General features: G+C 43.0%; 1 protein-coding gene across 3 annotated transcripts; it reads left to right on the top strand.

Moving 5' to 3' along the window:
- Positions 1-25,270: 25,270 nt before the first annotated feature.
- Positions 25,271-104,249, top strand: DUSP22 (dual specificity phosphatase 22). Of its 3 annotated transcripts, none has more exons than XM_030552305.1 (7): positions 25,271-25,686; positions 36,062-36,095; positions 47,911-47,993; positions 64,139-64,188; positions 77,066-77,140; positions 79,038-79,209; positions 83,999-85,901. In XM_030552305.1, exons 1-7 carry the CDS (start codon positions 25,666-25,668, stop codon positions 84,182-84,184), a joined length of 621 nt encoding a protein of 206 aa, XP_030408165.1. In that variant the 5' UTR covers positions 25,271-25,665; the 3' UTR covers positions 84,185-85,901. The 3 variants fall into 3 exon arrangements, with proteins under 3 accessions (XP_030408165.1, XP_030408166.1, XP_030408164.1); XM_030552306.1 differs by lacking the exons at positions 25,271-25,686; positions 83,999-85,901 and adding exons at positions 25,822-25,890; positions 104,059-104,249; XM_030552304.1 differs by lacking the exon at positions 25,271-25,686 and adding an exon at positions 25,822-25,890.
- Positions 104,250-107,752: the final 3,503 nt, after the last annotated feature.

Raw genomic sequence — 107,752 nt, 5'->3', positions numbered from 1 at the left:
CAGAAAGGTAAACGCCGAGATATAGCAGCGGACCGCGCTCCACGGATGGCCTGAAGCGCGGGGGGAGGGAGCTCGCCTGCCACCCGTCCCCGACCACCGGCCAGAGCTCTTGACCCAGTTGACTCGGGCAGAGGAGGCCGCGAGTACAGCCGGGCAAGCTCCACCCGTGCCAAGTTGCAGGGTCCTGGACCACGAGGAGCACATCGTCGGCATACGCCGACAGGACAGCTGGAGCCCCAGCCCGAAGCACCAACCCCGTCAACCTCTTGCGGAGGAGACAGAGGAAAGGCTCGATCGCCCGAGAGGGGGCACCCCTGCCGCATTCACGCCCGAAGTGACCGCTCGGTCAGGGGCCAGTTGAGCCTGACAGACACTCTGCAGAAGCGTACAGCACTGGAGAAAACCCACAAACAGGGGTCCGAAGCGAAAGCTCGCAGAGGCCCAGGAGATACCCGTGATCCATCTGGTCGAACGCCTTTCCTGATCCAGGGACAAGAGGGGGAACGACAGACCATCCCTACACCCCAATTCCAGAAGGTCCCGGACCAGATACAAGTTATCAAAGATGGTGCGGCCCGGGAACGGTGTAGGTCTGGTCTGGATGGACCACGTCCGCCAGCATGGACCCTAGCCGCATCGAGATGGCCTTCGCAACAATTTTGTAGTCGTGCTGAGAAAGAGACGGGAGCCAATTCATAAGTCGCAGAGGTCCCCCCTCTTCGGCAATAAGGCCAGCACGGCGCCTGCACGAGAGAGGGAGGACCCGTTCTGCAAACAAGCCTCGGCCCAGACGGTGACCAGGTGGGCGAGGACGTCCCAGAACATGCGGTAGAATCCACGGTCAGCCCGTCCAAAGCCCGGAGATTTATTGGGGGCATGCGACAGGAGGGCTTCCCGAACTCGGCCAGAGGAGAGGCAGCTCTAGCCGGTCCCGGTTGCCCGTGCTGACCGTTGGAGCCCGTCCCAGAGAACCTGCAAGCGTTAGGATCGGTCGGATCCAGGGGAGAAGAGAAAAGAGTGGCGTAGAAGGCCCTGGCCTCTGGGCAACATCTCCGCTAGATCCGTGAGGGGGGTGCCGTCCTCCACCAGGAGGCAGATGACGTGCTTCTTGGCCCCCTCCTTTTCTCCGAGCATAGAAGAAGCGGGAGCCCGCGATCCATCCCGAAGGAGGTGGATGCGGGATCGAACAAAAGACCCGGGCCGATGTCTTCGAGGGCCCGGAGCTCCTCAGCTTCTCCCGGCACACGCTCCACAGAGGGATGGATCCTCGGGGCTGGCGGCCAGAAGCCTCTCCAGCTCCAAGACCTCCCGCTCCAACTGCCCTATCGCCGCATCCCTCCATCGGCTGGCACCCCGAGTGTAGTCACGGCAGAAGAGCCGGGCGCGCATCTTCCCCACGATCCCACCACCCGCCGCACCGATGAAAGGGCCGCGCCTCTGCCCTCGCCAGGCCAGCCAGAACTCCAGGAAGGACGCAGACGAAGCCTGCATCCCCAGCAAACTATTATTAAAGTGCCAATAGGCCGCCCCGGCCTCTCCGCGCAGAGAGAGGCCGTCACGGTGGCAGGTGGTGATCCAAAAAGGGGGGGCCGGCCGAACGCTGGAGGAGTGGGGCCTGTGAAAGGTGGAAACGTGACAGGTAATACGGTCCAGCCCTGGAGTGGCGCGACCGATGGCCTCCACCCAGACGAAGGTGAACGTCGAGACGTCGTCCGGTGGTGGTCGCGCCATATGTCCACCAGAGGAGTGGCGTCGAACGATCTCCCGGAGGACGTCCGCGGCGGCTGGGGTACTGCTCGGTCCCCAAGCGTCCCGTTCCTCGAGGGGTGGTGTTAAAATCCCCTCCAGGACCAGGCACTCACGAGGATCCAGGGACGCCGGAAGGCGGACGCCTGCTGATAAAACGTAGCCTTCCGGGCCCGATGTCGGGGCATAAACGTTGACGAGATTAACCACAGCCCCTCCATGCGACCGGAGGTGCACAGGCGACCCGGCACAGCCTCGCAACCCCCAGACCACTCGGGCCTTAGGTCGGGGGAGAACAGGGTCGCCACTCCAGCCGCGCAGACCGAGAAGTGGCTAAAGTAGGCCCCGTCCCCCCACTTTAGCCGTCAGCTAGCTTCAGCGGCTGGATCCGTATGGGTCTCCTGCAGGAAAACCACAGAGTACCCCCACTCCCGGAGGAAGGAGAGCACCTGGCTCCTGCGGAGACCCATCCTACAGCCCCGGGTGTTTAAGGTGGCAAGGACGATTGGTGCCATGAGGAGGGCTGGGGGGGGATCCTCGCCGGCAGACACGCCCACGGCCTCCGGCAGGCCGCGCAGCAATCCGTGACCAACCCCGAAGGTAAGTAAAGAGTCACGGAAGACACGGACCCGCCAGTAGGCCGCGGCGGCCTGCTTCCCGGTCCTCTTACCCTCCCCCATGAGGGCCCTCGCGGCCCGGAGGACCTGATGGAAATCCCCCCACCGCTGGAGCGCAAGATGGACTTTGTTCCGGGAGCCATGGACGTCCTCGAGGAACTCCCGCAGCTCCTCCCTCAGCGCATGGGGGGGTGGGGTCACTGATCGATGACCGTCCCCCAGTGGGGACTCCGTCACAGCCCTGTGGCCCACCGAGGCGGGTAGGCAGGGGGCAGACCCCCGACGTGGCAGCAGATGGGCTGACGCCACACGACCCGCCCCGCTCCCAGATTCAAGAAGGGGCGGTGGAAGGAGAACAGCAGCCCCTGGGGGGTCAGGACAGGAAGAAACTAATGAAGCCGCTCCCTGGGAGGTAGTCCCAGGGGCGGCACTGGCATCACAGGAGGTGGGGGGGACAAGGACAGAGCCAGCAGGAGTAGGGCGGGGATCAGGGAGAGAATCCGGGAAGGAGGTAGAGGCAGGATCCGGAGCCTCCATAGTTGAGACGCCAGAAGGTAGCTCCTCCTGGCCAGGCTCAGGGATCCGGAAAGTGGGAAGGGGACCCCTAACGATGCCGGGCTCAGGCACTATGGCACGGGCGGCAGCCCCGGCATCCAGAGGTAGATGTTGGTCAATGGGGTCCCCGCTGAGGAAGGAGGGCGGGTCCTCCACACCCAAGAGGGACACCCCCTGGGAAGCGGGTCTCGGCAGCAGGGCACTGGCCATCGCCCCAAGGGGCTCGGCGGCCGTCAACAAAGTGCCACCCGCAGCCAGGTCAATAGAAGAGTCCAGGGGACTCTCAGAGGTGGGAGCAGAAACAGCGGTTGGGGAAGGGAACCCGGGGACAGGGGGGCCGTGGGGAAATCGCCCAGATCGAGGCCCGCTGGCAAAGGGTCGTCCTCCCCCTGCATGACCGGGGTCAAACCCAGGGCCTCGATCTCCGCGTAGATGGGAGGGAGATCACCGTCCACCACCCCAGGGCCTTCCCCGCCAGCACCCGAGGCGATACCCACCGCGGCGCTCTCAGAGGCGTCAAGTGGGAAGGAGGCGAGAGAGGCTCCCTCGGGGGCTTCCACGGGAAGGGACCCTGGAGGAGGGGCGGTGTCACCTTCCAGTGCTGCCACGGCATCCCCAGCCGGCATCACAAACTGGGAGTCATCAGGGGGCAAGGCGGAAGACTCGACATCGGCGCCCCCCTTCCTGCTCTTCCAGGGGGCCTCCGAATCCGAAGGATGTAAGGAAACTCGAGCCTTCCACTTGCCCCGCTTCCCCTGCACTAAGGACCAGCCCTCCATGGCATCAGCCGGGTGCTGGCTAACAGGGGTCGGCTCGGAGGGCAAGGGCAACGGCTCAGGGACTCGGGGAGGCAGTGGTGGGACAGCAGAAACCGGGGAGGATTCCCCCTGGGACGAGCCCTCTCCCACGTCCAGCGGTAGCCCCGCCACACCCTCCCCCACAGAGGTGGATCGAGAAGGAGGAGGAGGGGCAGCTCCGGGGGCCGGGCAGCCAGGGGTCCTGGCGATGACAGGGCCGGCGCCTTGCCGAGGTTTGGGGGTCCCGGACGCTCCTCCATGCTGGGCCAAGGGACAGTCCCTCCGGACGTGCCCCATCGCCCGGCAGAGGTAGCACCGGGCCTCCCCCGTTGAGCAATGCACCCGGTAGTGGGCTCCCTGGTAAGGGACCAGAAAGGACCCCTCGAGCGCCTCCCCGCCATGCGCCGCCGGCGGCAGTTGAAGCTGCACTTGCCGGCGGAACGAGAGAACATGACGGAGGGCGGGGTCCTTGCAGCCCAAGGGGAGAGGGCAGATGACAGAGATGGGGTGTCCCAGGGCAGAAAGGGGGGCAGCAGGGCGGCATTGGGCAGGAAGGGAGGAACAGAGGTCAAGATTAAGAGGACCCCCAGGTCTTCTAACGGCTCCAGGGGGACGAACACGCCCCCCACCGCCAGGCCCGTCTCTACTGCCTCCTGGGCGGCAGCCTCCGATGCCAGGAAGAAGACCACCTTCCCGTACATTTTGGAGGCCGCCACGATGGCCGTGGGCCCCACCACCCTCGCCAACGCCCGCACGTAGGTCTCCACGTGGGGCGTGGCGGGCACCAGGAGGCAACGGACGCCGTGCTTCCTGGTCAAAGTGGGAAAGGGGCCCCGGCCGCTATAGATGTTGGCAGAAGCAGCGGTCGGAGGAGCAGCAGCAGGCAGGGGGGCCACCGCCACCTGGGCGTACGCCCTGGGGGCCGAGGGAGGGACATCTGCAGAGCTGGTGGAGGGAATAGCGGGGAGGGATGCCGCAGCCGGTAGCGGGGCTGTGGCAGCGGGGGCAGTCTCTGCCATGGAGGGCCTGGCCTTTCTAGCGGGGCCCTTACCCTTCTTCCCACCCCGACCCTTCCCACCGGCTGGGGGGGCTCCCCCCGAATCAGAAGGGGCGAGAGAAGTGGCAGCAATGGAGGTCTCCCCAGTACTCGCCGCCGCCGGTGCCCCAGCAGGGGCGGTGGTAGGTGGATCGGCAGCGGCGGTCGAGGTAGAGGCTTGGGCAGTGGACACGGGGGCAGGTGGAGGAGGGGTAGTGGGAGCATCGCGAGGGGTCTCCCCCGCCGCATCCCCCGCCATAACGAGAGCGGGGAGGGGGACAAACAGCGAGGGGAGGGGAAGGAGAGGAGGCGGCCACCCTTCCCCGCTAGGCTGCAGGCAGGGGAGGAGGGCGCCAGAAGGGGAAGGCTAAAGGGGCGTAGGGAGCAACCAAGGACTAAGGGTGGGATTGTTGCAGGGCACCAACGCAGAGGGGGGTTCCGGCTCCTCCAGTTGCACTAGGGGAGCGGTGGGGCAACGGCAGAGGGGGGAGTGCAGTGAACAAGGGGAAACCAAATGGGGAAGGGCACAAGCGCCTGAGAGGGGGCGTGGGCGCATGGGGGGGAACCGATCAGGGCTGGGGGAGCACAGGGTGGGGGGAAAGGGCGAGCTGAGATTGGGGTAGAGGGACCACGGGGACAGCTACAGGGCCGGGGCAGAACTATCAGGCAGCAGAGGGAAATAGGTGGGGTGGACAAATGTGGCAAAGGGGAGGGGGTCAGTCCAGTATGAGGGGGGAGGTGGTGCACCCACAGGCACTTGCGCCAAAAAGTCAATGGTTGGCTGCTGCTGCTGCAGGCCCAAATGGTGGAAGTGGGCGTGGTGAGCCAGGCGAGCAGCTCAGTCCCAGAGGCAGGAGTCCAAAGCAGAAGGAAAACAGCCAGCGGGGGTGGTGGAGGGGGCAACGATGGTGGTGGGGGCAAAGGGGGACACGGATGGACTGGGGACAGGCTCCACGCCAAACCCCCGGTGCCCCAGCGGACACAGTCCAAACCCCCCCCACAAGAGCACAGTTTGAAAAAGACTCAGTCCAGAAAAGCCCCCTCCACAGTGGTCTTCATACTGTCTCCAGCAGCGGGTGGTCCTCTTCTCCTTCCTCTCCTCCTCCGGGCACCAACAGCTCCCCAGCAACAGCCACAGTAGGCCCAGCAGCTCCAGGTGGTGGTTGTCTGGTGTCCAGGCAGGAGGGACCCCGCTCAGAGGGTGGTGGTCTCAGCAACAAGAGCTGGAGTCCCTTACTCCCCTCTTCTCTGGGAAGCAGGCCAGCAGCCCCCCCCCCAAGGGGCTGTAGGTGGAATAACAGCAGTAACTGAGGTTGGGGGGGGAACCACCAGCCAGCCAGCAAACAGACAGCAGAGAGAGGGGTAGGTGGTGGTGTCTAGTCCAGCCAGGGAAGCAGCAGGAGCAGGAACAGCAGCAGAAACGGCAGCAGCGAGGGCTCAGCGCCCAGCAGGAACAGCAGCAGCAGCCCTCTCCCTCCTTCCTCTATAGCAGAGCGATAGAAGGAAGAGCCAGTATTGGCCCCAGGAGAAGCAGGCTTCTTCTCCCTGGGGGACCGGAGCAGGGTCTGCAGTAGAGTAGTCAGGAACTTGCTAGGACCAATTAAGGCAGACAGGCTGATTAGAACACCTGCAGCCAATCAAGGCAGGCTAATCAGGGCACCTGGGTTTTAAAAGGAGCTCTCTCCAGTCAGATGGGGAGGAGCCAGAGGAGAGGAAGTGCGTGTGAGGAGCTGGGAGCAAGAGACACAAGGAGCTGAGATTGAGAGGGTGCGCTACTGGAGGACTAAGGGCTTGTCTACATCAGAAAGTTGCAGTGCTGGTGAGGGAGTTACAGCGCTGCAACTTAGGAGGTGTACACATCTGCAGGGCACCACCAGCGCTGCAACTCCCTGTTTGCAGCGCTGGCCGTACTCCCGTTTTGTCTCGGGTGTAGAGGATCCAGCGCTGGTGATCCAGCGCTGGTAATCAAGTATAGACACTCACCAGCACTTTTCTTGACCTCCATGGAATAAGCAGGTATCCCAGCATACCTGAGGAAGCCTCTGGTAATCAAACTGGTCTCCTTCCCCAGCTTGCTCTCGCGTTCCCCGAACCCCGAGCAAGCAGGTCTCCTTCCCTGAGGTTTGCTGGGTGGTTCCGGGAACGCGAGAGCAAACCGCGGCGAAGCTGGTCTCCTTTCCCGGTTTGCTCTCTCGTTCCCCGAACCCCCGAGCAAGCAGGTCTCCTTCCCTGCGGTTTGCAGGGTGGTTCAGGGAACGCGAGAGCAAACCGGGAAAGGAGACCAGCTTCGCCGCGGTTTGCTCTCGCGTTCCCCGAACCCCCCTGCAAACCGCAGGGAAGGAGACCTGCTTGCTCGGGGGTTCGGGGAACGAGAGAGCAAACCGGGAAAGGAGACCAGCTTCGCCGCGGTTTGCTCTCGCGTTCCCCGAACCACCCTGCAAACCGCAGGGAAGGAGACCTGCTTGCTCGGGGGTTCGGGGAACGAGAGAGCAAACCGGGAAAGGAGACCAGCTTCGCCGCGGTTTGCTCTCGCGTTCCCCGAACAAGCAGGTCTCCTTCCCTGCGGTTTGCAGGGTGGTTCGGGGAACGCGAGAGCAAACCGCGGCGAAGCTGGTCTCCTTTCCCGGTTTGCTCTCGCGTTCCCCGAACCCCCCTTGAAGCCGCCCAACAGCGCTGCAGTGTGGCCACATCTAACACCACTTGCAGCGCTGGTTGCTGTAAGTGTGGACACTCTGCAGCGCTGGCCCTATATAGCTGTACTAATACAGCTGTAACAACCAGCGCTGCAAAATTTTAGATGTAGACATGGCCTTAGGAATACAAGTGTTATCAGACACCAGGAGGAAGGTCCTGTGGTGAGGATAAAGAAGGTGTTTGGAGAAGGCCTTGGGGAAGTAGCCCAGGGAGGTGTAGTTGTCACACAGCTGTTACAAGAGGCACTATAGACAGCTGCAAATCCATAGGGCCCTGGGCTGGAACCTGGAGTAGAGGGTGGGCCCAGGTTCCCCCCAAACCTCCCAACTCCTGATCAGACATAGGAAGAGTTGATCCAGACTGTGGAGTAGATCACTGAGGTGAGCAAATCTGCCAATAAGCGCAGGACCCACCAAGGTAGAGGAGGAACTTTGTCACAATAGTAATTTCAAAAATAAACAATCAAAATGCTTTGTTCTGAAAATGTTGTCAGGGACATTTTAACATTTTCAAAATGCTTCACTTCAGGGTGGGGGGTTTTAAATGAAATGTCATTTAAAGAGACTCATTTTTCTGAATCTTCTGATTTTCAAATTGGCATTTTCCATCAAAAACCCAGTTTCAACCAAAAAATTCCAACCAGCAGTAAGACAAGTGAAATTGTAGTTTGGACAGAAGGAGACAGATAGATCTGACAGTCATCAGCATGGAGATGGTAGCTGAATTTGTGTTAGTGGATGAGAGTAGTCAAAGGTAAGGTGTAGAGGGAGAAGGGAAGGCCCTGTGGAACCCCACAGAAAGCTAAATGAAGACTGATGAATATCCTTCGAAGGACATGTTGAAGGAGCAATTAAAGAGGTAAGAGGAGAGGACAGAGTTACAGAAGCCAAGGGAGGGCGAGATTTCAAGAAGACCATGGCCAATTGCATCAAGTGGATGAGTCAGAGGAGGAATGTGGATGAGAAATTCTTGTGTCTGTGAAAGGGGATGAGGAGGACAAGGAGAGAGTTCTGCGGGGGGAGGGGAAGAGAAGGCAAGCTGAGAGGAAGGTCAATGTATTTTATCAATTTTATCTTGGGAGAAATTGGCAAGATCTATTAAAATTTATCATTCATTATGAGGCAGTGCCTAGAAGCCTCAGCCAGGCTGTGTCAGGGTTGAGCACTTCCAGATGAGCCTGAGGACTAACCAAGCCAGCCTCCAGGTTGATTAATGGGTTTAGGGTGACCAGATGTCCCGATATTAGGGGCTTTGTCTTACATAGACAACTATCCCTCTGCCCCCCTCCAAAAAATGTGTCCTAATTTTTCACACTTGCTATCTGGTCACCCTAGCGGTGTTGTGGTAGGATTGTCTGAAGGCAGTCAGAGGCCTGATTTTAAGCTCAGTAGCAGCAGCTGGTTGCCGGCTGCTCAGCATTTCTGCTTTGTCCTGTCTTGTTCCTGTCCTTCTCCAGTCCCGTGTTCCTTCCTGGTTCCTGCTCTGATTCCTGGCTCAGGGTCAAACCTCTGGTTCCAGTTCCTGACACTGGCTCTGACTCTTGGCTCTGCTTCCTGGGCCCTGGCTCTGGTTTCTGATTTCCAACTTCAGCTCCGACTCTTGGTTCCCAGCTCCACTTCCTGGCCCCCTGAGCCCAGTTCTAACCATTGAGCTGGACTGTCGGCCACCACCCAGACAGGTTGAAGCCCCATTGTACTAGGTACTGTATAAAGTAAATGACAATCTCTGCCCCCAAAGAACTTACAGCCTAAAGTTGAGCTACTTTTGTATTTGGAGTTGTGTGTGCAGTCACTTCATCTTTTGATGTGTTCGCATTCTGTCAGATTATTCATTTCCATAGGTACTGCTCATCAGAATGCACTAAAATTAATGAAAACAATATTTTGATAGAAAATGGACTTGAATCTGCTCCATTGATGTCCATGGCAAAAGCTCAACTGATTTCAGACCCTACCTCCAAACATCTTATCTTTACGTGTCACTGACCTCAGGTGAGAATGAGTTGTGTATCAGTTCCAGCTTCAAAGCTTAAAATTTCATTTCACTTCTATAATGTCATGTCTTGGTGATTAAAGCTTAATGGTTTCAAGCAAGAAATATCATTAAAATAGTCCGTCATGTGTAGTTTGCTTTCTCTCCACCTTTCATTTTCAGTCAGCACACCAAGGAGTCCAATGACATCACAGCATGGAAAAGAAACTACCCTGTACATAAAAAGCACTTCTGCAGACTAATTGGAATGAACAATCCTCTTACACAGAAATATTGAAAGGCATCTTTCATTTTATCTTGTTAATACAAAATCAGGAAGTTGCTCTTGCTGTGCGTGTGATTCCCTTCAGTCTGGACAATTGAGGTCCTGATCTTACACTTGTTATTTAGGTACAGCTCTCATTAAAGTCAGTGAGAGCTTTGCCTGAATAGGGACTGTATCATCCAACTCTACAGAGCTAATATTAGGATTGAAAAGTAAATGAAGGGATCAGATTTATAAAACTAAATTTGGAGGCACTTGAAATGTTGCAAGTGGGCATGACCCAAAACAGAATATTTCAGTTGAATATGGAAATCATAAAAAAATCAGCAAAATCTTTCATAGTGGACCAGAAGGTGAGAAAAGGTTTGGGAAGTTCCACCAAAACCATTTTTTCTGAGGTTTGGTTAAACCCAAACTTGAATTTCCCCCACCCACTCATTTAACACCTGATATTCAAAAGTATTCACAGAAGAAAGTATAAGGAAGACTTTAGTTTCAGCTGTACTTCTTATCCTTACTTGCAGGATCAAAAGTGAATCACAAAAGCGAATCTCAGTCGTCTCTCAGGAACTGGGAATCTCATCTGGAGGCTGCAATGTAACAGGAAATGCATATCACACAAGACCACATTGAGTATCTTTTTAAAAGGTCAGTGAGTAAAGACTGTTGGTACATTTTTTAAATTGCACGCACACAACTTGCATTCATTTGTGTTATTATTTTAAATAAACGGATGAGGTGCAAAATTCTGCTTTCATTTACTCCACGGTAACTATCATACTCAGAGAAATTATTCAAGCGGCATCAGGGGAGAAAAGCACTATGGTTTTAGTTTGTTTGTATTTTATTATTATTTGTATTACAATGATGCAATCTTCTACCATCAGCAACAGTCTGGAAATAGACCAGACTGAAGGGAATTAAACACAAAGCAAGAGCAGCTTCCTTATTGCCTTCATAATATTTCTGTGCAAGAGGATCTCTCATTCCAGTTAGTCCACTGAAGTGCTTTTTATTTAACAGGGTAGTTTCTTTTACATGTTGTGACATCACTGGGCTCCATGTTGTGCTGACTGAAAGTGAGAGGAGGGGCACGTCTAGAGTATAGCCTTAAGTCACCCTATGTTAGGCCAATTTACTGCAGTAGATGTCCATACGACCCTTCTGTTGGTGGTGCATGTCCACAGCAGGAGTGCTTCCATCAACTGATAGAGAGCAGATTTGGGGGCTGACAGGCTCTCAACAGTGCGCTGCTCCCTGCCCGGAGCCCAGCTGTCCCCTAGTGCTCTTAGCTCCCCACTCTCAGCTGGAAGTGAGAAGGCAGCTGCCCGGGCATCTCGCCTCTCCACTCCCAGCTGGGGAGGGAAGGGGCCAGCCGCCTGGGCTTCTCAGTTCCCTGAGCAGGGAGCCTCCAGGCAGCAGCCCAGCTGGGAGTGCGGAGCGGGGACAAGACAGCCAACAGCAAATGTAAGTAATGAGGTGTCTACACAGACACTCTGTCGCCCTAACTACATCAACGTAAGTGTTATGCCTCTTGTGGAGGTGGTGTTATGATGTCAGGATAGTAGGGCACTTACATTGGCACCAGAAGGCTGTAGTGTAGACACTGATATAATTAGGTCAATGTAAGCTGCCTTATGTCTATCTAACTGAGATGATGCCGAAAGGTGCCAACCAAGAGTGAGGCCCCATTGTTCTTCACAAACACTTGAAAGCCACTCCTGGATCCAAAGATTTCACAATCTACACAGACAGACGAAGGGAGGAGGAAATGAAATAGTAGCATTCCCATTTTATAGATGGGAAACTGAGGCCCAGAGCGATTACATGACTTCCCCCAGGTCACAGAGCATATGCAAAGGTGTGAATTAAACCCAGATCTCCTGAATCTCAGATCCAGTAGCTTAACCACAAGACCATCCTTCTCTCAGTTAAAAAAACAACAACAAACTAATGTACAAAAATACAGATTGATAGAAAAAGTACTAACATCAAGGGAGCCATTTTCATTTGTAGCCTACCTAGATTAAAGAGATTTTTTAAATTTAATATTTTCAACTAACTCTAAGTGTCAGTTTTAGCAAGATGTAAAAGAATATGTAGTAAATATACCTTTTTTACAATGGAAAGTAGAGAATTAATGATAGTATAAAACAGGGTTTCTCAAACTGGGGGTCAGGACCCCTCAGGGGCGTCACAAGGTTCTTACATGGGGGGTTGCGAGCTGTCAGTCTGCACCCTCAGCCCTGCTTCACCTCCAGCATTTATAATAGTGTTAAGTATAAAAAAATGTTTTTAATTTATAAAGGGGGGGTCACACTCAGACTTTCTATGTGAAAGGGGTCACCAATACAAAAGTTTGAGAACGACTGGTATAGAATATCAAAGGCTGCAGAAAGATCAGAGTAAAGATGCATAAGTAGCAGAGATGGTCCCAAATAAAAGCCTTGGATCTTTGGATCTCAAACTTGGATGAGAGTTTTAGCTCTATAGACTGAGAGGAAAGGAAGGATGGGTCTTAGAGATGATGTATAAGAATTAGACATGGCCTGGATATGTAAGTCTAGAGAGATGAATAAGTGAAAGATGACACCTAGATTATGAGTGAGTGGAAGATAATGGTGACATCCATGGTATGTGAGATAGTAGGGAAGACAGGAGGGGGAAAGATAAAGAGCTTAGTTTTAGTTATGTTGACCTTAAGTTGTTGGCTAGACAACCAGAAAGACCAGCCACAATTTTAGTTTGGATGGAAGGAGAAAGGTCCAGAGTAGAGTCAGATCTGTGAGTGGTCAATGTAGACATGATATCTGAAGCTGTTGTCAAACAAGATCATCCAGTTATAAGTAAGGTTGCGATTCTGTCATGGAGGTCACAGATTCTCTGACTCTCCGCGATCTCTGTGACTTCTGCAACTGCAGTGGCTGGTGTGGCTGACCCCAGGGATGCCCTGCCAGCCGCATCGGCCATAGCTGGCATGACCCCGAGGCCAGCCACACTGGCTACTGCTTGGGTGGCCATGGGCAGCTGGCCCTGGGGGGTGCCTGAGCATTGGTGGCCCAGGGGGCCTTGGAGCAGCGGCTGCTGGGTGCGTCAGTCCTCACAGCTGGAGCAGGGGGCCCTGAAAGCAGAGGGCTCTAGGAGCAGAAAGCATGATGATTCCTCAAACAAAATCTCTGAAGGAATGATTAGAGATGTAGGAAGAAAACCAGGTGAAAGTGGGATGTCAAAAGCTGAGGAAGGACAAGATTTCAAGAAGAATATAGTCAGTAGTATCAGTCAGCCAACATGTAGAGAAGTTTGTGCAGGCCCTGAAATTTGGCATAGCAAATTTGTAGACTTTGAAAAAGCAGTACTTGTGCGTTCTAGAAACAGGGAAAACAAATTAGCCCTATTTAGGTTTTGTTTATTTAAATAGCTACTTCTAGTTTAATGTGTCTCTCTCATAGATATCACCCATTCCTATGGCTGAAGTGCCCCTTTCTCTTACATGAATTCCTGACTCTGCACATGTGAAATGTTTGGGATCAGATCCACATCGGGATGACTGAAACTTGCTGGTAAATTTCAGAAGCACAATTAGAAATGAGGATTGTTTTTAAGAGTGAAACTTAGATGTTTCTAACTTAGTCCTGAGTATATTTTGATAGAGGCTCTCCTCAGCATTCTGTTTTGTGGATGGTCTCAAGTTTAAAAAATATAGGGCAGAATTTTCAGCATTGGCCTTCAACAACTTCTTATTGAAGTTAATGGTAAAATGCCAAGTGACTTTAATACAAGCAGAATTAGGCCAATACAGTGTGGTTTTGAAAATCCCACTCAGATGATTAATCACACTGCACAGAATATTAGCTGAGATGGAAAAATGTCTAAAATTAATATATTCTAAGATTAGGGGTTACATTGTACAGTCTAGAAATGTGTTTTCGGTGTAGGGGCCAGACCAGCTCAACTTTTTTACATGCATACCACTCCTGCAATGACTCCTATACAACAGGGTAGCAGCATTCAGCCGAAAAGCCACCACATCATTAAACGAAATTTTGAAAAGCTGCAAAAGATTGAAACAATATTCAGAATACCAACAACCGTATGTAACAAGTTTATTGCCAAGTAACACCTGAAATATTCATTAAACTGCTAATAATGGTTACAAGATGAGCACTTTGACCTAGGGAGAGAGCTGGCATTCCAGGTCAGCCATCATTTTCTAGAAGTCTGATTCTGTTGACTTTGCTGACACCCATATGTCTGTCTCCATTTGTGTTTTTATTTGAAGTAATAATTTTCTCTCTTGCCAACCATCAAATTAATGACATGATAGGTCATCACCTGATGCTTCACTCCACCCTAAGAAAAGAGTTGTATGCATGCCTAAGTAGAACCACAAGCTGGTTAAAGTGTGGCTCTACTCTGAAAAGCCACCATGGAAGAACGGCACCTTCTTATTCTACAGAAGCAGTCTTGCATGTAGTTAGAGTTGGCTGCTCACTTTGGTGCCCAAAGTAAGTTTTTTTTCGTGCTTTTTACTCCCATGAGTCCTCCAGAGCCACATACAGCTAAGGGGAAATTAACTGGATTCCATTCCATCTGACGCATCAGCAGCAGAGCTGTTGGCTAAATTCCTGTCCATTTTACATGCTCAAACTCATTGAAGACAATGAGACTACATAGGTATCACACTGAATCTGAATCCTTCTTGTGCTGTCAGATATCACGTTAGGGCACAAACATCTCTGTTTACCATGCTGTTTCCTGGAATGGCTACCTTGATCTGTTTCTAGTATTTAATTTTTTTATATTTATTTTTTAACATGGATAGTTTGCTGGCGTATTGCCCTCCCTCAACCTGGGAGGCTCAGTTTCTTGTCTGGACCCTACCCTTTGACCCGTCTGGCTTGTGTGGCCCTACCCAGAGTTAAAGCTCCTGCTGGCATACCTCTCAGAGTCCTTGGAACACACAAGCCTTCCCACCACATCAAGGTGCCCAGGAAAGGCGAGGCATCAGCAGAAGGCATAATTTGGTTAGCAGACACTTTATTACAGATTAGGATGTGCGAGAAAGAAAGATTCTATCTTGACTCTTAAACCTCTGGTTGACTTTATATCACTGGCAGTTATAAAAACATCATCTTTGGAAGCTGAACACATTTATTATGTAAACCACTGCAAGATGGCAAACATGATATTTCACTGCCATTGCTATTGAATCATTTTTCAGAATAGAGCTGTACTTTAAATGCTGAATCTTATCTAATCTCTAAAATCTAACGCTGCCCTAGGGGACCACACAATGGAGTAGGTGTTAATGTATGAGAAGATATTTATTTTGGGTCAAGGGGGTGCATGTGAGATATACCTGGAATTAATTCTCAAGGCCTAACTCTCCTGAATATAACCACAGTGTTTGAAAGGAAAGCATTGGTGAGTAGAATTGGAAATTTTGGATAAAAACAAAGTTTTCATGAAAAAATGACAGTTTTTTGTCAGGAAGACCAGACACATTAGTTTTACCGTGAGGTAAATGCACTGTTAACCCCTGGAGGAGGATAGGGCTCTTTACCTCACTGTGGTTCCTGGTCTTTATTACCTTAGGATAGCTCATACATATTAGTTACCCTGAATTAAAAAATGCACCTTTTTTAACATTGAAGACAGGGCTCCTGTTGACAAATGTCGATTCAATATACGCTGAGGTATTCCACGATATGCAATTTCATAAAATGAAACAGAATTCCTAACTTACATAGAAAAATTTCCCAAACTGTCAGAGTCCAAACTTTGACTTCATTGGAAGAGAGTGCATGCACCTACAGACAGAATTTGGTTCAGAGACAGCTATTTGTGCTGCTGTCAGGTCTCATCCTGCTTCAGAGAGATGACTTGTCATATTGCTCAGGTTGAAGTAGGTCAGTAGACAGTTGTTTTTGTGAGCTGGTACTTTTCAAGCTCTCTGTTTAAAATCTTGACACTTACTTTGGTACCTAAATAGGAGCTGAGTTCTTTTGAAAATCTGTCCTCCTGTAGCTGTCACTGGAGTGGAATACCCTGTATATAACTTGAAATTGGGCTCACTATATATGGGTTTCTGTATTTCTGGTAAACTGGCAGTGGGAAGGCAAGAGTGTTTTTTAAAGACTTTTTCTTGTCTTCTGCATACACAAAAAGAATGTTCTAAAAAAAAAAAGAGATTTGAACATTTTATGACCTTGAATATTGACTCCTAATCTACAGAGCATTGGACTGGCATGAAAATATAACATCCCTTGTCTTAAAAAGAAAGGACTGTAATATTCTACAGTTGTAATCCAAAACATTGCAGTAACACTACTATAAACTGCAGTGTTTTGGAACATAACTGTAGAATACAGTTGTACATTTAGTACATTTTTTTTAAAATATAAGAGATGACACTTTAAAAGCACTGATGCAACTTTTCAGTTCTTGTTTAAACACACTCTTGTCTCTCAATTTTGAAGCACTATCACTCAGCTCTGGTTTTGGTTCCTTACATCAACTTGCTTTCAGCTGAGCTTTTGTTTTTCAAAGTCTGAGAAACACACCTGTTTAAACAATGAAGAAAACATAAAGGAACTTTTGAAAATGGCTCAGTATCTATTATTTCATAACTGAAACTAAGTCAGGTTTGTTTTGTATTTTAGCACGATACTGCAAGCCACACAGGAAACCTACCTTCATTTCTATAGTGACTTATTCTAGAATATTTGGTCAGATATTATCAACTATATTAAATGGTAAAATTACTCAGTGCTGGCACCACTCCTAAATATAAATCCATTAATATGTATTATAGCTATTCAGATATTAGATTAAGATGAGTTTCATTTTCTGCCAGACAGTGACAAATAAAGTAACCATCAATGCAGGTGAAATAATAATAAGAAAAAATGATATTGTGACATTTCCTCACGTCTGCTTTCTTTATTTACAGAAAGATTAGGTCAAGTGATTCTTTTGCTACAGTTGTTCTTCTTGGGCCCCATCCTGTTCCTACTGAAATCACACAAAACAAAACTTGCTAAACATAAGAGGGCCAGATCCTCAGCTAGTGTAAATCCATGTGTAGCTCTGTTGACTTCAGTGGAGCTACACTGATTCATATCAGTTGGGAATCTGGCCCAAGAGTTTGCACTTTCGTCTCAGGGAAAGGCTTAGGGGCATTTTAAGAGTGATACTATGCTGTGTCTTTTCTGGTGCACCACACAGCTCAGCTGGACTATCAAAACACAAATTCAGTCAAGACATTCCAAGAAGTTCCGTTTCAGTCAAGTTTCCAAGAAGGGGGAAAGTTGTACTTGCTGGTCTAACTTATTTTAGCTGTTTCCCAGTTCACCATTTGGCTATACTGAATGGAAGTAGACAACATCTGACTGACTGTAACTTTCCCTTAGTCGTACAAACCTTGTAGATTGCATCAGCATTTCTAAAAACTAAACAAATAAGCAAGGACAGAGAAAAGGACAACCAGATATATTTACAGAATGATCTGACCTGTTGAGAGCTCTCTCCTCTTCACAGCCCACCATGCAGAGTATTTTCACATGCTAGTATGCAGTGAGGTAAAGAAAGCCAAGCAATTGAAAGGAACGTGCAGTGAGACTGTCTCCTGTGTCTTGCTACCCGGCAGTTTGCAGTGTCTTCAATGTGCTAACCTCATGGGCCTAGTCACAGCTTCTTTTAAGATCTGATTCAAAGACTCCTACTGGATTCAGTGAACTTCAGATCATGCTCCTGATGGTTCTGTGCTGATAGGATGCCTGCTACTCACCAAGCTTCAAAGTAATTTTTTAAATGGTAATTTCAGAAATTGAGCTCTGCCCACTCCAAAAGATTCTTGTACAGGTGTAAACTGAGAGCAGAAAAGGGCCTATTATAACAGTATTTTTCCTCTAGAGTCCTTGTATACAATGAACATCAACAGAAACAAATAAATGTTTAGCTTATGAGCAGGAGTAAATTTTGGTATTTCACTCCCACTAAACAATGGGTTATTTATAGTAACTAATCATATACACACACCTTGCAATATGCTTTTTTGACGTTCTTATCTCCACTGAAAATGTTTAATATTTTGCAAAACCTAGAGTTCCAGAATCCAGTATTTTATTATATTTGAAGAAGATTCTTAATTGATAGAAAATGTGTTACTATTTTTGTAACACTTTGATATCTAATTATGAAAGATAAACCGAATTGTTGACAGGATCAGATACTTTCTTACATATGCAGCAAACGTGAAGGTGGCAGACAGATCAGTTAAGTGGATACAGTAAAGTCAAGGCAGTACAAGTCACTGGTTAGAGTTCACTGCTCTAACAGCAATGATCTATTTTTAACATATTCTCTCCACTTGTGCCCACCCCCGCCAAAAATGGCATTTTAAAAATGGAGTAAAATCAGAATTAAGGCCTTTTATTTTTAAGTACTGTTTTTCCACATATTTTAACCAAGTAATTTACAGTAATCAAATAAACCAAGTAGCTGCAACCCATCAGCCATTCCTGTTGAGTTTTCAGATAGATTCATTTTTTAATTGCTTTAGGTACATGTAAACAGAGGCTGCTGAATTATAGCTTTACAGACATGTGAGTGCAGTTATTTGATCCATGGTTGTTATGGCAGCTAACCTACATCTAGATTATCTTGTACATTTCTCCAAAAAGCTTTACAAGTCTCAGCTTTTTTTCACATTTACATTCCTCTGACAGCATTTTGATAGACTGTTTGGTTTGTTCCTCCTGTCTGAATTGTCCATTACTATTTTGGTCAGGTCCTTGACTTCTTGTAAACCACCTCTGTGCCATTTCTGTCTTACATCCTCAGTTGTGGATTCGCCCCATATATCCTGGAATGTCCCCCCATGCCACCCATTGGTGGAGAGGATTGGAGGAGGTGGATCAGGTGTGGGGTTAGGGAAGGATTGTGATCCAGCTATTCTGGCCAGCAGGTGCTGCCCTAAGCCGGTTCGCTATAAAATTTAAAGGTCAGAATTTGCTCTCATCAGTTACATGCGGATATGAATAAGAGCAACTCAGTTGATTTTAGTGGAGTTGCTCTAGATTTACACCAGCATAAATGAGAGCACAATTTGCCCCTAAGGCCTCGAATTAATAAAATTGTGTCTGAATTCTGCTCAGTGGAAACCATCATTATAATAAACAATAATGCTTACCACTCATATTCAAAGTGCTATGTCTTCTGCAATGTATTAGTAACATAGCATGGGCTAGTATAGTTTTATGTAACTATATATATATTACAGTTATCCAGCAAGAATCCCAGAATTCGGTGGGACTGCCCTGGATCAAGCTCGCTCTCCTTTACTGACCACTCCCTCAATCCAATTACTACCAAACCCCTTGTTGTTTATTAATTTGGCTTTAAGCTCAATTTATTTCCTGCAAAACTTTTCGATGTCATAGAATCAGTATTTTCCAATGGAAAACTGTTTCACTGGAAACTTTTATTTATTTATTTATTTTAATCTTCTTCCTTGCCAACCCTGCAAAATTAGCCATGAATCCCTTTCATGGAAGCCAGTGCCACTCTTAATCAGCTTCTGTGAATTAAAGGAAGGATTAGGTTGCCTTCTGCCTGTTGTGGAGTGTAAGCACAGCAATACATTGTATTTACCGTGGGATCAGAAGATAAGCAGGCATGGCTTATTTATTTATTTTTTCTTTTAAGGGTGTCAAATTCAACCTGCAGTTAAAGCAGATGACTACATTTTTTAAAAAAAGATCAGTTCTGCCATCAGTTTGGCTCTGACTTTTACCCAGACAATTGCCTCAAAGACAGTTGCAGCAATCAGGGAACTTAGCATCACTGAACTCTTGTATGCAATGTCAAAATGTGGCTATTACTCTGCATGTGCTTCATAGGATTGTTGTGGTTATATGCTATGCTAAAATAATGCCACTTCTCAGGAATGCTGAAAGCTATCAGATCCAGCAAGTGCTTTTATACCCAGCTAGAGTGTGCATTTATTCAATGTGATCACTTCAGTGTAGATTGCTCTTGACAATCAAGCTTGTAGTTGATCACAGACTGAATACAATATGATGCTGCTGCAAAAAAAGGACAATGTTATTCTGAGATGTATTAACAAGAGTGTTGTATGTCAGACGTGAGAGATAATTGTTCCTTTCCACTCCGCACTGGTGACGCCTCAGAGAGAACTGTCTCTAATTCTGGATGCCACACTTTAATAAAGATGTGTACAAATTGGAGAATCCAGAGGAGAGCAACAAAAATGATCTGAAGTTTAAGAAAATATGACTATGAGGAAAGGTTGAAAGTACTGGGCTTGTTTAGTTTAGAGAAAAGAAGGCAGAGGGACATAGTTGAAGACAGTTATGCACAAGGTTGTCATAAAGAGGACAGTAATTAATTGTTCTTTGTGTCTACCGGGGTAGGACAAGAAGTAATTGGCTTAGTTTGCTGAAAGGGAGATCCAGGTTAGATATTAGTAAAAACTGTCTAACTACAAAGATAAGTTAAGCACCGGAACAGGTTATTTAAGGAGACTGTGGAATTCCTCTCAATGCAGGATTTTAAGAATAGGTTAGACAAACCCCTGCCAGGGAGGGTGTGTAGGTGTAATTAATCCTGCCCCAGCCATGGGGGATGGACTAGATGACCTCTTGAGGTCCCTTCCAGCCCTATATTTCTATGATTTATTTTGGCTTTAAAGGCTTGAAAACAATGCGTATATTGACCATGATGGATCAGGTCCTCAGCAGGTGTAAATCAGTGTATGCTCCATTCACTTTAACTAATCTTATCTGCTGAGGACCTGGACGTGTGCAATATACAATAGTTTATTATACAACAACAAAATAAGAAAAGTACCAAGAATAACCGGGTAGTGCAAGAGATAATGGCATAGAGAGTACACTTATAAAGTTTGTGGGTGATACCAAGCTGGGAGGGGATTAGAAATCAAAAGTACCTTGAAAATGGGAGAAATGGTCTGAAATAAATAGGATGAAATTCAATAAAGGCAAATGCAAAGTACTAGATTTAAGAAGGAATAACCAATTACACAAATACAAAATGGGAAATGGCTGCGTAGGAAAAGGATCTGGGGGTATAGTGGAAAGGGTGGCTCTAGCTTTTTTGCTGCCTCAAGCACGGCAGGCAGGCTGCCTTTGGCGATGTGCCTGTGGGAGGTCCACCGGTCCTGTGCCGGTCCTGAATTGCCACCAAATCCACTGGTCCAGCGGACCTCCTGCAGGGAAGCCACCGAAGGCAGCCTGACTGCCGCCCTCACAGTGACCAGCAGGCCGCCCCACTGCGGCTTGGTGCCCCAAGCACGCACTTGGAGCACTAGTGCCTGGAGCTGCTGCTGTATAGTGGATCACAAACTAAATATTTGTCAACGATGTAATACTGTTGTAAAAAAAGTGAACAGCATTTGCAAGGGTGTTGTAAGCAAGACATGAGAAGTAATTCTTCCTCTCTACTTAGCACTCAACTTAGGCTTCAACTGGAGTACTGTGTGATGGCCAGTTCTGGGCACCTCATTTCAGGAAAGATGTGAACAAATTGGAGAAAGTCCAAAGGAGAGCAACAAAAATGTTTAAAGGTCTAGAAAACATGTCCGATGGAGAAAAATTGAAAAAAAATGGGTTTGTTTAGTCTGGAGAGGATAAGATGGAGGAGGGATATAAGTCTTCAAGTATGTAAAAGGTTGTTATAAAGAGGAGGGTGATAAATTGTTTTTCTTATCCACTGAGGACAGGAAAAGAAGTAATAGGCTTAGGCTATGTCTAGACTACCCGCCGTATCAGCGGGTTAAAATCGATTGCTCAGGGATTGATATATCGCGTCTCATCTAGACACGATATATCGATCCCCGAGCGCGCTTATATCAATTCCGGAACTCCACCAACCCCAACGGAGTTGCGGAATCGACAAGGGGAGCTGCGGACATCGATCCCGCGCGGTGAGGATGGGTGAGTAATCCGATCTTAGATATTCGACTTCAGCTACGTTATTCACGTAGCTGAAGTTGCGTATCTAAGATCGATTTCCCCCCGTAGTGTAGACCTGCCCTTAAACTGCAGCAAGGGAGATTTAGGTTGGACATTAGGAATAACTTTCTAACTGTATCAGTAGTTAAGCACTGGAACAAATTACCTAGGGAGGTTTTGGAATCTCCATCACTGGCAATTTTTAAGAATCGGTTAGACAAACATGTGTCAGGGATGGTACAGAATGCAGGGAGCTGGAATAGATGACCTACTGAAGTACTTTCCAGTTCTACACTTCTATATTATACTCTGTGGGGAATTCTGCATCAAAAAAATTAAAAATTCTGCGCAGGATATTTTAAAATTCTGCATATTTAATTTGTCAAAATAGCACAATATAATCATGCCAGTTTCAATTATTTTGGTAATTTATTTCAAAATACCTGTCAGCAAGTATGTCTGTAACAATACAGACAACTAAAAAGATTCAGAAAGTGTTTTTTGACAAATAGATTCCTTATTTAGGCATATTAATGCCAAACTTGACATATCTTTGTTAATAGTTATCTTCTGTTTCAGTGTGTCATAAACAGATAGCTAAGGGTTAATGTTCTTTTACCTGTAAAGGGGTAACACCCGTAACCTGAAACACCTGACCAGAGGACCAATCAGGAACCAAGACTATTTCAAATCTGGGAGGGGTGAAGTTTTGGGTGTGAGTTCTTTGTTCTTTGTCTTGTGTCTGTGCCCTCTCGGCTCTGAGAGTGATTTTCCTACCTCCAGGCTTTCTAATATTCTGTTTCCAAGTTGTAAGTACAAAAATAGTAAGACAATAGGTTTATATATTTTTTTTTGTATTTACATGTGTGTAGTTGCTGGAGTGTTTTGAATTGTATTCTTTTTGGATAAGGCTGTTTATTCATTTTTCTTTTAAGCAATTGACCCTGTATATTGCCATCTTATTACAGAGACCATTTTATGTCCTTTTTCTTTCTTTTTATATAAAGCTTTCTTTTTAAGACCTGTTGGAGTTTCTCTTTAGTGGGGACTCCAGGGAATTGAGTCTGCAGCTCACCAGGGAATTGGTGGGAGGAAGAAGTCAGGGGGAAAATCTCTGTGTTAGATTTACTAAGCCTGACTTTGCATACCCTCTGGGTAAGGGGGAAGAGAGATTAGCTCTCTCGGTACTTATGTTTCCAGGACTGGAAGCAGGGAATCTCCTAGGGTCATCCAGGGAGGGGAGCCTGGGAGGAAGTAACCAGGAAACAAGGGGAAGGGGCTATTTCCCTTTGTTGTAGGACTCAAGGCATCTGAGTCTGGGGGTCCCCCAGGGAAGGTTTTGGGGAGACCACAGTGAGCTAGGCACTGTATAATTCCTGGCTGGTGGCAGCTTTACCAGGTCCAAGCTGGTAACTAAGCTTGGAGGTTTTCATGCTAACACCCATATTTTGGACGCTAAGGTCCAGATCTGGAAAAAAATGTTATGACACAGTGAAACTAAATGTTTAATTTAAACAAAATCATTATACAAAAGTATTGTAACGACCTGGCCTAAAAGGAGGCTACCATCCTTAAGGACTGTTTTGTGTCTTTCATGCCTTGTCCAAGTTCAAACTTCTATGTGTATTGTAAGGTTTTTGGGTCATGCCGCTGTAATGGGAGGGGGGTTGGTGAGTTGTGGTAGTTTAATTGTAGGATAGCCAGGGGTTAGCATGGGGAAGGGAGACTGAGGGTAAATTGCGTGTGTATGGATTGGGTTGTGTACGTGGTTTGCCAGCCAACAGCCATTCATCTCTGGAGATGGTATGCAAGCCCTCAGGCTGGAGCAGAGGGGGATGGGTTCAGGCTGGCAGGGAATACATAATGTTTTTACTTTGAGCCTTGCTCATGTGTGTGCAAAGACATTACGTGTATATGTAACTAATACATTTGAAATGCAAAACCAGAACACACACATTTTGGTGGAAATCACAAATTCTGCATGAAAATATAAAATTCTGTGGGGAACATTAATTCTGTGCAAATTCTCCATTGTGCAGTGCTGCAGAATTCCAGAAGAAGTAATATTATGGCAAATGGCAATTAATTTCTTCTGAGCCTACATTTCAGAAAAATACTGTAATAAAATACATTGGGGGAGCATTGTCAATGAAATATTCAAGACTGTTTCTATTCTCCATTGGTTGAGTAGCTCTTTGGTATTATTTAGGCACACGCGTGGGGAGGAGTGAGGCACTAAGTACTGCACACAGACTAATTTATGCTCTTCTCCTTCAACAGAACTGCTGTCACCAGAAAATGACATAAGGAATAACACCGTAGGGCATTTAGACAGCTACGGCCTTGGCCTGACTATATTAAAGCAGTGATTCTCAAACTTTCCAAACAACTGTGCCAGTTTATCAGACTAAGGGCTTAATTCTGTTACCTAGTGAAGTCAAGGGAACTTCTGGTTTTGACTTCAACAGGAGCAGGATCAAACTCTAAGACCTTGGCTATACCAGCCATTGCCTCCATTTAATTCTCATCTGCCATTTAACAGTGCACATATTAAACAACTAGGGAGCTTGTTGTCAGCAGTTCAGGATCCATGCTTTCAGACAGAGTTGGCGGGCGCAGTTTACAGGGGCTATTCAAAAACGGTGCGAAAAGAAGTCTAAAGCCCATGGAATGATGAGAGGGAAAGAACTGCATCTTGGGAAGGAGAGCACACTCCTCATGATGCACTGCGATCTGTTTTCAGAGCTCCCAGGGGCAAAGGGTGGTGAACTGTACAGGGGGATAGCTACCCACAATGCAATGCTCTGTCAATGCAAGAGCACCAACTGTGGACATGCTCCACTGACACAAGGAACATTGTGTGGGCGTGCACAATGGATGTAATTAAAGTGGCTTATGATTGTTGATGTAACTTAAGTCAACTTAACTTTGGAGTGTAGATCTGTCCTAAGGCCTGGTCTACGCTACAAAAATAAGTTGACCTCACAATATGGCTCAGGGCTGTGAACAATTTCACACCCTGTGTGACACCTAAGCAGCCCCAAGCTTCCATCAACCTAGCCACCACGGTAGTGTCTATATTACAGCCCTACTGGGAATACAGGCAGATCCTGGAAAAGCCAGGATGTGGGGGGCACAGGGGCTTTACAGAGACCCTAGTCTTTGCAACCACTGTACACATCAGCATAAAGCTCAGTCAGCAGCGATTTCCTGGCACAAGGCCCTGAATAGAAGGTTGCTTTATTTTCCTGTTTTTCTTTTTTAAACCCAAGCCTGATTTGCATAAACGGCAAGAAATAGGTTTTATTATTTCAATGTGGCAACTTAATTTTGGCCCGGGCTGCTGAGAAACTAAACAACCTCCCGCCTCATCCCACACACCCATAGCACCAGCAGCCACCGCTTACTCACCCTTCCAGGAATGAGAGTGGGCAGGACGCACCCTAGTCTCTCTCCGCGTGTGCTACAGGCGGAGGAGGGCCGGTGTCGATTTGCACGGCGGGACCTGTAGTTTTCTTAGGCGGGTCTCGGCGGGGGGAGCCTGCAGCAGCGGAACTACAAGCCCCAGGGCAGCATGCGGGCGGGGGGAGCTTCCTAGACGTTTGGGTTCTAATCACACGTGGGGGTGGCGAGCCCTGCAAACAGAAGGGCGAGAGCCGAGAGGTGGTTCCTGGCAATGAAGCCATGGTGACTAGTTCAGCTGTTCTCCCGTGCAGCGAGGTCTAGGGGCAGCCAAGCGGAAAACCTCCTCTGATCACAAGGCATCTAGGAGAAAATCCTAGCCACGCTGGGGGCAGAGATGATCCTGAGCGCTCCAGCTAAGAATTGACAGTAAATCCCTTACCCCATACACACTCTCATCACAGGGCAAACACTTCCCCATGCACATTGACCTGCAGCGTGCAAGCAAGCTTAGCCTGCAGCCAAGCGTTCTCCCGTGGTACTAAAGTTCAGTCCGCTTAGAGCCATGGGGAATGGGATGAACAAGGTAATGCTGCTGCTTATTGTTATTCGTTGTGTGCATGTGCGTCGGGGTGTGCAGGGCTCCTCAGGATCGAAAAGCTGCTGTAAAGATAAATCCACAGCCTGCCCCCCCCCCCTCCCTGCTTTGTTTTGCAGTAAACATCCTTATACAATGAGGGGTAAACGAGCCGTTGTTGCAGGAGCTTATGGACAGCTGAGATCAAATGAGGTTTTTCTGCCTAACTTTAATTTTGGCTTTTGGGGAAGGGTAGGAGATGATGGCTGAAATTCCCCCTGGGGGCGCGTTTCCTGGTTAGCAATCTGCAGCTGCCATGCATGCAGGATGATTTGGTTTCAGCTGGTACTAAGTAGGTCTTTCTTTCTTCCTCACCCTGCAAAATACATTTGCTGTAGACTAGTTTAGCAGAGTGGGAGAGGTAGATAATTCTACTCCCGATCCCTGAGCCCTCACGCGCCTTTATAAACCTGCTGCCCACATGGCTAGTATTCAGGGCGTATATGTGTATTTCTCGGTTGTCGTTTCCTTGTTGTTTGTGTGTTTCTCGGTTTTGCACGAGAAGACGGAAATGTCTCAGGCAGCCAGAGTCCTTACAGCTACCTAGATGTTCAAGGAGTATTCTGGGCAGCCCCTTTAAAACCATCCAGCACGCAGAGGAGGGGTAGGAAGATCAAGATGCCAGACTTGTTAGAAGCTACTGGAGGAAAATATATGGCGTTCTTTATGTTTCGAAATCTCCTAGGCATCTAACAGTTCCACAGTTACCTTCCCCCCACCCCCGAGTCAGTCTCAGGGCATATTGTGTTATTCCCTATGCCTTGAAGAAGCCAAGTCAAAAACCTTTATCGTGATTGTTGTGGTTCTTGGCTCTTTTGCTGTATTATTTGTTTTCTTAAGTGGTTTTTTGAGTGTCACCTATAAGAAATATTTGAATTTCTATAACTATCAGGATTTTCCTAGCTGATACTATTCAGCATAGAGGAATCTGGATGTCTTTCTTTTCTCTTCCAGCATCAGCTCTTTTTGTGTTCAAACACTTGTTTAATGCAAGTTAATTAGATTTTCAAACTAACATAGGGAGGCTGATTGTTTACTGATTACTATATATTTTGCCTCACATTTACTGTTGGGAGTGTCAATGATCCCACTTTTGATGTACTAGCACTGTCTAGTTTAGCAAAATGGGAGAGGTAGATAATTCTACTAGCACTGTCTAGCACTTGAGAGCCATGTGATTAATAGACTGAACATGAGGCTGGGAGCTAGGATTTCCTGGCTCTGAACTGACTTGCTGTGAGGCCTTGGGCAAATCACTGAGGACCTGATCCTGGGCCCATTGCTGTTAACGGATGCAGGATCAGATCTTTAACCCCTCCACATTTGTTTTCCTGTCTGCAAAATGGGAATAAATAACACATACCTGCCTTATCTGTGACTTTGGGGAAGTGTGGTCAATTGAAAATCAATTATGGATCTCCCTCTGCTTTATTTGGGTTACTTAGGACATAACCTTCTAATTACTTTGCTTTTATAGATGGTGGATGGTCAGCACTTTTTGAAAAGCAGGTCCATTTTAATGTATCTCAAATTGGGTACCCAAAAATTGAGGTGCCCAAAATCCAGAGTCATTTTTGAAGATTTTGGGTGCTGGTTTTATTCTTAGAATCATTAGAATGTGGCACCAAGCATATTGCCTTTTCTGTCCGTCTTGTGAGCCAGCAGTAGCACAAGGGATTAAGAGAGGCTTGGAATCATCAAAGCTGATTGTTGGATGCATGTGGCCCCCTGAGTCACCAATGCCTCTCAGTACCAGTGACATTAGTTAGTAATTTGAGTCCTTCTTGCAGTGTAGCCATATATGATGGAGACTGCAGAGGGACATGATTTGAGCAGCTCATCAGATGGTGGATTACTTTAATTAGGATAATCTCTTTGTACTGAAGCCAAGAGAGGATTAATTGTTGCCCCTAATGGCTCAGGAATTGGAAAAACTCCAGAGACTGCTACAGCTGCTGTTGGTTCTTGAGCCCTTGTCACTGTTCTGTGTTCTAGTCATGAGTGCAGTGGGGTTCCTATGTGTTTTGTTTAATTAGAAATGTGGTATACATGTATTTCATAGTAGTAAGTGCACCTGATTTTATATGGGTTTTGGGGCTTATAGAAAGGCTTGCAGAGGACTGGGGCACTTTTTGTCTGTTACACCTTGTGCTACCCATTTTAGCAAAAAATAGCTGTGCTTGTTGTTCTCAAGTCTGGCGCCTAGTCATGCACCGGATTCTTCCAAAGTAAATTGGAAGCATTTGTTCATAGTATTATTCCCATGCAACACAACTATGGGAAAATGGCTGGCTAGCAAGCCCTCTCTGACTGCAAATTCACCACTTAACTGCAATTAATTTTCAGTGTCTTCTGTCTTTAAGCTCTTCAGTTGAGGGCTAAAATCTTGCAGATTTTTTTCTTTACTTAGCCTATCTTCTGTCACAGTAGTTTCTAGAGGTCTTTCCTACTCCAGTCAGAAATGGTTCCAGTGATGGGCTTTCTACCACTTCTGTGGAAGGCTATTCTGCAGTCCAACTGATCTGATTGCTAGAGTTTTTCTTAACAGTCTGCATTTTCCTTTTCTTAATCTAGCTCCTCATGCTTTATCTCTGACACTGGTTTTAGTTCAAGGTTCATGTTGATTTCTGTGTTTCAAAATCATGCAGGACCTTAGAACCCCCCTCTTCTTCATTTTGAAGTTTGGCAGCTGAGATCAGGTGGGAGATAAGGCTCACACAGGTATCTTAGATTTGTCTGTGAGCAAGGTATTCTTAATGAAAGGCATTCTCAGTGAAGAGCCTTTCACTGGGATTCACTCCATTCTTGTCTGATACCCTAAAGATCAATTAACTGTATGTTGCAACATCTTTTTATTCACTCAGGCTTTCTTGAAGGGATAATGTAAGTCTCAGGATTTCATGGGGAGAAGGTTTTTTTAGTGGCATTGTTAAAATGGCAACTGGATTTATTAGTGTAAGTCTGGATCTGTAAAAGCAGCAAAGAATCCTGTGGCACTTTATAGACTAACAGACGTTTTGAAGCATGAGCTTTCGTGGGTGAATACCCACTTCGTTGGATGCACGTAGTGGAAATTTCCAGGGACAGGTGTATATATATGCAAGCTAGAGATAACAAGGTTAGTTCAATCAGGGAGGATAAGGCCCTCTTCTAGCATTTGAGGTGTGAAAACCAAGGGAGGAGAAACTGGTTTTGTAGTTGGCAAGCCATTCACGGTCTTTGTTTAATCCTGAGCTGATGGTGTCAAATTTGCAGATGAACTGAAGCTCAGCAGTTTCTCTTTGAAGTCTGGTCCTAAAGTTTTTTTGCTGCAGGATGGCCACCTTAAGATCTGCTATAGTGTGGCCAGGGAGGTTGAAGTGTTCTCCTACAGGTTTTTGTATATTGCCATTCCTAATTTCTGATTTGTGTCCATTTATCCTTTTCCGTAGCAACTGTCCAGTTTGGTCAAAGTACATAGCAGAGGGGCATTGCTGGCATATGATGGCGTATATTACATTAGTGGACGTGCAGGTCTCATTAATAACCAAACTTCCATACAAATGGACTTCACTAAAATAAGACAGGAGATCTACATTACTCACTTCATCTCTCTACAAAGGAAAAAGGACTGTAAGCTGTGTAAACTCCTACCTGCCACATGGGGCCACAACCATGGTACCCCTAACCCAGCCAGCAATATCGTCAATCTATCCAACCACACACTCAGGACAGAGTTTTCTTCTGGGCTATCTCGGGGACTCTGTCTCTGCCCTGCCACCCCCACCAACATGATACAGTTCTGCGGCAATCTGGAAGCCTACTTTCGCCATCTCTGATTCAAAGAATACTTTCAGGACAACACTGAACAGCGCACTGATACACAGTTACCCTCCCACCAACAGCACAAGAAGAAAAATCCACATGGACTCCTCCTGAGGGTCGAAATGACAGTCTGGACCTATACACTGAATGCTTCTGCCGACGTGCACAGGCAGAAATTGTGGAAAAACATCGCTTGCCACATAACCTAAGTCATACAGAACGCAATGCCATCCATAGCCTCAGAAATCACCCTGACATTATAATCAAAGAGGCTGATAAAGGAGGTGCTGTTGTCATCATGAACAGGCCTGACTACCAAAAGGAGGCTGCCAGACAACTCTCCAATACCAAATTCTACAGGCCACTTCCCACAGATCCCACTGAAGAATACACTAAGAAACTGCACCATCTACTCTGGACACTCCCTACACTAACACCGGAACAAATCAACCTACCCTTAGAGCCCTGACCAGGGTTATTCTATCTACTACCCAAGATCCACAAACCCGGAAATCCTGGACGCCCCATCATCTCGGGCATTGGCACTGTCACTGAAGGACTGTCTAGATATATGGACTCTCTACTCAGACCCTATGCCACCAGCACTCCCAGCTATCTCCGTGACACCTCTGATTTCCTGAGGAAACTACAATGCATTGGTGACCTTCCAGAAAACACCATCCTAGCCACCATGGATGTAGAGGCTCTCTACACAAACATACCACACACAGATGGAATACATGCTGTCAGGAACAGTATCCCTTATGATGCCACAGCACAGCTGGTTGCTGAGCTCTGTGCCTTTATCCTCACACACAACTATTTCAAATTTGATGACAATATATATCTCCAGATCAGTGGCACCACTATGGGCACCCTCATGGCCCCACAATATGCCAATATTTTTATGGCCGACCTGGAACAACGCTTTCTCAGCTCTCATCCACTCACGCCCCTTCTCTACCTATGCTACATTGATGACATCTTCATCATCTGGACCCATGGGAAGGAGACTCTGGAAAAATTCCACCACAATTTCAACAGCTTCCACCCCACCATCAACCTCAGCCTGGGCCAATCTACATGGGAGGTCCACTTCCTAGACATCACAGTGCAAATAAATGATGGTCACATTAACACCATCTTATATCGAAAACCTACCGACCTGTATGCCTACCTTCAGGCCTCCAGCTTCCATCCCAGGCACACCACACGATCCATTGTCTACAGCTAAGCACTGAGGTACAACCGCATCTGCTCTAATCCCTCATAGAGACCAACACCTACAAAATCTCCACCAAGCATTCTCAAAACTACAATACCCGCACAAGGAAATAAGGAAACAGATCAACAGAGCCAGATGTGCACCCGGAAGCCTCCTACTGCAAGACAAACCCAGGAAAGAAACCAACAGGACTCCACTGGCCATCACATACAGTCCCCAGCCAAAACCCCTCCAATGCATCATCAGGGATCTACAACCCATCCTGGACAATGATCCCACACTTTCACAGGCCTTGGGTGTCAGGCCAGTCCTCACCCACAGACAACCTGCCAACCTGAAGCATATTCTCACCAGTAACTGCGCACCGCACCATAGTAACTCTAGCTCAGGAGCCAATACATGCAATAAACCTTGATGCCAACTCTGCCCACATATCTACACCAGCAACACCATCACAGGACCTAACCAGATCAGCCACACCATCACCAGTTCATTCACCTGCATGTCCATCATTGTAATATATGCCAGCAATGCCCCTCTGCTATGTACATTGGCCAAACTGGACAGTCTCTACGGAAAAGGATAAATGGACACAAATCAGATATTAGGAATGGCAATATACAAAAATCTGTAGGAAGAACACTTCAACTTCCCTGGCCACACTATAGCGGATCTTAAGGTGGCCATCCTGCAGCAGAAAAACTTCAGGACCAGACTTCAAGGAGAAACTGCTGAGCTTCAGTTCATCTGCAAATTTGACACCATCAGCTCAGGATTAAACAAAGACCGTGAATGGCTTGCCAACTACAAAACCAGCTTCTCCTCCCTTGGTTTTCACACCTCAGCTGCTAGAAGAGGGCCTCATCCTCCTTGATTGAACTAACCTCGTTATCTCTAGCTTGATTCTTGCTTGCATATATATACCTGCCCCTGGAAATTTCCACTACGTGCATCTGACGAAGTGGGTATTCACCCATGAAAGCTCATGCTCCAAAACGTCTGTTAGTCTATAAGGTGCCACAGGATTCTTTGCTGCTTTTATTAATGTAGATGTATTTAAATGTTATAATTCATGTGCTTAATGATCTTGTAATAAGTGCCCTATATAAATTGCATTTAATAAAGAGGATAAGTTATAAGAAATGTAAATCAATCTAGATAGTTACAGCTGATGTAAATAGTTCCATGGAAATCAATAGACATATGTCAATTTACATCAGGTGAGGATCTGGTCCATCGACCTGTGTGACTTTCCTGTGAGGCTTAGTGAAATAGGCTAATACTCTTATTCTTGTCCTGCATCATATTATCCTCTCATAATCTCTGCACAAAACCCATTAAACTGCAGTGAATTTCCATGGATTGCTTTATAGATATTAGTCAAAACAACTTTATGCAGTAAGTTATGTTAATATAGTCTGAGAGTATGTGTCTATTTAGAAAATAATAGGGCATTCAGACATCCACTTAAAAGATTTATGTATTTGAAGAATTACTGGGAGGTTGATAAGTATCAGTAGCTCTCTCTTTAAGGGCTCTGCCATCACAATATTTATTCTTTTGACTTCCCCATTAATGCAATTAAGAACCGATGACTGACTTAGATGTTCTTGGTGATTGGTGGCAAAGTAGGGATCTTGTCCATGGTTGTATTTACTAAATAGCATTTGTTCCATGTTGTGTTTCAGCTCATATGAAGAGTTCTTCTTTTATTCACAAAGCAGTGGTTGAAAAGTTCATGATATAGCCACCCTTCTCTTCCTCCCCCCCCCCATTCCCACTCTTCTCTCACATACAAACACCTATCCATCACTCTTATGAGGTTCTAATCCTCCCTTCTCCATAGTCTGAAATTGCACTTGCTGAAGTTAGTATGAGATAACAGAGCTGAAAGTTCCCAACCATAGCATAGTGCTGAAACATTAGTAAGCACTATAGGAAGAGTCTCTTTTTTCCAGATAGCTTTCCCCCTTGGTAAGGTTTCATTCTTTTAGAATGACTCCTGAAGCAACCTCTTCCTTGCAAGTCATTTTAATTTCCTTTATTGGTTTCATAATGCACAAATACACACTTCTGGTTTTTTTTCACCTTCACTGAGGACATCATATTTAAAGAGCATCTTCCTTTTTATTTCTCTTCCAGTCTGTCCCTCTACCCAGTCTTGGCATTTTCTCTTTACCGCTAGGGTTAGAAACCATAATGACTAGAATATAAACTGTAATCCTCTTCTGTGAATATACTCTTGGTATATAAATGCTGCAGTACAGTCTAAAATATTATAACAAAGCACAGTGTTACTGTGATATTTGAGTATCAGAGGGGTAGCCGTGTTAGTCTGGATCTGTAAAAGCAGCAAAGAGTCCTGTGGCACCTTATAGGCTAACAGACGTATTGGAGCATGAGCTTTCGTGGGTGAATACCCACTTCGTCGGATGCATGTGATATTTTGTGATATTTGAGTTCACTGCTACACAGACAGAATATTGCATTTGTATTTGGAAATTTAAGCTTAGGTATGTCTACATCTACAATTTTGCAGCGCTGGTTGTTACAGCTGTATTAGTACAGCTGTATAGGGCCAGTGCTGCAGAGTGGCCACACTTACAGCAACCAGCGCTGCAAGTGGTGTTAGATGTGGCCACGCTGCAGCGCTGTTGCACACCGCAGGGAAGGAGACCTGCTTGGAGGGGGGGGTCGGGGAACGCCAGAGCACACCGCGGGGAAGGAGACCTGCTTGGAGGGGGGGTCGGGGAACGCCAGAGCACACCGCGGGGAAGGAGACCTGCTTGGAGGGGGGTCGGGGAACGCCAGAGCACACCGCGGGGAAGGAGATCTGCTTGGAGGGCAGTGGAGTTTGCTTAATTACCAGAGAGGCTTCCTCAGGTATGCTGGGATACCTGCTTATTCCACGGAGGTCAGCAAAAACGCTGGTGAGTGTCTACACCTGATGACCAGCGCTGGTGATCCAGCGCTGGATCCTCTACACCCGAGACACGACCGGGTGTACAGCCAGCGCTGCAAACAGGGAGTTGCAGCTCTGGTAATGCCCTGCAGGTGTGTACACATCCTAAGTTGCAGCGCTGTAACCCCCTCACCAGCGCTGCAACTTTGTAGTGTAGACAAGGCCTTAGACTAAGGTAGTTGTCTGGGTTGGGTTGTTGAATTTTGTGCCATTGTGGTCTGTTTGGGAGCATACTATGCCAGCAGTTGCTGGCCCTTCACTCATGCCACAGGCACAATACTCCTGAGAGAAGCTGCTAATGTGCTGTCTCCCCGCCCTCACTCTCAAACAGAGGCAATGGCCCACATCTCTTTAACTAGGAGAGACTCAAGCTGAGTCAGACAGTTTTTTTTTTTTTTTAAAGAGTACCATGAGTGTGGTTTGGGTTTTGAGAGAGAGTAAAAAGTTTCAGGGCTGGGTCCCCAAAGTGGTCCATACTAAGGAGACGTGCACGCTCGAACAGGGCTTTGGAGCGGAGCCAGGAGCTGCAGTGTGGAGCAGCTCTGGAGCAGTGGATCTGCAGGTTTTTACCTGGAGCTGGCGTGGAGTTGGAGCACAGCTCCAAAGCCCTGCTCTTGAGGTAATGACTTTCTAGATGGGTCAGACTCTGCCCTCTTCGTAAAGGATGTTAATTAGTAAAACTCAAAAGGAGATAAATCGTGAACGTATTAGCTGAGTTAAATTTGCAGGTCTCTGTTTGCATAGGTTTTTGTCAGACATTGTCAGCTTTGGTTCGTGTGATTTTGCAACCCTTGACTTTCGCTTTAAGTTTCACATTCATTCAGACCCCAGTATGGCAAAGCAAAAATAAAAACATAATGGATGAGTGTTGTTCAGCTCTGTATGTGGTTAAGGGAATTGCAAAGGCTCTTTGGGTCCAGGCAACATGGCCTACTAGAGCTATTGACAGGATTGAATGCTAGGGTTATATATGATATTATGTGAAGTGGAGAGAAAATGTTAGTTAAAGATGTAGGGGAAGGAGGTTCATGCAAAATAATGTTGACCTGAAAGTGTGGCTCTTTTGGTTCCTGGCCTGATTGACAATGGCCCAGTAAGCATTAAGGATTGTTTTTGGTCGTGGAACCAGTATGCTAAAGCACGCTGGAAACTAAATTACAGTCCCATATGCTGTGCTGCTACACTCCGTGACACACATCATGTCACTTTTCAACAATATGGTTGTTGTGAAGAAAGGGCTCAAATGCCAATCCCTGGCGAAAGTGCTTCATACCTTTTAGAACTTCCGGATTGCTGGACTGAGCAAAATGGGTGGAGTTTTTCCTTTAAATAACAGTGCTAGAAAGACTGTTGATGCAGTTGTGATGACATTAGGGCGTTGCTAAGGCATTAGGAAGTCGGTGTTGACATGTCATGGATAGTGGTATGCTTTGCATGCATGTTAAGGAAAATGGACCATGTATTTTAGCTACCGTATTTTAGCTTCTTCAGAGGAATTAGATGTTGGTCATAGATGTCCAGATGTCTGTCATGCAGTGGGAGAGAACAAAGGTTTTACTTCTGAGTTGTGGTGTGTCCCTTTTTTTCATATAGGCTCTTTTGTGTTTTGGCTTCAGTTCAGAGGAGGTTTATGAGAGGGTGGGAATGGGTAACATCACAATGTTAACCACATGTACTCAGACTGCATAGAGCTGACCTTGAAACTCCCAAGTTAAAGAAAGTAATGTAACTAAGAACAGCAAGAGTTTATGGGCGCGCTGCTGAGAAGGCACATAGTTCAAAGGAGAGAGGTGTGGAAGTGCAGCTGAGTGACTTAAATATAAGAAATCACTGCAAACAGCACTTACGAATAGAGTGAGAATCACCCTACTGCAATGTAGAGTGACAGTGATCTGATTTGCCTTCCTCCGCTTCAAGAACTACAAGATCTGTTGGATTTTATTTTTCAGTCCCTTCTGACTTGTTCTGTGTCCTTAGGCAAGTCACTTAACCTTTTTTGTGTTTGTTTCCTCATTGATTCAATAAGGATAATACATTACAACAAGGGTTTTACAAGGCCTGTTTTTGAAATCCTTGCATAGAAGATGGTGTTATAACCATCAGATATTACCATCAACCCTAGTTATGTTGGAAACATTTCGAAGTTCAGCATGCCTGAAGCATTATAGAATGGGAAAGTTGCAAGGAGAAATATATAATGCTGACAGCACCTTTAGATTCTATTAGACAATAGTCTGCAACAGAAATATGTTCCATCCTGTATGCAAATCGAACATTGTTGAACTGTGCTACCACAAGACCTCTATAGCTGATACTATATTTCTTTCTCACAGATTCTGCCTGGCTTGTTCCTTGGCAACTTTAAAGGTAAGATTAGTTTAATGGTTACAATTTAGGATTACTTAAGTCTGAAAAAGTGTTGGATCATACGTAGCCCTACAGTATTTACTAAAATCTGTGCAAGTTCTTTATCTCCATTTTGCTTAATTTCTGAATCTACCCACTAGCACTAAAAAGAGAATGTTTTCTCTGTCATCTGTACACTTCACTGCACAACTGGTTAAAAATGCACACACTCTCCTGGGAGCATGCTTCACCTAGAATTCCCAAGTGTTGGCCTCTGTTGTAAATTGGTTCTGCCCTTTGCAGACTGGCCTGTGAGCCAGGCCATTTTTGTAAACCCTCCTCATTATTAATGTCTTAATTTGCCTCCAATTCATAGCTCTCATTATTGTGGCTATAGATGAGAACCGTTAAGGAGTCCTATTATAAATGTTTGTGAAACTGACAGATACAGAGTTTGATGCCCGAGTATCAGGATGCAGTGTCCATATTGTAGACTCAGATCTGTTCTCCCTCTCCCTCTCTGTGTGTGATTTTTATTTTCCATTTGATTTTAACCTATCACTTTTAGAGCCTTATCTTTAAGAAAGCTAAGGTTGAGAAAAGTCCTGGACACCCAGCAGCTCCCACTGACTGTAATTACTTATTGTTAAGTATTTGGGACAGGGACCATCTGTTCATTACATATGTGCACAGCGCCTAGCACAGAGGAGCCGCGATCCCAGCTTGGGGTCTCTAGGTGCTATTGCAATACCACCAATAAATAACCAGCAACGTGATCTACCTAGAGCTATGCTTAGTTGTGAGCAGCAGGCGTGTTGCTGAGTGGCAACTGCACATGCCTCCATATATTTGGTCTGCTCACATGACTGGACAAGGTCTGTTCCTTTCATTTCATATTTAGTTGGTGCTGCACCAATATTTCTTCCTCCCACCCCCACCCCACTTGCTCCTGTGAAATATTTGGTAGCACGAACCTACAACAGGATAGTGGCATTGTTTTGTATCTGATCCTGCCATCCCTTGTTGACAGGGGGATGGGACTGCAGGGTCCACTTTAGCATCCTGATAGTTATTTTGCTCCCCTTTCTGTGTGGAGCATCTTTGGAATGAGCCCAGAGGTGCAGGATGAGTTCGAGGGGCACTCCTGCGCTAGGTGGCAAACATGAAGATGGTACTGGGCTGCATAGGATGGAGGGAAGTTGGTTGTGTCAACTGTGTGGGTGAGGGATGAAAGGGATGGAGATGAGAGTGAGGGCAATGATAAGTTTGTGATGGGATACAGGGACTGGAAACAAGGAAGATACAGAAATCAGAAGGGGCGGGTGAGGGGTTGGGAGGAGAAAATAAGGAGTGGGAGAGGGAGAAAACCCAGAGACAGTGCTTCTTCTGAGTTGAGGCAGTGCCTTCTGCTTGTGACAGAGCTAATGTTGGCCTCATTGCTGGATGAAACAAAGTGGGAGAGGACTTCAGAGGAATGGATGATATCTCGCATTTCATGTGAGATTGTTTCAGTTTTTCAAAATGCAGTATGTGGGGGAGGGGCCCCGGATTTGCCCATAGCGCACGGTGTGTGACTCTGAAACTGGCCCTATCGTCATGCCAGCCGTGGTGGCAAAACTTTTGATAATACTCCCAAGAGAGTGAAACTCAGACCCAGCATCTGTTTCTCAGTGTGGTACTGTTTTCACCCACTGAGGGACTGAGGCAAGGCAAGATGAAGGGGAGTAGGCCAAGGTTGCAGAGTGAGTCAGCACCTCAGCCCAGATTAGATCCTAGAACCCTTCTGGCTTGTCATGCTGTAACCATTCAGCTACGTGCCTTGCAAATGGTGTATAAATGGTATGTCACATAACTGTTAGCATGATAAAAACATGGTGTTAATGAAGGTGGGGTGAGTGTAGTACTGGGATCCAGTTAAAAATAAATGAAGCTGAAGTGCATCAGCTATTTCATATCTGGAGGGAGGGGGAAGGGCTGGTGTCAATATGAATGTCTGTACTTCAGCGATTATCACTGTTTTTGTTAATAAAAATAAAGGTGGGTTTTTTTAAATGGCCTTTGCTTATATAGTATTTAATCAATACTCTCCACCCCATTGTGAGGTCATGTCAGTAGGTAATTGATCTCTGAGTTAGTTACATTTCTGGAGCAGGAGAGAGACAATTGCTGTTAAGGAGGCAAGGTGGGAAAGTGATATCTTTTATTGGGCCAACTTTTGCTGGTGAAAGAGTCGACAAGTTTTCAAGCCACACAGTATTCTTTGGGTACTGTACCTTTGCCAGACCTATAGAAAAGCTCTATGTATGCTCAAAAGCTTGTCCCTTTCACTATCAGAAGTTAGTCCAATAAAAGATTTTACCTCATTTACTCTGTGCATGGATAGAAAAACACTTTAATGAATATAGTTAATAATCTTTGAATTTCTAAAAAAAATTTCTAAATAGTCTAATAATGCTAATAGCAACAGTGACAGATAGCTAACATTGCAAAGTAATACAGTGCTTCTGAAACAAGGCAAATATAAGCTTGCCACTATAAACATTCCTAGAGGAATTTGATTACTGATTTATTTTGCAAGTGTTCTGATTTACATCATATGCAGTTTATGAAAGACAGGACAAGATTTTGAATAGCGAGTAGTGATTTGGGTGCAGGATTTTAGACACCCATATTCAGAGAGTTGGTGCTCAGTGCTTTCTGACAATTGGATCCTTCTATGGTGCCTCATGCCTAGAAAGCTTGGGTTTTGCAAGTGATTTTTTTGAGTATAAAAATGTGTGATACAACAGACTCCCCTTGAACTGTGATTTTTATCACCTTTCACAGCTGAATAGTGCTGTGCTAGGTTAGTAATTGCATGGGAAACCTCTAAGGAAACTGAGATGCTATGGGAAGTGGTATGAATGATTCAAGCAGGTGGTTCCCTGCATACTCATCAAAACTGATGTAATACCCCAGCATTACGTTAGAGGGTGCTGTGCTTCTGGAAGTTCCATTGTTTGGAAGGGATAATGAATGTTCTGACCATGGAATCATTCCCCAGACTAGCACTCCTACTTGGTAGTTATGTAGAACCTGTCTTTCAGGGCTCCTGAATTGCTGTTCTGAAGTTAAGCCTCCAGTTGTCTATGTAAGGTAAATAGATGCAGACATGTTTAACTTATGGGTAAACTGAGTTACAGTTTATGAAATGGTTGCAGCAAGTCAGTGGTATGGATGGGAACAGAACTCAGGAGTCCTGACTTGCAGGCCACTGCTCTAATCTTTAGACAGACTGCTTTAGGCAGAGTGAGAGTGCTTTTATAGCATCTTGGGATCCTTGGGAATGGAAAGCTTTGTATAGTACTGATTCAGGAAATCACTGAAGTCCATAGGACTTTAAGCATGTACTTACAATACTTTTCTGAAGAGAGATGGATTTAGGAACTTAAGAGCTTTCTTGAACTGGGACCTTAACTAAAAATTAAAACTGAATTACATTCCTAAGGTACAAAGTATTTAGGAGAATGTGCATCCAGAGGGCTTGGCAATTCAAGCAGAACTGCTGCCTTTCTTACAAAATACTGAGGAAGAGTTCACCTTTAAAACCCAGGAGAAAATTAATCTCACAGATTGATTATCTTCTGGGTTTCCTTTTGTTCAGGAGCAAGGCCTTGCCCTGTCTAAACTCCATGGGACTGGTAGCTTGGTAAGAGAAGTAGTGGTGGAGAAGCTGAAGGTCAGAAGAAGCCCTCTTCAAATTAAATCCCTGTGCCCCCCTCTGATCTGAAAGCATTTTCATCTGTCAAGTGGAAATCAAAGTCCTGCCGTCCACTCACAAGCTGGTGTAATCTCCCTTGATGACTGACAGCTTTGCACTTCAACAGCTGGGGGTCTGAAAGCCCCAATAAGCCCTTATTCCCACACGAAGCTGGTGTCTGCTGTGCAGCAATGGACAGCTTTCTGTATTCCTATCAGAAGAAATTTCTTGTTTTTCTAATACTCTGGTGGGACAGTGCGAGGTTTTTGCCTCTTTTCCCATGCAGCAGTAGGGAAATATTTTTCATCTGCACGAGTTCCAGCTGGTCTTTCAGGTGCAATTGATTCCAAAAACCAGGGCTCAATAAACTGTAATAAGAGTTAAAGGCCACACACAGTTCTTCAAGCTTGAATACAAAGTAATACATGTCCTTTCTGCTTGCAAACATGTTTGGAAGATTTGAGTTTTTCCAATGGAATATTTGGGGGATTTTCGATTCTGAGGGGAAAGCCGCAGTGTGAGGCTTAATTCCCCCAAAGAGTCCAGTGGCACTTTGGATGAAGTGAAGAGCTTAGGTGAAGTTTCCACTCTTCCTGTTCCTCAGCCGAAGATGCAGTGCACAGCAAATGATTCTGTGATGCTGTGTTCACAGTGCCTTTATTCTTCTGAATAAGTTTCTTCGAGGTTTTTTCAGGAAAAGTTCCTTTTCTGGGAGCACATTTGGGGTTCAGCCTTCAAGAAAGAAGAGTAGGTTAGCATCTTACAGTATTGCTCTCCTGGATTCACAGATCATCTAGATTTACAGGCTTGTACAGCTAAAGCTTCAAATGTGGATTGCCCTAGGAAGGGAAGAAGGTTCAGGGTAGAGCCCTGTGTGGGACTATTGTTTTAATCCCACTCCTGTCCTGTCCTGCAATTCCCACTCCCACCTGCTCCCATATTGTTTCTTGTATTTTTATCCTGCTCTCACCCACAAAAACCTTAGATCCAACAAAGCCCACGAGAGAGACTGATTCCCCCATGCTACTTTTTTTTTAAAAAGTCTGTTTAATGTATTTTATTTATCTGTCTATCTACACATCTACATTTATATTTATAAATGGAATTCAGACACAATTTTTACCATTAAAAGAATAAAACAAATCTTGCTTAAACCATGTAAAAAAATACTTTAATGCCTGTTGTAATAGACATCAACTCTTTCAGTCCCTTGCTTACATTTATATATTAAAACCTTTATTTAAAAAAAGAGAAATTACTGAAATTCTATTTAATGACAAACTGATGAGATTTAGTTTTTTCCCACAAATTACCTCAGTCTGTTTTCCTTCCCCGTCTCCCCTGCCCCAACTAATCCTGCCTGCAACAAAGTACATTTTATCTGCTCCTGCTATTATGGCAGCAAGTCCTGCAGGATCCATGGGCTCCCAGTCCTGCTGCAGAGCTCTAGTTCAGGGGCACTCTTTTTAGCTAACTACTCTTCCCCCTTCCCCTTTACAATGGAGCTACGTAGTATTTTGAACAAGTTTATTTACAGGAATTAAAGCTTCAGGAAAAGGAAGGGTGGAAGTTTTGCCTAGGCACTCAATTTGTTCTCTGACATCATTGCATATTATAGGTGGAACTAAGTATGTCCTTTGGAACTATGGGGAACGAGGGGAGGTGGGAAACAATCCTCTGTGGGAGCTGTGGGCACAGGCACCAACTTTCCTTGGCACCGGTGGGTGCTCATGCCCTGGCCCTGCCCTGACTCCGCCCCATCCCTGCCCCTATTGGACCCCCACAAATCCCCGCCTCTTCCCCGAGCGTGCCGCGTTCCTCCTCCCCCCTCCCTCCCAGCACTTGTCGCGTGAAACAGGTATTTTGTGGTGCAAGCTCTGGGAGGGAGGGATGGGGGAGGATGAACGTGGCGTGCTCAGGAGAGGAGGCGAAGGTGCGCTGGGGTGGGGGGGCAGGTCGGGGAACTGCCAGTGGATGCAGAGCACCCACTAATTTTTCCCGGTGGGTGCTCAGTATCTCTGAAAACTAGGCAGTTTATGTAGTAGAGTTGCCAATTTTCTAATTCCTGAAAACTGAGCACCCTCTGCCCCACCTGTCCCATCCCCCCATCACATACGCTCCACTCCTGCCCCCGTTGCTCGCTCCCCCATCCCCTGGGACTCACCTACTACCTGTAGATCCAGCCTGGGAGGAGCTGATGTGGAGCCTGCCCAATTGGGGCACAGTGGGGCATGGCAGAGGTCAGTCCCCGAGCGAGGGGGTGAGGAAATCGGGGGAAGGGACAGACCTCCCCCATCCCCGATGTCACTGGTAGGTACTTTGGAGCTTGGTCTGGGAGCCAGACTGTTCTTTTGGTTAGGCTGCTTGGGGGGCAGGAAGAGCAGCAGCTGCTAAGCAGAGCCACCCCTCCAGGCTCCTGCTGATCTTCCTGACTCCAGTGGTGGAGGCTGGTTACTGCAGGTAACTGGACTTTTAGTGGCTGGTCAGCTGTGTTGACCGGACGCTGCCAGTTTCCCTTTTCGACTAGATGTTCTGGTTGAAAACCAACCACCTGGCAAACCTATTATGTAGGTGTGCCTAACTAAGGTACCAAAATTTGAAAGTTTTGGCCTAGGCTAGGGTGACCAGATGTCCCGATTTTATAGGGACAGTCCTGATTTTTGGGTCTTTTTCTTATATAGATTCCTATTACCCCCCACCGTGTCCTGATTTTTCACACTTGCTGTCTGGTCACCCTAGCCTAGGCCTCCAGCCAGTTCTTCTCCAAAATACCTTCAGGGTGTGTCCACTAGGAGAAAAGATGTGTTCTTACCATGTGTTAAAATCCTCGTGAAGGCAGGGCAGTTTGTAGTTTTCAAATGTATTCACAGGTTGAGCTAAACGCTAGCAGGAAGCAGAGAGTTTGTCTCAGGCTGCTAATGTGATAAAACTACAGCTGGGTTGCCTTTACTAGGGTTTTACCTCATTAGATATGTTAGTTTAACACATGGTAAGAGCACACCTTTCTCACCCCCCACCCCCAGTGAAGGCAAGGCTGCAGGGTTGTGTGTTTGGAGGAGGGAAAGAGACTGCATACAAAGAGGACAGTGTATGGTGAGAAGAAAGGTAATTGCCCCCACCCCCAAGAAATACAAATCTAGTTTGAGCTGATCTCATTGATCTGATTATTTTAGCTGCGGGATGCCTCACAGTCTGATGCCACAGACTTGGACCGGCATCAACGTAATTGGCTTTCTCCACCAGAATCGTTGTTTTGGTTTTACTGGATAAGAAGAGATGGGAAAACTCTAGATATTTTGAAGGAAGGGGAGGTGACAAAATCTTAGGGAAAATTCTTTTCCTGTCATTCCAATGAAAGGGAAATCGTTTTCACCATACATATCTTGAAGGGATTATTAATAATGAGTTGGGTCTGCCTATCTACTTACTTGGCCCCATCACCTCAGTATTGAAGATCCTCCCAATAGTTAATGAATATATTCTCAGAGGAACCCTGTGGGGTAGGGGAAGTACTATCTTCATTTTACACATGGGGAAATAAGGCACAGGAAGTGTGTGGTACAATGGGGACTCCAATCCAGAGTCTACCAATCCTGTTCCAGTGCCTTAGCCAAAGGAGGAAGATTAATTTTGTAGTTATGTGGCTATGACCCTGTCCGTACTAGTACGAGGGGCTAGAGCTAGGAGCGTGGAAAAAAATGAAGCAAAAGAAACCTAGGCTGAATGTGGGGGGAAGGGGAGAGGAGAAAGGGGGAAATGTATCAAGTTATGTGAGGGAGGACTTTCCCAAGGAAACTGGTGGTTGCCCCTATGAGTTGAGAGGTTTTAAATTATATTAGATGAAACATTAAACAGCCTGCTGTAGGGAAGAATCTTGCGCAGGATCTAAACAGATAGGCTAGAGGTGACCTAATAGATTTCTTTTAGTTCTGATTTCTAAGAGAGTGCATCTAACACTGACCTTGGAACATCAACCTGCTTTTTATGGTGCAGTACTATAGTGATATGCTAAATAATGAGTCAGAATTCCAGTTCTAGCACTGAATGTTCTTGCTTTTTGGTCCCTTAATATAACAATTTTAGATATGAATTTGAACATACATCTCTATTATGCAGAAATATTGTGAGCAGTCTGTATAGCTACTGAGGGCAGCTTCTAAATCTTATCTGTTATGTTAGTGATTTGCAATGGGGAGAAGCAAGGGAATTTCCCCTCTCTCAATTATCTGTTCCATGGGTCTAGAGACTTTGATAACTTGCCAGCCAGGGACTGTATTTTTTCCTCCTCTATAGATTTTCTATTGCTTTACTTATGTATACTGTGAACTGCTATTTATCTTGGCATTATTTGTAGTGTTGTTGTAGCTGTGTTGGTCCCTGGGTATTTGAGAGACAAGGTGGGTAAGGGAAAAGATATTACCTCACCCACCTCATCGATCTTGGTACACAGCTTCAGGATTGTGTGGTTCTCATGCCCTCTTCTATGAGTATCCCAAAACACTGTCTTTGATTTTATTGAACTCCAGTTATTATTTATTTATTATTTATTTTATTTTTCCAGTTATTTATTTCCAGTTATTATTTATTTTTATCCCAAAAGCATTGCTTTTATTGAACTCCAGTTAACTGAAGCACTAAAACGTTGCAAGGGTAGTACTGTGTGTTCTTAATGACACTGCTAGCCAGTCAACTTTTAAAGGGAACCATCTGTGTTTCAAAGCTGGCTGGGCTGCAAAGCTTGTCTTGCCAGGGCTTTGGGAACCTGGATCACCGTGTTTCCTGAGCCATTAGCATTCTCTTAAATTATAATTTATTTGTCTTACACTACACTAACTGTGATCAGAGCCCAACTATGCTAGGCACTGTATAAACGCATAATAAAAGATGATTCTGCCTTGAAAAGCTTATTAAATTGACAAGACAGCTAAAGACTGGGAGGGGGAAACGAAGGCACATAGAGATGAAGTGACTTGCTCAAGGCTACATTTAGGTCACTGTCCAAACCACATCTCTTATGTCCTAGTCTAGTGTCCTATCCATTGGAAAATGCTACCTCCCTAAAACTAAAATTGAGGTTCCAGGTAGCTGGCCCAGAAATATGCAATTATGTTTGGAGGGTGCACAGTATAGACTTAAAAGTCCAACTGGGCTAGCTTTTGTAGTTTTCCAAAGCCTTCACTTTACAGATGGTCCCTGAGACCTTAGAATAATCAAGGGTGCACTTACTATTCTTAACAACTCTGTTCCTGTGATGGTCTGGCAGGTTACACTGGCTGTACCAGCAAGTCTCATAGTTATCTTTGGAAGTGCTCATTCTCGTTATGAAGAGAATTCAAATTCTTTCAGGTACTTGGTGCTGAATTCTGTCTGAAATGGTGACACAGGAATCCAAATGAATAAACATCTATTCTGCAGTCACACGTACTGTACCTTCAGAAGAGGTGAAACTAGACAGTTTTGATTTTCTCTGATTTTTAGAGCTGCTAAGACCTTTAAGATTAAGTATTTTTCACAATCGGGTATGGACTTGTTAACTCTATTCCATTGTGTTCAGATACTCAGCATTTCATCTGTTGGCCAATATGATTAAATACCACCTTCTGCTTTCTGATTTAAAAAGAGTATTGAAACTTCATAGTAGAGAGTAATGACTCGAATTAAGAGATGCTGATTGATCTTTTCACGTACATAAAGAACGTACAGGTGATATTATTATTTTTGTACCAAGGAAGAGCCGGTTTGAAACCTTTGTGGTCTGTGCTTTTTTAAATCTATTTAACCAGGCTACCATAAACTGATTGTATAGGCTGGTTTTAAAACAGGTGTCCACATCACAAAGAACACTGTCATAAATGACATGCATGGCAGCCTTTCCCAGTCAAGAGATCAAGATTAGAGACAAACTGAACAAACCAGGGTCTTCCCTCCTGGTCTTGCTGATGGGCCAGTGTAGGGAAGTTGCACTGTGGCTACAGATTGCAGTCTCCAGACTGATTTTAACTCCGTTCATGTAGACATAATCCAACTACATTTCTTTAAAACGTCTAAGCACCAAATTTTCAGGCCTTAACTTGCATTCTAGTTCTGAGCACCTAATTGTAATTCTGAATACTCATGCGCCTATAAGTAAGGTTCAAGATTAAAAGTCACCTTGGGAAAATTTCTTCCTCAAATTTACTTAACATGTATTTAGTACAGTGCTTTCTTATTTTTGATGTAACTTGATTAAATATGTGGTTTGGTACCTCTCCCATGTTGAAACTTATCAAATCTCTTTATAAGCACTGGCCATACTTAATAGGAGTAGAGCATGTATGGTATGTTACAGGTGCTACGTCCCTCTCTAGTAGCTGGTCTACAGAGAATAAGAACCCAGTATTGCTATTAGCTAACAGTACTCCAGAAGCTGAAGCGGCAGTGGCCTTTGCTTTTTTCCACAGATTCACTACTCACTGGTGACTATTAAACTTTTAATTTTGTTTTAAACACCTCAGGCAAAGACTCTATCATACTTTTGTTTGTGAGGGTTACTCTGTGTGTGTTTTTTGAATAATGCATAGTGAATACATGACGGGGCACTATGACGTAAAGAAGGGGTAGGCACTCACGCTACCCAGATCCTGGCTACCGGTCCGGGGGGCTCTGCATTTTAATTTAATTTTAAATGAAGCTTCTTAAACATTTTAAAAACCTTATTTACTTTACATACAACTATGGTTTAGTTATGTATTATAGACTTATAGAAAGAGACCTTCTAAAAATGTTAAAATGTATTACAGGCACGCAAAACCTTAAATTAGAGTGAATAAATAAAGACTTGGCACACCACTTCTGAAAGGTTGCCGACCCCTGACGTAAAGGCTTTGTTGTAATGGCTACTTTACCCATGAGTGGAGCTGGTTGAAGTAATGAGAAAATTCAAGATTCAAAAGTTGATTAAATTGTTATAAATTTCCCTTCCTCCATGTTATTCTGCTTCCTATAGAGCTAATAGAAATCTTGTGAGTTTTGATGAAATGTTGAATATTAGGGTGGGGGCAGGGGGAGATTAAAAACAAAACAAAAATCCTAAACTTTTCCCCACCAACTTTCCCAGTGAGTTTTGCAGGTCATCTAAAAGAAATGTCTATAAAATCATAATACCACATATTTTCATATACACTAATTAATATATATATAATTATACAAAAAATTGAGGATTTTTTAAATACACATGCGCACACACATATGCACAAGCACGACCCCCCACACACTATTTCTTGTATCCCTTTGTTGGTAAAATCAAAAGTCCAACTGTACAAATCTTGGATGGAGAAGAAAATAATAAATGTAAGTCCCCTCTAAAAAAAAACCCTCTAACATTGTTTTTCTAGACTTGAAATGTGATTTCTTGGGGTCTTCCAGTATTAGAAGCAACGGGGGTGCATTTTCTTGGGAAGCTGGGAATTTCTCCTGTCCAGTGTAAGAAATCTCCTGTTTCTAGCTCTGCAGAATTGTGAGTTATCAGGCCTTAAACCTTTCATGACTGAATATTGCCTACCTTGGCCAGTGTAACTTGTCTGTAGGGTTGGTGGAAGGGGACATGAAGGTGGGATTCTCTATGTGGAAGGTAGAAGGAACTCTTGTATGGTAAATTGATCTTAAACAACAATGGCAGTTTTGAAGGTGCTTAGTGCTACAGGGTTTGAAATGTAAGAATAAATCCAAGTGGAGATGGATTAGTATTAGTGGGCAGAGAATAGGCGAGACAGTCAAAGGTGTATGATAACTTGCATTTATCACATGGCTCTGAAATGTATCTCATATCTGTTATCTGCATACATGTGGTGTGTGTGACACACACAGATTCACACATTTTGCATCTGAAAATTGAGTGTAACTGTTGAGTTAATAATTTAGGGATGTTTTCTTAAGTTTGTTCTCTATATAGTATATCATTTGCTTTGGAGTTCATTTTTCCCCCCCTTCCTGTCTTTTTGAATGTGTTTGTTTTTAGAAGATCTTCTCAGATGATCATGATTCTCAACATGTGTGAGAGAACTGGGAACAGCTTTTTAAGAGAAACTTAAAAAAATCTTTTTTTTCCCCCCACTACAGATGCTCGAGATGCGGAGCAACTGAGCAAGAATAATGTTACACACATTCTGTCAATCCATGACGGTGCTAGGCCTATGCTTGAGGTAAGGGGGAATCCATCATAGCTCTAGATAACCTGAACATGAAATAATGGCCTGTCAACCTTTACTTACTTTGATCTTTATTACAATTGTTTGACACAATTTTCCATATTTTCTCTTTGAAACATTTGGCAGTCATAGTTTTGTGAGTCAGTCAGTTTTCATCACTGGTATTGTTACGAAAGGCAATCCAGCTGTCAAAGGAGGATTCAGTTACAGAGTTTTATTGATTGACATTCTGTTTTATCAGAGACACAAGGTGGGGGAGGTAATATCTTTTATTGGACCAACTTCTGTTGGTGAGAGTGCATGTTCTTAGCCCAGTAGCAGAGGTAACTAAACATTCTGTGTTGATCTCTAGGATGTTTGAAAACCCATTTAAAAATATCCCTTTACCGTAACATGCCCCTTGCTAACACTGCACAGCAAATTTTTTCTGCAAGAGGCTTCAAATCCTTTTCTGTCTAAAATGTAATTATCCAGGCTTGACAAAAAAATACGATTGCCTGTTAGCCTGGAAGGAATACACCTGTGTTGCTACACCCCAAAAAAACACTCATTCAATTTACATGGGCAGATATTTGCCCCCTCTGCAAATTAATACTTTCCCTCCCCCATTTTACTTTGATCTACATATTGTAAACATTCGCACCACAGAAGATGACCTCTGGTGCCGCTGCCGCTACTGCTCTCCTTCTGAGCCTACATGGCGCTCTAGTTCTGTTCCCCTCTGATAAAAAAAGAGCAATGGATTCAGCCACTCACTTCTGCAAAATTTCCATATGACCTGGCAAGCCAGTGAATGGTTTTTTTTGTTTTGTTTTTTTTTTAAAGCTTGGGTAACCTATATATTCATACCTGGGGAAAGTAGGGTTGCCAGTTTTGGTTGGATGTATTCCTGGAGGTTTCATCACATGACATAATCTTTTAATTAAAAATTAATCTTTAATTCCTGGAGACTCCAGGACAGTCCTGTAGGGTTGGCAGCCCTAGGGGAAAGGACAGTTAAAGGTGAACTGGAATTTGTAGATCGTCTTTGGGCTCAGTACTGTAGATCAGCAAAGCTAAAACTGTTCTCTTTGGTGGGTGTGTGTGTGTGTTTGACTTATTAAGGTGTGCCTACTGCACAGTCTAAAAACATGTTGAATTTCAAGACTGCTGTTAACTGGAGTGATATACAGTTGCACTCACTAAGGAAGATGTAATCACACTTTTATGTGGGTGCTGCATGTGTTTCTTCTGGGGTATTGTCCTCTAAAATAAACAGCTAGTGTCATGATTTTCTAGTCAAGGTAGGGGAACTACTCACTGCAGAATCCAGGTGCAGTCACGGTATTCTCAGTCTACAACCTCCTCCCATGTGGACAACAGATGTTACAATTTGTCCACAGTTCTTTAAGTAGAAGGAAGATTGCAAGTTCCTTTTGTTTTTCAGTGAAATTATTATTAATTACATTCTAATTCATGGTCTTAATTCAGTAGTCACTTGCAACTAAGTACTTGCTGATGAACGAAGGTTTAGAAAATCTTGTTATAGGACTTCATTAGTTCCATTTAGGTATGATTACTTGTCAGGTTGTAATTAAGATATGCAGAAAACAATGTTTAGAGTTTAGGCCTTATGTAAATTATATTTTGCTTTTAAAAGATTAGTAGCTTTATTCCAGTCTTAGAGACTCGGGGCTTTTTCTCTTGGCCACTGAAGTCAACGGCAAAGCTCCTATTGACTTCATTGGTGCAGCATTAGGTATGCAGTTCTGTAGCTGCTCTGTCAGTGGAAATTCCGCTGAAATCATTTTGAGATTAATGCATGGAATGACTGTAAAATCAGACCCTTAGTAAACTTTCCTGTTACATAGATACAGTAGTCACCTCTAAAAATCAAGATGGTAGTCGAATTGACCATTTACCAAAGTTGATTTTTTTTTAAAAATTTCTTATCCTAAGTTTAAGAAATATTGTAACTATTTCACTAAACTTAAATAAAAAACTGTGGAAAGAACTTTGTTTTGTTTTTAAAGTGGTAAACATAGTACAGTAAAGTCATAGCCGTATTCAGTTAGTTAATGATCAGTAGTATGAAATAACACATTGTGTGAAAATGAATTTGAAGTTTTTTATTAACCAGAGAAATTGTATTCATCATTCTAATGAATCATGCTTAAAGGGTCACTATCACATAGGTTAGCTCTCAAAAATTCTTACAAAACCTACTGTTACCAGGTATTTTTATTTATTTATTTATTTCTAATTTCAGTAATAGTTTTTTGTTTTGATGTAATAATAATTCTTCTGTAGCATGTGAATATGCAACATGGTAGCACCTTGCTAGTGCATGAGAATCAGAAAATGGAATTGACCAGTCTAATTTCATTGTCCATGTTGAGTGAAGAATAAAAGGCAAACAGCCATCATAAATATTGAATAGTATATTTAGTGTATATTCTAAAATCTAATTTTAATAATCTATTAAGAATGCCAGTGAGGACATTTTAAAAATTATTTTTGACCTGAGAATGATTGTGCATTTGAACAAATGCTTTCCTAACTTACATTTTCTTGCTCTGTTCCTTGTGTTTTCTGCACTCTTAGGAAATATGACACTTCTGTTGCCCCATAGCTTGCCACGTCAGTGAAAATGAGTGCCTGCTTGGGGTTCATATAAAAATGCTTTAACTTTTTTCAGGAGAAATAATTGAGAAACCAAGAACTTTTCAGTGGGATTTATTTTCCAAAACCCTTTCTGGTAAAGTTCAACTCTATAAATCCTCTTATGAGTTTGCTATTTATAGTTAGCTAATTAACAAAGATTAGGCTCGGGAAGCTATTGCTTGCTTTCAAAATGGAATATCTGCAGACAGAATGTTTTTAAAGTAAATAAAGTCTTGTATTCTACTTGTGGTACAACAAAGGCTGAAAACAGCTTTTTAAAGGATTGTTTTTACTTTTTATAGGGAAGGGTGTGGCTGCCATGTTATAGGTATTAAACTTGACATGGCTTAAATTGGAAAAAAAGAGAACATGAATTCAGCAATCTGCCACTGTTGCCTGCTTAGCTCTTTTGTTCTGTATGTAACACTATTTTAATGGAAACTAGTGCTGTCTTTTTAAAAATAGAGCTTGTAATTATTTGTTTATGAAGCCCCAATGTCGAAGTGATCCAAATGCTGAACACCATCACCATACAGATATCCTAACAACGCATACAGACATTTGTAATTTAAAAAGACATGCCTAAAAGTTTGTCCAGAGAAAACAGATGTAAGTGATTGTGGTGGGTCCAACACAAAAGGGACTACAAAAGATGATTAAAAAAAAGTGAACTACTTCAAATGAGTGCCCTCAATAAACAGGGGGGCACAGGCCACCATCCTCTATCTGCCAGCGTGATTTCTGTTTTTGCCTGGGCAAGGAGTAGGTATCTCTGATGTGCTAGCTCGTCAGTATAAGCCGAGCATTCCTCCAGAGCAGAGGCTGAACTTGCATGGCCGCAGATGATTGTTCATAGATCTATACATCACATAAAATCCTAGCATAGAAGAAACTCAGATTCCAGGCCATCATCTCACCAATTTGCTGCTCGGATGCTTCAAATTCCAGATATTAACCCCAGTGCTCTCTGGGCATGAGAAACAACAAGGAATAAGTGAGTTGGCAGCCTCCTCTAAAAGATAATATCAGTCAGTGATCTGATGGATTCCATGGCGAGAAGAGGATGTCAGCTATGCCTTAGCATCAGTGCCGCTGATGCAACAAGGCATAGGCTTTGGGGGTGACACAGGTTTGGAATAGACCAAGCATCAACATGCACAAGTTGATGGGCAGACCTGACCCACGGGTGTGATCAAGATATCTGAACTTCAGACAAAACCCAGAGGTGAGAACAAGCATTTAACCAGCCCTGATCTTTGCGGTGGGACACCCAGAAAGTCCATGGCTTCCAGGAATATCCAAGCCTTTAGAGTTATTGTCCACATGCACTCTAAAACCTCTGAAGACAAGAATCTACAAGGACTCTCAGCAATGCCAACATATGCTCCTTAAAGCTAATTTTTACAGCTTTCTTTTCTGTTGCTGTGGGCTAAAGGGGGATAACAAATTGTCACAAAGGACCCAACATAAAGCCTGTTGAAGTCTCTCTATTGATTTCTATGGGCTTTGAATCCCACTAGGTACAACACTGGCAGCAGCAGTATGAGCTGTCCCCACAATGTTTCATGGTGGAAGTTTGTATTTTGTTGCATTCATTCATTCATTGAGGTGCTCATAGCCTGCAATGAGGAGCACAATATAAATACTGAGAGAGTGCATTTGAATGCTTTTTATTTTAGCAAATGTTACCCAACTCTGCTTTGGAGCAGGGGTTAGGTAGTTACTATTAGCCTGTCTTCCAGCATTAGCTTAGCTTAACAAAAAGAAGGTTAAAGTGTGATTTGATCAGTGTCTATAAGAACTTGCCTGGGGAACAGAAATTTGATGATAGAAGATTCTTTAGTCTACCTGACAGAGGTATATAACAAGATCCAATGTGTGGAAGCTGAAGCTAGACACATTCAAACTAGAAATAAGATGCACATTTTTCACAGACAGGGTAATTGACCATTGGAACAACTTATCAAGGTTTGTGGTGGATTTTCCATTACTGGCAATTTTAAAATCAAGACTGGATTTTCTCTAGCAGATGCATGTGCAAGAGACGTAGCCATATATCCATCTGGAACAGGATTGAAGCTATCAACTCTTTTTATAGAATCCAACAAATATTTGTCAGTTACTAGTACAGTACATTTTTATTGCTGTTAAGCTAGACCAGAGTTGACACAGTAAGTGTATGAATCCTATTCCCGGTCTCCTGAGGCTATCTGGTCTCCTGACATTAATTTACAATATTCTGTCATTTGCAGAGTGGCCTGTGTTGCATCACAGCAAGTTCTGTACTTTGTTGGATAGCAGATTTGTATGGGGTATTTGATAGCAGCCTTCAACTACCTGAAGGGGGGTTCCAAAGAGGATGGAGCTTGGCTGTTCTCAGTGGTGGCAGATCCAGGAACAAGGAGCAATGGTCTCAAGTTGCAGTGGGGGAGGTCTAGGTTGGATGTTAGGAAAAACTTTTTTTCAGTCAGAGAGTGGGGAAGCACTGGAATGGGTTACCTAGGGAAGTCGTGGAATCTCCATCCTTAGAGGTTTTTGAGGCACGGCTGAGCAAAGCCCTGGCTGGGACGATTTGGTTGGGGTTGGCCCTGCTTTGAGCAGGGGGGTGGACTAGATGACCTCCTGAGGTCTCCTCCAACCCTAATCTTCTATGATTTGATGATTCTGTGACATAATTAAGACATTTTCGTTTTATCAGAAGTGTGGGTCTCAAAAGGAAGAAAAGCATGACCTTAGAGGCATTTTAATGTTCCCATTAAAGTAGCCTGTAGTGCTATCTTCTGTCACAGAAAGCTTGGATCTTCACCATTCCATTTACAGTGGGTTACATTTGAAGCTGGCTCTTGTGTAGGTTTTATGCTTTGAGCACATGTGTGATTTTTTCTTGCTTTCTGTTTCTAAAAGAATTGATTTTTCTTTCTCATGGGTATTAGAAGAGAAAGGGATATGTAGTTGCAATTTAATCTGAAACTGTCCAGGTGAGGCTAAAGTAGTTGGGCTATATTTAAATCCCAGCAAACTGGACAAGCTTTTGGGTTTTTTAAGAGCACACCACTGTTTATATTGTAGGCAGTTGCAATACATGTGTATAGCCAATCCACACACCAGTGCAGTCTTTGGTTTAGAAGATCTATCTAGCCTGTTTGGTGATACAAGTCTGTATAAGTGGTCCATCAGGAAGGTAGTCCTGTCATTAGAGCTGCTGTGGTTTGATGATCAGTTTCTTTCTAGGGAAAATATCATGATTTTAAAGTATTATACATAGTTGTTTAGAGCATAACATAATTATGATTGCTGCTTTGGAAATACTCTATGGTGCATGCCAATGAAACATCATAATCTTCCTCCATTAGCCCTTCTGTAATGTAAATTTTGTAGTGTGGTTTTTTTCATTCTTTGTAGTTAACCAGAACACCTGCAGGAAGCAGAGTTATTTATTCTTTTTTTTAAAAAAATTCTGATCCCATTCACGATCCCAAGATAGATCTTGTACACAGTATCTCCAGAATAGTGATGTGTGTACCTCCCCTCCTCCATACTAATGGCTACATAAAATAAACTTTGGCTTGTATGCTCTGTAGAAAGAAAAAAAAAAACTTCTTGAGACAATTTAATGCAGTTATCAATTTTGGTTGATTTATTAGCTTTTCTTGTGCTGCTGTCATCACTTATCTTAAATGAACTGTAGCTTTAAGACTAAAGTTTCAAGGGACCCTCCTAAAGAATTTAGATCTCAAATCTGATCTTCCATGTAGTCACTAAGAAACTGATCGGTGGGGGGGGGGGAAGGAATATTTCTGAGAGCCATGAAGGCCATCCTTTAAGCTCCTTGAGTTTGTAGAAGTAGTTAACTCATGACTCTTATTTTCAGTTCTGCTAGCATAAATGATGCTAGTTCATCAAGATAGTCTGAAGAGGCAAGAGGTTGACAGCATGTTAATTTGGACTCCTGGATTAAAATAATAGTTCTCCAACAAAGTGTGTGCCAAATTCTTTGAGGCCTGCAGTTAAGAGAGTAAAACCCACAAAGTTTTTGAAGGTATTCTTAAAAAATGGAAATTCAGCCCAATTAAAGCTAATAGAAAGGAACACAAACTATGGCAGGTAAAATATAAGGTGGAATTAAGAGGAACAAGTGAATGGTTGAGTATATCGCCAAAGACATACTTAGAGTATCTTCTTGTTTTTATATTCAAATCAGTAAGTGTGAGAGAATGAGGGGAAGTAAAAGAACTACAACGTTGCAGAGAAGCTAAATGATTTCTTTGCGTCAGTTTTCACCACAGACGATGTTGCAGACATACCTGTTCTTTTCAGGCACTCGTAGGGATGGAGAAGTCAAAGGAGGATGTGCTGGAAAAAGCTGAAAAATAACAAGTTCCTAGGACTGGATAGAAGATCTAGGAGTTCTGAGGAAACTTAACAAAGTGGCTGATCTGCTAGCAAAAGCCATGTGATCTCTCTACTATTATCCTGGAAGAGAGCTATTATCCTGGAAGAGAGATGTCAGTTTGACACTTATTAGAGACCTGGTAATAATACATCCTTGTGGGCCTACACTTAGATTTGCTGTTTGTGGGAATTTCTTACATTTCTGTGTGTGGCCAAATATTTCAGATATCAGACTTAGTGTGCTGTACGTTTTGCATGTTCTGGATTAAAAAAGGTTCCAGATGCGCAGAAGAACTAGCTAGTTGCTTAGTATAGAGCAAATCAGCTGGTTCAACACAGTCTTAGGTAGCAGCAGGAATATCAGCCAAAGATATCAGCTCATGGTGCCTCAGAATATTATTGGGGCATGCTCAGCATAGGGTTTCCACTGAAATATTAAATAGTGATAGCCACAGTGTGTTTTAGTTTTCTAATACCACGTTCCCTGTCCTGAAAGCTTTCACTACCACCTTTAACTTTAGATTTGAAATGGCCTACCCCCTTTGATACACTTAAAGAGATTTCCAAAATTCTTGGGGGAAACCCTGGGTTAAGGTGAAAGAAGCAATTTCCATCTCCCTAATTGGTAGAACTACAGGTGCAGAAGATAACTAAGCTTCAGCCTTCTCTCTTTAGCTCTGTAATCTCAAGGGAATATCCACACTCAGAAACCAACCCGTAAGTCTTTGGTTTGGACTAGAAGTGCATCATTGCTCTGACACATGATGGCTAAATAGGGGAATGTTAGGAAACCAATCAATCATGCATTTTTTGAGTTCAGGCTAAATCTGGACTGATGCTATTCATTATGTGTAAACCTCCAGATGTTTTAAAAAATACAGTTTTTGTACTGGATATCATGGAGCAGTTCTTGAGATGCAAGAAGCTATTTGTAAATAAAAATTGCTTCTTGAGGAACTGATGAGAAGAAATGGATCCTTTAGTCGTGATTGTGTAGCACATTCTGTACACTGGCTCTGCAATCTTTTTGTATGTAGGCCAAAATCTTAGGATACTCTTAATAAGTACATTCTGCTGGCCAGACAGCATACAACAAAATGCAATTTCCACGTCATTATCATGCTACCACAATGAAAATTAGTTCTTCCAGTTGTTAAATAAGTAATTAAAGTGAGATTGAAACTGTTTTGTTTTGAGTCTCTTCCAATGGGCTCCTACCTCAACCAGTGTTACAAATTGTCATTCTTCAACAGTCAGGTCACAATCAAGAGGAAGCCCAGAAGTGCTCATTTTAAATAAAAAATGTATTTTTCATATTTCACTGCTTATTCATGGTAAGAATTTCCCCATGAGAGGTTTCAAAAGACTCTGCTGAGCAAAATAGCTACAATTTTTCTTTCAGCTGTAGTGGTGTGAGAAGACTCCTTTATTTAAAATACAGTTCTTCTGACTTTGGCTTAGTTCATGAGGAATTGGGAACTCTAACCTAATTTCTCAAAAGTGACTAGTTATTTTGTATGTTCCTTATGAGACACCTGAAAGAGGCCTGAATTCCAGGAAGAGCTGAGCATTTGCCCTCTTCATATTGGTTCCTTGTAGTGTTTCAAGTTGGGCACTCAACATTAGTCATCTCTGGTGGAGACTGCTGAGGTGATATACTGACTCAGTTCATTCTTTGGTTTCCCTAGTTATTCCACCTTGGAGGTGAACTCCAGCCTTTTTGGGTAGCACTAACATCTGGTGGAAGAGTGGTTTTAGAATCTTTCTGCTAATGAAGCACCTCTAATAGGGGTTAGGTTGTTGAAAGTATGGATCGGTATTGACCCATTGACTGCAGTCTTCTGAATACCACATTAACTGGAACACAATGAGCCCTTCAACCTCCACCTAGGAAAAGATGTGAAAAGTGTGTTAATTTTCATTTCTAAAAAGAGAGAGAGCTGTTTCTGATCTTAATGACTTTTTAAAAAAATCTGAAAATACTTCATAAGATTGCTGTGAGATCCATTATGTAATCAAATGCTGTAAATATAAAAAGGCTACTTTATTATTAAAAATAAATATTACAGGACCTTCCCAGCTTCAGTAGATCAGATTCCCCATAAGTCTATCTCATGTATTTATGATGCTCTCAAAAGCAAACATGAAATAACTTTACAATGTGGTTGATTAATGGTTATTGCTGAAACATAAATGTGTTTTCTATGAGTTATTAATAAAATCAACAGCATTTGTAACTGCTCCAGAAAGTAACTGAAAGGACAAACAACGGTTGACTAGTTTTCAGTTAAGTGGTTCTGTAGCTATGCTGGACAAAACTCTTGGTAACCTTTTGCCTTGAGGAAACCTTATCTACTGGCTGTTTCCCACTTTAGCTTTTTTGCTGAAATGCCCCTGAACAAAAATAAGTACTCCCATCCTCATCTGTTGATCTGACAAGTCAGATTAACACATGGCTTTTGACTAACCTGAAAGAACTTGCCAGGTGCTAGAGGTTTCCTATTTGCATCTGGGTTCACAAATTTAAGCTGAGGGGTTTTGGTTGTTTTTTTTAAAAAAAAGAATTTCTTGGAAGTCGTTGATGGTATCTTTACATAAATTTAAATACCGAGAAATTTAATGCCAAAAATGTAACATTTATCTTTAAAAAATAATGATTTTAGAATAGAAATTGTGGTGGTGTTTTTGGACAGCTCAGGGTTCGTATTTCTCTCTTTCTCTCCCTCCCTCCCCCATCACTGATTGACTAGAAATGGAGATGTTAAAGTTACAAAACAGAGGAGAACTCTGAAAGGGGATGGAGCATTGAAGTCAAACTTTATCTTGAGTGTTACTATGCATTATGAGTCGTTGGGTTTTTTTAAGTTCTATAACTCTTTCCCTCCCCTGACAGAGTGTTGCTAGATTACTCAAAAACATTAAAGCAAAAACACCCAAATACTTTAGATTTTTTTATACTTCTGAATACACCATACAATACTATTTATTTATACTTTGTTAATCAAACATCATTCTTAGTGAATTCAGAATGTCTTTGATTATAACAAGCTATCCTATGTTTGTAACCTGAAGAAATAACAAGACATATGTTTTGCCATGCTTCTATTAGCGTAGTCTTGTTACTGCTTTTGTCAGGATGAAATCTGCAGTGTGCTGTGTGGATTTCCCATTTTCACATACAAACCTACTATCTCAACTGCACTAGATGTGGTTGCAGCATTTTACTACTGCAAAGTCTTGTTCTACATAGGAAAGTTCAAATTGTGTGTTTTAAGTTTGGTTGATAAAAAATGAGCTAGGAAAATAACATCCACTTATTTTTTTTTTTCCATTTCAAATTAGCCACAGATAAGTAGAATAGGAAAAAATTAAACCGGGTCATAAGATACTCATTATTTTTCCTGTACATTTTTCTTGTGTATTATATAAAGTATTAAATATAATCCAAGAAGTAAGACTTAAAAAAAAAAAAAGGCTAATAACATTCCAAATGAGAGAGAGATTTTATTATGGTTTCATTGAATATTCCAAACATTAAACAAGTGTGTAGTGTTCAGATCTTAATACATAATGACACCTAAAATAGTTAGAAGTTATAGCACATTTGTTCTTCAGTTGATAGGTTTTTATTAGCTCTCAGTGTAAACCCTGGCTACATAAAATATATATTTAAAGTTTTGTTTTTCGTTTTTGAAAACTTGAGAGATACAGTGTAATGGCTTTGGCTTTATTTTACGATGTATGGCAAAATGGTGCAAGCATAGTATTGTTTCACAAATAACAGTGAATTTTAGAAATTTTACTTAACTCTCGCTTGTTTCAGCTTTGACAATCTTGAAATCAGAATACTTGTTCTGGTTTTGTTAGCTCTCACTGTATCGGTTTAACTGTAGCGTTTAGTTTCAGGGCCTAAGAGAGACAAAATTCTAGTTTTGGTGGTTACTCTGTCTGCTGAAATAGAAGATCATTTTCTTTTCAGTTTTCTAAGTATATTGGCTCTCCAGTCTATCACGTATCTTTAACTGCACTGGAAGAAACACGCATGACCTCAATTGATTCTGGCATCATACGAAAACTAACTAATATCAATGACCTTAGAAAACATCTTAAAAAATGAATGTAGGTGTATGGGTGGGGTAATGTTAAGGATTTAGAAACAACAGTTGGAGAATAGATAGCATTGAATTAAGAAGTGGCCATGAGAGAGGCACTGTGATGTAGTTGGTTATTCTGCTTTTGTATAGATCTAGGGAGTTTGTACGAACACTTGAACTTGAGTGGTGAACTGCTGAAGGTTTGTTTTTTTGTCAGCTGGAGCATAGAATTCGATTTGCTTTACAGAAATGTATGTATGACATTTTTCATAATTCTGAGAAAATATTTAATTTTAGTTTGATGAAAAAGCTGGTTTGATTTAATCCAGGGAAGGGTTTGTTTGGAGGGAGAACGAAAGAAAAACTGTTGGCGTGCAAGATATCAGTTGAAGGAATATTTCATAGTGACTATACCAACTGCAGCAGTAATTAATTAATGTAGATTCGCTCCTTCACGTTGGATTTATAATAATATTTGCTTTTTCATCAACTCTTGTAATAAGGTTTTATCTCTGACCTAAACAAAACATTTCATTTTTGAGAAGGGCAAATATTCAATGAACTTAAGAAATTTAATGAGTGGAACTGATCTGCTGGAACCTAAATCCACTTTTTTCATCTATTGTTCTACCAGATGACAAAATGCAAGTTTCCCTTTGAAAGAAATACTGAGTTATACACATACACTTAATGTTTAGTTTGCCTGCCTCATCTTTGTTAATATTATTAATTTAAATCCTGTTAAATCATATACACCTCTACCTCAATATAGCACTACCAGATATAACATGAATTCAGATACAATGCAGTAAAGCAGTGCTCCGGGGGAGCGGAACTGTGCACTCTGATGGATCAAAGCAAGTTTGATATAGCGTGGTTTCACCTATAACACGGTAAGGTTTTTTGGCTCCCAAGGACAGCGTTATATCAAGGTAGAGGTGTAGTAGGGTTTATTCATAACATTTTCTAGCAATGTTATAGCTTCATTAATAAATCACTAAGGCTCTAAGGCCCATTGAGGCATTGGAAGTCATCCCATTGGCGTCAGCAATCTTATGATCAGGCACAGACTCTCTGTTGTCATGATGAGCATGTACCCAAGCAAGGAAACGGACATCTCAGTGATGTTTTTGCTTCCTCCTTTGGCTTGGTCTTTATTGAAGATTCTAAGATTGTGAGCACCACTAACTACTGAAATTGTGAAGCCTATGGCATTTTTGCACACTGATGAACCAGCCATGAGCATCTGAAAATCTTAGTGTACAGTATTTACTTGTTACGTTGACACAAACTGTTCTGCTTTTCTTAGAGTCCCTTTGGGACAATTCTTAGATGTTATCTGCATTGTACATGCACAGGAAAGACAGTGATGTCTCTGGGGCATAACTGCGCAAGAACACTACGATCTCGAGTGGTTTTTTAAATTATCACATAGACAAGAGGGCTCAGAAATTAAATAACTTCCTGTTTCCAGTATCTTAAAAAAAAAGGGGGAGAGGGCACTAAGTCTGTAAAAATATCAAAAGTGGATTAAGAAAATAGGATGCAGCATGGCACGTCTTGTTATCCACAGCGACATATAAATATCCCTGTTGGACAGTGGCCCAAGTGTTTCATTTACAAACACCTGCCCAATACCAACCAGTATAGTCCCTCTATTTTATTCATGCAATTAAAATGAATGCTTTTGATTCTAAGATTTTTAAACGATCTAGGATCAAATCCCTTTATAAGGTAGGATTTTAAAAAGTTGGTCAGTGATATTCTAACTGTGCTCCAGTTGAAGTCATTGGGAGTTTTATTGTTGATTTCAGTGGGGCCAACACTGAGCATTTTTGAGATCTCGCCCATAATTTTAGTTTTCTTATGGTGGGGGTGGGGGGGCGCAGGAGGTTTCCTGAGAGGCCTGGGAAGGGGAATTCATTAACACCACCTTCCAAAATGCTCCAAGGTGGCACATATTGGTAAAGCACAGACTTCCAGAACCTTTATGTGTTGAATGGCCCCGTTAACCTGACTAAACTTCTGATCCTGAGAAGTGATACACTCAATGGGAGGTGCTAAACTCCCTTTGGCTTTATTGGGAGTTGTACCTCCCAGGATCAGGCCTTGGAGGAGCCATTTAGCACAATATGTGGTCTCTCGTAGGCTAGTTTCATGCTTACGTGTGGTTCTGTGGTAGCTGTGAATTCACGTCCCTCTTAGCATCATGTAGAATGGGAATCAGCCAGCTGTGACCGAAAAGAACACTATGCTCTAAAACTGACAGTACTTCTTTTAGAGTGAACATTTGCTGAAAGCCCCTCTTAGTTCAGCTACTGTCAGCATTCAGCATGTGTGGTAACTGCTTAAATGAGTATATGATGCAGGATTGGAACCTTAATTGCATGGTACAATGCTGGCCTAAATATGTTTCCTTCTCTCTCTCCCCTCCCCTCTTCTTTTCATTCCTGTGTTCTGCCTTGTTGAAGGGTAGCTAATGAATACTGGGCTCCTGGTACTGAGTTGTCCAAAGAGAGAGCATTTAATATGACCTGAAAAGGTAAATTGCCAAGCTTCAGCAAATGTAGAGCCTAATTCTTTAAAATTTACTCATTTGAGCAGTCCTCTTAAGTTCAGAGCTAAAGCTTCATGGTTAATACCTCTGTGTAAGGAGGTAATGATACCAGATCCATACTGTAGCATTGTCTAGTCTAGAGAAATCAATCCATGATATTAGCAATCTGTTGTTTTTATATGCAGATTGTTCTACCACCAGTTGAGTGCATCTCCGCTAGCCATCTTGACTCGTTAAGGGTTATTATCCTTGCAACCACCCTAGGGCTGCTTTGCCCTGATTCAAGTGGGGGTAGCTGCCATGTTTGATGATTTTCATTTTTTGACAGATATCAGAGATGCCATTTAGCTGTCAAGTCTCCATGGTTCAGCAGCTGAATCTCTTCTCTTCCCCACAACCATGTTTTGTCATGCCCACACAACTCTCCCCACTCTACCTTCACAAAATATCACCAGCTCCCACTCTGCAGGAGTTCAGTTGAGATTGTGTGCTCTCTCACTGTAAACCCCCCTTCAAATATTTCCCTCCTCCCTAAGTCATGATTTCCCCTGGCTATGCCTTCCACACCTCCAATGATCCCCACACTCTGGCTGTGCCACTTTGTCAGTGAACTATGGACAGTTCACCAGCTATACTCTGTGACACGCTTCAGGAGGAAATAAGTTGACAATCCACAGATGGATCAAAGGACCAGGAAGAGGTTGGAAAGTGGTAGTGGAGTGGCTGTGAAGAATGCATTGGCTTGCTCTGACGTACTACCTCTGGTTCTTCAGATTGAGAACATAGCTGTTGCACCAGTGGTTTGTTGGCTCAGGAGTGGAATAGCCAGAGGTGGGGTTGAAGATCATAGCCTTGGGAGAGCTGTATATTGGAGGAGGTCATGATGAGCCTGATCACCATCTGAGATCCTGGAGATGTCCCTGGAGAGGGAAGTTACTAGGTATATTTAAAACTACAGCATGTTTGTATGGAGTACTAACTTCTTGTCATCAACCTTTTTTATTTGTTACTTATTTATTACTTTGTCACTTTATTATCCAAGCTCATTTTTTAAACTTGTTTCTGTGGCCCTTTATAAAACACTCCTGAAAAGGCATTGCCTACTTGACTTTTCAGATCCGAGTTCTTCTAAGAATATATATTGCAGTTCCTTATTTCAGTACATAATTCGTTACAATAATAGCTGACTAATAAAGTGAGGACTTCTTATTGGAAGATACGCCTTAGTTTTAAAGTCATTGCTTTCAAAAAATAACCGATTCCTCTTCCAAAAATGCCCTCTTTATTTGTTGTGTTGCTAAATATGTAAGGGAAAAACAGCTGAATGTGGCATTCTGCACAAGAAAAAAGTTTTTTCTCAAATTTCGTTTTCAGCATTCATTTTGACAAAGTGAGAACTGTATAAGATGTGACTAGTTTCCAGTGAAACATAACAAGAATAACGTGTTTAAGATGATGAATATAACACAAGTTTTATGCCTTTCTAATAAAGATGCTGCCATTTAAAGAAATCACTTAAGGATCTTTAGTGTAAACATGACTAAGCTGTCTGTTGCTTAGCGACAAAACATTTTGTGAAAACAACTTTTTAAGTCTGTTTGCAGTGATGTTGTAACAGCGTTGGTTCCAGAATATTAGCGAGACAAGGTGGGTGGGTTCATCACATAAGAATGGTCATACTGGATCAGACCAATCATCCATGCAGCCTGGTATCCTGTCTTCTGACAGAGGTCAATGCCGGATGTTTCAAAGGGAATGAACAGAACAGGCAATTATTGAGTGATCCATCCCCTGTCCTCCAGTCCCAGTATCTGCCAATCAGAGGCTTAGGAACCCCCAAGATTGGGGTTGCATTCCTGACCATATTGGCTAATAGCCATTGATGGACGTATCCTCTTTGAATGTATCTAATTCTTTTTTGAACCCAGTTATACTTTTGGCCTTCACAACATCCCCTGTCAATGAGTTCCACAGGTTGACTGTGCACAGTGTGAAGAAGTACTTTCTTGTTTGTTTTAAACCTATTGCCTAGTAATTTAAATGGGTGACCCCTAGTTCTTGTACTGTGTCCTTATTCACTTTCTCCACACCATTCATGATTTTATAGATCTGTCATATCCACCCTTAGTCTTCTCTTTTCCAAGTTGAACAGTCCCAGTCTTTTTAATCTTTCCTCATATGGAAGCTTACACAGACGAAGAAGCGCTCTGTGTAAGTTTGAAAGCTTGTCTCTCTCACCAACAGAAGTTGGTCCAATAAATGAGATTACCTCACCCACCTTGTCTTTTTAAATCTGGGCAGATGAGACAAAATCTGCAGTTACTTACAATACTATAATTCTTTCATAATCAGTGGCGCTGCACAAATACTAGAGCAGAATTTGCCCATTGATCTCTGACTTATGCTTTTGTCTTTAATGTTGTGTTCTCATTCCTGTTTACTACTTTATACAGGGAGTGAAATATCTGTGCATTCCTGCTGCCGATTCACCCTCACAGAATTTGTAAGTTTGGAGTTTTTTAAATTCAGTGCTAATGTTGTTTTGAAATATGTTAAAGGACCTGACTCTGATCCCTCACCAGTTTTACACCAATGTAGGTTTAAATCTGTTGGTTTAAGGGGAATTACTCCTGATTTATATTGAGGTAACAGAAAAATAGGTCCTTTTTAATAATAATAATAAAGTGCTTTCCTACTTGGCACGGCTGCTTTGCTACCAAGAATATCCAGTGTTGTTATAATTAAGGCAAATTTTTTAGAAGGGATTTTAAACCTTGTGCTTCAGGACTGGTCTGTGCTGCAAAGTTAGGTCAGCTTAACTGAAATTGCTGAAATTAATTCCTCCAGGACTATGAAAAAATTAACACCTTGTGTGCTGTCATTAAGCCAACCTAAGCCCTGGCGTACACCCTGCTAGGCTGACGGAAAAATTTTTCTGTTGACCTAGCAACCACCTCTCGGAGAGTTGACTTTACTACAACGATGGAAAAACAGCACCACAGCAGTGCAGCTGCTGCTCTGCAGCTGTGTCACTGTAGCATTTCTGGTAGAGAGAGAGAGAGAGAGTCTTAGCCAATCTCTACATTTTAGAGACAGAGAGGAGACATATGTGGGGTGCAGATTATGGCACGTCTTCCTACTGTAGGGTTCTTACACCTTCCTCCTAATCATCTGGTCCTGGCCATTGCTGGGAACAGTGTACTGGATTACGCCTGATCCAGTATGTCAGTTCCTATGGTCTTATGCTTCTTGTAATAGGAATGTATCTATGTGAAGCTGTTGTGTTCCATTTTCAGGCTTTTTAAATTAAATTAAATTTAATTTAATTTAATTTTAAATATCCACTGGCCATATAACTGTCCTGAAAGTTAGTTGAACTGACCCTGGGTTTAACATTATGAATTTTTGAATTGATGGTATCTAGGAAATCATGATCTTGAAGTAATCAAAACATATTTCATAAGAATACTTGGATGGTGACCAACTCTTTCTTCTAGTGTTCACTGTTTATGTTGAGGAGAGGTGCGGGGGGTTTCAGCCACTTCCTGCTAACTAGTTATGTAGAGAAACAGAAGTAGTTGAAAGGGCCTGGTACCTACGGAAGGAAATGCAGCACTGCTTTTTCTCTCAGATCAGAGTAATATTCCGGCTGATGCTTTCAGTGGATATTTTTAGAGTATTTTGTTTCTCATACCTTGGAGAGATTCCAACATGACACTTGATGTTTCTTTAATTGTTCTTGTCACTCTTTTCAGTGGCATGTTTCTGAAATTATAAAAATCAATTTTTAACACAATTTTGTGTAGTAAGAACATAGACCATGAGCCCGTTTTTTCCCATCAGAAGTGCAGAGCCCTCAAATGCAATTGTCAACGAGAGCTGCACGTTCTCAGTGTCTGTAAAAATCAGACCCTGAGTGTTATTACTCCCTTAAAAATAATAGTAACCCGTATGCTATTAAGTGGGAATCCAGGTTAGAGAACAGAATAGGATTTTCAGAACTAAGACAGTGGATATGGAAGCAATTTTGTGCATTTTTTTTGTGGGAGGGTAGGAGAAAATGTGGAGGTTCATTTCTTTTAGAAAGAAAGCAACTTAAGAAATTACAGAGGCCATATTCACATTTGTTGGGTCATCATTAATGGTGTGTCAGTATTTGGAGATCCTACTGGGTAGTTGTGAAAATGTTTGCAAATCTGCCATCTGTGTTAGTAGAAATCTGGACCAATTTGTGAATAGAAAGAGGACATAATTTCCAACAAATGTTAATTACACATGCAATGTAACCAGCCCTAGTCACTGCATATCAAGGAAATATATTGAAAAGCAACTTATAGCATTCAAAAGCAATTAGCTTTCTGGCACTGTACCAAGTCTCTTAAAGCATTAAGAAGATAAGATATTTGCATGAGTATTGTTTCTGTTATGCTGCAAGCATCTACGGTTCTTGCTTCGGTATCAGATGGTTGCAGACAAATTTTGTTACTTCTGATATTGATACATTTGATCACTTAAAAGAAAACTTGATGAGTAACCGACTTTTCTTTATATGATGGAAAACTTCAAGCATAAATGTCTTTAAATACTGATGTTACTTGCTTTTAATGTAAAAACTTCATAAGGTCAAAATAAGCTTATTTTATTCAAGTCATAAGAATGTAATATCTTATCAAACACTGTTTAAAAGTATAGAGTGTTTATCAGTTTGTGGGGAGGAGCCCTGGGGAAAGAGGGGATCTGTCCCTTTATGACTTCTTTGTGTCTCTCCCCTTCTCAAAGAGTGAGACTGACAGCTGCAGAGGAAAAGAATAGCATTGCATATAAAGTGCTTTTACCTAGTGGTTACTGTTGAGTGAAATTCATTAGGATCACATAAGATGGTTGTCTGTATCACTCAGCAGCTGGTTTTTCAGGTAAAGTTCTTCTGAGGTGGTGGTACTGTTTTTCTTCAGCTGCTGGCATTTGTCGAAGGGGGATGGCTTGATGCATGGTCAGAGTGGATCTTTGGACTGTGGAGTAGCTAACTTAAGTTCGCAATAGCTATGTTTTCCTCACTGAACTTTCTTTTCAATATGTATAATATACATGCACTTACAGTAAGCATATTAAGGGCTCTCCTGTTCCTGAGTGAAATCAATTCCCAGTAAAATACAACAGTGAAAACGGAATATGCTCACATTCTTTGAAACTGTGTGAAGGTTCAGTTCTACTAGCATTTTCTGCTCCTTTTTAGAATTTGAATTAAGCAATTATTATTGAGACCTAGGTCATTTTCTAGGAGTTTAGTGTGAGTTTGGCTTCGTGGTGGGAATTTGGCCTCAGGCCATTAACTTCTGCTGGTCACTAATTTCGCTGACAATGCCCTCTCCTAAGGAACTTGCTACTTGAACATTAATTCTGTAGAAATTAAATATACCCTTCCTCACTCCACTTTATTTCTGTACCATGTGTTTCTGGGGAATTAATACCCAGGTATGCTAGCCTATTTAGGGTTCCCATATTTCCCAAAGGGAAAACAGGACACCGTGTAGGGCTGGCCCAAGCTCCCTGCCCAGCCACTCACCCAAGGCTGTCTCCCTCCCCTGTGGAGCTGGCCGCAGCTGCTGAATGGAGCTCCCTCCCACCCTCGCAGGACTGTCACTGCCCATTCAAACCCTGCCTCCCTCTTGCACAGGGCTGTCATCTCTGTTTATATTCCTCCTCACCACACGCCCACTTTTTTTTTTTTTTTTTAAATAAGTGGGATTTGTCCTGTTTGCTCTTGCCAACTGATCATGGCTAATAAAAGGGATTGTCCTGGCCAAAATGGGATGTATGGTCACCCTGAGCCTATTGGGCTTCCTGGTTGCCTTTTGAAGCTTCCTTTTGGTTTAGATTTAATATTACAGCCAGTCTCTCTGATAGTGCTACAGTAGCAAAATGCCAAAGAATCATGCAAAAGGTCTAGATAGTTCTTAGTCCTTGACTATTACAAGTTTGATTGCTGAAGAGACAATACCACTACATTTCTTTCCCTACTGATGCTTTTTTCAACCCTAACACATTTCTGAAAGCTCAACTAAACACTGCAGTGTAGAGCTGACATGGAAAATCCCTCATCTAATTTGTATCAGATTACCTTCTTTATTAAAACGTGATTGGAGAGGCCATTCACTGCTTTACTTTGTGTGAGATGTGCCCAGTGATGATATAAAGAAGCTGCTGTTTGTAATATTAAGTTAGCAAGAGGAGTGTGAAAGTTGGCTGTTGTACCATAAGTTGTCTCTACGCTGAATTGTCAGTCCAGTGAGTAGATTATTAATCAGGACACTTGTCTTACACTTTTCTGTAGTAAATATTGATTTTCCATTTCATTAACACAGAATAATTTGCTATTCTAGGGGTGAACATAAACCAGTACCGTGTTGAGTTGGCAGATTGCTTGAAACAATAGCTCTAAGAGGTGTGAACTGCCCTACTGATCAGAGTCAAGGTTCCATGATTCCACAAACTGCCAATGAATTCCACAGGTGTGACTGCATTAGGATTTCCCTTCTAACGTCTATTAAACTTGAACAAGATAATCAAGGCTGAACACTACCACACGTCTAAATTTGATGCACTGGCTGATACACAGTGACTCAGCATACTTAATGTCATATCTGGAAAATGACTAATAAAACTGAACCAAAAGTTCACTATTAGCCATGCTTAATTACTCTCCCCTCCCCCCTCAAGAAAGACATCACCCACTTACCTTTGATATTTTTTCATCCCAAAGCATGTTCCATAAGAAAGTGGGAAAAACTTACGTTAGGTCATTGTAGAAGATGTATTGATGTTTGGAGCTACTGTGGAAAAACACACCAACGTCTTAGAGAGACGAGGTGGGTGAGGTAATATATTTTATTGGACTAACTTCCCACCTTGTCTGTGTCTCTGTCCTGGTATTGACAAAGCTACAACTACACTGCATACATCAACCTATGTCATTTTCCCAGAGATCTGGGGATAAAAAGGGGTCAAGTAAAATCAAGATAAAAACATCGTTTTTAACTGACCTAAGCAGTTAGATCTTTGAGAAATACTGCTTAACTGTGGTGCAGTTCTTTTTAAAAAGCCACGCATGCCTCTGAAGTCTGTTCACTGTGACTGAATCATTTGTTAGGTTCAGCTGCTGCCTACAGGTTATATCCCTGCAAGCAAACACAAGCACCATATGGTGTCAAAATTAGGGCTGGTCGAAACTTTTTTCAATGGCAAATAGTTTTCTTGAGTGAATGAAAATGTTTGTGCAAAGTATCGTTTTTTCTTTTTTCTTTCAGTTTTCAGTAACTGAAAACCAGAACATTTCAGCTTTCATCTTTTCAACAAAATGTCAATAATTTATCCCAAGGAAGAAACATTTCCCAACCAGTTCTAGTCAAAATGTTAGAATAGACACACATTTAAAAAGTCTGGAATTGCAGAATTCCTCAGGAGATCCTCTTCTAAAAGAGTCATTCATAGAAATATGTGTAGGACTGGAAGGGATCTTGAGAGGTCATCAAATCCATCCCTCCTGGCATGCTGAGGCAGGATCAAGTAAAGCTGGGCCATTCCTGACATGTGTGTTGTCCATCCTGGCTTTGAAAACCTCCAATGATGGGGCTTCCACAACCTCCCTTGTAAGCCTATTCCAGAACTAAACCACTCTTATAGTTAGAAAGTGTTTCCTAGTATCTAACATAGTGGTCTTCAAATGCTAAGGGTCACGTCCCCCCTTACCTTTGTCCATGTCCCTGCCCTCCCGGAGCCAGGGCCACGGCTTTGAGGGGGAGGGAATGGGACCAGGAGGAGGCTGGGACCACAGCTGGAGGTGGGTCTGGGGCCAAGAACAGAGCTGCAGCCAGGGCCAGGGCTGTGTGCAGAGCCATGGATGGGCCACGGTAAGGGACCGAGGCTGGGGGGAGCTGGGACTGCAGCAGAGCTGTGAATGAAGCGGGTTGGGTGTTGCTCCCTGCTTGCCCCCCCATGAGGCCTGGCCCTGCTGCTACCGTCCGAATATTCCTCTATGCCCCGTAGGACACATCCTCCAGTTTGGGGATTTCTGATCTAACAGAACTCTCGTATGGCAGATAAAGCGCATTACTTTGTGTGCTACCTTCAGTGGACATGGAAAACAATTGATCACAGTCTTTTTTTTATAATAGCTCCGTAGCATATTTGAAGACTGTTATCAGGTCCTCAGTCCACTTTTCTCAACATTAAACATAGCCAGTTTTTTTTAACCTTTCTTCGTAGGCCATTTTTTCTAAACCTTTTATCATTTTTGTTGCTCTCATCTGGGTTTTCTTCAGTTTGTCCACATCTTTCCTAAAGTGTGGTGTCCAGAATTGGACAGGATACTCGAGCTGAGGCCTCACTAGCGCTGAGTAGAGTGGGACAATTACCTCCCATAAGACACTCCTGTTAATACACCCCACAATATTAGCCTTTTTGCAGTGGCATCACATTGTTGACTCTCATTCAGTTTGAGATCCACTATAATCCCCAGCTCCTTTCCAGCTACCTAACCAGTTATTCCCCATTTTATAGTTGTATATTTGATTTTTCTTTCCTCAGTTTAGTACTTTGCACTTGTCTTTATTGAGTTTCATTTTATGGATTTCAGATCAAATCTCTAATTTGACAAGTTTGTTTGAATACTAATCACCTCCCAGCTTGGTGTCATCCACAGATTGTATAAGCATACTCTTCACTTCATTATCCAAGTCATTAAAGATATTGAATAGTTCCAAACCACAGGACTGATCCCTGCAGGACTTCCTTATACATGCCCTTCCAGGTTGAAAGAGAATACCGTATATACTCGTTCATAAGCCGAATTTTTTTTAGTAAAAAAGAGAAGCGTTAGAGAAGGGGGTCGGCTTATGAATAGGTGTAGAGAGGGAGAGGTGGGACACAGCCCCTCTCCCCAACAGAGGGAGCAAAGAAAGGCAGCAGAGCCAGAAGGGAAGAGGCGGGATCAGAGTCTGTCCTCTTCTGGCCACGCTGCTCTCCCCGAAGCAGCTGCAGCTCTGGGGCTGGCAGGCTGTGGCCACACCTCCCGACCCCACCTGCCAGAGCAGCTCCAGCCAGGCCAGAGACATTCTCACCTGGCCCTCTCCAGCTAAGGTGGGAAGAGATGGGATGGGGAGGGTGTGGGGTTCCCAGGCTAGGGGTCTGGGTCATATGGGGGTTGGTCACAGGGGTTACTCCCCTCACCCCCAGCTTCTTTTCTCCCCCTGAAAAAAATTTCCCCACCAGTTGCTGTCCTGGCCTGTCAGGGTAAGCCATTGGTGGGCCAGGACACTTTGTTTACTTAGGTTTACCTTTGTGTCTGTGAATGCTCGAAGTAAACAAACTGTCTTGGCCCGCTAGTGGCTTATCCTGATGGACCGGGAGTGAAAGTTTGATGATCCCTGAATTATAGGGTCGGCTTATGAATGAGTCGTAAAAATGGAAAATTTTTATTTTTCAAGGTGGGGGGGGTGGGGCGGCTTATAAACAAAGCAGCTTATGATTGAGTATATACAATAATTGATAACTGTTCTTTGAGTGAGGTCTTTCAACCAGTTGTATACGCACTTTATAGTAATTCCATCTAGACCACATTTCCCTAGTTTGCTTATGAGAATGTGGGACTGCATCAAAAGCCTTACTGAAGTCCAGCTATATCATGAGAATCATTGACGTTTCAGGCTTTCTTTGTGGCAAAATATCTTTTGTCTCCCTCTCCTGAACTCTCCCTTTTGTGTCATCCAGTTCCAAACTTAATGGCCTCCACTACATCACCAGCACCAATTATCACCATGACACCGGCAGTTCCATCTGCTTCATTGATATAGTCTGCGTCAGCTCCATCAGCACTTCAGTGTCACCTTCTCACCTGTCTGCCTTCTGTCTGCCTCAGCTGCTTCTGTCAGCACCATCAGATACATCAGTGTTGGTACCATTGGGGTAGCATGTGTGTTGCAGGTGTCAGGACCTCCACGGATGTCTAATGGGACTGCTCCACCATCCACTGAGGAGAGCTGTATTTCCTTCTCTTCAGATTCTGACCATGATAGACCCATATCTCCATCAAGGTCTTTCAGGTCACCATACAGATCAAGCTCTAGGAATACCCAGAGCAAGGAACAATATTATAAAGATATTCATGGTGGTGGGTACTATGTCAGAGGAGTGACTGCTCTACTTGGCCTTATGGGACCTCTTGGACTGGGGTCCAAGAGCATTTATGCCCCCTGTCAGCCACTCAGTCCCAGAGAAAGTCAGCTTCTCCAGAACCTATAGCAAACAGAGAAGGAGCCTCCTCCTAATATACAACCTCTCTCCTTTTTGGAACCCAGAGAGGAAGAGGAAACTAGAGAGTAACCCCTGAATATTTCTCCCACATATGTCTTCCTCTTCCCCAGAGGAGTCCATTGCCCCAGAGTAAACATTACCACCTCCTGAGGACTTTAAAGGTTTTCAAGACCTCATTGGAGGGTAGCTACATCTGTACAAACTCCCATTTTGGGAAAGGTTGCCCATCCCATTAATTAAGCCTTGCTTGAACCTGCAAAGATCCTTTGGCAGACATTGGTCTCTATTCCACCCACTGCCAAATGAATGGACAGATGGTATCAGGTTCCCCAGCAAGAATTTGTGTATTTCTTCACTTACCCCATCCTAGACTCACTAGTGGCAAAAGAAACAAAAGAACATTTGAGGCACTCTCACCCTCAGGCTACCCTGAAGGATAGGGAGTGTAAGAGACTGGACCTATATAGCAAAAAGGCTTATATTACCGCGAACCTTTAGGTAAGGGTGTCAAATTACCCGGCATTTTTGTCCAAATGCACCTTTATAAACTGCTCAGAAATTTCAAATTTATTTATTTTTTTGGATGAACTGCCTGAAGAATATAGGGATCAGTTTTTGGTCATTGTCTTCAAGGTCATCTCACTGCTTGAATGTCTGTTCAAGCAGCTATCAGCGTATCAGATCCCGCATCATGTTTGATGGGTGCAGCCATCTCAATGAGAAACTCTTTTTGGTTGCAGGTCTCTGGCATTCCTAAACAATTAAAAATGCAATAGAAGATCTACCATTTGAAAGTGCTAAACTGTTTTCTCAGAAAACCGATGACAGCATGCACTTGTTGAAAGATTCTTGTCCACCGCTTTGTTTGTTGGGTGTTTATACCCCAATAACTAAAAGAGGAAGCAGTTTGAGGCCCAAAACACAGTACAGAACTTACTACCAGCAGAGATCTCAGGATATCTCTAGAAGGAGATCTAAGCTGCTTAGATGTCCCTCATTGGCATCACAGGTCCCTCTCACAAGACTTTTTGTTCACTTTGAAGCAGTCATTTTGATGTCTCGATGGATGACTGCATGCTGACCGTGTTTTATCTACTACATCCAGACCCTCCATTTTGGAAATGTTGTCTCTTTTTTATAGTGCATGGATGGAGATTACATTGGACAAATAGGTGCTCAGCACAGTAAGAGGAGGATACATTATCCAGTTCATGTCTCTCTCTTTCCACAACCTGTCTTCCTTGTCCCTTTTCAGGGACCCATCTCATGAGGTTGTTTTACATCAAGAAACAGTTTCTGTTGGAATTGGGGGCAAGAGAGGACGTTCCTTATCAACACAGAGGGAAAAATTTCTATTTCTGCTACTTTCTGATTCCTGAAAAGAGAGGTTGCCTTTGGCCTATTCTGGATTTAAGAAAGCCAAACCATTTTATCAAAAAGACAGTCAACTTGACATCTATTACCAATCTCTAAGAGAGGGATATGCTGTCCTTGACCTGCAGGATGCCTATTTTCACATGGCAATATATCTTGGCCACGGGAATTATCTTTGATTCATGGAAAACATGCACTGCCTATATACTGTGCTGCCTGCCAGCCTATCCTTGGCCTAAGGGTATTTATCAAGTGTATGATGGTAGCAGCAGCTCACCTGCACCATTTAGGAGTTAAAATATTTCCCTACCTGGACAGTAGACTTGGTCAGGATCTCATAATCAGAAAAGCATTCTTGTCATCAGACATCTGTTCTTTTGTCTAGCTCGAAAACTGAATGTAGAGGAATCAACGTTACAAGCAGTGCAGCAAGTACATTTCATAGGGGTAGATCTTGATTCCACAATTCCCATTGCTTAACCTCCTGACGAACAAGTTCCAGTCCATGGCCTTTGTCTGAGATCCTCAATTCCAACCTGAGGACCACAGTGAATTCATGTATAGAGTTGTTGGGTCACATGGCCTTGTGCACATAAGTGGATTCAGCATGCCAGACTTTACCTCAAATGTATGTAGACTTGGCTTCGCTCAGCATATCATCCAGCAAACATTTTCTGGATATGCTGCTTTGTGTATCTGCCCAAGAGCTTCAGCCCATTAACACCTCAGAATGTAGGCAGAGGGGTTCCATTCCTTCCACCAGAACCAACTATGACTTTTGTAATAGATGCGTCCACTAGGGATTGAGGGGCCTATCTGGGTCAACTTCAGGCTCAAGCACTTTGGACATCTAAGGAACTTTCATTCCATATAAATATAATGGAACTTTGAGCTATTCTTTGGGACTGTGAGATGTTCATTACCACCATCAGGTGCTTCAAGATCTTACAACACAGCAGTGATGTTGTTGGTATCTGAACAAGCAGGGAGATGCAAGGTTGTCTCAGCTATGCCAGGAAGCGATCCACTTGTGGAACTTCTGTATAAAGATCAATCTCACTAAATGCCTTTCACTTCTCAGGAGTGAGGAACTCTATATTGCAGATTCCATCAGCAGATACCTCACAGATCATCACAAGTGGTCCATAAAGAGGCCATTCTGCAATAGAACTTCCATTAGTGGGGTTTTCCAATAATAGACCTCTTTGTAACGAACCTGAACAATAATGGCAGGAGGTTTTGTTCTAGGGCATGTCACAGCCCAGGTTCTATTATTGTCTTTATTTTTCCCCTGTTTGGGACAACTGGTGCCCATGTTTTCTCCAGTCCCTCTGATTCCAAGGATGATAAGGAAACTAGGAGACAAAGAACCTTAATCTTCACAACACTTGCCTGGTCGAGGCAGTACTAACCCATGGACCTACAGCAACTCTCCATCTGGCCACCTATCTATCTCTGCTTGAGAATTTCTTATCTCAAAACCAAGGCAAGACACTGCACCCTAACCTACAATATCTTCACCTAAGTATTGATGATCTCTGGTTGGTCAATGAGGGGAAAGTCTGCTCCTGAGAAGTCCAAGCTGTTCTGGTAAACAGCAGAAAGGATTCCACAAGAACCTTGTATGAAGCAAAATGGAAAAGGTTTTCAGTCTGGGCAGAATCACATCAATTATCTCCTGATAACACAGAGATTAAACACATTTATGCCAGACTATGTTACTGCATCTGAAATCCTCTGGTGTCTCAGCTCTCCACTGAGCAGCAATTTCTGCAGTATGTGCACAAGTAGACAGGCTTTCAGTCCCTTGGTACCTATATTTTTAAGGGTTCTTATCCATCTATACCCTCCAGAGTCTGAACCAGTACCTTCATGGGACCTGAATTTTAATATTGTCCCATTTGATGAGACCCCTCTTTGAACCTTTGGCAACAACATCCCTGCTTCTGCTGTCAGTGAAAATGATGGGATGATTGGGAGGGCTCTGACATTTTACCTGCACTGCACTGCACTCCTAGACTGTTTGTTGCCTACGCTGACAGGGTTAAAGGGCAACCTGTCACAGCCCAGCAGATTTCACGCTGAATTTCAGATTGTACTGAGCTTTCCTATGATCTGGCAAACGTCTCTCTGCAAAGGAAAGGAGCCCACCCCGCGAGAGTTCCTTCCATTTTGTCAGCCTTCTTGAGTAACATTCCTATAGCAGCCATTTGCAAAGCAGCAATGTGGTCATCTGTACATACCTTCTCCAGATACAGTTACTCAAGGTTCATGAGGACACCAACTTCAGCCAGTTGGTGTTGCGATCTCTCTTCAAGTCATCTGATATCCACCAGCTGCAAGGAAACTGCTGGTGAATCACCTACAGTAGAATGTGTGTGCACGATCGCTCCACGGAGGAAAAAATGGTTACTTTATCTGTACAGTAACTGTTGTTCTTTGAGATGTGCTGCGAGATTCTTCGACTCTCCCACCTTCTCCGCTACTTTGAGCTTCGCTTACCAACAGTGCAAAGAAAGGGAGAAGAAGATGGTGATCGCACCCCTTTATACCCTTGGTTTGGTGCATGAGGATAGCAGGGGCACGTGCTGCCTGCTGGTAGAAGTCTCTGGCTGGAGTGTGTTGGGTGCACATCCACCAACTGTGGAATGTACATGTGCACAACTCCATCTTGAAGAACAACAGGGAGTGTACAGATAAGTAACTGGTTTTTGTTATGAAACATTTATATTGCAGTAGCGCCTAATGGCCACAACGAGATTGGGCCACATTATGCTTGTACTGCACCTAACATATAAAAATGACCACCTACACTAAAGAACTTCCAGACATAATGAGTGGATGAGCCAAACAAGTAGGCTGGGACTGCAGGCCTGAAAGACTAGGAAATAAATTGTAATAGGATGTCTGCAAGTTCTTGGTGGTGGTGGTGGGGCTACACTGTGAAGGGCTTTGAAAGTAAGGGGAAGTTTGTATTTCATGCAGTGGAAGAGAGGGAACCGATGGCGAGAGTCTTGAGTTGATTGCTGTAGGTGGAGTAATGAGCCAAGAATGATGATCTTAACAGTATTGTGGAAGGATTTGAGTTGCGGGAAGATGGAGTTTAGAATTGTCAAAGCCAGAGAAGAGGAAATTACAGTAGTCAAAGTGTAAAGTGATCAAGGCCTGAACAAAACTTTTGTCAGTTTGATCAGAGAGAAAAGGTGGATCTTGGTAATATTGTGCAGGAAGAAGTGGCAAGATTTCGACGTGGCCTGGACGAGCTCGGGTCGTTGTGATGTCTGCTGTGACAGAGAAAGAGGAGGGAAGGGAAGTTTTTACGAAAAAAATCAGGAGCTCTCTTTTGGTCATGCTAAGTTTCAGCTGATGGCAGGAGCACCACAAGGAAATGTCAGAAAGACAAACGAACATAGTTGCTCGCAGGGAGGAAGGGAGAGAGATTTGTCAGTCATCAGCAGAAATATTTGTCAACAGTGACTGTAAGAGTGGTGCCTGAGATACCAAAGTGTCCATTCATATTTAAAATAAGGAATAATGAAGGCAACTGTGTAGTATCTGTTGGTTGCCTTTTTAATGTACTGTATTCTGGGAACAATATTAAGTGGCTTTTAAAATCTTTTTCTCTGTTTTCTTTCTCCCTTAGTCATGATTTTACTAAAGCCAAGTGCTTTGTTTTTGCCTCTTGGTTCTGTTTTCAGGACAAGACATTTCAAAGAGAGCATCAAGTTTATCCATGAGTGCCGGCTTAGAGGTGAGGGCTGTCTTGTTCACTGGTACGTATGTCAATTGTTTAAGAATATTCTTAATCTTTTCCCCTCCATTTTATTATCTTTTTTTAAGTGAGTAATAAATTAGAGTTGTCCACCCTTTGCTTTCTTTTTTAATAACAATACTTTTGCACTTGACATCTGAGGATCCCCCATCAAAATTAAAAACACTTGTTAAACCTTGCTTCACTGTGGATATTGAGGCACAGAGAGGTTAAGTGGCTGCCAGCGCGCACAATGTGTCAGTGGCAGAGACAGGAGTGAAATCCAGAGCTGTTGACTCCAGTCTCCCACTCGGACCTTGGGACTATCTGTTCCCTGTGTTATATTTTACCAACAGTGTTGCATCGTCTATTTTTCTGATTAATGCTAGTCGCCATTTTCTTCTCTCACATGCAGTTCCTGTAATCCTAATAATTTTATCCATTCCTCTTGCAACTATTTTTGCTGCTTTAGGGCTGCTGGAAGTTTTCCTTTCAACAGAAACTGATATTTTAAGCTTCACTGAAGCATTCAAATATCACAGCTGTTTCGAGCAGATTACTGATTAGAGAGGGAGTCCTGAGACATTAACTGTCTTCAAAGAGTTGGAACAGAGACAAGGAAAGCCCATCATGGTTTTTCTTACTGTCATTGCTCGTGATCCTTGTGCATTGCTGCAATGTCTAGATATAGGTTCTGAAACGGTAGTTAGTCAGGTCTAGTAGTTTGAGCGCTGGACTTGGAGGTCAGAACTCCAGCATTCTAATCCTGTTCTGCCATTGGCTCATTGTGTGGCTTTGAACAAGTCAATTAACCTCTCTGCACCTCACTCTCTTCATATTTAAAATGGGGTTATTGACCTACTTCATGAGGGTGTTCTGAGACAGTTTTCTGATATTGTGCTTTATCATTTATATTCTTTGAAAGTGTTAAGTGCTACGTGAGCAAATCTACAACTGTCACTCAAATGTATTCTCATCTATAGTAATAACACCACTTTTCACCCAGAGCTGTCAAACCACTTGACAGTGGTAGGTCTGTCATTCTCCCAGTGTCACAGACGGTGAAACTGAGGCACTGAGAAATAGTCTCATGGCATGGCCATGGCAGTCTCAGAAATAGAACTGAGAACTCTGAGTCCTGTGCTCTAATTGTTCAACTTGGTCTGAAGGTTTAATGAATTTAAACACAAGCTCATTAAAATTAGAGCTCTGTATGTGCTTGAAAAGGCTACCTTCTTATTTCAAGACCCTATTCTGTATGGGGGGGGGTGTTATTTTTATGTCTGGATAACTCATATCTAGTTTAAGAAAAACAACAATACAAAATTGTTCTCACGCTTTCTCATGGAGGCTTTTTATTTGTTTTTTGTATTAAAAAAACTCTCATCTGAACTGAATTTCAGTACAGCTCCTCTCTTCAGGGGCCCACACTGCATGCAGGTTTCAGAGTAGCAGCCGTGTTAGTCTATATCCGCAAAAAGAACAGGAGTACTTGTGACACCTTAGAGACTAACAAATTTATTTGAGCATAAGCTTTCATGGGCTACAGCCCACTTCAATATATATATATAGAGAGAGAGAGAGAGACACACACACATACAGAGAACATGAAAAGGTGGGAGTTGCCCTACCAACTCTAAGAGGCTAATTAATTAAGAGAAAAAACTTTTGTAGTGATTTAACAAGATTCACTCTTCTACATTTTAAGGTCCAGTACATAGACAACATAAAGATACCTCAATAGTTCTATAGGAACAGCCACCACAGTGTGCTCATTACTTTCAACTCCTTAGTTTAGGTAATATATTTTACTCTGTAAATTGCTGTATAAATTTTATAATGCTCTATGAGATAATAAGCATATTTATTTTAAGACTTCATATTTTGTATCTATTTATTTTGTCTCATTTCTGCTGCAGTCTCGCTGGAGTCTCCAGGAGCGTAACTTTGGTAGTCGCTTACATCATGACAATCACAGATTTTGGCTGGGAAGATGCATTGTCTATTGTCCGAGCATCGAGATCCTGTGCCAATCCTAACATGGGCTTCCAGAAGCAGCTACAGGAGTTTGAAAAACATGATGTTGACCATGTAAGTGATTTTTGTTGACCAATTTGGTTTCTTTAGACATAAAGTTTTGGACTGTATCATAACTTTAGAAGGTTAAAGGTTAGAAGATAAATGGCCCAGAATGTGGCAATAATACAAATGTACAAGTGATGCTAATGTAAAAATTGTTTTTTCACATCTACCTAGGATATTAAAGCAAGAAAAAATAGCTTTTCAAATTAATAATGTTGTAAACAAAACCTGAGATCTGAAAGTCAGGCTGGGTTCTCATCCTGGCTTATGCATCATCACCGGTAACAAATGTTTTGTACAACTGGAACTTAACTAACAATGTGGGGATGATGCATGAGCCAGAATGGAATCCATCTCCTTCTTCTTGAGCTGGGTTGGTTCTGCAGGGCTAATGGGAGTTTAGAAAAATAGTAATAACCTGTTTTTGTCAATAACATAAACAAATACAGCTGAACACACCCCGGGAACAGATCTGTTGATTAAGGAGGTACAGTTTTTACATAATCGTTTTTCTGACCATAACTCCATTTTACATTGCTCAGCACATTTCTGTCCTCTCTACTTTCTCAACTCACTCTTCTAAAAGAAAGTAAATGAGGTGGGGAGGTTGACTTCATTTTTCTTCCAGAATTTCTTGCAGCAGAGAGCTGAGAAATTATTGTGGCATTTCAGGAATGCAGTTTTCAGCTGTAAATATTTGTTTTTTGAAAATATTTAACTGAGTATTTCCTGGATCATTCAGAACTTATATTAATGGGTGGGTAACTGACATTTTAAGATACAATATAAAGGGACTTTCCACACTGGTCTCCTTTCTCCCTTATATGAAGGTTTACAGTCATTTCAGATCTAATTGGACTGAGCTAATAACCCTAATTGTTATTGTATATGCAAATAACTTTGAGAAGAGAGTAACGTCTTTTTTTTTTCATGTCACAATGGGAGGATGCAGCAGTTTCCTCACTGAAAGGAAGGCACTAGTCTATAAAAAAGAAATGCTCACCTGTGGGCATAGGTTGTAGCAAGCTATTGTATTTCTCAATCATAACTTTTGGGACCAGATCCTCAGCAGGCATGAATCAGTGTACTTCTATGGATTTCAGTGGAGCTTTGCCAATTTATACCAGCTGAGGATCTGGACCTGAGTTTTTAATTACAGCACCACTTGTCCATGGTAGCTCTGTACAAAGTATATTGGGGTTTCAGGACATTTGATCCATTAGATTTGATCTTCTAGGCTTTTAGGCATTGAAGATCATAACGTGTGTCATTGATGAATGTCCCTTAGATGGGCATTAAGGGCAGGGATGGTGTTCCTAGCCTCTGTTTGCCAGAAGCTGGAAATGAGCGACGGGGGATGGATCACTTGAAGATTACCTGTTCTGTTCATTCCCTCTGGGGCACCTGGCATTGGCCACTGTCGGAAGACAGGATACTGGGCTAGATGGACCTTTGGTCTGACCCAGTAGGGCCGTTCTTATGTTATATTGTTATGTTAAGGTCTCATCTTTGATATGACCTCAATATAAATATATTTTGCTTATTCTGTATATGTTTGATCCTGCAAGAGGCTGAGCACTAGGGTCCTGATCCAATAAAGCAATTAAGCATGTGCTCAACTTTTAAGAGTGTGAGTAATCCCATTAAACCTTTACGCCTGTTTGCATGCTTCTGAGTCTGTGTTTAAGCGCTTTGCTGGGTCAGAGCGCAATTGCCAAGTTCCTTACAGGCTCGATCCCCATATAGTTACTAACTGAATGGATACCTCCACTCTAATATATTTCATGCTCTTCCTAAACTTGCCAAACACTACACAGTTGACTAAGAAAGAGTCATGTGACCTAAAATAGTTTTGCATTCATAGCTAATAAGTGATAGCAGGGCTTGGAGAGGGAAGGTGCTGCCTGCCAGCCTTGCTTTCCACAGATGATTGACAGTAGTGGAGCTACAAAAGCAAGAAGAAAGAGCGGGAGCCACTTATTTTTTTGAAGCATCCCCCCCTCCCCCCAAACAGCTGAGCAGAGTAGGAGCTATTTTAATTGCTTCTGCATTGAGGCTTCACTGCCAGGTTAGGTAAGTGGGAGAAGAGTCAAGGCAGGAAAAAGGAGAGGCAGGTTAAAGAATTTGCACACATTTGTAATGTGCTTATTTGATACAGCAAGAGATTATAGGCCAGGTCATCAGCTGGTTGTAAATTGACATACCTCCATTGAAGTCTCTGGAGCAATGCTGACTTGTACCTGCTGAGGAACTGGCCTTAGGTAAAATGTTGAATGCTTAAAATGCCTGGTTTAGCCCTCAATCCCACAAAGACTTATGCACATACTTAACTTGACATGTATGAGTAGCCCCATCAACATCAAACTAAGCACATGCATAAATCTTTGCAGGATCAGGGTCTGAGGCTATAGTTGTATCACACATTGTATCTGAGATCGCAATGGAATTTTTTTTTCATTGGGGTAGCTGCATATTTTATAAAATGTTAAACATTTAAAAGTTTTCCTTCGCTTCTCCCTGCTTCCAGCTAAAACATTTTAAAAGCACAGTAATGCACTTCCAGGTATGTATTAAACAGCCTATATACTATACCTCCCAGCATTGGTGTGTTGAAACAAGAACATAAGAACGGTCATACTTGGTCAGACCAATGGTCCATCTAGCCCAGTATCCTGTCTTCCGATGGTGGCCAATGCCAGGTCCCCCAGAAGGAATGGAGAGAACAGACAATCATCAAGTGATGCATCCTTGGTCGTCCGCTCCCAGCTTCTGGCAGGTCAGAGGTTTGGGGACACCCAGAAAATGGGATTGTGTACCTGACCATCTTTGCAATAGCCTTTGATGGACCTATCCTCCATGGACTTATCTAATTCTTTTTTAAACCAGTTATACTTTTGCCCTTCAGAGCATCCCTGGCAATCAGTATATTGTGTGTGTAAAGAAGTACTTTCTTATGTTTGCTTTAAACCTGCTGCCTATTAATTTCCTTGGTTGACCCCTTGTTCTTGTGTTATAAAGAGGTAAATAACACTTCCTTATTCACTTTCTCCACACCATTCATGATTTTATAGACCTCTATCATAGGCCCCCTTAATCGTCTCTTTTCCAAGCTGAGCAGTCCATCTTTTTAATTTCTCCTCATATGGAAGCTGTTCCATATCCTGATCATTTTTGTTGCTCTTCTCTGTACTTTTTCCAGTTCTAATCCATCCTTTTTGAGATGAGGTGACCAGAACTGTACCCATTGTTTAAGATGTGGGTGTTCAATGGATGTATATAGTGGCATTATGATGTTTTGTGTATTATTTTCTATCCCTTTCCTTATGGTTCCTAACATTCTAACTTTTCATCATAGTTTTTTTGACGGCTGCTGCACACTGAGCAGAGAACTATCCACACAAATCCTAAACTCTTCCTTGAGTGGTAACAGCTAGATTAGACCCCATCATTTTGTAGGTATAGTTGTGATTGTTTTCCAATGTGAATTATTTTTTATTTATCAACATTGAATTTCATTTGCCATTTTGTTGCCTAGTCAACCAGTTCAGTGAGATCTCCTGGTAACTCTTCGCAGTCAGCTTTGGACCTAACTATCTTGAGCAATTTTGTATCATCTGCAAACTTTGCCACCTCACTGTTTGCCCCTTCTTTCCAGATCATTTATGAATATGTTGAACAGCACTGATCCAAGTACAGATTCTTGGGGAACTCTATTTGCCTCTCTCCACTGCGAAAACTGACTGCTTATTCCTACCCTTTGTTTCTTATCTTTTAACCAGTTACTGATCCATTATAGGACCTTCTTTCTTATCGCAGGACTGCTTACAATGTTTAAGAGCCTTTGGTGTGGGACCTTGTCAAAGGTTTTCTGAAAGTCCAAGTACAGTACATTAACTGGCTCATTCTTGTCCGCATGTTTGTTGACAACCTCAAAGAATTCTTAGATTGGTGAGGCATGATTTCCCTTTTCAAAAACCATGTTGACTCTTCCCCAATATGCTGTGTTCATGTTTGTATCTGATAATTCTGTTCTTTGCTATAGTTTCAAGCAATTTGTCTGGTAATGAAATTAGGCTTACTGGCCTCTAATTACCAGAATCATCTCTGGAGCCTTTCTTGAAAATCATCGTTACATTAGCTGTCCTCCAATAATCTGGTACAGAGGCTGATTTAAGCAATAGGTTACATAACCCAGTTAGTAGTTCTGCAACTTCATGTCTGAGTTCCTTCAGAACTCTTGGGTGAATACTATCAGTTTCATTTATTCCAAAACTACCTCTGATATTTCAGTTTGGACAAGGACACTATGAATGTAAATAGTTCCATAATTTACCTTTGTGCCATGTAGCATTGAAATTGGAAAAAATGGCCAATACTCTGCCAGTTCTTCCACCCAAAGTGTGCTTGAATTTATGGCCAGACATGTGCTGTTGGGTTACCTGATTCCAAATTTAGAGCCCAAGTCAGCAAAGACTTATGTATGTGTGTAACTTTTTAAGCATATGAGTGGTCCCATTGACTTCAATGGGACGATAACTATGCTTAGTCACATGTGTTTAAGTGCTTTGCTGTTTCAAAGCCACAAAGTGCAGTATTTGGGGCACTCTTCTTTAGACAATCAGGGTTAGACTGTAAAAGGTTTAAACGATGTGATTTGGAAATTATTTTGACTCCTTTAATGTTCTTGAAAAGTTGTTGATATTTACTATTAAAGATATTGTGGTGTAAGAGGAGTATTATTTCTGGATCCAGTTTGCGTTAATAATTAGCATATCTACTATGTGTTTAACTTCTCCAGTTCAGGCAGTGGCTGAAGGAAGAATATGGAGAAAATTCTTTGCAGGATGAGCAAGAAGCCAAAATTCTTCTGAGTAAATATAAAGAGCAGGCAATGATGCAACCAAGTCCCGGCGGGAGACAGTGGAATAATAACTTTTCCTCACTGCCTTCCCTGTCATACAACAACTACACAACAGAGACCTAATCACTCCAGACTGGATTCACTTTCTTTTTTCCTTTGACCTGTTTAAAAACAGATGTCACCAGTGTCCCCTCCACTCTCTATGGAAGTCATGCGAGCTGTACCCTTGTGGAATACTTGATGAAAATATTATACGGCACGTGTGTGTGTTTGACACAATTTTACAGTTTTATGTAACACCACTCTCTGTAAGCTTCTCTCTTGAGAGGCACCCCTTATATCAGGTTGTCACTGCCCTCAGACTCCACCCCCTTTATAATATGTGCCTCTCCAAAACACACTCGTGTGCGCATGATAACATTGTCTCCAAAGAATGAGCTTGCGAAGTGTGTGAGCATTTATGTATTTCTTGCTTGTGCTGCGGGTTGCTGTTTGACCTTAGCTACCTCAAAAATGCTGTTTTTGTCACTGAGGTTGTAAATGCAAATTTGAAAATTGCCTCGATTTTACACTTGATGAACGCAAAGTGTGTGTGTCATAAAAAAATTATTTGAGAGGTTTCTGGCTGTCATTTAAATTATTCATAGTTGTCACTAGTTAGAATTAAAAATTAAGATTAAGTAGGAAGATTCAAGATGTGTGAATTCCATCTATTTTGCCAATTTAAAACCAGTGGTCAAATTTGTCAGAATGCACATGTAAGCAACATTTTAAATCAGAGTAAAAAAACTAGAGGCTATATTCTGCTTCTGGTTATCCTGGTGTAAATCTGGAATAGCTCAGTTGACTTAGCTGGAATTATTTTGGATTTACAACAGTGTAACTCCAAACAAGTTAATGAAGTTGTTACAGATTTACACTGGTGTTATGGTGAGGAGAATTGGATACAATGTCCTTACTTTTAGTCTTTGATTCAGAGCCAACAGAGGTATCGTTTAAAGTTTCCAAAACAGAGAAGGATGCTCTCCCAACCTGCAAGGACATTTCAAGAGAATCAAGCTGTTTTCAATATACAGTGCATGCTGAATGTCCCAATCATCCACAGTAAGAGAGATTCAACACATTGTACTTAACCAGCATTTTTTTTATTTCATGTCCTGTGATACGCTAACTTACAAACATTTAACGTGGTATCCTTTGATGCTTGCTGCCAATGTCTTCACACAATGATGAGCCCTGGGATGGACTGGAAATGGACTGTAGGGGTAAAGTAAACCCCAAAATATTTTTGACATCTTATCTATTTTAATGGAATGGAAAATATGGCTATTAAAAATCCATTAACGCAAAAATTAGGATTTACATTACTACTATAATCCAGCTCCAATCTGCACCAGAATTCTATGTTGTGGGCCTCATCGCACCACACGGTGCTAGTATATTACATATGGCCAGAACAAATTGTAACTGTATTGGTGGCTGGTGTTGGGATATTGTAGGACTTGGAAAAGTCTTACCTTTTGTGTCCAACCTCATAGCTTGCTGAATCCCATGTATGCGCGTTACTTAATCTTTGCAGACCACCACCATTAACAGATAACAGTTGGCTAGCAGGCAAACAAGTGACTGTCTGAATTTCAATGGGAGACAGGTTTAGTAATTGCCCAAGACAATACTACCTTCTATGCATTAGACCGATGGAAGCTTCCATTCACGGTCACTAGTTTTTGTAAACTGGAGACTTAGTAAAAGAGTCTTACACACGGATAGCTCAGTGGTTTGAGCATTGGCCTGCTAAACCCAGGGTTATGAGTTCAATCCTTGAGGGAGCCATTTAGGGATCTGGGGCAAAAATCTGGGGATTGGTCCTGCTTTGAGCAGGGGGTTGGACTAGATGACCTCCTGAGGTCCCTTCCAACCCTGATATTCTATGAAGATTGAGAATGATGATCTCCTTGTTCAAACCTGTGTGTTCACAATAAGATATGGCATTTTTGGCGCACACACAAAAAAAAAAGGCACAGTTGTCAAAAGTATTCCAAGTATTTACAGCAAAAGTGTGTGTGTCTGTGTGTGTGTACACACAACATACACACACAGAGTATATACCAATGTTAACTGCGTTTGACACATGTTCCAGAATGTGTTATTGCACTTCTCTTTTTCCACAGCAATACTGTGGGTGCTGATAAATTTAAAATTACTTTATACTGAGAACAATTAGCGACATCTGTTAATGTTTTGTGTTCAGGTTTGTTCTTTTGTTCTTTTTTGTTTTAATTGTCTGGTTGACTTCCAAAGCGTCAACCTCTGAAACAACATCATTCAATGCCTGCATAGCTGACATGTCTCAATAGCCATAAAGCCCACACACTTGTGAAGCTGCAACTGGAAAGCAGACTCAAGAGTAAAGTGAGAAGATCTATGGATGGGATTTGGAGTGTTATGTTTCTAGCACACACCAACTCTTCTTTCTCTTTAATGTACCAGAGGAAGGTATCTGTAGATAATTTTGGCTGGGGTAGAGTAGATCCTCATATCTCTGATCTTCAGTGGTTGTGTATCACCTTCCTAAACCCACGCTACAGTTGTACCATCTTCTCCTTCAAGAGAGTAGAATAGAATTAAGGGGGTGAGAGAGCAACAGGAGCATAGGGAAGCCTGGGCTGTCCTGTCCCTGGTGGGAGTGGGACGGTAGGATCGCCTGCATTAGTAAGTTATCAAGGCACAGAAGAGATGGTAATCACAGCTAAACCTTACTCCATTCCTTTAAGAAAGGAGTGAAACAGACATTGTCCAGAAACATGGTACAGTCTCTTCTCTTACCAGCCTTCCAGTGACAGCTTAAAGGGCTACTTGACTGTGTGGATATATGATTATCCACCAGAGGACAGTCAACATTCAGGTGTTGGACTTTAACAGTATAAACTATGTGTTCAGTTTTTCCTCATACTTTCAGTATCACCTTTCTGTATTTCTAAGCCTCTGCTTTATTTTTGCCTTCCCCTATCAAATGCATGAAACTTTTTAACAACTTGTTGAGCATCCTGATTTACACGGATAACTTACTATTTTGTAAACTTAATTATTTTGTGTGACTGCAAGCAAACATTTTAGCATGACTATACAGGTAACTTCATCTGTATTTATTACCCTGATTTTAACCTGGAAACAGTTGTTGCTTTGATTGTTTTTTGGGGGTGTTTGGAAAAATATTATGGCAAATTCTTTCTTTTAAAAAAAAAAACATTGTTTATAATAATCACTGTATATAACTGTCAGTGAAAGATTACAGTCAATTCTTCAGTCAGTTAGGAACTGTAAGCCCAGTAAGCTTGGTTCTCTGGCTTCCTTTTGGCATCATAATGAAGCCGCCTCTTTGGTTGTTTTTCTCTATGGTTTGTATTTAATACGTTCTACAATTTTCTATAAATAAAAGTAAATGTTAATAGCCTATCTGTCTTTTTTCTTGAAAGACCTAAATTAATATTCTCTGCTGGATCCCTGGTCCTTGGCTAGCATCACTACTGTTTGCAAAGAGAGCCCATCATGAACTGATTCACTCTGGTGTTCACGTGAAGTTGCTCTTTCCATCACAGAGATCTCTGCAGCCCAGGAAGGATCTCCTGAATCCTTCCATGGGTTCATTGATCTCTGCCAGGTGAGTCAAGAAGTGCCTCCCTCCACTCCACCTGGAAAAAAAAGGCAGGGGAGAAAAGGGAGTAATAGCAAATGTTTTTACTCTGAACAATGGAAGCCTTGCTAAACTTGGTTACTGTAGTGCCAGAATCTGCAGTAGCCAGGTCATAGTAGTCTGAATTCTTGTCAGAGTTCAGCCAATTAAAGACCAGTGTGAAAATTGACTTGACACTGAAAATCAGAAATCCCATTCATAATTTATATATTTAAATAGCGCCTGTGCTCTGCTTAGTGCATTACAATGTTCCCCCTCCATATAAGTAGCCCATCTGCAGTAGCAGACAAGAACTGTTGCACATAGTTCCCCAGGCAGCTGATAGCTAGAACAAGACATGCAGTGACTTGACATTTTTCCCTTTGGAATGTATTCTTTTCCTGGTATGCCATTGTTTTTTAAGTTAATACAACTAACTATATTTTACAATGTGTTTGCAGTGTGGCGGTGGTGGTATTTATTGTTTGTACTATCATAGCACCTAGGAGCTCACTGTGTTAGTTATAACCCACATCACCATAGTGTGGTTCTTTGTTCACCCTCTGGTGGCTGGTCCATATAAGAGGCTGATGAGTCATATCCTTATGGAACAGTCATCACAAAGTGTATTCTGTTTACAATATATGAAATGCGTTAATTAAACTTTCCAGAACTGCCCAATTAACTCAGATAGTGTCATAAAAACTAAGATATTATTGCCTCATAACTGGTCAGTAGTCTTCAGGAAAACTAAACTATTATGGTTTATGGTTTAAAACAAATGAACCTCGGGCCAGATCTACACTACAAAGTTTGGTTGGGTGTGAAAAAAACCCACACCCCTTAACCGTCATAACTGTGCTGCCAGAACTTCCAGTGTAGATGCAGCTATGCGGACGTAAGAGTTGCAGTTATAGTATAGACAAGATGTTGGTCCCAGAGAATTTTGAGGCTCTGAAACGTTTAATGCAAACCATTTGATATATTAAAACTACTTGCAGGTATCGGGTCTGATCCAGAGTCCATTGCTGGGACTGCTCACATGTTAAAAGTAAAGTTCATGTGTTTAAGTTCCTTGTTCAATTGAGCCAGAGCCCAAGTCAGCTGAGTGGTTACCGTGATTCCATAATATTATTTATTCCTTTGTGAACCACAAATCTTTTTCAGCATCATCTGTTCTACTACTGAGTTTTAGGGCCTGATTTTTCTCTCATCTACACCATGGTAGGCAATGAGAAGTCAAATGAAGGGACACCAATATGAGAAGAGACTCAGAGCCTTAGTCTGTTTCACCAATTTAATGTTATACTTTCCATGGATTTGCAGTCCTCTAAGACGTGTATTATCTGTAGATTTAATTTGCGTACCTTCCACTCCATCTTCCATGGTGTTAATGAAAAAGCTTGGACTTTATCAGACCCAGCACTGACTGCTGCATGATTCTATTCAATGCCAACTGCTAAGTAGACAATGAATCTTTAATAATTATTCAGTATGAGCGTGAGGTGCATCCTCTTCTATATCACTGACTATAAAATAACCAGATACCAGTGACCATTTTCATCTCCCCACCATCCTCTTATCACCTAGGAAGATTAAGATGATGAGTCCTAGGTTACTGGGATCTTAATAAATCAAAGCACTGAGCCTCAGTGTTGCTTTATTGCTCATATTAGGACTGCATGAGAGTACTCCCTAAACTCCCCATGTCCTGTCCTGGCATACAGGGGGTTAACTGTGATGTTGGGGTGATTCTTTTGAGGGCAATATCTTGTTTTGTTATGCCAAAGTCCTGGTCAGAAATATGGAGAGGACTTTTCAGGACATTGTAGCAGGAGATGGTTGTGCTGGAGGGGTGGGTACACTGTGGGCCTTCTAGAGAGTATTAGAAAGACTTCATTCTGAAGACATTCTCAAGTGATCGATGATATTTTTATAGAATCCCCTGGAGACATAAATATGTGACTGTTACAAAATTAGTTATTTATAAATTATATTCTCAGCAGCATTTTAAGTATGGTTCTCGCTTTACCACATGGGCCGAGCTCATTTAAATTAAACGATTTGTGACTAAACTTTGTAGCTGTCCCATGTTTTTCTCTTATCCTTTGACAAGTGGACAAATTCTTGTCTGTACATGTCTGAACATCTGCAAGTTTAGGTTTGCATTTGCTGTAGCTAATTATGCAAATTGCAGTTTACAAAGAGTTAATAGCTCACAAGTTGCAAGATTACATACCGTAGCTTTCGTGTAGTTTCTAGTGCAATTATTAGGAGTTATCATCTAACAGTGTATAAGCAGGTGCATTTTTACCATGGAAATACAGCTCAGCTCATCATTCGAGTGAAAGGCCAAATTCTTCCTGAGATAAATCCAGTCCAACTTCATCAAATTAAGGCAGAATTAGGTTGCTAATATAGATTTTTCAGGTGGTCTTAGCCTAACTTCTATTCCAGGTGCAATTCTCATACATAAAAAATTGCATCCAATTTGCATCTCCAATGAATTATGAATAAAAATATTGTAGAGTTGTTGCAATCATTATGCGTCCTCAAAAAGATGCGAGATCAACTTTGTCTGTTGCCATAAAACCTTTGATCTATTGCAGTGGCATTTTAATTTGACCCTTTGATGATGATTTAGCTCAGTTTCAGTCGTATCTTTCCCATGGGCCTGATGGAATACCTATTAAAATCAATGGAAAGACTTCCATTGAATTCAGTGGCATTGGACTAGCCCCCCCGCTCTCCACACACACATATTTGGGGACATGTTCTGTCTCACGCAGGGGTTGGCTAGCTGTTGCCTCCTGTTTAATGTCCTGCCCTCTTTACAAAGGTCACCAACTCAGGGGACCTGGCTGACCCATTTACAACATGGCTGCAATTTCTAATGTTTACAGGTCCTAACCATGTTTATAGCAATGTTGTAACACTGAACTAAAACCTTGGGTATGTCGACTTTTTAATAGGGCTGTCAAGCTATTAAAAAAAATAATTGTGCAATTAATTACACTGTGAAACAATAATAGAATACCATTTAAATATTTTTTGATGTTTTCCACTTTTTCAAATATGTAGATTTCAGTTACAACACAGAATACAAAGTGTACAGTGCTAACTTTATATGTATTTTTGATTACATGTATTTGCACTGTAAAAAAACCCAAAAAATAGTATTTTTCAAATCACCTAATACAAGTAGTGTAGTGTGATCTCTTTATTATGAAAGTTTCTTACAAATATAGAATAATATACAAAAATAACTGGATTCAAAAATAAAACAATGTCAAATTTTAGAGCCTGCAAGTCCACTTAGCTCAGAAAAGCCAATCGCTCAGAAAAACAAGTTTGTTTACATTTGCAGGAGATAATGGTGCCCGCTTCTTGTATATAGTGTCACCTGAAAGTGAGAACAGGCATTCGCATGGCACTGTTATAGACAGCATTGCAAGATATTTACATGCCAGATGCATTAAAGATTCATATGTCCCTTCAGGCTTCAACCACCATTGCAGGGGACATGCGTCCATGCTGATGATTGGTTCTGCTTGATAAAAGCAGTGCGGACTGATGCGTGTTCATTTTCATTATCTGAGTCGATGCCACCAGGAGAAGGTGGTGGTTCGGGTTCTGTAGTTTCCACATTGGAGTGTTGCTTTTTTAAAGACTTCTGAAAACATGCTCCACACTTGGCCCCTCTCAGAGTTTGGAAGACATTTCAGATTATTAAACATTGGGTCGAGTGCTGTAGCTATTTTTAGAAATTTCACATTGGTACCTTCTTTGTGTTTTGTGAAATCTGCAGTGAAAGTGTTCTTAAGATTAATAACGTGATGGGTCATCATCCGAGACTGCTATAACATGAAATATATGGCAGAATGCAGATAAAACAGAGCAGTGGACATACAGTTCTACCCCTAGGAGTTCAGTCACAAATTTAATTAACACATTTTTTTAATGAGCACTGTCAGCATGGAAGCATGTCCTCTGGAATGGTGGCCAAATCATGAAGGAGCATACAAATGTTTAGCATATCTGGCACGTAAATACCCTGCAATGCTGGCTACAAAAGTGCCATGCAAATGCCTGTTCTCAATTTCTGGTGACATTGTAAGAGGGCAGCATTGTTTACATTTACAGGAGACCAACTTGTTTGTCTTAGGGACTGGCTGAACAAAAAGTAGCACTGAGTGGATTTGTAGGCCCTAAAGTTTTACATTGTTTTGGTTTTGAGTGCAGTTATGTAACCAAAAAAAACTACATTTGTAACTTGCATTTTCACAAGAGATTCCACTGTAGTACTTGTATGAGGTGAATTGAAAAACACTAATTTTTATTTATAATTTTTGTAGTGCAAATATTTGTAATAAAAATAATATACACTTTGATTTCAATTATAACAGATTACTATATATGAAAGTATAGAAAAACATTTAAAATATTTAATAAATTTCAATTGATATTCTATTGTTTAACAGTGTGATTAAAATTGCGATTAATCGCAATTAATTTTTTTGAGTTAATCACGTGAGTTAACTGCGATAAATTGACAGCTCTACATTTTAAGTTCCTTAAGTAGTAATTCTGCCCTCTGGAAATAAGATGCTCTTTTGGGTGGAAAAAAGCTGAATAATGTTTGTAATTCTTGAACCTTTTTGGATCATACCAGGATTTTCTGGGCCTTTCTCAGCGTATACTGGCTTACTACTGTCAGGATCACCATTAGTAATAGGTTTTTTGGCTGTTCCACAATGACTCAGCCACAATCAGTACTAATTCTATTAATATATTAGTTGCTAGCCGAGTCCACACAAAGGACAGACTGCTATCACTTTCAGCATCTGCAGTGCACTCACCTTCAAAAATTTTCTTGCTTAAAATTCAGTAAATAGAGCTGACCTTGATTTCCCCCGATTGGATGCTTCATACCACACATGACCATGACGGGGAAAATAATTCAGTTTTTGCAAATTGTTAAACTGATCTTTTGATTATCTCTCCTGTAATCAGTGATCCATTAAAAGTGCACCAAATTTCAAGACTGGTTCAAAATGTCATGTGAACCATTTAAATGCAGTAAGTAAGACAGAGATTTGATCCTAAATTGCCCACTGTCCTTTGCAGAGGTCAACAAAGGGTCAAGATTCTAGTTTAGAGGACATGTTGAATGACACGTGGCACAATTTATTTCCATCAGCCGTTAGGGAGGCAGCATAGTCCAGTGTATAAGGCACTAGACAAAGAGACAGGAGGTTTGGATTTTATTCACACCCAGGGCCGGCTCTACTGTTTTTGCTGCCCCAAGCAGCCTGCTGAATTGCCGCCATGGACGGTGGGGGCAGTCTGTGTGCCGTTAGGGCGGCACGCCCGTGTCTGCGGCGGCCACAATTCAACAGCAGCTTCTGTCTTCAGCCAGAAGACAGAAACTGTGCTGCCGCGGACAGCTGAACGTAGAAGCTGCTGCTGAATTGCCACTGCCTTGGAAACGCGCATGTCACCCTAATGGCACACAGACTGCCCCCGCCATCTGCGGAGGCAATTCGGCATGCTGCATGGGGGCAAAAACACGTGGACTGCTGCTCCTTGCAGATTGCCGCCCCAAGCACCTGCTCGGAATGCTGGTGCCTGGAGCCGACCCTGTTTCCACCTCTGCTGCTGATCTGTTGTGAAACTTTGGGCAAGTCACTTCATTTCTCTGCTTCAGTTTCTAATCTGTAAAATGTGGATAAATGATACTAACCTCCTTGGTAAAGCACTTTGAAATATGTTGGTGAAATGCACCAGGTAAGAGTTAAATATTTATGATTAAATTATGAGCATCAATAGTAGATAATTTACCAGTACATTTTTTTGAATTTAGTTAATCCTCAGTGCAAGAGAATATGCAAAATCAATACTCCCATTAGTAGGTGGAGTGTGTTCTGGTAACCGTGTACCGAGCATGCTTGCTTGCTGAGTTTTGACCCTAGGGGAGGTAAATCATGGTAGTAAACCTTGGCTGCAAATTGCTGCATTTTGACTTGAACTAAGGAAAGCACTGAAGATGCTTTCCATATACAGGATCTAGTGAACTGTAATTGTCATGCAACAACAACCGTCCATAGTACTCTTCAGAGCAGTGAAACCACAGAGGTAAAATGGCATACCAAGAATACAAACGTATCAGAAATTATCTTGGACCAAAATATTGTGAGCGCTATAAGACATGCCAAAGGGCATTCCAGCCCATAGAAAGAGAATTCATTCACTATGGAAATGATCGAGAACCTCAATCCCTCTAGTATTACAATACTAAAAAGAAGCAATGCCCACATTCACCATGGTTAAAGATGGGCTCGTTATAGGAGAAAATGTGTGGCTAGCTAGTACATTTAATAGAATCTGTTACAATGTATGGCAAAGTGCCGAACTAGCTCATAAAATGGTGCTCATTGGGCCAGACCATTGTCCTAGTAGTGATGCTTCTGGGCTGCTGTCTAGAAGGCTTGGATTTAATTTAAAGTATCAACACCTTTTTTTTCTGAAGAATATTTGGAAGCTTTGGCCATTGCAGAATATGGCTGTTGCCCTTCTGAGCAGTTTTCCTCAGACAGAGCATATAACACCCATGCTCAGGTACTACCTTCCAGCTATTTGTTTGGCTGCAGTTCTGTGTATTGGTACTGATCAATAAAGCCTTACATGGTTTAGGTCCTTAGCGCTAAACTAGGGCTTTGCTACAGGCATTGAGCAAGGGACAGTGCATAGGAGCCACTCAGAAAACAGATTATGATTCATATTCACGATCTGGTCCCAAATTACCCCTTTTACTCCAGGGTTGAAGGAGGAAGGCAGCTCAACTCTTGAGTCCATTATATAACTTGAATCAATATGATGTTTTAACTGATTATTTGAATTGTGTACAATAGTGTGTTCAGACACTGATAGGCACATTGTGTACATAACACCCCCCCCCAAAAAAAATTAATAATATGAGGATTTGGGTTTTGAAAACAGTTCAACAACTGTGGGAGAAGGGGACAGGTTTTTTTTTAATTTGACCAATTACTATGGGAAAATTTTAGGAGAGGAGGTAGCAATTCATGAGTCAGTCCACTGGGTTCATTTAAAAATGTCTCTTTTTGGCTTTTGTCAAAACCAGGAACACTGTGAGCCACAAAGGAAAATAATGTTATTAAATAGAATACAGCGTGGTTTACATAGTAATGTTCCATTAAGTCTTTAAAAGCTGTGAGCAACACAAATTTACACAAATATATATGGGGACAGTGAAGTGCTTCCAATCTTTTAATAAGGGGCTACAATTAAAAAAAAATCCTTTAATCGAGATAAGTATCATAAAGCCAGGTGTATGTGATCTTGGAGAGAGGTTGGGCAAGGGACTGGAGAAATCTAATAATTTGTTTTTCCATTTAAATAGAAACTCAAAATTGTACTCTAAGGAGGCTTCACTACTTAGCAAATAAGTTTATATTAAGTGCACGCATTGGCTGTTTCCTGAAAGACATACTGAGTATATTGATATTGTGAAAGGTTTTTCATTTGTGAATTGAAAGCAGCAGATTGTGGAGGAGAACGGAATGCAAATCTTTAGTGGGAGTTGCAGGCATTTGGTGCATTCCAAAGAAAAAGACCTTTCCGAAGTGACTAGTGGTGTTGAGTGCCTCCGTATTTTGGGTGCTTGGTCTGAGAAGCTGAAAATCAGCCCCTTTTGAAGAGGATGGGTGCTGAATGCTTTCTAAAAATCAGGCCCAGTTCTGATGTCTCAAGTTGGGCATTCAAAAGCTGAGGCACTTGAAATCTTTGGTCACTTTGGAAAATGTAGGCCTTATTCTCCAGATGTATATTTGTGAGCTCTAAGGATAAAAGCTATCCCTGGCAGAGGTTAGTTTAGCAGCATCCAGAGGGTGAAATCACAACAGCCCTCCCTTTCGTTTGGCAGCAAGGCTTCCTTACCGGACATTGGTGTGTGGTAACACTTCATGCAGAGTTTTCAGATGGGCTCCATGTAGTCTTTACAAGACTGCAAATGGAATATAGGCTGGTTTAAGATTTTGAAGGGATTTCCAGTAAAGTGGTGTGTCTTAGAGCATCATAGCACTTGATGACTCGAATAGGAGTCAGGACAGTCTTTCATTTGAGATATGCAGATGATGATAGTTGTCATCTTTGAAAGTAATTTACTGAACATGATGGAAAAAGAAAGATCACAGAGTCATCATCTATTTCAGTCCCATAATAAAATTTCCCCACGCTCATTTTCCCTCCCAAGGGATGACAGCAACAAGCCACCTCTCAGCTTCTATCACAGTTGGTGGTGTTGCCCTGCAGTGGACAGTTGCTTAGATTGAGTGATGGCTGAAAATCATAATGGATAATGAGAAGTAAACCAGCGTCACAGAGGACTGGCTCAATTGATTACTAAAGGTAAGAAAACATAGGAACACATTCAAATGTGAGCCAGACTGGGCTCTGGCCTATTATGCTCCTGTGGCTTTATCAAAGTGTGGGAGCTTTATAATCAAACAAATAGAGGATGGTGACAGCTGAAGATCTGAGATCAGGGCAGCTTTTAGGAGCAAGGTGGGTTTTACAGCTATCACATGGAAAGAGGCAGGCCAAAATGAAGATGGCTTTTCTTCAAGAACAAGCATCAGGCAGACAGTGATCTTTTAATTGGCCAAAAGAGGGCAATAGTCATGTAGATCGAGAAAACTGATTAGTTAAGCAAATACAAGACTGAAAAGCTTACCATGCAGGTGCTGATCTTGACATTTTAATAATCATCCTCATGCTAGCCCTTGCTTTTACTCTTCATGCTAATATTTCACACGTTAGAGGAAAAGTTCTGCCTGCATGCAGAGGGACCACAAAAAACCCCAAATGCACTGGAAGTTCCATCATCCCATTACATAGGAGATTGGGACCTGCAGCATCTTGTGCTCAGAGAAGCTTGGCTGAAGTGCACAGTGAGTTGTGGGTAGGCTAGGAGAGTATTTTTTTATTTTATTTTTATTTTTTTTTAAGGTAAACCTGAGCTCCCTTGCTGGTGCTGTTTTAGTGCATGAGATAATGGGATATGACTGTGGAATCTCACCCATCCACTTGAATTGAGCTCATTTGGAATAAGGCAGTTCTCTTCTGTAATAAGAGCATCCATGCAGGGAGTTAATAAGGAATAAATAGTCTGCTTTAAATTCACACCCTTAATCCAAATTAATTTTTAAGTGCAGTCAAACCCAGAGTAACAAATGTATAAGTGAACAGTTTTTCACAGTGGGCAGTGTTGTAGCTGTGTTGCTGTCAGGATATTAGAGAGATTATTATCTCATCCACCTTGTCTCTCCAGTTTTTCACATGACATTTACTTTTACCTGAGAATAGTGAGGATTTTTCTTGTGTGTCCTTTTAGGTATCACTTCCCATCTTTTTGCTAGATACTTAAAAACTGGTTGCCTGCAGTTGTCAGGAAAATCTCTCCCATATATTTGATTCTCAGATTACATGTTGACGGTAGACATATTAGGACCTAGATAGGTAAGAAATACTCTGTTCAGTGCACTATCTTCCCCACTTTTGCAGTTCACAACTTCTGTAACAGACAAGAAACCAAGATCCTGTTCTCATTTAAATCCATTGCTAAACTCCTATTGACCACAATGAGAACATGACCCATCTTTAAGTTTCAGAGGCCAAAGCTTAAGGCCCCTGTACATGGTCATTTAATTCTTTCTTTCAACACTCTCACTAGCAGTGTTAGAGAACAGAGTGAGAGCTGTCAGTAAACGCTAATATATCATTAAGAGAATTTATAATATTCTTTATATTATACGAATTCTGTGTGTATGTATATGTGTGTATATATAACTAATTAATTAAAAGTAAGCCAGTTTATTCCTCTACATACCAGACCCCTGTCACAGCAAAAACAGTTTTTGTGTGTTGGAGTAAAGGAATACATGCCTTTGGAAGCAAATTGATGTTGTAAAGATCTTAAAATTTAATAGATTTTTTACTATAAAATAAGCAGCCTTTAAACCAACTTTAGCAGCAAATGTTTCTATACTCCATTTACAGTAATAACATCTGTCACTTGCATAACACCTGATGAGGATCTCAAAGCGCTCTGTGAAGACTGATTTATGAGCATCCTCAAGTTACAGTTGGGCAAACTGAGGCATGCAGTGTCATATGACTTGCCCATTGTATCCCAACAAAGCTGTGGCAGGTTGCCTGACATCTAGATCCTTGTTTTAACCACTAGACCATGCTCCCTCCCTTTGTGTGATGTGTATAATCACATTTACCATAAATGAAGAACAGTAGCCAGAATTATTTGAATAGAGGCTATTTTTTTACTCTAATCCAGACCCCTCCCCAAAAAGTTATGTAATAAAATGAGTACTATGGAGTGAGTGAGGGAAATTCTTGGTGTTTTCTATCGTGCTTTACTTAAACACATCTTGCATGGCTAAATTTGCGTCACTAGTAATGTGAAAAGCTTTATTTTGCTTCAGAAGAGAAGCATTTGCCCATGCTAAGAACTCACACTTCAGAATGTCCTTCCTGTTCATGTTAACCAAGAGTAACCATGCATGCAGAGACTTTTTTTTTTCACCAGAAGAAAAGAACATGTGTTGCCAGAGCTCATGAAATAGACCACCCCGATTATATCAGCTGTCAACAGTCACTGCAGCTGTTTGTTTGTCAGAAATATTGTGGGCCAACATCAACTGTCAGATGAAAATCACAGAACATTCAGAATCGACTCCTGTATATCCTTTAGTTAAATAGAAATATCAAGGTGGGTAATTCATTTGTTTTAAAATGGCTAAGTGGGAGATTTTCGAAGGCACAAAAAAATTAGGCATCCAACTGCCACTGAAAGTCGATTTCCTCTTTTTGCCTTTGAAAATCTCCCTTTTACTGTCCAAAGTACCTTGCTTCAACCTGCTACTGTGGGGTAAGTACCAGTAGTTCTAAAAACAATATATACATGAAACCTTCCCCCTCATACATTAATACAGACATATCTTCCTTGTTCTGCCTATTCAACTGTTTTTTAAAATTGCACAATAAGGCACCAGCTATCTTAAGAGTTTTTTGTATCTGTGTGTGCATGTGTAATCTGTGTTAAAAGAATATTAATAAGATTGCAAAGTGAAACACTCAAAAGTTAGGAAGTGCCAGTATTAAGGTTGTCTGTGCAACAGTTAAGAATATAAGAACGGCCATACGGGATCAGACCAATGGTCCATCCAATCCAGTATCCTCTCTTCCAACAGTGGCCAACACCAGGTGCAACTTTTATATAGCCCTCTTGTGCATAGGCATTATGGTACAATCTTTGGTGCATGATCAAATGGTATTTTTTCCACTGGTCTCCTACCTCATTCAGTGCACAGGATGAACCTGGGTTGTGTAGTGAAGGCAACTGTTGTCTGTAGGAACCCTGCTTCATTTGCTTCAGAAGCTGGAAGTGGTGTAATGAATGAGGCAGGGAATAGCAGGAAGAGACCAGACAGTTTCATGGTTAAGATAATTGCTGCCCTGGGGAATTAGATTCTATTCCTGCAATTGTTCCTATGTGAGGCTGGGCAAGTCAATTACACCCAGCTTTTTATATGTGGTCACTAATTGTGTGTGTTTCATTTTTGGAGTGCTTTACTTGAGACTGGGGTGTCTGTAATGCACAAGTGCTGTGCACCCACAGCTGCAAATGAAGTCAATGGGAGCTGTATTTTGAACATATGAAGTGTTATAAAGTGAAGTACTCTGAAAAATCAAGTCCTAGTCATCTTAAATTGGGCACCCAAAATTAATGGGTATTTATGACCTATCTGGCCTCAGTTCTTGATCTGTAAAATGGGGATAATAATATCCCCTTCTCTCACAGCCAGGTTGAAAATATATTCAGTAATGCCTGTGAAGCACTCAGATATTATAGTCACAGGCATCATATAAGAGCTCTTGAGGAAATTAATAATTCTATCTTCAAAGCAGGGTTGGAAGAGCATGTAGTACATAAGGCCTGGGGCCACACACTGAGCAACTAGGAGAAAATGAAATATTGAATAGCTTGTTCATTAAGTGTGCACCGTCCATTCTGTGAACTGAAAGAGGCTGGGGTACTGTGGAAAAAATAGTATGTGATCATGTAATTAAAGTCTGTATCATAATGCATAAGCACAGAGGCCACATTAAGGTTATGCCACAAAAGTCATACCCCTCCAGACTCCCCAACCCAATCTTGCCCTCATCCCTAGTCTCCTTGCCAAGTCAGTCCCAGTTGCCTCCAGTGCTGGTGTCCTGAAAAAAAGAAGGGCCGGGATGCACTTGCGTGTTTCTGGAATTATCTCTCAGAAGTGATAGTACCTGAACACCCTTCCAGCTCCCCCAAAAGATTGCAGGAATGGCATTCTGAAGTGTTCCTCCCCTGCACTGTTGCTTACTTGTCTCTCTTCCCCTGCCCCACTGCCACTCACATTCCCTGTCATTACAGGGCCTAGTACCAGCTACCTTCCCCGGGCTTTTCATCCCACCACAGTGTCCACACTTTCCCCAGCTCCTTATTCCAGTTTCTGCCCATCCAGTGCCAGTTTTCTCTCTTTCAAATGTCTCACGCTTCCACCCTATCGTTTTCCCTCCACCCCACCAGTTCCCAGTCTCCTTGCCCTGCTAGTCCTAGTTTCCCCCACTCACTGACTCCCAGTATCTTTCCTCACTGCTTTCGCTCCTCAGCTACCAGGCATAGTCTCCCTGCCAAGTTAGTCTCTGCCCCGCTGCTAGGCTCAAGTCCCAGTCTCCATACCCCAGGAGTTCTTGTCCCAATCTACTTTCCCAACTTTCTCCTGTAACACCATAGGTTGCACTCTTGTCCTTTCTGCACTTGAATCAGATGGTTTCCTCCTCCACACTGCCTGGAGGCCAGCAGGAGGGTCACTGATAGCAATGGAGAGATGGGTTCCCTGCTGTATCTAATGGTGTTGTAGCTGTGATATTAGAGAGACAAGGTGGGTGAGGTAATATCTTTTATTGGACCAACTTCTGTTGGTGAGAGAGACAAGCTTTCAAGCTACACAGAGTTGCTTTTCAGGTCTGGGAAAGGTACTCAGAATGTCATAGCTAGTGAGAAGATAGCATATAGGCTAAGCTAAACTAAGGACCATTAATGGGCCGCTTTCCCTTGCATGATCCCTAGAATATGTGCTAATTATTTATCTGTATCAATCTTGTATTTAGCTGGAACACTCTGATTACCTTTCCCAGAGCTGAAGAAGAGCTCTGGGTAGCTCAAAAGCGTGTCCCTCTCACCAACAGATGTTGCGCCAATAAAAGATATTACCTCAACCTGTCTTGTCTCGCTAGGTTACCTGTTGTCAGCTCTAGTGCTCACCCCAACCTGGAGCAGGCATTACAGGAAAAGTCCAGCTTCCTCCCTGTAGCCTGGGGCTAGAATATGTTCAGTTTCTCTGTGGGAAAGGCACATGTGTGATCTGGTCAGAACTCAAACTGTAAGAAGCTCTATGAGGATGAAACTTTTAAGGATTTTAGCAGCCAAGCTGTAGTAAGTCTCTACTGAGCATGTGTGAACTACAATTTTTCAGAACTTGGGTCAAATTTGCACAGATTTTCAAAGGGAAGATCAAAGGCACCTCTCTGACAGGCCACCACCTGCAAAATTTCAAGTCCCATCTTCAAAGTATGAGGACGCTAAAGCTTTTCAAAAACAGTCACCAACATGTATTTAACATTAAAAAACATTGCTTTCCCTACCCTTGTTTTCAGAAATGGCTGAAGTGTTGCAGCTGAAATGTTTCCAAAACACATAGCCTGAGGCAGACCCCTGAGATGGAAAATTTTTGGCCAAACGATTAAAGTTTGGCAAAGTTATAAGCAACTGAAAATAGGATCTTATAATGGGACGTGTTGGGCAAACTTAATAATAAGCTTTGCTACCAGTCCTCCTGATATTTTTTTCTGTTAAACTTCATCGAGCACAATATGTAGGTAATGCTATTGTAAAGAGTGCCCCCCTCCAGCACAGAGACATCAAACTGCTGTGATTCTAACTGAACATCTTGGTGATTCCTTTTTAAATAAAATGCCATGATTGGGGAAAAAAACTTAAGCCATCACACAACCCCCTATCTCAGAGCAAGGACTCAGCTCAGTTTATCACCTGCGGCTGTGTATCCTGCATGCAATTACCCTGATTGTCAGAGGTGCTGAGCAACCACACACCTATTGAAGTCAGGGGAAGCAGTAGGTTCTTAGAACCTTTGAAAATTAGGCCCCAGAATCTAGCATTAATAGACTCCCCAGAATAAATAGGGCGGGGAAAAGTCCCCACTCCAGACACAGGAACTTCTAGGCAGGGTAAGTATGCACTTTATCCCACTAAGGAATACCCCAGTCTCACTGTGGTTCAGGAGGCTCATTGGCTGAGATACAGTGCCTCAAAGAGCTTCCTTTGGGGTGAGGTATCTCTACAGTGCCCCCTAATGTACACCATGCCTTAAAGGCACAATTTAGCACTATTTGTCGAATTACAAGAATGTGATCAGCACTGTCCAGAACAAGATATGGTGTTAATCCTATGGATCTTGCAGCCAATCTTGTAATTCCATCATGTACAATAATATTCAGAATCTAGGCAACTATCAGATCGGATGGGGTTCTCAATCTAGGCGGTTGCAGAAAGGTGTCAGGAAGTTGTGACTACCCTGCCCATCCCCATATTGCTAAACGGGAGGCAGAATCCCAGCTGGGTCCCTGCTAGCTGCAGTGGGTGGGGTAGGCAGTATGGAAAAGGTTGGGAACCACTGATACAGGGTGTTTAGAAAATCAACCTACTTCCTGCACTTTTGTTTCTAGCAGCATTTTCCCACTTGACCTGATCACGTTGCATTGTGATTTGACCACATGCTGTAGAAGTGAAACAAATTAGTTTTTAAAGAAACGTTTGGATATTTGATGTTAGTTGAAGTATGATGGCATCATGTATCAAGGGGTGAGGGTGTTATCTATTTTTGAGAATGAGATGGAGGTATTTACTGGCTTATATATTGGTCAGACTGATTGCTGACACTGGGACAAATTCTGACTGAACTTAGACACCATGCAGCCCCATTAAGTTATTGGCTACAGATATTTCTTTTAAAATAATTCTTCTGCACATCTTTTGGGGCTGCATGGACTCTTTTTTCAAAGTGAAATGCACTTGCCACAGTACATTCATAAAGATCTCACTCTCACTCACACACACACACGCGCGCGCTCTTTTCCTACCATATTGTAGTGATGTAACTGAAGACAGAATCAGACCAATGTTCTACAGAAAAAAGATGTATTTATTCAGCTGCCTAAAGCGTTATAAACAATCATTGGGATTTTCATTTGAAGAATTTAGATTTTGTCCCTGCTTGAGTACTTCAGTGGTCAGTCTTTCTTTCTAGGTTGTGCAGTTCTTGTTTTCAGCAGAAGGTACTACAAGCTTTGGGAGAGGGAGCACTGACCACACTAGTATCAGCTGCCAAACAGGCCCAGGATTGAGGTTTTGCTCCTCACCAATCCAGTTAGGACGAAACAATACATTAATATCTTGAATTGTATGAGCACATTATGCTGAAAGGGGCAGGGAGATAGATTCCTGCCTCCTTTGCACATCTCCTCCCTTTGTGTGTGGTGTGGAGGGAGAAAATCCCAGTAGGGACCATTTTTCCCCTCACTAATATATATGGGGAAAAACAAATATATATATTTGGTTTTCTTTTTATGTCACACGCCTTAGACTCTTTATTTTTTTCTCTACTCTGATCTCTCTCTCTCAATTAATTTTTGTTTAACTTGTTTAACTTCAACTTTCTCTGCTCTTTACTTTGAGTCTCTTTGAACAGTAGCGCTTACCCAGAAGCTTTCAAAGTGTACTGATCTTCTGAACCCATAGTGTCTGTGAGGGTTTGAAATTAGGCACAGTTAGCTCAGCCATCGAAGTATGATGCCTGTTTTATGAATGGTGAATGGAGGCACGAATATTCAAACCTGGTTTCCTAAAGTTAAGCACCCAGATAACAGGCCTGATTTTCTAAGACACTGAGCACTAATAATTCCCATTAAAGTCCACAGGTCCGCATCAGACATGGTATCTCCAACCTCTGGCCTGTAGCAGTCCAGGCTGCTAGACCTGGCTTCTTCAAAGAAACAAGGAGTGCTCCTAGAGCTCATTGTTGCATGGGAAGTCTATAACCGTGGCTGCCAGCTCCTAGTCTTGGAAAGTTACTGTAGGTTAATTCTCACCTCCATTTTTCTTGCCCTCTAGTGGAAAGGAAGGAGGAAGAATTGGGATCACGAGAACACCTCCCAGTGTGGAGCAAGGCAACATGTAAGTGCTGGGAACTGGCCTCTTTCCCCTTTGTGTAACAAGCATAATTAGAGGCTTCTGGAACTTCCCTGAGCTCAAACCTGGGAGCACAGAAGCAGCTGCTGGGCTGCCAAGTTTCAGGCATCTGGTGTGATGTTAATATAGTTGTTATACCTCTCCACCGCCCCATGGAATCTTAGGGATTCACCCAGGGTGCAGGCCTTCCTCCAGAGCTTCTTTTTGAGCTCTTGGAGAGGAATATAAGGCAGCTAAAGCTCCCACTCTTACTGCTCCCCCTGCTGGATCCAAATCAAAATGAAGCAACTGGGAAAAGGAGTTGTGCCTGGCTGTCCCACTGAAGTTTGAAACAGAAAAGGAAGCTCTAACTCAGTGGTTCTCAAACTTTTGTACTGGTGATCCCTTTCACATTGCAAGCCTCTGAGTGCGACCCCCCCCCACAAAGTAAAAACACTTGTTTATATATTTAACACCATTATAAATGCTGGAGGCAAAGTGGGGCTTGTGGTGGAGACTGACAGCTCACGATCCCCATGTAATAACCTCGTGACCCCCTGAGGGGTCCCGACCCCCATTTTGCTCTAACCACTCTAGCAAAGGAGGCGGAACTGTATGGGAGTGCTACTCACCCAAGCAGAGCTGATGCAACCATTTAGGCAAACGAGGCAGCCGCCTAGGCTACCTCGTGGTTGGAGGCACCTAAAAGCCCGCTCAGGTGAGGAGGTGGAGTGGAGGTGAGCTGGAGGGGCATGGGGAGGGCCACCCACAGTAATGGGGGGGCACACAGAGGAACTGCTCCCTCCCCAGATCACCTCCACTCTGCCTCCTCTGCTGAGCACAAAGCCCCTGCTCTAAGTCTCCCACAATTGGCACTGCAAGCCTGGGAGGAGAGGAGAATTAGAGTGGCACTGGCATGCTCAGCGGAGGAGTTGGAGTGGAGGTGAGCTGGGGCGGGCTCCCCAGGTGGAGTTAGCTGCTGCAGGGGGGGGGCCCTCCCTGGGAAGGGGGGGTGGCGGTGGGCTACCCGGGCGGGGAGCTGGGTTAGCTGCTGCGGGTGGGTGGGATTAGCTGGGGGGGGTGGCGCAAGGTGGAAGTTTTGCCTAGGGTGCGAAACTTCCTTGCATCAGCCTCGCGTCCAAGCCAGGGAGCACAGAGCGAACAAAGTTCTCCTCTACTCCAACCCTTCCCTTTCCCAAACTCCCCACAGCAGTAAGGAAAATAAAGAGGCCAGGAAGAGAGAATGGTGCATGTGATAGATGACAGGGATTTAAAGGAGCGTGACAGCATCAGAGCAGAATAGGGCCTGGGCTGAAAGGAAGATACAAATCTTGGGTTGCCAACAGTCCCTTATTACAAGGGAAAATCCCTTATTTTTTCATCTCTGTACAACAAGATCAGGAGTTGCTGAATGCTGCAAAAAGCAGCAAGAAATACTCCTTGCAAATGTAGGTAAGTACTGCTTACTAATTATTATTAATGATGATATCAGGAAGGGAGGTGGTGGAAGTGCTAAGAAAACAGCCCCTTATTTTTAAAATACAATGATGGCAACCCCAGACACTGAAGAAGACAGGGGCAGACAAAGGTGTCTAAAAGGAAACTCTTAAGCCCTCTTCATCAACCACTGCCAACTACGTCCTACACACAATGGTGCCACTTAGGAGGAGTGAGGTGTGGGGGGAAAGCTGCCGCTCCCTAGGTTTTTGCCCTTGCTCAAAGTTCCATGGCTGGGGGGCCATTCCCTGACCACTTTTAAGCAGTACGGCTGCTGCCAGAGAGCTCTGAGCATCACTCTGACTGCATGGTTGCAACACCACTGAAATTTGACCCACCAACCCCTCCATACACAGTCCCCTGCCAAGGGAGACCTGGGTCCATGCGGGAAGAGGGGATGAGCAGAGACCCCCCTGCTGTGGAGGGGAGAGGTTGAGAATTTGCACACCTGCAAGAAATATCTGAATTGGCACCACCTACCCACATACCTGACAACCAGCCCGCCCCTGTCAGGCTTCTCTAGGCTATCTGTGGCTGCCCTGTCCCACTTTGCTCCCCCCAACTTCCCTCTCTTCCATGGGAGTAAGCCAGAGTGCCCAGCAGTGGCAGCAAACTGGAGGACTGAGGGAGACCGGGTTCTCAAAAATGGGTGTGCTCATTACACCAACAGACAGGGCTCAGACAGGGCCAGTCCATGCCTGTAGGCCACAGCAGCACCTCTCTAAAAGTACTAGCTTGGTCTTCAGAATATCAGCAGTGTTTACTAAAATAAATCCCTGCTGAGTGTAATGCTTCCAGCAGCCACTTTCTGATCCGAGCTACCTCAGTCTGCTAATAGTGGAAGGAGACAGGGACTCTGACTCACCTTTCTCCCAGGACACCAGCCTCAGGGCTCTAACAAAGAGGGAGAATAAGTCCAAGGTGTCAAAAAGCATCATCTCTTCTGACCTAGGTTTCTTTCCTAATTCCCAGTGACAGCTTGGTCTGACACAGCCTGACTCCCTCAATTCTCCCATTGCCCCACACTGAAGGGGGCAGGGAGATAGATTCCTGCGTCCTTTACACACTTTCTCCCGTTATGTGTGGGGTTGAGGGAGGAAATCTCAGTGGGGAACATTATGGGATTTGTTTGTTCCCTCGCTGATGAGAAATTGGGCAGCTATAACGCGGCAGTCTCCAAGGACAGGGCCAGATTAAAGAATTGTGGGGCTCTGTGAACTATGGAAATTCCCCCTCATCCCCATCCCCATCATCTTCCTTAAACTAGACAGAGAAGAGACCCAGCTGCCTGCAGCACCATACATTAATGGTGTGGTTCACCATACCTGGGCCGAGTTAAACCACTCTCTGAAATTTATCCTGCTTCCCCTTGCCCCATTTGAGTCATGACTCAGGAGGTGGCACCTGGGCCAAACCTGGTCAGGGCCTAAATAGGGCTGCCATCTCTGAAAGGCAGAAAAATTTGCCACTCTTCCCTTCCCAGGTGCCCAACCCACCATCCTGACCCTCTTCTTCCCTTCCATGCACTACTGCCAGCTTGATCCTCCTCTTCCCTTCCCAGGCACCCTTATCATCAACCCCCAACTCTCCCGACCCATGAGCATCTATAACCACCCCCTCTTAGGAGCCTCAGCCCAAGAAGCCCTCCCCACCCTTCCTTCCCCATCCCTGTTCCTGGCTTACCCATCCCTGCTGGCAAGCCTTGGGTCCATCTTGCTTTATAGCACTTAGAGGAGGAGGGAACCTCAGCCACTGTGTCAGTATGCTGAGGGCATGGCATGCAGAGCAGGACTTGAGTGTCGTGCTGTGCCAGCAGTACTCCTAACAGCCATGTGACTTGTGAGCCATAGTGGAAGCACCTGCTGGTATTCCTGCCTGGTAGGGGATCACCTGTAACTTAAAAGTTACATGTGAGAAAAACCCAGGCATATTGCAACTGGCAATGCTGGAGGAAAGCTGGCCAGGCCAGTTAAAAACCAGCCAGGCAGCAACACTAGGCCTAAACCTGGTCATTGGCCCCCTGGACATCAGGGTTCTTGTGCAAATGTACAGAGTTCACATTGGTTAATCCAGGTTTGCTCCTGGAAATCCTTGCAGATCCCAGAAGATGCCAAATCACTATGTAAGATCCCCCTAATGC

This window comes from Gopherus evgoodei, chromosome 2 (assembly GCF_007399415.2).
Source record: "Gopherus evgoodei ecotype Sinaloan lineage chromosome 2, rGopEvg1_v1.p, whole genome shotgun sequence".
NCBI classification, from domain to species: domain Eukaryota; kingdom Metazoa; phylum Chordata; order Testudines; family Testudinidae; genus Gopherus; species Gopherus evgoodei.
Note: the sequence above shows the minus strand (reverse complement) of the source record. Positions and strands in the feature narration are given on the sequence as shown.

Excerpts from the sequence above, each read along its gene's own strand:
- DUSP22 (XM_030552304.1), top strand. The coding sequence starts at position 25,834 with ATGAGGGGTAAACGAGCCGTTGTTGCAGGAGCTTATGGACAGCTGAGA. Across the intron at positions 47,994-64,138 it reads GTGCTAGGCCTATGCTTGAG|GGAGTGAAATATCTGTGCAT; the intron begins GTAAGGGGGAAT and ends TACTTTATACAG. Across the intron at positions 79,210-83,998 it reads AAAAACATGATGTTGACCAT|TTCAGGCAGTGGCTGAAGGA; the intron begins GTAAGTGATTTT and ends TAACTTCTCCAG.